Source organism: Sphaerodactylus townsendi, linkage group LG12, assembly GCF_021028975.2.
Source record: "Sphaerodactylus townsendi isolate TG3544 linkage group LG12, MPM_Stown_v2.3, whole genome shotgun sequence".
Lineage (NCBI taxonomy): Eukaryota > Metazoa > Chordata > Lepidosauria > Squamata > Sphaerodactylidae > Sphaerodactylus > Sphaerodactylus townsendi.
Window position 1 is genome coordinate 34,213,758 of NC_059436.1, and position 124,935 is coordinate 34,338,692.

General features: G+C 45.8%; 6 protein-coding genes across 9 annotated transcripts; 2 read left to right on the forward strand and 4 right to left on the reverse strand.

The window, feature by feature from the left end:
- Positions 1–1,746: 1,746 nt before the first annotated feature.
- LOC125441414 (dual specificity testis-specific protein kinase 2-like) lies at positions 1,747–26,580 on the reverse strand. 2 transcript variants are annotated; one of them, XM_048511947.1, is made up of 9 exons: positions 26,468–26,580; positions 19,329–19,528; positions 11,823–11,944; positions 10,534–10,582; positions 9,526–9,675; positions 8,356–8,529; positions 5,601–5,684; positions 5,238–5,324; positions 1,747–3,616 (listed from the first exon to the last, which is right to left on the reverse strand). In XM_048511947.1, exons 2-9 carry the CDS (start codon positions 19,512–19,514, stop codon positions 3,515–3,517), a joined length of 954 nt encoding a protein of 317 aa, XP_048367904.1. In that variant the 5' UTR covers positions 19,515–19,528; positions 26,468–26,580; the 3' UTR covers positions 1,747–3,514. The 2 variants fall into 2 exon arrangements, with proteins under 2 accessions (XP_048367904.1, XP_048367903.1); XM_048511946.1 differs by lacking the exon at positions 26,468–26,580 and adding an exon at positions 26,320–26,401.
- Positions 26,581–31,977: 5,397 nt separating this feature from the next.
- DPP7 (dipeptidyl peptidase 7) lies at positions 31,978–50,986 on the forward strand. The gene is made up of 13 exons (XM_048512852.1): positions 31,978–32,114; positions 33,683–33,796; positions 34,488–34,627; positions 34,893–35,056; positions 35,367–35,502; positions 36,996–37,077; positions 39,065–39,231; positions 40,664–40,724; positions 47,711–47,829; positions 48,367–48,523; positions 49,913–49,977; positions 50,085–50,155; positions 50,708–50,986. The coding sequence occupies exons 1-13, from the start codon at positions 32,054–32,056 to the stop codon at positions 50,811–50,813; spliced, it is 1,443 nt and encodes a 480-aa protein (XP_048368809.1). The 5' UTR covers positions 31,978–32,053; the 3' UTR covers positions 50,814–50,986.
- LOC125441875 (kelch-like protein 13) lies at positions 40,245–46,807 on the reverse strand. The gene is made up of 4 exons (XM_048512849.1): positions 45,575–46,807; positions 42,923–43,175; positions 41,995–42,155; positions 40,245–41,264 (listed from the first exon to the last, which is right to left on the reverse strand). The coding sequence occupies exons 1-4, from the start codon at positions 46,643–46,645 to the stop codon at positions 40,890–40,892; spliced, it is 1,860 nt and encodes a 619-aa protein (XP_048368806.1). The 5' UTR covers positions 46,646–46,807; the 3' UTR covers positions 40,245–40,889.
- Positions 50,987–51,495: 509 nt separating the features above from the next.
- Positions 51,496–74,844, reverse strand: MAN1B1 (mannosidase alpha class 1B member 1). The gene is made up of 13 exons (XM_048512848.1): positions 74,605–74,844; positions 72,461–72,569; positions 70,849–70,985; positions 68,329–68,489; positions 67,629–67,738; positions 66,175–66,360; positions 63,051–63,199; positions 60,154–60,342; positions 59,470–59,660; positions 58,663–58,783; positions 57,529–57,726; positions 56,635–56,766; positions 51,496–56,034 (listed from the first exon to the last, which is right to left on the reverse strand). The coding sequence occupies exons 1-13, from the start codon at positions 74,752–74,754 to the stop codon at positions 55,828–55,830; spliced, it is 2,040 nt and encodes a 679-aa protein (XP_048368805.1). The 5' UTR covers positions 74,755–74,844; the 3' UTR covers positions 51,496–55,827.
- A 1,711-nt stretch (positions 74,845–76,555) lies between these two features.
- On the reverse strand, positions 76,556–88,306 carry UAP1L1 (UDP-N-acetylglucosamine pyrophosphorylase 1 like 1). Of its 2 annotated transcripts, none has more exons than XM_048512850.1 (9): positions 87,674–88,306; positions 86,401–86,605; positions 84,562–84,737; positions 84,207–84,379; positions 82,558–82,751; positions 80,736–80,876; positions 79,387–79,572; positions 78,943–79,009; positions 76,556–78,631 (listed from the first exon to the last, which is right to left on the reverse strand). In XM_048512850.1, exons 1-9 carry the CDS (start codon positions 87,969–87,971, stop codon positions 78,542–78,544), a joined length of 1,530 nt encoding a protein of 509 aa, XP_048368807.1. In that variant the 5' UTR covers positions 87,972–88,306; the 3' UTR covers positions 76,556–78,541. The 2 variants fall into 2 exon arrangements, with proteins under 2 accessions (XP_048368807.1, XP_048368808.1); XM_048512851.1 differs by lacking the exon at positions 87,674–88,306 and adding an exon at positions 87,404–87,658.
- Positions 88,307–92,615: 4,309 nt separating this feature from the next.
- On the forward strand, positions 92,616–103,284 carry SAPCD2 (suppressor APC domain containing 2). 2 transcript variants are annotated; one of them, XM_048512853.1, is made up of 6 exons: positions 92,616–93,190; positions 94,176–94,330; positions 98,528–98,674; positions 99,418–99,519; positions 99,910–100,032; positions 100,176–103,284. In XM_048512853.1, the coding sequence occupies exons 1-6, from the start codon at positions 92,728–92,730 to the stop codon at positions 100,302–100,304; spliced, it is 1,119 nt and encodes a 372-aa protein (XP_048368810.1). In that variant the 5' UTR covers positions 92,616–92,727; the 3' UTR covers positions 100,305–103,284. The 2 variants fall into 2 exon arrangements, with proteins under 2 accessions (XP_048368810.1, XP_048368811.1); XM_048512854.1 differs by having other exon boundaries at positions 92,617–93,190; positions 94,200–94,330.
- Positions 103,285–124,935: the final 21,651 nt, after the last annotated feature.

The following is a 124,935-nucleotide window of genomic DNA, read 5'->3' on the forward strand; positions in this document are numbered from 1 at the left end:
AAAAGGGAAGGATAATCCTCTAATCCTTGATTTGTGACAGAAAACAGGCTAGCAAATCATGGATTAGAAAACTCTGAGAATGCTCAGAAACCCTGCTGGTCTGGGCATTATATTGTATGTGTGGAGGAGGGGGTTTGGGGGGAATGTTGGTTCAGTTTTTCTGTCAGGACCTAGTCTCTTAGGCCTCAAAGACAACTAAGTGTGCACCATACCCATGCCAAAGAGGAATTTGTTGAAAGGCAGTCCATGTTGCAAAGGAGGCCCTCCTTGCAGGTGCTTTGGAACTGCAGCCAGCCAACAAGCATGGAACACTAGTAAGGCGCCATAAGGTCTTTACCCAGGAGGGCACAGCCCTTCCGCCTCAGGGCTGATACAGCAAAGAAGGGGAACCAGTTCTGTGTGTAACTGGCAAGACACTTCCCTCACCTTCTTCCATTTCACAATGAGACATGCATATGTGCAAACAGGTGCACTCTTCTCAAAAGAGCTGTAGTAGACTTCCACAATAACGTCAGTATTAAAACACTTTGCTTCTGCTTTCTTTCCATAGAGAAGATTAAATTACTGCCAACCCTTTATTGCTTCGACTCCAGAAAAGGAAAGACTGTTCTGTATTCCTTTGCAGTGAGTACGGGGGACACACCCTTTAGCAGAATGCTGCTTCCAATTTCAGAACTTCCTGGCTAGAACAGGTCCACAAAAAGATCCCAACAGCATTCAAGCAGATGCCTTTGGAAACCCACAAGTCCAGCATGGCTCTGTCTACAGCAGTGGTTCTTCCTAATGCCACAACCCTTTAATACAGTTCAACATGTTGTGGTGACCCCCAACCCTAAAATTTATCCATTTTGCAGATGGAGAACACTGATGCAGAGTCTTAGGCGACCCCTGTGAAAGGGTTGTTTGACCCCCCAGGTTGAGAACCACTGGTCTACAGCATCCAGAATTCAGTCTCTGAACCTGGATGTTCCACTCCATTATCAATGCAAAGAGCCATGTCTAGACCCATCCTCCGGGAATCTGTCCAAACATCTTCAAATGAAGTCAAACTACCAGCCTTCACCAGTTACCTGTGTGACACAAGCAAGCCATTTTTGTCTGGGCAGAAGCGGGAATTGTATGTAACTCCAAATGATCCCCGGGGCCCGGCGTCCAAAAGGAAAATCAGCACTGGAGCTTCCAATAGGAATTTAACATAAGACTACTTCCAGTCATGCTGCAGACCACAGTTGTTCTAGCAATGAACACATCTACAGCAAAACAATCTAGTTGGATGTGTTCTCAATATTCCAGCTCTTACAAACACTCTTTTTTAAGGGCTGTATGGCCGTGTTCTAGCAGCATTCTCTCCTGACGTTTCGCCTGCATCTGTGGCTGGCACCTTCAGAGGATCCTCTGAAGATGAAAGGTGAAACATCAGGAGATAATGCTGCTAGAACACGGCCATTCAGCCCGGAAACCACACAGCACCCCTGTGATTCCGGCCGTGAAAGCCTTCGACAATACACTCTTTTTTAACATTCTGGGATGGGTTGGTGGTGGTGGTTGTTTTTTGGCAGACAGGGCTAACTGCACACAATTGTAAGAAATAACCTCCTTTGCCCAAATCCACAGTGGCTTCCAATTCTGTTTTGCTTTTCTGGCTCATAACTTTTCAAAGGTTCCCCTCCCTTTCTACTGTAAGGAATGCTCCATGCTCAGAAAAAAAGAAAAGAAAAGAGTCCATTGCTGTATAAAGGCATCAAGGAAAAGTTAACCAACCATTTATTGATTTATACAAGGGAAGACCTGAGCAGGTTAAAGTCTTTTGGGGGAGTAAGGGTGGAAACTACTGCAGGTCATAGCTGTCGCTGCAAGCAGGGGTGCAGCTGTGCAGACAGATCTTAAAAGATAATGGAAATCCACAGTCGCACAAACACACACCCTGCTGAAATCTTGACCCTCCCCCACCTTTATTGAAACCTTTAGCGTGTTAAGTTGGAAAAGGAAATGCCTGAGGCCCAAAGTGATGTTCTTAGGGAAATGCAACTTGAACTCTTATTCTCTTCCAAGACCAATTTTGACATTTACATGAACTTCAGCAGCTGTCTAGAGTAGAGAGGTATCTGTGTGGGGAGGCAAGGAGGGGTTTAGCACTAATAGCTACAGCAGGGGACAAGAGAGATCTTCCCTACGTCAGGATCCCCAATCTTCTCGAGACTGGATCTTTTGGGAATGTTGAGGTGGGGAACAAGGGCCGCCACAATACGATTGGCAGAGAGAACACTGCGAAAGAGCTGTCATGAGGCATTGCAGTCAGTCACCCAGTTTAGGCATGACTCTATGATGGAGGCTGCTATTTCTGAACGGGAGCTCTCTGCAGTCACAAGGCGATGCCTCCCAGGTTTTCTTGAAGCACCTCCTGCTCTAATGAAGTGGAGGAAAACCAGAATGGGCTCTTTGCACTGGGGATGTAATGTTGTATGCAAGGAGTAAATAGGTGCCAGCAAACCCACTGGCAGGTGTCACGAAGCCCAGGACTGCTATGATGAGCATTACTGCCCTACACAGTTTCTTTTAACAAAGAAAAGGGAGTGAAGGAAGAGAAGGATGGCCATTCAGATGCTGGGGATGGCTTATGGAACAATTACACTCATAAGGGATGAATGGCTGCCTACAAAAACAAAAACAACATGCTTTTCCTCTGGTAACATCTTGTATTACTATGATGCATCTTTCCTGATCCTACCAAAGAGGGAACTGTGAGGTGGAATAAGCTGCAGCCTGGTGGTATTATGTCACGTGTTTCCTATTCACAGGAGGAAGAAGAGACACAGAGCTGCTCCTTTTGGTGATGGTCACTAATCTCTCATAAAGTTTAGATTCAGCCATAGAAGAGCCACAGCAACAAAGAGGAATTGCGTAGGATTTGGGTGGTTAAGCACAGTCCTTTGGTCCCAAGGCTTAGGTATAAACACAGAAATTGGCCCACTAGGTAATGTTGCAGTCACCAGTTGAAAGCATCTCAGAATCCCCTAAGCAGGGTATAAAGATGACATTTCCCTCCTGCTGTTTGTCATCAGCATGTGGTATTCAGAGACATATTCCTCTGAATATAGAGGCTATCATCCAATGACACAGCTCTCCTCTTCCATGGACTGACTTACACATTTCTAAAAGGCAGCTGTTCCCCACTATGGTATGGACTGTCAACTGTTAATTAAACATTGGGTGAAGAAATGGTTATTCGGGATTCACTTCCCCTCTTCTTGTGGCATACGTTGCAATCTGGCCTTGATCTGTGGGGGAACCAAGACTGGATGACCTTTGGACATCTAAAACATATCACAATGGGGAAGGGGGGCCCAGCGGAGGGCTGCAGATGCTTCCTCCTCTGCTGCAGGTCTGCCTGAGCAGGGCATCAGGGCAAGGCACCCTTTAAATATTTTGTCCTGGGGATATTCCCCCTCATCACACCCCCTTGTTTTTTCTCAGATTTACATATAATTTACAGTCTGAGTTCCTTGAAGAAGCTTCACCCTGGGGACTGATGGTCTGTCACAGATTCCAGCCTCTCTGCGGCATCTTCTAGTTCTTCCAGGAGCTCAGCGAACGATGGCCGCTTCAGCGCTTCCAGCTGATGGAAGTTGGAGGGAAAAGAAAGAAAGCTGTAAACAGATGCTCCATTTAGGAGATTCATGTATAAAAGAGGGAATACGTCTCAGCAGGAAAACATCTGCTTGGCATAAGGAAGGTCCCAGGTTCAGTCCCCAAAGTCTTCATTTGAATGGATTGGGTAGTAAATGATGTAAAAGACTTCGTTTTTGAGACCCTGGAGAACTGCGGCCAGCCTGAGCGGGTAATAGTAACCCAGAGAGACCAGCTTGGTTTTTCTGCAGTTTTCTGTGTAGAGGGGAAGTCTTCTGCTGTGAAGCGTCCCCAACTGCACCAATCCACCATTTTGCCTATGCCAGGGGTCTGCAACCTGTGGCTCTCCAGATGTTCATGGACTACAATTCCCATCAGCCCCTGTCAGCATGGCCAATTGGCAAGGGCTGATGGGATTTGTAGTCCATGATGTTCATGATCTGGAGAGTCGCAGGTTGCAGACCCCTGGCCTACGCAATACTTCCTTTTCATTTATGTACAACCTCCCTCTGGGAAGGTTACCTGTTTTTGGGATGGCGGCTTGGGTCTATCAAGAATGCAATAGACCATGTCAATTTCACAGGTCTATGGTTCCACCAACAGACCCACAGCACAAACACTTTAAAAAAAGCCCAGCCCTTTCAATCCTGTCGTATGGATGGGGAAAGGCAGAAAGGAGCAGGAAAACCCAAAGGAGGCATAATGCACGCTCATTCCCTTTGCCTTCCCCGTGAAGGGGAGGAAAAGTTGCATTTTGCCCACTTTCGGAAACCATAGAGCTTCTCTAATCTGAGAGCGCAGTGACTTCCAAAGAGACTAAAATGAGTGCATAACTGAAGATCCACCCCAAAGGGAATGTGTGCTCAATGCGAGGCAGGCAACAAGTGCATAAAAGATCAAGGAAAACCTGGGTGGTGCACAAAAGCATCATGGTGCTATGAGCCCATGGGAAGAAAACTCACTTCCCAAAAGCATCCTAGCTGAGCCAAATGACATGTGCATTAAGTGGGCCATTCTCCCATCTCCCCCTAATTCCTCACTGGCCCCCATCTTATCAGTCTATTTAAGTAAAGCAAGCAGAGCAGAGCTCTCAACTCCTACCAGACATTTCCATAATCCATGACTGAAAAAAGATGGCAAAAGACTAGGGGGTGAGAGGACCCAAGACAAACTCTTACAATACTAAAACCAGGGGGCGTACATTGGAAATGCTGGGGGGAAGAATTAGGACTAATAAAAGGAAACATTTCTTCACACAACGTGTGATTGGTATTTGTAATATGCTGCCACAGGAGATGATGGCCACTAACCTGGATAGCTTTTAAAGGGGCTTGGACAGATTTATGGAGGAGAAGTCGATCTATGGCTACCAATCTTGATCCTCCTTGATCTGAGATTGCAAATGCCTTAGCAGACCAGGTGCTCAGGAGCAGCAGCAGCAGCAGGCCATTGCTTTCACATCCTGCATGTGAGTTCCCAAAGGCATCTGGTGGGCCACTGAGAATAGCAGAGTGCTGGACTAGATGGACTCTGGTCTGATCCAGCAGGCTCTTTCTTATGTTCTTAAACAACCACCCCACCCCATCCTTTTTAAAAGAAACATGTCTTACTCTACAACAGCTGGCAGCCAAATCCAAAACTTGTTTGGGGCATCCACTAATCATTTCCTGGAAGGCGGCTACATCTAAGCCATAATCCTGGTGGGAAACAATAATGAAAAAGGAGTCAGAAATATCCCTCCCATTTTAAGGGCATGTTTTAATGGATTGCCCTCCAGTGCTCTGAGCCCCAGTTCTTCTAATGCTACCTTCCCTACATAATCTGAACCCCACTTGCTTGTAAGAACTCTACACATGCCTGTTCTGCACAGCACCTGATACCCCACTGGTGCTGAAAATAACGTAGTATATTAGCCATAGCACTGGTGGCTGCACATCTCTCTCTTGCTGGCTGGAATGGTGTGTTATAATGACCTGAGTCCGAGGCAGCACCTCTGGATCTGCAGGAATCCTGCCCAGTATCTCACACAGGACGATACCAAAGGAAAAGACGTCCACCTGTTGGAAAAAGTAAAAGTTAGCTAGTGCGAGATAACAGAAGGTGAGGCAGGCCTTGGAGCCTAGGAGCAGCAGTGGCATAGTGGTTAAGAGAAGGTGAATTCTAATCTGGAGGAACTGAGTTTGATTCCCCACTCTGCTGCTTGAGCTGTGGAGGCTTATCTGGGGAATTCAGATTAGCCTGTGCACTCCCACACACCCCAGCTAGGTGATCTTGGGCTAGTCACAGTTTTTCAGAGCTCTCTCAGCCCCACCCATCTCACAGGGTGTTTGTTGTGAGCAGGGAAGGGAAAGGAGATTGTAAGCCCCTTTGAGTCTCCTACAGGACAGAAAAGGTGGGGTATAAATCCAAACTCTTCTTCTAAACAAAGAGTCATAGGAGGGGAAATCCATCCCTTCAGGTAGACATGCAAGCAGCAAAGACAAAAGGACCAGCAACCAGGAAGCCTGTAACTCTACACCCCTTGCCTCTACTGTTGTTTTTTAATGCCTGCACCTGCTGGCTGGTGAAAGAATCAAAACTGGGTGGAGGAATATACAGAGTCCTGGTTGAAAACTAAGCCAAGAGTTTGGGTGCTGTATGGTTTCCGGGCTGTATGGACGTGTTCTAGCAGCATTCTCTCCTGACGTTTCGCCTGCATCTGTGGCTGGCATCTTCAGAGGATCTGATGTTGGGAAAGCAAGTGGAGTATATATACCTGTTGGAGTGTCCAGGGTGGGTGAATACTCCAACAGGTATATATACTTCACTTGCTTTCCCAATGTCAGATCCTCTGAAGATGCCAGCCACAGATGAAGGCGAAACGTAAGGAGAGAATGCTGCTAGAACACGGCCATACAGCCCGGAAACCACACAGCACCCAAGTGATTCCGGCCGTGAAAGCCTTCGACAATACATTAAGCCAAGAGTGTTTTCCACATGGGAATAGGCATGCATAGATTCCCTGTTGCTGCTGAATCAGCCAACACAGTGCAATGACAATGGGTCTCCAAATGTGGCCGGTTCCACACAGCTGCCCAGCCCTGGTGCCATAGAAGCAGCTTTCTTCCCCCTTCATCACCAGGGCTTTCTCAGAGCTTTCTTTCTTCCATCAGCAAATGAAAACTGTTATACGGTTACAGTTTTCTACCAATCTGCGTGTCAGGTTCTCTGAATTCCCAGCTTTCAGATTTTGAAAAAGCAAGCTTCTAGGCCCTTTTGTTGCAGAGAAATGCCTTCTTGACTTATATGTCTGCAGTAGTATAAAAATGAAAGCTAGCAATTCAGAGAATGTCGCTAGAAAGTTATAATGAAATTCAACTGCCAATTAAAAAAGAGACAAAACAAAAGCTCAGTGGTGGGGGTGGAAAGGGAGGGTAGGGAAAATGGTTTGACATCTGGCAGGACTGGGAAAATCTGGGCTTCGTTGTGATGTTTGTAAAAACTTGGCGGTAAAGCAGGTTTCAGAAAGCGGGGGGGAGTAGGGGAAACCCAGGAGGCGCATGCATGCACCACAATGCAGTGTGAACACAGAAAATCACGGCTTCACAATACCATCAAATGCAGGCTGGTAGCCTGTGTAGAAACGGTCCTTGCCTTTGACAGTCAATGACGGGTCAGGGTAACCTAGACCCTAATCAGATTACAAATCAGAACGTGTAATTTGGCCACTCCTAGTAAGACAACCACAGCAGCTGTGTGGGAAATGAAGGGAAGACACAGCAAGCAAGATGACTGTGTGTGCTTAGCTCTTTCCCCAGGTATGGTTGCCAACTGTGGCTTGGGAAATTCCTGGGGATTTGGGGGTGATGCCTGGGAAGGGTAGAGTTTGAAGAGATTAAAGAGTTCAGGGGAAATGAAATTCCACAGAGTCTGTGCTCCAACGCTGTCGTTTCCTGCAGGGGAATTGATCTGGAGACAGGGAGAAATTGGGGGCACGGGGACAAGCTTGCTAACTTTGCATCAATGAATATCACTTCTGATGCAAAACTGGAAGCAATTATATTGGGGTGTCACTACAAGATTCACCAAAAATGCTACGGTTAAACCATAGTTTGGGGTGAATCCTACAGCATTGCCTTGGTATAACAACATTACTTCTGGTTTTGTGCTAGAAGCAATATTGCACACTTACATGACGGTGAGAAGCCAATTAGATATTTCTCCTCTGTCAGCATGTGAAACAACAGTGGGGAATGGTAGAAATCCTATTTCCCACCCATTGAGTCTCCCCTACAAATCTGTTCCTTCCCTCGGGCCATTTTCTCTTTACAGAAGAGACCTCAAAAGGTTCCAAAACCACAAAAACAGAAAAAAAACCCTAAGGGGGAGGAATTAAGTAATCTTTCCCAACAGTGACTCAGATAAGTGAGTCAAACTATAGCATTGCCAAGAAATGCCAAATGGAAAAAAAGATTATATACTTGATTTGGTTACTTTAAAAACAGCACAGCCATATTGAAGTCAATATGCTGGAGGCCAGGGTATCAATTTCATCCATCAATTGAGAAAAACAAGGCGGTCACTCAACCAAATAATGTTTGGATCGTTTCCCTACCCATCTTTAAACTCATCAACTTCAGTAAATTACAACTGATTCATCAAATTACACATTTAAACCCCCCTGCACGTTCCAAACTTCATCCAGTGTCATTTTGAGATTATGAGTGAAGTGAGAGAGAGAGATTGTACCTTTCTGTCATAAGGCTCCCCACGCAACATCTCGGGGGCCATCCAGAAAGCTGAACCCACAAGAGAAAGCTTCCTCTCAGGACCCTTTGCAGAAAACTCCACCACTTCTTTAGCTAGGCCAAAATCCGCCACCAAGGCCTCCCGCCCCCGCTGGGTCACCCGAATGAGGCAGTTCTGAAATGAAATGTAAATAGATTTCACTGTGTTGGGGGGGATGGGGGTATCTTTATCCATCCTCCTCAGGGCTTTTTTATAAGACGATTTTAGAGGAATTAACATTGAACATAAATTACAGTGACAGGTAAACATAAAAAGAAAGAAATCCCAGCTGCAAGATCCAGACAGGACAGAGGGGTACCTAGTTGCCTCCTGCCCTCCCACTGCTGGACATGGTGATCGACAGTAGCTCTCCTAGGTGCCAAGATCTAAACTGGGCAACAGCTGCATCAGAGCTTACTCTGTTAACAGTTGCATCCCACCATGTTTTACGCCAAAAACAGAGAACCAAGATGGAGGATATAGTTACGTCAAGGGCCTCTTCTAGGGCCTTCTCGCATACCCATTGCCACCACTCACCCCACCCCGAGATCCTTTCAAACAAGCTAAAAACTCTTCTCAGTGGTGGTATATCTCCTGGGGTACCATTTGAGTTCATTTACCACTTCACCAAACCTTTGACCTAAGAGCAAACTCCGTGTTTTTGCCTTGTTTCTCTAGCCCTCTAAGAGCAAGCAGGCACAGATCCTTGCTGCTGCCTTGCAAAGCCAAGTGACCAATCAGGTAAGCAGCAGATTCGAGACATCCCAAGAGGCATGAGAAATGCAGAGGCCAAAATCCCATTAGTGTTAATGGCATTATCGAGCTTCCGACTCTCCCGTAAGTGACTTGGATACGGTTCAGTTATTTAGCTTGCAGATCCTGTCTGGAAAAACCACAAACCAGTACCTCTCTGCTAATTTTGAATACCTGGATGGGATGTCATCCTTGTGAGTCAGTTTCCTAAGAACATTAAGAAAACACCAGGACCCACCCAACCCCAGCATTTTGTCTCAAGCAGAGGCCAAGCCAGATGCCACCCGGTAGTCTCAAAGCAGGGCTCCTTGTCTCCAGCATCTAGTACTCAGAGGTATCCTGCCTCAGTACAAGGAAGCTACACTTAGCTTAGCTTACCTTAGAGTTGAGGTCTCTATGGTATATGTTTTTGGAGTGTAAGTAAACCATCCCTCGAGTGATATCTGAAGCCAAGTCCACCTTTTCTTTCCAGCTTAGAGAGACATCCTTGCAAGCCAAAAGTTCTTCCAGGACTCCTCCATTCACATACTGTGCACAGAGAAGGAAAGAAGGTCCTTACTGCCAATCCGTAAGACGTGGGGAAGGGAAGGGGCTTCTTGGACTATCTGGCATCAACAGCAGAGACCAAGGGCTGACTAAAGGCCTAGTTCTCACAAATAACCACTGCAGACAGCAAGATGAGAACCTTTATGACTGACTGATCTCTGATCCTTCCCCACCCCCCACCCCAATCTCTCTGCAAAAGGAGAAGCAGCATATCAGGAGAAGAGTTCTAGCTCAGACTTCTCTCCCAAATAATAGCTTTTTACATCTGGGACTGCATTCCAACACATAACCACCACACCCCTCCAAATGAAGTCTGGAGCAGTATGATCCAGATGAGGGTTGCCAACTCCACCTTTGGAAATTCTCGGAGATCTGGGAGAAGTGCCTGCAGGGATATGATGTCACAGGTGGATTCCGCATGGGCCAAAAACAGCGGTGTGAAAACGGTGTGAAAACAGTGTAAACCCCTTTACACCGTTCTAAACCCTTTCACACTGTTTTCACACCGCTGTTTTTGGCCCATGCGGAATCCACCATAGAGTCAGCCCTCTGAATCTGCCAGATGTAGTTCCACTAGTACTCTAGATCTCAAGGGGAGGTTGGTCACCCTGTGTCTAGACTACAGCTACCTACTCATCTTCTCCCCTCCTCTGAAAGCCAAGACAACCATTCAACATTAATGGAAATCCTAGGATTTATCAGGCATAAATCCTTCAACTGATGCTTACTGATATCCATCCGGGAGTCAGGGGAGGAGGGCAGGGAAGAATATTTATATCCTTATGCGTACATTATAAGTTTTTACCACTCTGAAGAGCAACTGTGAAAGTAAGTCCTTACCTCCAGAATTGGGTACAACTTATCATCCTTCACACAGATGCCAAGATACCTGAGAGAGAGAGAGAGAGAGAGAGAGAGAGAGAGAGAGAGAGAGAGAGAGAGAGAGAGAGAGAGAGAGAGAGAGAGAGAGAGAGAGAAACGAACAATTCAAGGATGCTCTCTGCAGCCCAGTGTTAGCACAAGGCTCAAAAACCAAATTAAGATGACCCACCCACCCTCCCTCACCATCTCCAGCCCCAGGACGACTTGTTCTTGGCATATCCCATTATGTTCTCTTTAAACTGGGAACAAAGATGCTTGTGCTTCTACAAATGCTGGCAGCATGGCTAGAGTGGCAAAGAAGGTGGTAGGGGCAGAGAGAGAGAGAAGAAACTGGGCCAGCTTTATCATTTAGCAGGAAGAGTCAACAGCAGATTTTAGTGTACTGTTGCGAGGGGCGTTATCAATTATTTAGTTCATTATTATTTCTACCTTAAGCATCAATAATTGGTAAGTTGCTTTCTGCTATAGGTCCAACGACAGTGAAAAGAATCTGTTTGCAAGTGCTGGTGAATAAGCAGCCATGCATCTACTGAGACTATTTAAACATAGGAAACAAAAGAAAAATGGATAGGGGGGAGGAAGAAAAAAAATGGCCAGGGGAAGAAGACACTAAGGTTTGTTTAATGAGGAGCCCAGAGGAAGGACCATCAATGGTACAAGACACAGGGAGCTAGATTCAGTATCACCTGTTCAAAAGTCAGGTGGTACAGATCTAAATTAAAAAATTTCAGCCTCTATTAATTTATTCAATACGTTTGCATCCTTTACTTGTTCTAGAGTGCTCAGGGTGGTGTACGTTAGGGTGCTGTGGGTTTTCCGGGCTGTATGACTGTGTTCCAGTAGCATTTTCTCCTGACATTTCACTTGCATCTGTGGCTGGCATCTTCAGAGGATCCTCTGAGGATTCCAGCCACAGATGCAGGCAAAACGTCAGGAGAAAATGCTATTAGAACACGGCCATACAGCCCGGAAAACCCACAGCACCCTAGTGATCCTGGCCATGAAAGCCTTCGACAATACATTGAACATCTCCACAGTGGTGTACATTGTTCTCCCCTTTTCCATTTTATCCTCATCCTGTGACTAAAGGAATGCTGAGATTATGGATAGCCCAAGTTTATGCAACATGTTTGACAGCAGAGTGGGAATTTCATCCTGGGTCTCCAACCATTACATCATACTAGGCACTCGGCAATGAGCTGAGCTTTGGGCTGCTCTTCCGGGTCATCTCCCACCTGAGGACTCACCTCACAATGTTAGGATGGGAGAGCTTCTGCAGCAAGCTGATCTCACGCACAATCACCTCCTGGTCCACATCATTTTTGTAGATCTTTACCACCATTGCTTTGCCGCCAGCACTCTGGGTGACCTGTGCACCATAAGACAATGGCATGAGCACAGGTGACTACTCAGTCTCACCAGGTTAAAGACAAACTGGAACAATTAAAAACTGTCTCCACATTTACATTTGTTCTGCAAGGCATATAAACTGTCACTCACAGGTTACCTCTGGTGAGAAACCGGAGCTTTTGGGTAACAAGGCCAGAGACATGGTTGTAAAAATTGAGCCTTCACAAATTATATGCAACTGGTATGCTTAAAGTAGTCTGGCATGTTTGTGAGGCCACTGTTCTGATGGAAGAGGAACTCTGTGAACCGTATTGGACAGCATGCTAGGTGTGTCAGAAAAAGTCATTTCCCTTCTGACAGATGCATCATGCTTTGAGAGAAGCACCAAGCATCAGGGAGAGACTTGACAGGATACACCCCACTCACCACCTCTGTCAGCCAACACGGCTGGCAGGAAGACCTGGGATCACAGACTGGGCAGCTGCTTCAGTGAGTAGAAGATCTGCCTTCAAGGAACAACAACCAAGCACTACCAGGCTCTATTTTCGGGGTACCACATTTCTAGGGATGAACAGACAGAAGGATGATGGCAAAGGAGAGGCATAAAAGATACCATCCCTTTTGGGTATCTCCTGGGACTGAAGTGGGGGCACTCTTCTGTTCTCTGTTTGCATACGGTTGAAGAGGAGATCAGAAGATCAGAACCAGTGAGAACCACTGTTCACTGTACAACACTGGAGCTCAATATATATTAGAGGGAGAAGGATCTCCAACCCCAACAACATCAGTCAAAGGACACAGTCTCCTTGATATTTCATTTTCAGCCTAGCAGTTCTACTTGACTGGTACAACTTGGGTTCTCCTCCTGACGTTACCATCTAAGCTATCGGGAAGAACAGAGACCAATTGTTTAAAGTTTCTGTAGCTGCCGTCGCTGCCTCCCACACCAAAGATGTTTGCCTGAAATGATAAAAACAGTTTAAACAACGCAAGGGCCGCCCTAACAATGGAACTCCATCTCATAGCTTTGCAAGATACACCAATAGTCCTAAAGCATGTGCAAAAGGGGAAAAAAGCAAAATGAGACTAGTGACACATCAATGCAAATCAAGATTAGAATTGCATTTTCTCTGTACTTGGGAGAAAGGGGATGCACAAAAGTTTGGATCGTAGAAAATTCAACCAGCAGCAATGGAGGTAAGACACTAACAAAACAGTGTCCACTCCAGAAAGACACTGACATTAACAGCCCAATTCAGATGGGGGGGAGGCTGAATGCTCACAGGGTGTGGTGGAGGGCTGTGCCGACGTGTTTGCCCCTCTGTCGGTGCAAGGGGCACCCTTGCTGGTGGAGGGGGAAGAGGTGCCAGTGGCCAGCCGCCCCTCAGCTCAGTGGCAGCAAAACCTGGAAGTCTAGGACACCCTGGGGAAATGCTGGCATCCACACAAATGCCAGTGTGAGCACGGGAGGGGGGGGACCAGCGTGTTCCTGGGATGGAGCCAACACTAGTCAACTTCCACTCGTGTTCCAGTCTGAGAACACCAGCCACCAGCCCCTCAGACTTAGCTATTGGTGCCAATGGGGCAATCTGGGCAGTGGGAGGGATTTTGAGTTTCCCTCCCTTGTGAACTGCCCGAAGTCCCTTTGGAAGTAGCTGCAGTGCAGCCTTCACTGCATTGCCTGCAGCCGCTGCAGTGCTCCCCTGCCCTGAAGTGGTTTGCATTGTAAGTCTGATTGAATTATCAATGCCCACCCCTGCCTGCATATAAAAAGGCATTCGAATATGCAAACAAGTATTGCCCAGAAGTCAAAAACTTTTTTTAACTGGAAAAGTTAATTATTTCCTATAATAGAATCAGTGTAGTATTGTGGTTAGAGTGTTGGAGGAACCCTAAATGGCTCTACCATAGCCATTGAGTAAAGTAAAGTTTCCTCTTCAGTCGTGTTCGACTCTGGGGTACCACTGCGATCAGTGATTTTATAGGCAAGCCTCTTTGTGGGGTAGTTTGCCATTGCTTTCCCTGGCTATTCTTTACCTCCTAGCTATAAGCTAAGTACTCATTTACCAACCAAGAAATGGATGGATGGCTGAATTGACCATGAGCCAGAAGGGGGCTCGAGATCCTGTGTGAGTATCAGTGCAAGCACTTAACCACTAAGCCACACGGCGTACAGGTACCTTGAGCTAGAGGTGGGATCCAACCAGTTCTAGAGAAGTGGTTACTAATTTTTTCTGAGTGCCGAGAAGGGGTTACTAAAGCAACTTCCCTGCCCAATAGGGACTGGAGGTGCGTGTGTGCGGCAGCGCCACTTTTTGAATCCCACCACCACCAGAAACTGTTATTAAAATTTTTGGATCCCACCACTGCCTTGCGCCAATCAGTCTCCTTCTTACTTCACAGGATTGTTAAGAATGGAGAGGAGAGTGCTGCCTTTTGTTCCTTGGAGAAAGGGTGAGAGAACTCAAACTATTGGCATCCTACAAACTTTAACTAGGGTCTAGTCTAGGCATAAGAACTGATAAAAATTATGAGTAAATTTCAGATGGGGGGGGGGTTAATCCAGAAATTTTCAGTAAAGCTGAATAAAGCCAATACCCAGCTATTATTGGAAATTTTCAGCTAGCTGCCACACACACACACACACACACACACACACACAGTGTCTATAGCAGCTCCAGCAAGAATTCATAGCCACCATGTGGGAGAACTTGCCATCAACAGGCAGTGGAAGTTGCAACTGGGTTGTATTCTGCTTTGCTGGGAAACGCTGTGCCACCCGGCACAGGCTCCTCATGAAAGACCCTAGTAAAAACCTGCCAGCAGCCCACAGTCACACCATGAGCGCACGCCGTGGGTGTCAGGCAAAGAGCAACACAACAAGGGCATGGCCTCTCACACAGGCCCTGCTGTGCAAGCCATTTTTGAATAATCTTTTATGGGTGAATTTCTCCATACTAAATATATACCTGGTGCAGGAACTTCTCTACTGTACAGTTGGTTCTGGTTCCTACGAATGCAGTAGTTGGATTTCTGGGATTAGATTTGTAGATTCTGCCCAACTAGCATTCTTTTTTGTTGTTTTCTGGTGGAAATCTAGTTTGTTTTTATTTACTTATAGTTGACCTCATTGAATAACAGTTTAAATTCTATACTGATTTTGTAATTTTTGGTAGGATATATACCACTGGCTTGGAAGTATTATTTTTACCGCCTATTTTTGCTTGTTCCTGGACACTTGTGGATTCAGAATGCTTAGTGGGATTTGGGGGGCCCATTGGTGGATTCCTCAATCAACTTACTGAGCACTGGAATAAGAGCTTTCGGTGGGCCATCAATCAAATTCTACCACAATGCCTTCTGTGCTCATGGCTTTCTGTTGATCCTTGGTGAAGACAGACTTGGGCCTGGGAAGCTCTGGGTTTGACTCCTACCCCTGCCACAGCCCTACTGTGCAGTCTTGGCCAAGATATTCTCGGTGTCTCTTACTCACATATACACACACAGGCACTCAGTATATCTTCTCTCCCATCAACCGATATAGCAGCTACAGTGATGAGAGAACTCAGCAACCTGCTCAGCCACAAAGCTCTCCAAAACCTGGGAGGGTGACCGGCCCAGCTACCTTGAAGGACTGTTGCAAAGGAGATAGAAACTGCTCACATCAGCAGAATAAGAAGAGTTTGGATGTATACCCTGCTTTTCTCTTCTGTAAGGAGAATTAGGGAAGAACTATGACTAGCCCCAGGTCACCCAGCAGGAAAGCAGGAGTGGGGAAACAACTCTGGGTCACCAGATAAAGAGTCCACCATCCATGTGAAAGAATGGGGGATCAAACTCTGTTCCCCAGGTTAGAGTCCACTGCTCTCAACCACTGCACCAGGCTGGCCTTCAAAAGTGTAAGAAATAAAATATTGAAGACTGCTTGTTCTAACCTAATAGAGAAGAGTGGCATTTGCTTTTCCTGTGCTAGCTCAGAGAAGAGGCGCCGTTGCCGAAATGTTAGTTACATGTTATGTTTGAAGGGCTTCTAGTTGATTAGTCATCCGCTTCTCAATTGAGTAATAGTGCTATTTAGCAGCACTCCTATATCAGATCCTGACCTTCATCTCTTCCTCATCGTTCTTGCGTACATCACCCTGTCTACCGCCCCCGTTCCCCTCTTCCAAGCAAGATCAATTGTTGTAGCACAGCTGCTCAGGCACCATAAAACACCCATTTATGCCACTTCTACTGGATGCAAATTTGCAAAGCAACCTTTCCAATTAGCCGCGCAGGATGGATTGCCAGGGACCGGGTTCTGGCAAGAGATTGTGGGCTGTTTCCAACAAAGCAGATTTGGCTCAGGATGACAGCGCTGTTTTCCAGCGCTATTCATCGACAGTGTTCAGTCCTTAAAATATACCCTGTGAGGCTTTGCCATCCTTTCTCACAGTGGCCATTTTCTACCTGGGCCTAGTGGAATATCAAGCCTCACAAGCTAGGAATGACCAAGAATGTAATCAGTCCACTATTGTGGATCAGTAATCTAAGTTAGTGATATAAAAGGTTAACTAGGGTGTTGTGGGTTTTCCAGGTTGTACGGTCGTGCTCCAGTAGCATTTTCTCCTGGCGTTTCGCCTGCATCTGTGGAGATGCAGACGCAGGCAAAACGCCAGGAGAAAATCCTACTGGAACACGACCATACAACCTGGAAGACCCACAACACCTTCGTGATTCCAGCCATGAAAGCCTTCCACAATACATAAAAGGTCAATGTTTTATTATTCCTGCTGTTTTGGTAAAAGATCCAGAGCAGAGGAAGCGATGGTGGTAAAAACAACCACCACCTCTGAGCTGTTAGGGAAACGGCTGTTTGCAGTACATTCTCCAGACTTCTCAAAAGAGGCCCTTCTCCTTGCTGGCGATGCTCCAACAAACTAATCAGAGGTATTCTGGCAGCATTATTCACAGACTCCACTGGCTATTTGTTGACACATATTAAAATGTGTTCATGTTGGCTATTCAAAACAACAGATAGCTCAGAGATCACCTGATACACCCGTTGGACCATTCAGAGTTTTGTTGAAAGCCCTGGGCCCTCCAGCTCCCAGAGGAGAAGCGGATGGCTGAATGGAACACAGACCTCCACACGGTGGCATCCTAGCGGAGACTCTCTTTCCTGATTAACGTGCCCGATGCCAATGTAATTAATGTTGCAACTCTAAGGCCCCCTCCGCACATGCAGAATAATGCACTTTCAATCCACTTTCACAACTGTTTGCAAGTGGATTTTGCTATTCTGCGCAGTTGCAAAGTGCATTGAAAGTGGATTGAAAGTGCATTATTCCACATGTATGGAAGGGGCCTAATTTGACTTTCCTTCTGAGAAGGCATCCGGGTCCTACTTGTTTGCCTTCTAGCAAGGTCTGGTTGCTCCTGGTTGGCAACAAGCTGCTAGACTCCTATGGGCCTTTAGTGTAATCCAGAAGGGCTCTTTTTAAGGAGGGACTCCACAGTTGATACCAGCAGACTTTGAAATGTCAGCCAAGATGTTGGTTCCCTTTAAACAACAAAGTTTTATCATCTTACGGCACAACAGCTTTGGACACACACAGATCAGCACGGAGTACAAGGAAGAAAACCTGGCAGAAGGGCTCAGAGCACTGGACCCGAGCTTCTGCAGCGTCAAAACTTCAGGCAAGATTTCAGACTGCGATTTGGCCTGGCTTTCAGATTGCCTTGCAAGCTCTTTTTGAACAAGGAAAAAAAAACGCATGCAGAGCACTTTGAGGGAAGAGTTGCTGCTACAGCAAAAAAAAACACAAACCCCTCTCCAAGGCTTGTTGGCAAGCCAGAAACAGCAGGGGCGACGGCAGCGAAAGGGCGAGTGCCAGCCCCAGGAGCGTCAGAGACAGCACATCATGAGAATGCTAAGGAATGGTCACGCTCAATTCCCTTTGCAAAATGCCAAACTTCCAGCGAAGAGGGAGAACCAACCAGGAGCAACCCAGTACTAAGAAGTCAGTCTGGGGGAGGAAGACAGGACATCTTCCAGAGAGGAAAGCTTCCCGGTTGCCAGCTTTGAGGGGGCAGCTTCACTCCAAAAATGTGACAAGCCACTGCTAACTCTCTTGGCAGGTTTTATTTACCAGATAAAAAGTTCATAAGGTGGCTTACGTCACTGGAAACAGCATGGAACCATTTGAACAGGAATAAAAGAGGGCTGCCACAAAAGAAGATCGACAGCACAGAAGTCACAAAACAAACAATCATAGAAAAACAGAAGCAACACAAATGATAAAACTGGGGGAGGGGGGGATAAAAAGCAGAGTGGAACATTTAAAAATCAATACCAGGAGCAGAAGCAAGCCGAAAAACAAACAGGATAGATAACTTACACAGGCAACAGCAGTAGATAAAAACATAGGAAAGAAAAGCATTTTCCCCCAGCACTGAAAAATCAACTTGGCTTTGGGCCAACAGCTTCAGGCAGGGAGTTCCACAGTCTAGATGACACAACAGAGAAGGTTTGACAGGCAGCCGCCTACCTGGCCTAAAACAGCTCTTCCAAAGAAAACTGGAATGTTCGTTTTGGAATAGCTGCTTATTTTAGGCAACCTTTGACTAACAGACACTATGCATGGGTGCTGTGTGGTTTCCGGGCTGTATGGCCGTGTTCTAGCAGCATTCTCTCCTGACGTTTCACCTGCATCTGTGGCTGGCATCTTCAGAGGATCCTCTGAAGATGCCAGCCACAGATGCAGGCGAAACGTCCGGAGAGAATGCTGCTAGAACACGACCATACAGCCCGGAAACCACACAGCACCCAAGTGATTCTGGCCGTGAAAGCCTTCGACAATATATTAGACACTATGCAGCTTCATCCTACAGCCAGATAACATGGCCACAGTCTGGGTTACCAAATTTCCCTACCTGACAACCTCCCAGTGGGGCTTGGAAAGTTCTGAACTAAAACATCATTCCTCTCCTTTCCAATCTATGCTGAATGAAGACTCATCACTATGGCTGGAGAGCACACTGTGGCATTGACGGGCGTGTGCCTACACTGCAGGCTGAAACCAGCTGCTGAACTGTCAAGTTGGCTCCCAGTTTAGAAACTCGGGGAAATGTAGAGCTATACGGGGTGAAGGATCCCCAGTAATGAACAGCCAATGTCACAAAACACAGCTCCTAAAGCCCTGGAGGAAAGTGGTAGCTGCTCACTAAGTTAAAATGTGTAGTTTATGTGTTCCAGGCAAGATGTTATCCCCACCTCCTGGCTTGTGATGTTACGATATCACTGACCACCTGAAAGAACAGAAGGGGTTGCTAGAAAAGGGCACTCACCACCCTGAAATTCATCCTGGCAAATTGCAGGAAATGATTTTTTTATAACTGCAGATTGCTTTCAATCACCATACCTTGTACACCTTGGAAAAAAAGCCACTGCCTATCAATTCGACATCAAAGTTTTCCCAGAATTCCAGCTTTCTGACAGCAGTGCGCAGCCTTTGCCAGCGGTCATCTTGGCAGTAAGCGTCGGGAGTCTCCCCACAGCATGGCGGGAGACTGGACAGCTCTGGGGAGGCCAGTCCCATCTCAGACATTGTAGAGATGGGCACTGTGGAGACAGAAAAGAGAAACTGGGTTTTAGCACCATCTGCTGAGAGAAAGGTCCTGTGAGACAGAATACTGTGGATCCCCCCTTTACAGGTGGAGAACCAAGAGACACCTCCTTTCCCCAAGGCCAAACATTACACTTGCAGCAGAGGCAGCGGGACGTAAACCCAAGGCCCATTTGAGCCATCAGAGCCTTTCACGTTCAGGGAGCCCTTTCCATTCTTTCTCAGGCATGGACTGACCCTCTGCACGTCTGCTGTGCACAGCTGCAAGGCATTCTGGGGCACCTGTGGGGTTTGTTTTCAGTTTCCCACAGGGCGCTCTACATTAAAATAGTCAACTCTCCCTCTGGAATGTATGATGTTGGCTTACACCATAGGTCCACCTACTCCAATCATCTACTTGGACTGGCACCATCTCTAACTAGGTAGGCAGAGGAAGGTCTTTCCTGGTGCCTGCTGGCTGAGGTCCTTAATCACAGATGGCAGGGACCAAGCCTGGGATATCCTTTATGCAAAGCAAGTACTCCACTGCTCAGCCACAGTTCCTGCACATCTGGTTGTCCACTGAAAAGGAAGACCAGTCTTGGTAGACACATTAATCTTCAGGGAACTCAGCTTCTGCCGCTACAAATTTTCTCATTTAGGAGCCCCTCAGAAGCGTCTGAGGAACCCCAAGGGATCCTGGGAAGGTTTGGAACACACTGATTCACAGCACATCATCTCTTGGTGCTCTCTGTTCCATGGAGAACATACAAGTTCTCAAGTTCACGGCCTTTCCCACATCTGGTCTCCTGCTTGCCTGATGCAATCCCTCAATGGGCCTTTTGTATATTGGAGAATTCCTCCCCACCCCACCCCCTACCCCACACCAGAGACAACCCATTAAGATCAACACAAGGCACGTAGGAACGAGTCTTTCTAAGAAGTAAGGCTCTTTGTGCTCTGCTAAACACTGACACCCAGGCTGGGGCGGAAAAGTGGGGAAACCACTTCTCAAAAAGGGCAAGCTTTATTTCAGGTCCCTGGGAGGAAAATCTACTAGCTGGCTTCCCTTTCTGAAACATTTACTGCCCATAAAATAGTCTTTGTATGTCAACCCTAAAAAGGTTGGGCGGGGGGCGGGGGGGCTCCACAGTCTCCCAGGCCATACAGTTTTACAGAGCAAGAATTTACTACCTCATCCAGAGGGCCAAAGAGAAGAAAGGGGGGGGGGGATCCTGATAGTGGGCCAAACACCAATGGTGTTAAGAAAAGCCATCAGCTTATTTTCAGTCTCACAGTTAGTATCTGGATTGCTGTTTTTTTTCAAGACACAAAAGTTTACTGCTGCAGCGGAACCAGACAGCTTGTGTGCCTTCTGCCACTCTCCCCAGTGTGGTGTAGTGGTTAAGAGCAGGTGCACTCTAATCTGGAGAATCGGGTTTGATTCCCCGCTCAGCCACTTGAGCTGTGGAAGCTTATCTGGGGAACTAGATTAGCTTGTGCACTCCAACACACGCCAGTTGGGTGACCTTGGGCTAGCCACAGTTCTTTGGAGCTCTCTCAGCCCCACCCACCTCACATAGGGTGTTTGTTGTGGGTGGGGAGAAAGGAAATGAGATTGTAAGCCCCTTTGAGTCTCCTGACAGGAGAAAAAGGGGAATATAAATCCAACTCTTCTTCCTCCTTCCTCTTCATCTTGTTCTTCCTCCTCCTGACATCAGGATGTGATTCACTAGGGAGTCTGTATGGGGCAGTAGGTAGAGGTGCCAGATGAGAGCTGAAGATATTTGGGCCAGCCATGAAGCCCACTTGGTACCCTTAGGCCAGACACTATCTTCCAGCCAAGCTTATAAGGTAAAGTGTGCAAGTGAGTTGCACCCAACTCATGGAGACCCCATGAAGTTCCACCCCACAGGGTTTTCAAAGCAAAAGATGAGCAGAGGTAGTTAGCCATTGCCTTCTTCTGCAGAGCAGCCTCAGTTTTGCTTGGTGGTCTCCCATATCTTAACCTGATCAGCTTCTGTGGCAAGAACAAGCTAGTTTGGGTTATTAGGGCTGCTATAGCCTAGCTTGTGGGGCAAGACAAAATGGAGGCAAGGGAAAATAGCTGCACTTGCTTGGGTACCTTGGGAGAACGGTGAGATTTTAAAAAAATATGAAATAGTTTATTTTTAAAATGTGTTTCCACATTCTCAACCCTTCCAAGTTCACAAGGCAGTTCAAGGCCACAGAAAAGAGAAAAAGAGAGACTAAGAAAAATCTAAATCAAAAAACCAAAATCACAAAACCACAAAAGAAGAAGAAGAAGAAGAAGAAGAAGAAGAAGAAGAAGAAGAAGAAGAAGAAGAAGAAGAAGAAGAAGAAGAAGAAGAAGAAGAAGAAGAAGAAGAAGAAGAAGAAGAAGAAGAAGAAAGAAGAAGAAGAAGAAGAATTTGGATTTATATCCCCCCCTTTCTCTTCCACATTCTCAACCCTTCCAAGTTCACAAGGCAGTTCAAGGACACAAAAAAGAGAAAAAGAGAGACTAAGAAAAATCTAAATAAAAAACCACAATCACAAAACCACAAAAGAAGAAGAAGAAGAAAGAAGAAAGAAGAAAGAAGAAGAAAGAAGAAGAAAGAAGAAGAAGAAGAAGAAGAAGAAGAAGAAGAAGAAGAAGAAGAAGAAGAAGAAGAAGAAGAAGAAGAAGAAGAAGAAGAAGAAGAAGAAGAAGAAGAAGAATTTGGATTTATATCCCCCCCTTTCTTTTCTGCAGGAGACTCAAAGGGGCTTACAATCTCCTTGCCCTCCCCCCCTCACAACAAACACCCTGAATACACAACAAAAACCTGACTACAAAGGCGCATTTCTAACTGGTGCCCAAAACTAGTCAGGGAAGGCACCAGGTGAACCTCTCTGGAGATTTGTTTCCCTACTCCGATGCATAAAGACTACTGGGTGACCTTGAGCTAGCTAGTCACAGTTCTCTCAGTACTCTCTCAGCCCCACCTAACTCCCAAAGTGTTTGTGGTGGGGAGAGGAAGGGAAAGGAGTTTGTAAGCCCCTTTGAGTCTCCTTACAGGAGAGAAAGCAGGGTATAAATCCAAACTCTTCTTCTTCCCCTGGGGAGTTCCAGGCATCAGGCTTCTCCGAAGAAGGGCCTCTCGTTTGCGGGAAAAGAAGAGGCCGCTTGGCAGGAACGAGCCTGATGGCACAGCACCCAGCACCTTGAGAATGTTCTGAAAGTCAAGCTCATCCTGGAACAATGGGTTAGGATACTGTAAGAAATGTAGGAAAGTTATGCGAGGAGTCAACGCTCAAAACAAGTAGATTATCTGCAAAAGTGAGAAGAGGGCCAAACAAGACTTCTATCGGCCAAAGGGTGAGGCCTCAGCACCTGCTCAGAGGTTTTTCTTTGCTCCTCACATTGACTGCCTACAATCACAGGTGTCAAACTCGTGGCCCTCCAGATGTTATGGACTACAGTTCCCATCATCCCCTGCCAGCATGATCCTGGCAGGGAATGATGGAAATTGTAGTCTATAACATCTGGAGGGCTGCGAGTTTGACACTTATGCATGATAACTCATGGTACACACTGCTGCAAGATGGGGTGGCAGGCACTAGCTTCAGTTGGCCTTAAAGAGGGATTAGACAAATTCAGGGGGGAATGTGGCAGATCAGCCTCAGGGGCAACGAAACTCTCAATGCCACTTGGTAGGGGGACAATAGCAGTGGAGGGCTGATACCTTCCTGTCTTGCTTGGAAGCCTCCCATAGATATAAGAGATGGCTACGGTGGGGAAAGGATGCTGATCTATACGGACACTTGAGATGATCTATCAGAGTAATTCTTTTGCTCTTAAAATAAGCCTGCACATACAAATTTGTTCAATTAGTGAAGTTTACGGAATTTAGGTTGCCTGGACGCAACATCTGCACAAGTATTTCCCCGCCTTTCTCCCCGACTGCGGATCACATCCAAGAGGAAAGGGTCATGCCTAGGACACTGGAGAGCTCGAGGGAGGGAGGGAGGCGCCCTGAAAAACATCCACAGCAGCAGTTCCTCGCCAGTTTTCATGAGCACAGAGCTGGCAGGCTGAAATGTGAGCCCACATCACTTTGCAAAGCAGCTGACTGGAGATTCCTTACACTCCAGTCTCCCTCCACCCACTTCCCATAAGAAAGTGAATAGGATTACCTAGGGGTGGGGTGGAGAGAGAAGAAAAAACAAAACAAGGACAACTGTTTCCACTGTCTTTTTGGAAATGTAAAACTGTAGTTAGTTGCTAGGAAACTGGCCACATTCATGCTGGGGCTGCCTGCTACTCTGGAATCATAAACAAGAAAAGGATGCTCCAAGGCCACCTAGTCCAGTCTGGAATGTGAGGTGAGGCTACCAAGACGCAGTCACCTGACACAATCCAGATACCAGAACACGTATAGCAAAGGTATTCCAAAACAAGAAAGTAGTTCCAGTACACAGGGAAGAAGAGAAAAACAGCGTCCAGAGGTGCCATCAAAACCTGGCTTATTTTAGGGTTTTTTTAAAAAAGTTTACCCAACGTACTTGAAGCTTGCAGTGGTTTTTCACAGGTATTTTCAGCTCCTTTTATAAAAGGAAGGATTCTTCCCTTTCCTTGCAGCAGAACCCAACTGAAGAAACAGAACCTGCCCAATAAACATAACCCAACAGAAGAAAGCGGAGGCCTGCCCCTCATGGAAGGGAGAAAGGAACAGTGAACAACCGCATCAAAAAGATGCCTGCAGAGCTGGTATCTGGCTACAGCTGACTCACAGGAGTGAGCTGAGTCACATGTCTTGAGGGAAGGTGGAACATACGCACAGGCACATGAACATACATGGAGCTAAAGCTGGGTTCTGGGCAGTCACACCAGGCAAAAACCTCTTATTATAGCATCCCTGCATACTAAAACAGGTTCTGCTAGCTAGCCTGATCAGGTCAGGCTTTGGACTACATGCCAATCAGATAGGCTGACAGTGCATACCTGCTGCTTAGGTCTCTGAGACTTGGCCCTCCATTCCTGTCGGCTCATGCTCCATCCATAGACTTAGGGGGTTAACATTTCAAACCTCAACTGTAAATGCAAACAAATCCCACCTACCTCCTGGAAAATGTGCTGGACAGACATACACCCCAACCTCCTGTCTCTGCACCTGAATAACACCAATTGAGCTCCCCTTTGCTCCCTGCATCTGAGCTCAACACACCCCTGGCAGAGACCAACATGGTGCAACGAGCATAAAAAGATGGAATCTTGCACCAGCCTGACAGCTTCCCTGCCAAACCCAGGCCTCACCCCTGCGATCCTTGCCAAAAGTTAATCTAGGTCAGGATATTTTTAGCATTTGCACCCAAAAATGTAGACTAGTAGCAAAAACCACTAAGGCTTTGGGGTGGGGGTGGGGATGATCGACAGCAGAACTGCAGAGCAAACAAGGCTAACAATGCCTTCGCCAGGACCAATTGTGGTCCCAAATGTTGGATGCAGGCTTTCCAGCCATTCCAACACAACGCTTCTTTGAGACAGATGCTCAGATGGGGAAAACAACAGATGTTGTGGTCTTTACCCAGCAATATCTGCCTATGTGAGCAGACTTCCTTCAGCACAGTTCCAGAAGTTCTATCTCCTGGGAACATCACCACCACTCCCTAGGCTCTGGGCTGAAAGAGCACGGCAGGGTCCGTGACCTTGCAACGTTGCATTTAGGGCAATCTGCCCAACTCTGCCAGGCCCCTGATTAAGACAGTTCTTTTCCAGTGGGCAATCAGTACAAGTCTATCAATCCATCTTCCTCCAAGGAGCTCATGGTGGGGTAGGTGGTTCCCCTCATTTTTCTCCTCACACCAACTCGGTCAAGTAGGTTAGGCTAATGGCTCAAAGATCACTTCAGTTTTAGATGTCTTATTTTATCTATGAAGTCTTCAGCTCTAGCCAGACTTGCAACTCACTGCTGGAGCACCTGCTGCTTCGCATACAACGGCCCCCCGATTTTGAGACTATGGGGAGGTGTAGACAAAAACACCAACCTGTTGACACAACCAAGACAAGATTCCCTCAGTCACCATGAATGGCAGCTCTTAATTTCTAAAGTGAGAGGTGCACATTCCACCTTTTTTGGAAATCACAGCTCCTCAATGCAGGACCTGCACAAATGGAGTCAAGGTGAATACCACTCCACAGATTTCCAGAGGTGTTTTACTATGATGTTTCACAGCTGAGTCTTAGGGTGATGAAAACAGATCAGAGGCTAAGTCCAAGTTTCATTTCTACCAGTTGTTTGTGTGGGTGTATGTGGGAGTATGTGAGGGGTGAGGAAAGAGTCCTAAAAAAAGGTCTAGTTCTAAAAAAAGAAGAACACTATGAACACCCCCTGCCAGAAATTGTGTTACAAAGCTGGGGCATTAGCTACTAGCACCTAGCATCTTGTATTGGGGGATGGATACAGAGAAGGCTGATTGTTTGCCTTAGTTTGGGAGAAAGCTAGGACTTTTTCCTGCTCAAAACATCCCCAGGAGAAGCCTCTGGACAAATAATGAAAAGACACAGCCAGTCACTGGGAGGGCGGCCAGGGAAGGATAACAGAAAACCTATAAATGCGTCAGGAGAGGCAATATTTGCACCTGCTAGTTGTCACTGGAGCACCACCTGCACTTAAAGGCTTAGGAGCCCCTCCCCCTTTTGCACCTGGCCACCTTGCTTGTCGCCCGTAGCGCTCCAGGTCCAAGCCACAACCTCTGTCTCACATTGGGGAGGAGCAAAGGCACTCTAGACATGCTCTGAGGTAATTAGCTCGGGTTACTTCACCTGTTGCAGCAGGCCGGAGGCGCGGCGCGGCAAACGGGTGCGGGACTTGGCGCTGCCGTAGATTACACCCGTCCCTCCCTCTTCTCCCAAGCCGGCGTGCCTCTCCGGTCCCCCTCGGAAAACCCGGTGCCCGGGGGCCTGCTCTTACCTGCGGGGGTCCCAAAGGATGGAGCGATGCTGGCCCGCCGTCGCCGAGTTCTTTCGGGCTCCGACCAGCCGTGCGTAAAGGCGCAGGAGGAGCAGCTGCCGGCGCTGGAGGGGTTCTGCGGGAGCGCCGCGCTCTGCGATCCGGCCGGCTGCCTGCAGCCACCGAGTTGCCTTTGGGCATGCGAGGGAGGGCTGGCTGGAGGACTATAGTGCCGGCGGAACAGGCGAGGAAGCTTGCCCAGCCGACGCTCAGCGCCGCCCTGCGGGGAGACGAGGCTGTGGTGCCAGCTGGCGCCTCCTCAGGGCTGGGAAAGCCTGAGCCGGTTCGGGGACGCTTCCCGGTAGATTTCGTCAGCTGCTCTCTCGCCCATCGGAGCTCCACAGAGCCTCCATGCTTAGGAGCAGCATACAGTTATTACTGGCTTTACTTTAAAATGTGTACACCCTTCTCCGTCGGTGCATCCCTGGCTCACAACCACCATTTCAAAGTCACGACAGAAACAACAGTGCCCGGCGGGGGTGGGGAGCCGGTTCTGAAAGCCGTGCTAACAAAGCCTGTAAGCAGCATAAAAGACAAGAAGATAAATCAACGTTCTCCAAGCAAGGCACTCAAAACTCAGAATCATCAGCAAATGTCATAAAAATCAAGAAGCCGGGACTGAGCATCTGTTTAAAACCCTCATGATTTAAAAATATCTGTACCCAAGTAAGATTCACCAAATCCTGAAGAGACTAACCAGAGTGTATCTTCGCCCTGCACCTCAAAACAAGCAAATCCCGCTCCAGGTGAAACTTTCTGAGGAGGAAATTCCAAAACTTTGCAACCACAGCAACCAAGAAGGCCTGCTTCCAGTGATCCAATTTCCTGTTTTCCCACACCCTGCTTTCTTTCCATATTCCTATCCCTGGCAAATCACTGTCTCGGTTGTTGCTTTGGGGCAGCAGGAAGTTTTGTTCATCATCATCTTACTCTCTAGGAGCTCTAGAAATTGTCTCAAAGTAGGGAGTAGATACATTGGCACTGCCACTGGTATCATAAATACTAAGGCAGCAGCAATGTGCCCTCTGACTTTTTTATAGTTGTCCATTCTGAACGCCTGATAACTTTCACAAGATAATTCTATTTGACGTGGGCACCTGTAATCCAACTCATAAACTCCCTGCTTGCTTTTACATTGGGGGAAGGACGGTACACCATGGCAGTGTAAATAACTGCATGTGCTGAAGGTGGCGTAGTCAAACATTCAGAAGTGGGGTGGTGGGATGATCCTTGGTATGAGAAATGGAGCAGCTCCTTTTAGAACTGAGCCTGTGAAATTTTGGAACATGTCAGCATATCAACATAAACAGAGGGCTGCAATCGTGTACCGCTTGGAGGGATCCTAGAAACTGACCACAAAAAGGAATAGAAAATTGCAGTAAGGTCCAGTCCAGCAGAGTTTTTCCTGTGTTCTGATTAATTTCCTTGTTTGTCTTTTTAAACGATTGATGTCATCATTTCAGCTCCCATATTTACACATTCTAAGCCCACGTGAAAAAATACCTTTTTAGAGACTGTTAATATACAAATATTATTTTTCACTGTTAAAAGGGCCTTTTCGTGTTTTATTCCACATTGCAGTATCATACCAGACCCAGAACAGCATTAAGAAATGAAAACATATACCGGTATTTCTCTATTGATTAAAATAAATTTTTACTGATTAAAATAGACTCCACCAAATAAACAAATGATTGAAGATTGTAGGGCTAACAATTAGCATATCATATAAAATGCAATTTGAATGCAACTTTATTTTCACTTCACGCTGAGTGCATATTGTTGGCTGCTTCTGCTAATTATTTGCCCAACCAAAAACATCAGCAGCTTTCCTTGGCATGCAGATACGACACAAAATTATTCACTGTCTAAATTTGGGGAGTGGGCAACGATGTAAATTTGGGGAGTGGGCAACGATGTAGTAAATGAGGCTCAATATAGGTAAGGGTAAGGGGATGTGCGCTGGAACAAAAAAATCCCAATTTTAAGTATATGCTGATGGAGTCTGAAACTGTGAAGGAAAGAGACATATAGTGTACAGTTCAGTGGAAATGTTGATTTAATATAGAGCCTAGGCAGTGGTGGGATCCAAAAATTTTAATAACAGGTTCCAATGGTGATGTGATTCAAACAGTGGCGCCACCGCACACACGCACCTCCAGTCCCTATTGGGCAGGGAAGTTGTTTTAGTCACCCCTTCTTGGCACTCAGAAAAAAATTAGTAACCTAGAGAAATGGTGAGAACTGGTTGGATCCCACCTCTGAGCCTAGGTTAAAAAAAGTAAACTCCATGCTAGTAATTGTTACGAAGGGAATTGAAAATAAACTGCCAAATATTATATGTCCCTGGTTACATCTATTGTGTTCATTTGAAATAATGTGGGCAGTGTTGGTTACCTTATCTCAAAAAGGATATTGCAGAGCTGGTAAAAGCACAAAATAGAACAACCAAAAGTGATTAGAGAATTGGAGCACCTTTCCTTTGAGGAAAGGCTGAAGAGATCAGGACTTTTCAGTTTAGATGACTGAGGGGGCAAATAAAATTTTTAAATATAATCACGCATGGGACAGAATAGTGGATAGAAAGAACCTTTTCTCTACCAAAATACTAGAACATGGTACCACCCGCTGAAGCTGATGGACTGTACTTTCAGGACTATAGATTCAGGAAGGACTTTTTTTACTCATTGAATGATTAAATTGTGAAATTCACTTCCAGATGATGTTGTGATGGCTACAGGAATAGATTACTTTTCTGTTAGAAAAGTGTTTTTCCCCTATTTGACAACACAGAAAAGAAAAAGAAAAATCACAAAAAGTACATTTACCATAAGGACTTCCATTTTCGTCTGCACTGTATTAACACAAAAAGATAGGGAACAGGTGGCATTTAAAGGGGATTAGACAAATTCATGGAGGTCTATCAGCGGCTACAAGTTTTGGCTCTCCAGAATAGCTGGTTTGCCATTGTGCCATTGTATGAGATAGGATGCTGGACTAGATGGAAGTTATTGTACTTTGGTCACATTAGGAAAAGACAAGACTTACTGGAAAAGACAACAATCCAAGAAGTTGGAGGCAGCAGGAAAAGAGGATTTTAGAGATGGATTCCATAAAGGAAGCCCTGGCCCTCAGTTTGTAAGATGTGAGCAAGGCTGTAAATGATAGAACATTCCAGAGGACAATTCATAATGTCACCATGAGTTGGAAGTGACATGATGCCACTTAACATACACACATCATGTTAAAGACACAGAAACTTTGCTGTTGGCAGTCCTATTGCCTCTGGAAAACCCTGCCTCTGGAATATGGATGATTGGATAATAAGGTGTTTAATTTCCAAATGGAGATGCAAAGACTCATGATGCCTAAAAGTCACAGTCTTATTTTGTTCTGAAACCCTTCTAACCTAAAGCAGAATGACACCAGGAGCAACTACGCACAGAGCTTATGCCGAGGAACACACTCCAACATGGCAGCTGGGTTGCCGTTGCTTCCTTATGAAGGACTGCACAGCAGTGTCCGTGTCTCCAGACAAAAGCAGATTTTAAATGCTGGTAACTGTGAGGTGGATTGCAAGTTGTTCCATATTGCTGGTGATCATTTCTCCTAATGTTATCCGTTAATGGAGGAGTTTGTGAGCACTGAATATTACCCACCTTGAAGTATTAACTTCTATTACCCTGAAACTGGCCCTTTACTGTTTGCACAAGAATGTGATTCTCAGAGAGAACTTACCCCTGAATGGAATAAAGAGATATTTAGACCTCTAAGTGGAGACACAGCTCTGTTGATGGAACAGCCCCTGGCTATCCCTGCCTTCAAGAGCACATATGAAAAATTATTGACTTTACAGTGCATTACTGAAATCTCCTTAAAATATTTACTGGAGGGTTCTTAGGTAGACATTAACCACTCACCTCATGGTACATTGATATTTATTTAGTAAGTGACTCACTTGAGATTTTATTTATTTATTTTTAATTGAATCTCTTATACTGCCCACCCCCGAAGGGGTCTGGGTGGTGTACAGCATATACAAATTCAATAATATAAATCCAATTACAAACATAAAACCAGTTAAAATTAATACATACAATATAAAAATACAGTGTAAATATAAATAGATGGCAAGATGATAATCCAGATGGCAATTTGAGGGGTACATCCTGTAATCAGAAAATGCTGTGCACAATTATTAAATCATAAATCATTAAAATTACTGGCATACAAACTATCTTGGGCAGAACTCTAGAAGGGATGCAGAAAGACCATTTAGGATGTAGTTCTAAGAACACTTTCCTGGAAGTAAGCTCCTACTGAACAAAGTGGGACTTACTTCCAAGAAGGCCTGCTTAGTATTGCTTCCTTAGAGAGCGATCTTAAGCAGGATTATTCAGAATCCTACTCAGGTGTACTAGTTCATTGTCGAACAAGGGACTGGGAGATCCAGGTTTGAATCCTCACTCTGCCATGAGTTGACTGGGTGACCTTTAGCTTGTCACACACTTTCAGCCTGACCTACCTCACAGGAGGGTTATGAGGATAAAATGCTCAAAGGGAGGAATTTTTGAACCACTTTGGGTCCTCACTGAGAAGAATAGCATACAAATACATAACTCTAATGTACCAAACATCTATTCCCTTCCTTTTAGTTGTCTTTCCTCTACACTGAAAATCCCCCACATTGCCAAGCCTTTCTTCATACTGAAGATGCTCCAACCCTGGCCCTAATGGGTTCAAGTTTTCCAGCTCTATCGCTCTCTGTTAAGCACTGCCAAGTTGCTGCAGATTTATGGCAATCATACGACCTCCAAAACGTCCTATTGCCTTGCTTAGGTCTTGCACACTAGGGGTCATGACTTCCTTTATTGCCTCAGTCCATCTCATGATAGGTCGCCTGCTGCTCTCTTCAGCCTTCCCTAGCAATGGCCTTGGGACTTTCCCAAGGCCTTTCATAGTTCTTAACAGCACAACAGACAACGAAAGGAGGGCAGGGAAGAGGTGGCGGGATAAATAGGACAAATCCGTGTTTATTGCCATTCCAGGCGTTTAGGCTTCATTGCAGGAGGGAAGAGGATTAAGAGGGTATCACATATTTCATTCTTTTTCCATTTGAGCTGGAGCGTGTGGTGAAGTGTTACAATCCTTTGGATCAGCTGAGAAATCTGCGACTGATCATAAAGAGCCACCTCTGTGCAATGACCGCTCTCGACCACGGAACTACACATCTAGAAAAGGAACAGATTTGCGAATGGCAAAACGGACGGTCGCTTCCTAGCACAAGCGCGGTGCTTCTGGTCCGGGGACACAAGGTGCGCTTTGAAAGCAGCCACAAAGGCTGAGAACGACCACTTTTTGCTTCGTTATTCAAGATGGCAGCGCCTCGGTAACCATGGCGACCGCATTAGGTTCCCCCCTCCCCGCAGGAAGTACGTGAGGCTTCTCGGTCAGCTGCCTTTCATGTGACTTTTCCTCGGCAGCCGCTGCAGCGCACATGACAGGTCCCCCCAGAAAGGAGCCTCTCGGGCTCAGCCGGCGGTTGTTATGGAGACGCGGCTGGCAGCCTTTGCTCTGCTGCTGAGCGTGGTCGGGGAGGCGCCAACAGGTGAGAGTAGGAATGATAACTCTGCACATGCTCTGGAGTACCCTTGTAACTGCCTTGGTGGTGGCGGTTGGTTTGCATCACAGACAGAAGGGTGCTCTTTGTCGGGAAGTTGCTAACGGGAGAGCCGGAATGATAACTCTGCACATGCTCTGGTGTACCCTTGTGCTGCCTTGGTGGTGGCGATTGGTTTGCATCACGGACAGAAGGGCACGCTGCACGGGTTTAACGGGTGTGTTACGTGGGCCAAGGCTCAGACCTGGCGCTGGAAGCTTAAAGGCCAGTATGGGGCAGTGGTTAACATGCCAGACTAGAACCGTAGAGACCCAGAAGCAGAAACTTCATTCATGAATTTTTCTGTCCGGCCTTGGGCCTGTCAGTCTTTCTCAGTGTAGCCAAAGGGAGCTGTTGTTAAGAGTAAAATTGGGAAGAGAAATTATGTATGCTGCTGCCTACCTTGAGAAGCCCTGGATTAAAATGAATGGATTATTTCGGAAATCTAGCCTTGATGCATACAGTACAATTTACATTTTTTTTGGCTAGTTCTAATTTGACCTCCTTACTGTAGACTAGATGAATAAAATAATATTTGCCATAGTAGTTGTTCTTTGATGTTTGTACTGTTTAATCAATTAAAAAAGTGAATTGCAAGCTGTGTACATAATATGGCTCCCTTATATGTAATTAATGGAACAGTGTGTGTGAAAGCACACAAATGCAAATTCAGGCAGTTATTACATTTGTTGAACCCAACAAATGACTGGATGTTTAGCCCTTCTTATTCCTGCATGCCTACCCTTTTCCCCAATTTCTAGTGCACGGCCCTGGTCATGAACCCCAATGCAATATGATAAAATCATTACAATAGCATCAGTGAAAAATAAACAATATATCCAGTCCAAAATACCTTTACATTTTCTTCCTGCATCGTTTTTCCCCAGTTTCTTCACTAATTGACTTTTTTTCATTTGTTTCCATCCCCATCTACCTCCATGCCTCTCTGTAGCTCTCTCGCGTTACGTTTAAAGTGTCCATTTCCCTTTACAATTTTAGCAATTTTCCTTCTATTTTCTTCCTTCTCCCTTATTACTAGTTTCCTCATTTACCCATTGATTTGTGACAAATTCTCCGGGAAATTGTGATGTGACTGAACACTGTGTGCTCACCTTGCAAATCCATGTACTGGCATCTTCCGAGTCACGGGCTCTCAGAGTTCTCTTCCAGCTTGCCAGACAAACACAAAAACAGGCACATACAGTTTCCCCTTATCCAGGAAGGTTGCAGAACCCCTCAACAGGTCCCTCTGGTGCCATGAGGTTTTGTTAGGAGATTGAAATGACCGTGGGTGATCCCAAGTGCTAACTTGTGGGTGTTGCTTGGCGTGCTTCACAACCGGAAGTCGCATCTCTTCCATGAACCCCACTGACTTCCACCCTCCAGTAGCCCTCTTTTCTGATCACTGCCCCTGATAACTCATTGGGAAGATTTGGAATTATGCTTACTGTCTTCATGAACAGGTTAACTGTTTGGCTTTTGAAGTCAAACTCTTTAACAGCAGTGTTTCTTTGTAGTTTACGGAATTGCCCAGCCTGATTTTGAAGAGAAATATTTCGAGCAGTGGCTGGATCACTTCAATTTTGAAACTTATGGCAACAGAACCTTTGCACAGAGATACCTCATCACAGGTGTGCTCCATGGCGGTTGGAGGGAGGGGTGGTGGATATATTTCATTACACACACACTACTTGGGAATGGCTCCTGAAAAGAGCTGTGTAAGAAAAGATTTGTAATTTGTCAAAGAAGCCATTCATCAAGAGCTTTCCTTCCCACCTTACTGGACACTTGTATCAAAGTAAATTGTTCCAGAGACTCCATTAAAAGTTAGCGATTGTCTATGAGATGTTAGATAGAGTGTCTGCTTTGAATGCAGATGGTCCCCAAATCAGTTTCCTTTTAAAGAAACTCATAGCAGGTTCTGTGAAAGACTTTTCCCGTCCCAAAGTCATAGAGAACCGAAGTAAACAATCCAGAGCTAGAGGGGTAGATGGTCTGATGGTATAAAGCAGCTTTATACATTCATGCATGCTGGCCTTCAGACCTTAAACACATGGAGGTTCCTTATCCTTCTACCTGTTACTGTGTGGGATTGCAGTTAGGTTCCTGAACAATTTTTCCTGACACATTATCACGACAAACAGGTATTCAAGTAGTGAAAGCTTTTCCCACTGCATGCTCGTAAAACCTTCCCCAACTGAATTTCTGCTTGCAAGGCAGCTGTTTCAGCACAGAAGCTCTGCCAGCAGAAAAGTTGGATTGTGAGTCTTGAGAAGTCTTACCATTTCCTCTGTTGTATTTTCTGTTGATGGTCTCGCATAGCTAAATTCTGGAAAAGGGGAGTGGGCCCCATCTTTTTCTACACGGGCAATGAAGGAGACGTCTGGGACTTTGCCCAGAATAGCGGCTTCATCCTGGAGCTGGCTGAGCAGCAGAATGCCTTGGTGATCTTTGCAGAGCATGTGAGTGTCTTGCCAACATTTTGCAGGTAGGAGCAGAAAAATGTGGCCAAGTGACTGCTGTGCCGTTGTCTGAGCCACAGGCTGCTGTTGTGTGTTTAATTTGGAATGAAGTCAACAACTGCCTAATTGAGGGAGAAACTGTGGCATCAGACAAGGGTTGTTAGTGTTAGAAATATCTCAGAGGGGGAGCCACTTCCTATTGTGGCACTCTGAAGGCCAACACATTTATTGCCAGTATTCATTAGCCTCTGCAACTGTCTTTCAGAGATATTATGGGAAGTCACTTCCATTTGGGACAGCATCTCTACAACAGGAACATATCGGTCTGTTGAGCATAGAGCAAGCCCTTGCCGACTATGCAGTGCTCATTGTGGCATTGAAGAAGCAGTGTGGCGCAAAGGACTCCCCAGTCATTGCTTTTGGAGGCAGGTGAGTGCTCTTCCGTTCTCTTCTCTGCTGTTGCTAGATGCCTGTTTGTCTGGGGAATATCTTCCTCAGGTCTGACAACCTGTAGCATAATGATATTTCAGAAAGGACTGAACCAGGAAATGCCATTTACATCAAACTAGCCCCCACTGAGACTACCTCTGCATTGTCCACCTATTCTAATATTTTTATCTGCAATAATATTTTGCCCTCCCTTGGGAATTGTTTGGTTCAGGTTCGTACCATCAGTGAGAAAGCTGTCCTGCTGTAATCTTGCTTTTCTAGCTTGTTTCTCTCTCTTTCAATTTTGCAGCTATGGAGGGATGCTCAGTGCATACATGAGAATGAAATATCCTCACATCGTGGTCGGGGCACTTGCTGCCAGTGCCCCTGTGCTGTCTGTGGCTGGACTTGGAAACTCTAACCAATTCTTCAAGGATGTCACAGCCGTAAGTTGCCGGACCTTAGGGAGCTTCATCCTGCCTAAACAGTACCTGCTATTGTCGAATGCTTTCACAGCTGGTCTCAACTGTTTGCTGTGGGCTTTCCGGGCTGTGTGGCCATTGTCTGGTAGATCTTGTTCCTAACATTACTATGTCAGACTACATATTGAAATCCACAAACATCAAGACAACTTCAACAAGAAGGAAGAGTATCTGAGAATTAACGAAACTTGGCTACCAGTACTTAAAAATACCGGAATCAAAGGCCAAGGGCATGCTAGGTTCATGGACAATGAACTCCACCCAGACACAGGATTTGCATTCACTAATATTGTTGCTACTGCAGGGAATGCAAATGCGAATACAAATGTAAATGGACTGAAAACCCCACCGCAATACAATGTAGTCAACCACACCTTTGCATAGTAAGTTCCACCCAAAACACTTACTGATTGGTTTCCCGCCCTGGGACATGGACAATATACACCCAACTAAACATTCCCTTCTCACTGGACACAGTGTGTAGCATACTTCTCTCTGTGATACACCTCTGAAGATGCCAGCCACAGATGCAGGTGAAACATTAGGAACAAGATCTACCAGACCACGGCCACACAGCCCAGAAAGTCCACAAGAACCGTACCTGCTACCTTTATCTCCGTTATAAGTTGCTTTGTGTGAATGTACAAGGAGAATTGAAAAATGTCCACTGTTTTGACACACCTGCTTTGTGTCACTCTTGTGAGTCAGAAATGCAGGGACTATGTAGACGAGAGCTGTGGTCTGCCAAAAGCAACAGTCAAACTTTAGTACAGCACTTAATATAGCACTATATTCTCCAAAAAAATGTCCTTACTGGGAAGTCCTATTCAGCAAAAGTTCCACCTGTCACTCCTTTCCCTCCCACCACTTTTCCTTTTGTCCATCCATTTTCAGCCTACTAAATTGCTTCTAGTTCTCTTGCAGCACTCATGAATTAATTAATAATTACTAGCTTCTGTTCTCTTGGGGAAGTCAGAAGTACTTCCTTTCTTTCTGTGGTCAACAGAAGTCACTGCTTGTACTCATAAAATATGATTAGAATAACACGATTACAGAATAATATTCACAAATGAAAAAGTAGCTAATTTTGTCAAGTACAAATTGAAAAACAGTACTAAAGCCCCTCACCCCACCCTTTTGGACCTGATAATTTACAGTCGACTTAATTGCCAGGGAGAGACACAGCTGGATGTAGAATAAAATTTAAGGGGACAGTAACCTTGAGAAACTTACTATAGAGCTTTGACAAACAGAATAACCTAAAACTTAAAATTTCATTTTAAGTTGTAAATAAAATTACATCAGATCTTACAAAACTGAAAAAAATGGAAATCAAGGGAAACTGACGTTACTAATGATGCCATTAGTTTTTCTATAAGAAGAAATGGAATAAATGATATCAATGTTAAACTAAAGTACTAATATGGAACTATCCATTGTCTCTTTCATGCTTACAGGATTTTCAGAACTACAGTCCAGATTGTGTCAAGGCTGTGCAAGAAGCATTCTGGCAAATCAAAGACTCTTATCTAGCTGGAGGTAAAATAAGCTCACCTGTGAGCAGGGAACAGTCTCTTGAGAATTTTTCAATACTGTAAACTGGAGCATGCAGACAAAGTGCAGTCTTTAGAGATTTAGAAGAGCCATTTTCCTGAGTGTATGTGGATATCCTCTTAAGGAAGCCCTACCACATCATATTGCCTTTCAAAGAATGAGGAAAGACATTTTTGTAAGGTGCGGTCCAGCTCCTTCCCAGACTGATGAAGCTATTTCCTCAACTGCAGCTGAAAGGCGTGAACGCTTCCTCAAATTTGCTTTCTTCTTAAACAAGAGTTGCTCAGCTGGTTTGCATGTTTTATTCTTGCAAAAATGTCTTGTTTCATTTGCCAGGGAATGGTTTGGTTACAGAAGGGGGTATGGAATAGGAATATAGCTGAAATTCAGAGACAGTGGACATTCTTCCATTGAAGAGAAAGTCACGGGCTTTGTCTGCAGCATCACAAAGTATCACAAAGCAGAGAATCTTAACTAGCAGTTGCTGGGAATTACCCTTCTCTATCCAAGATCATGAGGAACCACTGCCTTTTATGGCAGATATTATGAGTGCATAGAAATTAGTTATGGAGGAGAAGTCGATCTCTGGCTACCAATCTTGATCCTCCTTGATCTGAGATTGCAAATGCCTTAGCAGACCAGGTGCTCGGGAGCGGGAGCAGCAGAAGGCCCTTGCTTTCACATCCTGCATGAGATCTCCCAAAGGCATCTGGTGGGCCACTGCAAGTAGCAGAGTGCTGGACTAGATGGACTCTGGTCTGATCCAGCAGGCTCTTTCTTATGTTCTTAACCGTGCTAGGAAACATGAACTCAAGCTGAATTCCCTAGGCCTTCGAGGTCACAGAACTGTGGTGCCATCCAGCCACAGTCCAATTAACTAAGCTGATGAAATTATTGCTCTTTCATTGTGAGTTAAGGGAAGGGTTTGTGACTGAAGATAAATCCTACCTTGCTTTCTCACCCTGCTGCACATTCACCTGGTCTGCCACTTGAATTGTGTGATTGTCTTACATCACCAGGCATGGATTTGATTGTTCAGTGGGCCTTGGCTGTCTTAGATCTTCTGCCCATAAAGTTTAGGATTTTCATCCTGAAAAGGTTACCTTGACTATGGTTCCTTGATCTACCATTTTGGACCGCGAGAAATGTACTCTTGGTCCTTTCCTACGGTACCTGGTCCCTTGACACTTTGAGACTTTGCTCTGATAGAGTGGCATTTTGAAGCTGAAGGATTACAGCTAGAATGGTAACCTCTTGCTTCTTGTATTTTGAGACTTGGCTTTTGAACCAGTGCTATTTTACTGGATAGATTGTCCTTTCTAGTTTAGCTTTTATTGTATTAATTCTCACTGATTTTTGTTCTCTTGATTACATTTTTGCATAATTTTAATAAATTCCTTTAATTATGTTTCGTGGCATTCTGTCTTCGAGTGGCTTCAATCTAATTCCAGTCCTAGAGCCTTGTGATTTTGCCTACCAGGTTAATTTGTTTTGTGAAACTTGCTCTGCAAGTGGTTTCCTTTGCAGGAGTGACTTTCTTAACTGTAATCCCAGGAGGGTTGGAAGTTTACCCCGTAGCTTCTGGCAGTTTGGGTGGACAACGAATCTGGTGGCAGCTACCAAGGCTGGGGTTTTTATCATGGGTTTTTATTTTGTTCTGTCCCCCTCCCCCATAAATAAGATGCCCTTGTTTTAGGCTACTGTTACAGTGAGCTAGATGGACCAGTGACCTGGCTTAGTATAAGCAAGCCTGTAAACTTCAAATATTAATGCGAGGGAGGGCAAGGTAGCTGTCTTACAAATGCTGAATATTTCCTTTAATCAGGTTAAAGATCTCTCTACAGTGGGGAAGCAAGAAACTTCATTTTGCTGTTAAATGAAAGCAGAAGTCTTAGCCATGCAAAGGATAGATCAGTTTTCTGCAATCACTATATTGCATAACACAAATAACCCTTTTCCCTTCTGTCTGCAGCATATGATTCAATCAGCAGTAAGATGTCCATCTGTGAGAAGCTTTCTTCAAAGGAAGACATCTACCAGCTGTTTGAATTTGCTCGGAATGCCTTCACCATGATGGCTATGATGGACTACCCTTACAAGACTGACTTCATGGGTCATTTTCCAGCAAATCCAGTCAAGGTGAGCACTTTTAGGATGTATGGCTCAGGCATATTTGCTTACTCCAGAAAGCCACTGTGCCAGCATTAGTGTGGTTTCATCTCTACCACCAAATCTCCACTGGGCTGCACTAAAACCTTTGCTTCTTAGGGAGTAGCAACAGTCTTGTAAGTTCACAAAGTAAGTAGACTACAAAATATGTATGATATCTAACATCTACGTTAGTAATTTTTACATTTTACATGCCCAAAAAAATCGTATACTATCTAAAGCCGTCACTGCTGAACCAAATGCAAATCGCATGCCCCACAGTTGAGCAAACCCAGGCTCAACAATGGGTCCATTTTCCCAGGAACCTTCGGAATGATAGAGTGCATTTTCAACTACACTTCCAAACAGAACTTGTGCCTCATACCAGCAGGGAAGTACTATGTTTATGAACCTGATAATATATAAATAAAGGGGTGGAGTTAGAAGGGAAATACTTTTCCATAGATAATATGAGAATTGGCCTTTCCTCCCTTTTAGCTTTAAAAAGGGCTTGGACAGATTTATGGAGGAGAAGTCAATCTATGGCTACCAATCTTGATCCTCCTTGATCTCAGATTGCAAATGCCTTAGCAGACCAGGTGCTCAGGAGCAGCAGCAGCAGAAGGCCGTTGCTTTCACATTCTGCATGTGAGCTCCCAAAGGCACCTGGTGGGCCACTGCGAGTAGCAGAGTGCTGGACTAGATGGACTCTGGTCTGATCCAGCAGGCTAGTTCTTATGTTCTTATGGTGTACAGTATAGAGAATGACAAGATCACTTGGAACTTCCTGCTGGACTGAAACCCTAAAATGTTGGCTTCAAGTATAATTATTTTGTTTGGCAAAAAGTTACCTTTCCACCTTCTTGACCCTGCACTGCAGCCTCTCCTGGCCTCAGTTTTCCTTCTGTTTTTTAGAAATGCTTTGTTTCTTGAAATGTCACACTAGAACTGTGGCAAGCAACTCAGATTCATATCCCAACTTGGGCATACATTTCACTGGATGGTTTTCGTTATCTTTTTTTATTACACTGTTATCCAATATGTGGCCCACAAGCCAAGGTACCCTGCCTGAGATTTTTAGTAAGAAATGTTTTGAACAGTTCATGTTCAACTCTTCTAAATTACATTATGAACCTGGGCCTCATGAAGAATAAAGCCTTGAATGCACTTAACTCACATTGAATACCTGTATGTCAAGAATAGGTCCTCTTCACTTTGACATTCAGTCACAATGACGCCATATCAGTTATTGAGTGTCTGAGATTGGGGTTGGGGATATGACCCAGCCACATAGATCAGGTGTCCTACTGCTGGAAAAGCTTGGACATTCTGCTGCGGATAATGAGTGTGTAGGGACTGTCCTCAACTCCTTAGAGGTACAGCAAGATAAAACCTAACGTGGGTTCTGTATATGTTAAACCAGGTTGGTTGTGATCTGCTTCTGGAAAATCAGGACTGGATCAGAGGCTTGGCAGCTCTTACTGGTGAGTTTCAGTCAAATATCCTTTCCAAATTCTGAATTTTCACCAGGTCGTATAAGATCTAGAAAAAGAGAGGAAGTGGTACCTATTGGAACTATATATTGCTCATATCCTGCTCATTTTAGCAGGAGAAATTCCTGCTGGATTGTTCCTAAAATGTCTTCTTCTCTAAGAAACACATTTGTTGGCGATGAAAAGGCTGAGGGTGGATTTCTTCTTGCTGGTTGCTGCCGGCTCTGCTGCCTTCTGCTGCTGTTTGTCCTCAGGCTGATGAGCCAACCGAACAAAGCAGCAGGCATGATCCACCAGCGCCTGGGGCAAGGAACCAGCTTTCTCCCATGCTTTTCTGCTGGGGTTGCAGACAAAGACACCATCATCTTTATTCCTGTGCCGCAGAGACCCACCGCCTGTGATGTAGAGTTGAGACTGGTGTGCGGCCAGGCCAAACTGGCAGCGATCGAAGGGGGAGAGATTGAGTAGAGTCCACTGATTGGATACCGGGCAGTAAGACTCTGTCTCGTTGACAGGAATCCAGTCCTCCTCCTGTAAAGGACCAAAGGGACATTCAGTTTCAGAGTGTGTCAGGTTCTGCAGAGCAGAAAGAGTGCAAGGAAGAGGCACAGGCTATCTCTAGTCTGCAAAGGGTAATTTTGTAGTCCCTCTGAATGGTGAGGCAGCTTGACCCAGATGCCATTTAGGGTCCACAGTGTATTTCTCCCCTCTGGGCATACTGCCTGAACCTTGGCATAGCTTTGTTGCAGAGAGCTTGTACAGAAGAGCGCTCCTCTTTCCTAATTGGCCCATGCTAACCAGGGAATGGTGGTGAGCCATTTAGATTTTCTTTTATCTCAAGCACCAAAATATCCTAAGCTTGAGTTGGCTTGGTGGCATGGTTTCTAGAGATCTTATGAGATCTGCGTGGCCGTCAAGATTTTAAGGTCTGGAACCCTTCTGTGCTAATTGGCATAAGGAGGTTGGCGGCTGGTTTGAGAATGATGAGGTTTGGCTCATTTGCAACCTACAGACAACCCATATTCTCCATTCTGACTAAGTGGAGGTTGGTTCTTTAATATTAAGTGCTGGCCAAGTGTTGGATTTGGAGGCAATTCTTTCTTCTTCCTCTGGAGTTAAAATAAATAAATGAAACTACATCGAAAATAAGTCCCCCACCCTTACAAAAAAAGGATTGTGACAATGAGCCAGCAAGCTTTGAAAGCAGAGCATGGCTGGTATCAAGTTTTGGCCCTTCGCACTGATAGAAGAGCCAACCTACATTGTTTAGCGTCCTTCCACCAATGCAAAAAATTCTGTTGTCAACTGTTGCCATTCCATGATCACAGCGGGCGAAGGTCATAGGCCGGTTCCGAATCCAGCGACGCAGCCTGGAAAGGTAGCTGTATGTGTCCCGGGAGGTTTTGCCAGTGGAGAAGCCACCTAATGGAAAAGGGTGAAAAGGATTTCTTTTCCAAAGCTGCTTTTGTGGGACGGATGTGGATTCACCTTACATTCCTTTGAATCTTTTTGTGCCCTGCTCCTCAAGATCATTGGGACTGAAGCATTCATTCAAAACATGTGCTCCGCAGTTAGGCTAAGGTCTGTTAAGGAAGAGTATTAACCTAGAACGGAGGGGAGGATACTTCCTGACACTAAGAAGAAGAGTTTGGATTTCCAGCTCACCTTTCGCTCCTGTAAGGAGACTCAAGGTGGCTTACAAGCTCCTTTCCCTTCCTCTCCCCACAACAGACACCTTGTGAGGTAGATGAGGCTGAAAGAGTTCCGAAAAACTGTGACTAGCTCAAGGTCACCAGCAGGAAAGTAGGAGTGCAGAAACATCTGGTTCACCAGATAAGCCTCTGCCACTCAGGTGGAGGAATGAAACCTGGTTCTCCAGATTAGACTCCACCTGCTCTTAACCACTTCACCACGCTGGCTGTGAGGGAATGAGAGGGGTGAAAGGAAAGGCAATGGACTACCCAAGGTCACCCAGCAGGAATGTAGGAGTGTGGAAACACATCTGGTTCACCAGATAAGCCTCTGCCACTCAGGTGTAGGGAATCAAACCTGGTTCTCCAGATTAGAATCCACCTGCTCTTAACCACTTCATCATGTTGGCTCTTCCCACTGTGGAATTGTCTTTTCATGAGGCGTGACTGCTGATGACAGTCACACAATCTCTTGTCAAAACAACTGCTGCTTCTCACCTGAAATATAGAGGATCCCCTTGTGAGTTGCTCCTGCATGGTCAGCCACAGGCATTGGGAAGGGTGTGATGGGCCGCCACTCATTCTCAGCGGGCCAGTACTCTTCTGCCGCATTGATGAGCGTGCCCAGCAGAGCTCCTCCCCCAACAGCCACAAGACGATCATTCAGCACATCTGCATGGAAGCGAGTTCGTCGATCCAACATGCTTGCCACTTGGAGCCACGAACTATGACGGGGGTCAAACCTGAACACCTGGAACCAGGAGAGGGGTGCTTTCGTAGAATTACATCACATACAGCACCCCACAAACAACTGCTGAACATTAGCTGGGTTGGAAGCAGAGGAGTCTCCTCAAAGGAACTCGACATTACGAAATCAGTCTGCAACTGTTCATACTGAGATCATCCCAATCTGTGCTACAAACTAGCATTTTGGGGAACAGCACCAAGAGAGTTGAAACTTCTTACTCTAGTAATTGCAGGATGGTACGTTCCATTTCTGACGGGCTTGGTGAAACCCCAAAGCCTTGTTTGCAGACAGTTCCATTACTCTATATGGGAGTCTGAAATACCTGCCTTGCGTTAAACTATATACCCAGTCTGTTCCTTCTTCTAGTTATTATGCCTTCAGCCCCTGACTCCTTAAATTAGGAAACGAAGACTACTGCAGTCATCAGCAGCAAGTTTTTTAGGCAGCAGCAGCACCAGAACTGAACAAAATATTCTTATGTACAACCATAGACTTGAGGTCCCTGAGCATTATTGACATAAGGATAATGGCAGAAGGAAGGACTGCAGTGTTTGAACACTTGCAAGTGTATCCAAGACAGCATGACTCAGTAAGGGTGATTAATTACAGTACGTATGTGAAGCAGAGACAAAGGTACTTTCAACATTTGTTATCTCACCAGGTTCAGTGCCATTGGGAAGTGTTATTTTCTGGCTTCCCCACAGCATTGTGGGGCATTTGTACACCTGTCAGGATTTCCCCAGTTTGTCTTCAGTCTTTCTCAACCTCACTTGGCTATTAAGTTTTTGGAAACTTTACAATAAAACCTGGCTGTTGTGTATTAGGGGAAAATTGAGTTTTCCCATCACACAGCAAACATTTTCTCTGTCCCCAGGGTGGCCGTTTCTTCCCTGGGTTACTGAGAAGACTTTTTTTTAAAAAAGGCAGCTGTAGAATATTATAGCTTTATGACAATGTGCGTGACAGGTTTTTGTATTCCCAGGTTTCATTTTTTCTTTCAAAAAGGCAAGTCTAGCATATCTCAACAATGGGAGGAGCGAGAGATGTTTTTTTTTTAATTAATGCTGGGAAATTTGAGAACCTGTTAACTCCTACCAGGGCTGGAGTGAGGGGGAATTACACCAGGGGCACACGTGCGCCCTGTCATGCCCACGCACTGGCATGCGCCCGGTAAATCACACACGCATCCCCTTAGTGCTACGCCACTGACTCCTAATAGTATAATGCTGTATCCCTATAATAATGTTCTATTATTTTACTAGCAGTTGTATCAGCAATGGAAAAATGCCACACAAGCTCTTCCCCATGTGGAAAGCACACAAGAGGGATCTTTAGGCAGATAAAAGAAATATTGAGATTGGGGGACAACTGTGAGCAGTTGTGAACACATCAGCACTAGTGTAGATCATGTAGTTTGCTTGTATGATGGATGGAAGGATGAAGCAGCACTAGATTTCTTGATCCAAGCAGCACCCAGGAGCTGCTTGTCCCTTAATATCACCCATTGGGGAGGGTCCTCTTTGCAGAGTTAGAGTCACAGCCTTAGGCCCCTTCTGCACATGCAGAATAGTGCACTTTCAATCTACTTTCACAATTGTTTGCAAGTGGATTTTGCTATTCCACATAGAATCCTACATTGGAAGTGGATTGAAAGTGCATTATTCTATGTGTGCAGAAGGGGCCTTTGAAACTCAGAATTAAAAATTGGACGATGGGGCTCATTGACATGGTTGGCCTCCATTTTCTCTGTTGTCTGTGCCTCTTGGGGTCTGCCCTGGTTCCCCCACCGTCTTAGGATGAATCATCCTGCCTCTGTGTCTTAATACACGAGGACTGCTGCTTTGGACCTATCCCAGACTCATACACACTCGCTTTCCGTTTGTGTGGGTTCATTCTGTCCCTTACTGTTGCTGCTTGCTTGAGCAAACACTTGTGCAGTCCTGCAGGCATCAGTAGCTTTTTGGAAGAGGAGAGTGAGATGACTGTTTAGCTTGTCAGATCGCAAAGCAGCTGGAGAATACAAAAGATCCCGAACAAGTATAAAATTAGAAGAGTGGGGGTGTTAAGTGGAACGGGATTGGGGAGTGGGTGGCAGCGACTAGATAGTTTTCTTAAGTATTTTCTTTTAAAAGTGTGGAGAATGAAAGAAAAGATGTGGGACAGTGACTGAAGGATCTTTATGCACCACACACACCCATACAAAGATAGGGGACCCAGTGTTTTGGAGGATCTAACTATCACTAAGTAACCCCTTATTATGCCAATAAAGGTTATGAAATGAAACGAAACTAAGTAATCCAGAAGCATGAATTCTGAGACCGGTCATGGGATGAAGCTGCAACTTGCGTGCTTTCAGGTCTAAGCCGGACAGAAATTCCTTTCCCATAAAGTTCTGCACTTACCTCATTTGATGGATGTTGTCCTGCAGAGTCAAACCTGCTCTGTCCCCCCATCACAAAGAGGAAGTTTTGGATCACCGCAACACAGTGGTTGTAGACAGGATGACAGAGGTCCCCTATTTTTTTCCACAAGTGGCAACTTTGATCGGCAGCCCACACTTCTCCACAAACTGCATTGTCTGCTGTCCTGCCTCCAAGGACGAGCAGCGTATCTGTACCAGCACGGATCTTTGTGCGCTCTGTCTGGAGGGTTGGTTGAGCGTACAGCCGGGAGTGGTAATCCAGGGCCTCCTGGAGGTACCGGTGGCATGAAGGTTCAGTCTTCACGATGGGGGTTTCTGAGATGACTTTCTGCAGATCACGCAGAGGGATAAGGGGAAACCGTATGCGCTTTAATATGTCGGCTGCATCTCTTGGGTGCGTACTGTTATGGCGTATCCAGCACATAGCTGCATGGAACAGTTCCAGTTCACTGAGGGCCTCAGTATTTGCTCCCTCCAAGATCTCCCGTAGAGTATCCCCGTCGAGCTTCTTCAGTTGCTGTGGATCTGTCAGGATCTGGCAGCAGTGCTGGCCCACACAGCTTCTGGCTTTCTGCTTTAATCCTTCCGGGCCAAGCCTTTTTGCAATGTTAAGGATCTCCAGGCAGGTGTGTTGATTCAAACCTTCCTCTAAAAACCGAAAGCATAGCAGGATCACCTCCCGGACCAGCAGAGCCTCTGCCGCCTTGAAGGTTTCCTCGACGTTCTGAAGGGTCAGCTCCAGCTTGTTGGAGTAAATGAAGTCCAAAATGTTACGGAGTCCTCGTGCAGTGACTGATGCCAGTTTGATGTTGGCGTCTTGGTGGCTGGCATCCCCGAGGAAGTGCATTTTGCAATAGCTGCTGACAGAAGCCAGGACAACTCTGTGAACAGGAAAAGAGGCTCCCTCCGCCTCCAACGTGACATCACACAGGACGTTCTGTGAGCGCAGGCTCCCCATTCCTTCTAGCAGCTTAGCCAGGTAGGTGTCTGAATAAAGACACTGGCCTTCAGCCCAGACTTGATTGCTGCAAGGCATTGTTTCAGAAGTCATGATGTGTAAGGAGCAGCCTTATCCCAAAGGCCTTGGACAATCCTCTTACACAGGGTCTCTCTCTCTCTCTCTGTACAATTTTAGAGGGACATCTCTAAGACCCCTGGAAGTTCACTGTGAAGGCTTCTCTAAATGCAGGTGGTGAGACCATCAGTTAGCTGTCCTATGGCTGGGCTTGTGTTTTGCCCGCAATGTTTTCTTCCTGGGCTACTATGAGAGCAGGTCAGCTGATGTGTCATTTTCAAAGGAACACTATCCACTGCCTCCTTCCGCTCAGGTCTGTTCATGAACACAAAAGGTGCCCTGTCTGTTCTGCTTTGGCAGTCACGCCTGAAGTGCCCAGGCACAAGCCCAGGCCTGCCTGCTGCTTTTCAAATTACCAAAGATCGCTGAAGGTGAAGGAGGTGACTTGGGTTGTAATGCTGGGTACCAAGGAACAGGGAAGGCAATGGGAAGTCTAGTCACTATTGCTTCTCTAGCATCTATGTCAAGGAAAATTCTGTTAAGGTGTAAACTGTGCAAGGTCTATCCTGAAATCTGCTCCTGCCCAGTTGCGCTGGATGTGATTTCAAGTTCTAGCATTAGGAGACGTGGAGAAAACCACTCTTACCAGTCCTCATGCTGCTCAAAGTTTTCTAAGCCCTTGCACTGTATCCCATCTCTCCCTTAGTCGTCGTTGGTCCAAACTGAAAAGCCCCAAATATTGCAGACTTTTTTTTGCCGGGAAGGTGTTTCAGACCCTCAATCTTTTTGTTTGTACTTTTCTGTATCTTTTTTAGTTGTTATTGCCAGTCTTCAAATCCGGGGGTGGTGGTGGTGGTGTCTGCTCTAAAGTACACATAGGCACAGCTTTTTAAAATCATGGTACATTCCCCTTCTTTCCCACAGGATAGTCAGAGAGCTGTTCACTAGATTGTACAAGTGATCTTGACAGAGTTCAAACCCGCTCGGGTTGAAGAGCTAACCCCCACCCAATCCTATTTTTGTGTTTGGCATGTGTAATGTTCATGTTGCCTTTTGTTTAGCACCAACCCCTCAACCTGACCGCTGTCCTTTATTCTGCAGGAATATTCTACAACTCATCCGGTCAGGTGCCATGCTTTGACATTTATAAGCAGTACCAGAAATGTGCAGATCCAACTGGCTGCGGCACCGGCTCAGATGCCAACGCGTGGGACTATCAGGTGCATTTGGGGGAATTAGTGAAAGTTCTTTCGGGGAGCCCCCCCCCCTTTGATTATGTAAAAGCTACTGTGTTTTAAATGATGTTAATGTTCATATGTTTATATTTTATCACTGTATATTGTGTTTGCCTCTTTGGGCCTTATTGTTCACTGCTCAGAGCCCTTCGGGGGTTGGGCGGTGTAGGAAAAATTAATAAATAATAATAAAAACATAAAGCGATTGTGATCTTATATTGTTATCTGGCACCACCGCTGCCAAAAATGCTGGCTTGTGAATCAAGCTGAGTCGAACTCTGGCACCTGAATAATGGAAGTGTAGACAGTTGCATTTAATTGGCTTATCTTGAAGGCTTCTGGAGGGATGCAGAAGCTGTGCCGGACAATAAACCGTAACTGCATTTTGCTCTTTCTCCCAAACAAATGCGTTGACACTCACACTTGCACAATCTTGCCAAACATTGTTGTCTTCATGCAATTTTTACAATCGCAGGATGAAAAACTTGCTCTCTCCCCCCTCCCCGGTTGGTTGTTTCCTAGGCCTGCACAGAGATCAACTTGGCATTTGACAGCAACAACGTGACTGACATGTTCCCGGAGATTCCCTTCACTGATGCTGCCAGAGAACAGTACTGCTTCAGCAAGTGGGGTGTGCACCCCCGACCATTGTGGCTACAGACCCAGTTTGGGGGCGGTGGTGAGTAGCAGCAGGTCTTTCTTTGGATGGAGGATAGGTATGTTGAAATGTGGATCAGAGACTGCTAGCCTCTGGGACAAACCTCAGAGGCAAAGAGAAGCAGTGGCCACGGGAGTTGTAAACAGTCCCCTTAGCAGAGCAGAGGCACTCTGGCCTGCAATTCTCCAGTCTCTTTTCAGAATGGGTGCTGACAAATCTCTAGGTGCACACAATTTACAAGCCAGTTTTTATTATTTTTAACAACTTTGGTCCAATCATGTAATGCATTTTGCAGCCTTTTCCCCTCACAGTGTGTCATCATAATCTTTGTGTCATCATCAATAAACTTGCAAGAAGTTTTGTTGGTTTTACTGCTGGGATATTCACTGACTTTCCCATTTGCTGTGAGAACAAATCCCCTGTGAATGGTGAGGGTCTACTGTGTCCCCAGTATCTAGGAAATGCCTCTTCTTTTTGCTCTTGATGATGCGCATTTGCCAACATTCTTAGAAACCTGCAGCCACAGGGACCGTCAGGGAGGTTTGTAGCTAAAATGGCACCTTGGCTCAACCTGGGCACTGTGCCCCCACCCTGTGACACAAAGTCTCTGTGATGCAGAGCCCAGCAGGTGAGTTGTGGGGAAGAGCTGCCCTCCGCAGGGGGCTGGAACAGAGCATCGGTGACCTTGAGGGCAGAGGAAAGCAGGCTGAAAAGCAGCAGGAGCAGATGAAGGCTCTTCCCAATTGCCTACCATGTACCTCCCCCACTGGTGCGAGCGCCTCTGAACCCGCTCCTCCCTCTGAGCTTCTGATATGGGGTGCATAGGCAAGGGCGGGACGCAGGAGGGAGCTGGGCTGCTGCCGCAAACCTTAGCAGCCAAGCAGGGCGCCTCTCAGCTCAGGGTCAGCGGTTGGCCAGCAGCAGCAGAGGCCCTGTCTCCAGCTGTCTTCCTAGCCTGTGGGGGGGAGGGAGGAGGCAGGTGACCAAAATGTGCCCCCTACATGACCCAGGTGAATGGCATCTAAGGAGAATGCCCCCTCCCGCCCCTGGGGACCATGAACCTTTAGCCCAGACTTCTGTTTCCCAGCAAAATCCTCATTGCACTAAGTCACAGCTATACTGCACTCTTACCAAAGCATAGTTGCATAACAGTCCCTTCACAAAAGGATGATTTGCTCTCAGGCTCACCAAATGCTGGTAATGGTTGGGGGTGGGGGGAAGAGGGAGAGAGAGGAGAGAGGGAGTCCCTTCTTTGGAACCGGATTGCTGAAGGCCTTTCAGTAAAGCAGCGGGTAGAAACTCAAAGAGAAAGTCAGAATTCCAGCTTCTAAAAGTACCTTTCGTGCAACGAAATGGATCTTGTCCGACTTGCGCAGCCATTTTCTCTAATGTCCTTTCTGATTTTCCTAGATCTGACTGCTGCAAGCAATATTATCTTTTCCAATGGAGATCTGGATCCCTGGGCAGGTGGTGGGGTAAGTATGTCAAGAGAACACATTCCTCTTTCCATTGCCTGTGAACCAAATACTGTTTGCTGAAGCTTTCTTTCATGACAGGCTCTGAGTTCTGGGTATCATTTCAGATTAGAAAGAACCTGAGTGCCTCACTGATCGCCATAACCGTCAAGGGAGGGGCTCATCATCTGGACCTTCGGTAGGTGTTGAATAAATAAGCAACTGAACGGTAGGGTTGGGGGTGTGTGTTATTTTGCATTACTGCCATTGAACGGATGCAAATGTGTGAAAGAACTGAGGTATACAGCAAGAAGGAAATCATCTCAAATCCACATTTCAGTATATGCGCTTGCATGTTGAATCCTTTATTTCATACCACTAGACAAAATTTGGATTTATTTTTTTTAATGCAGGGATTCTAGACCCCATTTCCCTTACTCTCCTCCTCCAGAGACAAGATTATTAGCACTGTTCATCCCAGTGCTGGCCCTCAGAATTGCATTTTTTTTAAATAATCCACAGCCAGAGCAGGTCCTTTTGCAGTTGGCATGGTTTAGCCTAGCAATTTTAAGCCCTTCCAACATTTTAAAATGTAAACCCTTTGACATTCTGAAATGTTGCATTTTCAGTCTTAGTTCTTCCAGACCAAACGTTCCAGACTAGTAGGATTTAAGTCCTGATCTCTGTGGTTCCCTGGATATGACCATTTTCTGACCTGAAAGCGTGAACATGGTTTTTGGTGTTCCCTTAGGGCATCCAATGCAGCTGACCCACCATCTGTCCTGGAGGCCCGCAGTCAGGAAGCAAGCATCATCCACGACTGGGTGAGACTGGCAAAAGAAGGCCCCGAGTCTTGAGTGAACTAGTCTCGCACTGCTCTTTATTTGGAGTAATCAATGTTCTGGGACTGAAGCCAGTGAAAAAGTCCTTTGCTAAGGAAATAATCGTCCATGATGTGTCCTTTTGAGGCAGTGATGCTTCCGTGGTTTAAGCCTGTGTCAGCAAGAATAAAACTGGCCAAATTCCTCAAGCAATGAGTTTTGCTTTGCATGCATTTCCTGGACATTGGAGAAGATAACACGAGCTCTGCTGACAGCATCTGGTATTGGATCTTTAGCTTCTCAGGTATTGGCTTGCTTGTAGCCGGTTAGTCTTTGGTGGGGGAGGAGAAGAACCAGGCACTGCTGCAATTGCTTGCTTTCAATTAACAGTGGAGGGATTCAGGCTCTCTTGTCAGTACTTTGAAACCGCTTAATATGCTGCGCTGAGACTAGTTAACTAGTTGGGCACACACTTTGTTGAAATTAATTATGATTAAACTGATCTTGTAGAGAAGCTCAGGGAGGGAAATAAGTATGCTAATTCTTTGACCTTATCCTGGGATTTCCAAAAGCTTGCTGGAATAAGACCATCTGCTCCCAGGCTGTTTAGCTTTGACAAGCCTGTGGAAAAAACAGTTCCAAAGTTGAGAGACAGCCCCTGATGCACCCCTCTTGTGCACAACCTACTACACATAGTAAATCACACCACAAACACACCTTTTCAAAATAAATTACGAGTTTATTAAAGTGAAATAGAATTCTGTGGTTTACCTTTGGACTAACACAAGTGGGAATTTATTTTAAAAGATAGCTTCCCTGCCTCCTTAAAAGGCAAAGTACACTTAAGTCTCCTGCACATTTACAAAGGGATGGACTTGTCTACTTAAATATGATGCACCAGGTAACACACCACCAAGGCTTCAGCAATATGCCTCTTTTGCATAAGGACAAAGGGACAAGATGGTCTCAGGACAGGCATACGGCTCCTTTCACTACACGGGAGCAAGGACGCAATGCGTAGCGTCTACACCTGAGGTTGGGTGGTAGTAAATTCTGGTCTTCGTTTCCTGTCATCTACAGCAAGTTGTCAAACTATTCCTGGATGCTATTTCACATAGTTCTCTAAACAGAGGAGAAGTGTGGGAAAGGCTCCTGTTTCCCCACTAAGACACATGAGGAAGAATCAGCAATGTTTATGAACAGTGTGACAATAATATATTTTCTGTCTTAATTACATATACTCACACACATATAGCCCAGAGCAGACAATATGCAGCCACAGAAGACCTGAGGACCCACTAAGGAACGGCTGTAGATTTGGTGATGCAAAGTGAGACAGTGACAATACAAAAACCAATAAAGACTTGGTTTTCCTGAAAGGGGAGCTCACAGACAAGCCAGGTGGCAACGGGACAGCACATCAAAGCCGGTCTGCACTTTGAGTGGGTAGAAGAATCTGGGTTCTGGACCGGAGACACATTCTGCCATTTGCACAAATTATGCAAGCTTGGGTTATTCTGCTTTTAGCCACCGGTAGAGCCCAAGAAACTGGGATATTGTTCCAAAAGTGGAAGGTACCCTCCCTCAAAGACATGCTGTTTTCACATTAGCGAGGTTCTTGTCAGCAGTAATTTTTTTCTAGCTTCTTCCTATCTGGAAGTCGGGTGAGCCCTCACATAGCTCTGTTCCCTACCTGTCCTTCACTCCCCTCATATACTAAAGGCACCGGTGCAAAGTTACGTGTCTGCCTCCAAACACAGCAACTGCTCACCTTTAGAATATGGCTTTAAATTCCAGGGTGCACTTACGTGAGGGGGCAGGGAGTGGGTACACAGCTGGGCACCAAACCAGAAACTATTTAGTTGGTGCTTTATGGTTCAACTAGCAGTAAAGCCCACAGTATGAACAAACACAATAGGCTCTAGAAAACTATTGGTGGTTTGACAGTGCCCACCGAGGAAGCCGACCCCTCCTGCCTATCCTCTTTGTTTGGCCCAGTGATTTACCACAGATAATGAAAACCTAGCCTAATTATTCATGGGGAAAAAAAGGTTACTTATAGATCGATTCCCCCCGGCTCCCCTAACTTTACAAACCAGCTCTTCTGGATCGGCTGCAGCTTGATAGAGTTAGTCCGGTGTTCCCAGGCAGGAAATTCTTCAAAGTTCACCACAGGGACCTAGCCCTGGTAGGGAGAAGTACACCATGATGGGGAGGAGGAGGGGAGTATGGCTTCCTACAGCAAGGGCAGCTAGGCAGTGTACTCCTTGTCCCTCCAGGAGGAACTGGAATCTGGGCCCTCCTAGATGGCCAAGGACTACACTTCCCAGCAGCCCTCGCCCTTTCTGGTTCATCATTAGGAACATACTGCTCAGTTATATAGTAAGATTAGATTAGATTAATTTTTAAAGTATATATTGCCTTGCTATGAAGCTGCCTTATACTCAGTCAGTCTAGCCCAGTACCGCCTTGTCTTGACTGGCAACAGCACTCCTAAGCCTCAGCCAGAGAAAGGCCTTTCCCAAATCTGTTATCTGAAAGCCTCTCTGGAGCCTGAACCTCAGACCCAAGCGCAAAGCGGCTACTCTACACAACTGAGCCCCAGCCTCCCAATTTAATCTAGGATTAGTCTGTGTAGTTCACATTGTCTCCCCTGACTTTGCAGTACTCCATCAGGGTCAGAGACAAAATGTGTTTTCCCCACTATCTGGAAAAACCAGAGATCTCAGGAACTGGACTTGGGACCTTACTGCTTACAAAGCACATACTCTACCACTGAAAATCTACCACTGGGCATTTGGAATGCTCAAAGAATCTGCAATACTATATGTCAGTCATCCTTTGAACAGACCTGCAAGGTAGATCGGTATGATTATGACAACACTGTGTGGTGGGGAAGAGCAAAGGTGGAGAGAACATCAACCACCCAAATGGTTTCATGGCAAAAAAATCTGAACTGCTCTCCTGCAACCCCTCTTCTGTTATGTACATATGGAACTTCAAAGTCCCTCTTGCTTTTTGTATTGCACTCTTAAGGCTACCGTTTTATTTTGCACACCTTATATGGAAAAGAACAGGTCTTTTGCCAATATGTGCACCATCTTCAACATGACTTGCAGGACAATTGCTATAAGCTGTCATCACAGTTCAAGAAACAAGGCTCTACCAGGGACACAATTCAGTGGGATGCTCTCTCATACTAGATGCAGCCACTCTCTTGCACAGCTCTTGTTCCTCTGTGGGACAGGAGGACACCTTTCTACTGGTAATTCAATAAAATGTGCCAGGTCAACACTGAAAAAAGCAAAGCGGGCACAACAAAATCTCTACTGACAGCAAACCTTTGCAAAATGTACAAGGAATGACGATCCTACCGAGGCATGACTAGTCAGCTCCTGAGCTAGAAAGGATTGTCCTGCACATGCCACGCTTTCCCAAAATCTGACTCCTCCTTTGGTGCTGTGGGAGTGGCAAACTGGAAGCAAGGCTAAAACAGAAATCCACGAAAGGGGGCTGGCAAACAGTAACAAAACGTGCAAGTTGTGCATTCTGAAATCGACACATGACGTTATGTGATATGGACCCAAAGCCAAAGAGTATCCTCAGGGAAAATAATTTAATTATCTACAATCAAACTCTTGCATGGAATTCCTTCCCGTTCTGAATTACCCTTTGAGGTAGGTGGTGAGATTACACTGTGAATTTCAGGCAAGAACTTCAGGTTATTAAACCAAAAAATGTATTAAGCATATTGTACTAAGTTTTCTCCTTAAGAGCTGAGAGTGCAAAACCCACTTGTCACTAATACAAATGTCTTGACGTTTTCAGTAGATTTCTTCCTTCTTTCACTAAAAAGGCCGCTCTTTCTGACACAACTTGGAAGGCTACCAAGCATGCACAGAAGACACAATTCCCTACCTGTTGCTATCCACCTCTAGAGCTATAGCTGCCATCCAGTCCTATCTAGCAAAAACGTCTCTTCAGACTTAACTGCCCACCAAGAGAATAAGATGATCAACAATCTCTTCCTCCAAGCTCTCTAGTGATAACTCCCAATTATAGCAAAGCATCAGCCGAGCCCACACAATACAAAGGAATGTCCAGCAATCCCACTGGGGTTAGCTGTAGGTTCCAGCCTTGGGGGGGAAAAGGAAATTATTAGGGTTTCTAGTAGGTAAGCCTCAGGAAGCAGCTTTCAGTCCAAATACCTGAGCCAAAAACATTATAGATATAAACTTCAGAGTAGATAACCTTTTAAGAACATAAATTCTCTGTTCACATTGTCTCCTGCATTTCTGCAGATTAAGTTTTAAAAAATCCTGTCACAACATACCTACCAACCTGTACATGAGATTCCACCCAAACCAGCAACTGCTGCACTTAAAACGTCTCCACAATTCACAACAGGTACAAGTGCCACATGATTATTATTCAAAGTGCTCCATAAAAAAATTTAAGGATGCTGCCACTGGCAGCGCAAAAGAGAAGCTTTTCGTTTTGCCGGTGTTACCGTGGCATAACTCCTCGGCTTGGAATGAGACTGGAGAATCAGCAATCGCACTGACAACCTGCATTTTTCAAATCTGGTACAAAGGACCCATCTTTCTCGTTTATTGCCTCTGCCTTGCAGACAAGGTAATAAGTTGATTCAGTGGAATGATGCTGTAAGCTGGGGTACTTCCCGGCGTACCTCGATGAGCCTCCTTTTGTCAAGATGATAATTCTGATACCAACACAGTTTATACAGCTTGGATCTCAGTCAGCACCAGTCCAAACTCTCCTGTCGCGTCTTGTGTACCAAGCAGAACTTAATGCTGCAATAAAACTGCTCACCCTCTCTGGCTTGCATGTCCAAGTGCCAAGCGACAAAGGTGAGATAACACGAGAGGGTGTGGATTCCACGCCAAAACCTTCCCTTCTGCAATCCGAGCTTTCTTTCCGATGTGCTGTCCAACAAAGATATATGAACCCACAATATTCTGTACACCTCCCTTCAGGCCCCAATACGCTGGGATATGATCAAGACTGGGAATGGCAGACGGCCCACATTTCATTTATGTTGGTGCCAGATAGGAAGGGGGTGAGCCTCTGTATTGAAGACGTATTTGTCGAGATTTATCAAGTCAACGTCATCCGAAAAGAGCAGGAAAAGGTACTTGAGTGTTTCACCAAGGAAAAAGCTCTCCATCTTATCTCTTGGCTCTGGATTGCTAGGGTTCTGGACGTTGTTTATGGAAGCGTAGCCACCTGTAGAAACCTGGATGAAAGAATAGCAAGAGAACAGATGGGTATAAAGCATGGGCATAAAGATACAACTTATCTAGACCCATCAGGTGCAGTTGGGGGGGGGGGGGCTCCTTGCCACTTCCTGACCTAGCCACATTATCCCTAACTGCATTTCCAATTTTTTTCCCCATGTCTAGAGGAAGGCTGGACGGGGCTACAAAGGACAGCAGAGCACAGGTTTCAGCACTCTTCATACTGCGCTGAAAATAATTATTCCAGTGGTGACCACAGTTCTCTGTATTTGTTGTTGCCAGTGCATTCTCCCACCTATCTGTTCAAGTTACCAAAGAATGACCGTAAAGCAGCTGGTTGGGTCTCAGTTGATATATATATATTAACACTCAAGTCCCAACAGGCAGGCAGTAGGGTTGCGATGGTGAGTTTAACAAGTTGGACTTCCATTATGGGTGCTTCCAGATCCTGTACCTTGTGTGGAATAAGTTCCAAGTCTATCCCCCATCTCCACTGTCTATCATTTCAGCCAGATTGAGAACAAGGAGTCCCCCCCCCCCCATCCCTCCCAAGTGCCTTAAAGCTTCCCATGTCAGCTGTCATGATTCATTGGTTTTACCCGTGTGTATTTATTGAAGCTCTGGAGGATCTCCCAGCCCCAGTCCTGATACTTCTTGTCACCCGTGAATCTATACAGGTAGAAAAAACTCTCCACAGCTTCAGGGCGTAGAAGATTATGTCTGTCTGCAGCCTAGAAAAGGGAAAAAAAATTAAGTATCCTCGAACTCTGCCACACTTCCCAATACAGACAGGCCAATGGAACAAGGAGATTTTGTAACAGGAGGGGGAATCTGAGGCTACTAAGGTCCCCTCCAGCCACCATTCTTTGATAATTTCCACTCCAAAAGATTAGAAAACCTGGCTCTGAGAAGTGCTTCATTTGTTTCAGTTTCAGTGTTTTCCTGCTTTAAAGGACTGTTTTAAAGGCACACACCTGCATACACACACACACACAAAAGAGAGAATGCTAATACAGCATAATAGATCGCAGACTGAGATGTGACCATTGGTGACAATCTCACCTCTGTACCCAACCAACCAAGTGACCTTGGGCAAGCTATGTTATCAGTTTCGGCTGCCCCACTGTACATATGTAAAGGTGAAATGAATTACTGCAACATCTAACCCTATTATGTCTGCCAGCAAAAGACTTGCTGGCAGCAGCACTTCAAGGCTGCAAGTGGAGATCTCACTGCCCCCAGCTACCAGGGATCCCTGTAAAGGAGATGCTGGAGTCTGAAGTTCAGACTCCCAACATGCTGTCACTCAGCAGTGGAACTTTCCACTGCAGTTTGATTTTTCAAAACAACCAAAGGGATGGGGGAGGCAGTTTGTTGAAATAGCGCTTGCAGTGGGTGTGATGTTGTGTTCCTAAAAAGAGTGGCATCCAATGGAGAATTGGCCCAAAAGATTCACACAATATCTCCACCACGGATAACATCCAGCAGCTCACCTTGATCTCGACATCTTTTCGGTCTTTCTGGGCATGCATGTTGAAGTGGACAATCTCTGGGCTCAGGCCAGTCTCCACTTGGGCATACATCTGATGGCAGGTCTCCGCAAGCTCTATGGCCAGGTCCAGATGATCCGTGGGAAGCCCGTTGTGAGCTCCAAGAGCGAGGGCTCCAGGCAAGAAGCAAACTAGGTGGTCCTGGCCGAGACACACAAAGGGAGAAGATCCAACCTTGCTCACACAGGGCTTTCCATTTTTCCTCTTGGAGACTCTTTCAGCACAAGCTCCCACACGTTGCAGTGGTTTCTACAGCAAAATCTCCATCATTGTGATGACCTAACCAGCTAACTAAGGCTCATTGCATAAACTGAGAGTGAGCTCTGAGACTGGAACATCTCAACACTCCCAAGAGCAGGACGAATGGGCAAACGATCCTGACTGAGATCATCAATTTTCTCATCAATGAACCCATAATAAACTGCCAAGGAATCTGAAAACTGCTGCTTTACAACAATAACAAAGGATGTTCCAAGCATGCTGAATTTAGCTAAAATCTACACAATTCATACTTTGTTGGGGGGAAGGCAGGCCACTTCTGAAATTCCTTCTCCCAAATTTGGACACTTAAGGGTATGCATTTTGGTTGCTCAGTTGTAAGTACATGCTCAGAAATACCACCTCGTCCTTCAAGCTAACACATGCTGTAAACGGCAGCATTGTTTTCATCTGCAGTGTGATGCAACCTGCATTTGTTCTGGGATGCTGGATCTTCCAGTCCATCTCAAGGGACCACAAAGTTCTCTTTGTTTTTTGATGTGTCAAACTGTGCACAGTGCACCTTACATCAGACCAAGTAGCCTCTGGCTCACAAAAGCTTCCACCATAATTAATTGTTAGCCTTTAAAGTGCCCTGAGACTCTGGGTGGGTCCCACAATCCATTTTCCTAGCAGCAGCTACTTCTTCTGGTGCAAGAAAATTCTGCCGGAGGAAAGCACTTCTGTTAGGGAACACAGTCGCAGAATCCGACCTTTTGTTGTTTCGGCTGCTGTGACTAATTCAGCACACTTGCCCCTCCCCCACACTGCACAGAATTGGGAACACAGGTTTAGCATCCTCCTCCCCCAGCAGCTTACCATTTTAGCACTGAAACGGCCATGAGCGAGTTCACCTACGAAAGTCAGTCTTTTGGGCTGGGACTTCCGAAGGAGATGCATCTTCACCCCTTCTATGCCCTTCACGTAATCTTCCAAAAGCCTGCCGGTTAAACATACTAATTATGGGAGGAGCTTTTACTGTTCTGAATGATGTCAGCTAGGCAAGACTCAACTAAAAAATAATAACAAAAGAGCCAAGCTTCCTGTTTCAAATCCAGCCTTCTCACTCAATGGCCTCAGGCAAGTCCAATGGCCTCACCCCTACCCAGCAACCTCAGGAGCATATCACTGGCTGACTTTACAGGATTGAAAAAAATATTTATGGCATTTCCTTACTGCTACTCTGTTCCAAGTACAAAATAATCATCATCATCATCATCATCATCATCATCATCATCATCATCATCAACAACAACCACCATCATCTGGTGGTATGGATCATTAGTTAAACCTTAACCCATAGGTGTCAAACTCACGGTCCTCCAGATGTTATGGACTACAGTTCTCATCATCCCCTGCCAGCATCATAGTCTATAACATCTGGAGGGCCATGAGTTTGACACTAACCCATCGTATGTGGAAGCAGATGACTTTTCAAGCATAAAATACATGGCTTGGGGAGTGTTCTTATAAAAGGATGTGGCTGCATTCCCACCTTGCTCCAGGTTATCCAAAAGCCCACTTCCACACAAAAACACAAACCCCTGGTTGCAAACGCCTGGGAGTTATCCATTTAAAGCAGAACCCATCCTGGAGATGACCAGGGAGGGGGACTGACAGACTTACTCATTTTCCTTCTTCCCACCCTGGATCCACTGCTTCAGAAGGTACTCATAGTAGCTGTCTGCTCGGGCTCCGAGGGTGTAGACCCCCAGGTGGGTAAACTGTCCACTGTTGGTGTTGATGAACATGGGCACCAGACCGTCGTTCTTTCCAGGGAGGGTGTGAATGTGTTGCATCACCCCATCAACAGCACTCTATCGAAACGAAACCCAAGAAATCTCTCAAGCTCAACACAGAAACAGGCTGTATTTTAAAATTAAATTCTGAAGAGTTCAACAAATGGCGAATTTCAAGAATGCAAGAAGAGCCCTGCTGGATCAGACCAGAGTCCCAGCCCGTCCAGCCCTCTCTCCCTCCCTCCCACCCTCACACCTCACTTTGATAAAGCCCCTAAACCGAACCACATCAGTAACTAAAAATATTAAACAAAAACTAGTTGGGGGAGAATAAGAGAAATTTCTCCCCAAGTGAAAATTTATTCCAGTTTTAAGGGCACATCTCAACCCCCAAGTCAGCTCAACTATTGGCTCTGGAAGTTCCTCGTCTCCAGGATGACATGCATGAAAATCTAGACAACTGATGGAGGGAAGATCCCACATTTCAAGTTGGGGCCTGGATTAGATGAACTCCAGTTCCCTCCTGTGCATTGTCAGAAAAGGAAGGAGAAAAGGGAGGCTTTAGCAGTACCTGGAACTTCTCTTCCCCAGTAAGCCGTGAGAGCTCCCTGAACTCCAGCTGGATGCTGGTCACTTCAGCCACTGTGCTATCAGATGTCCAGCGCGGCGGGTGGGCTGTGCCCCGGCCAATGTTTACATCCGAAAATGGAATCTTGGAAGGGGTGTTGAAGGCTGGCATGAGTCTGCTGCCAATATCTTTCTGAATAGCGAGAACACGGAAAGTCGAGGGGGAGAGGAGGAAACACGATTACGGTTGTCTTGTTTAGACACTGTACAAGAAGGAAAGATTAAGCAAACAGACTGCATCAGAAAGACCCTGTTAATGGGCTTGCAATGTCTATCTGGCTGTCACTGCCCCATCCATGTTATGTTCCCCTTGTAAATTTGGACACTCCAGACTGAGAGTTTTCAACCCATTCTATATGAACTTGTTTGCTGCAGGTTCAGGGGCTGAGGTTTCTGTGTGGTGAGGACCAATCTCCAACAAAAGGAATTTCAGGCAGCAGGGAATGAGAAAGACTGTCCCTGCCCGAGTCCCTGGAAAGCCGCTGGCAGTCACAGCAAACTGTACTGAGCTACACTCTGTCTCACAAAAAGGTTTAACTGTGGTTGGTAGCTGTTAGGTGGAAGTAGCGTGCTTCCGCAGTACAAAATATTCCCTATTTAGACCCCGCCCCAAAGACCAAGTCAGGCCCCGTGCCAAATTTCCCAAACCCCCTCCAGCCCTCCCCCACTCCAAAGACCAAGTTGTAAGAGGATGAAATACAACAGGTGAAGATCTCCTAACTGGAAAGCTTTACCTAGTGAACTTAGGTTTCACAATTATTTTGAAGGTAAGCTGAAGAGGGGGACCATTCTTGAGGGAAAGTCCTGCCCCATGATGAACCAAGGAGGGGAGAGACAATGGATGAAACGTGCTGAGAAAGAAGCCTCACTGGTGATGCAGCACAGACAAAGAATGGTGGCAGTTGGCCGACCCTTCCCCCACCATCCCAAGTTATTCCATTTTGTCATTTCACTCCATGCTCCTGCACATACGCCTCAGCCTCCTCTCTTCCAACCAATGCTAGCCAGGCAGCTAAGAGACACAGAGGAACACCCCTCAGCTGCACTCATCTCCCAAGTACATAAGTTCAGCCACACCTCTGCTTGCTTGGACACCGTTTGGGGTTGGAAGGTACCTCTGCCCCTTCTTCAGAAATACCTAATCAGAAGGATGGAGGGCACTAGGACCCAAGCAGAGCAAGAAAGAAGATTCAGGGAGTGGCAGTGGATGACTTCAAAAGATCTCCTGAGATCTTTGGTGAGTCAGAATAGAGGCAGACCATCAGTCTGCAGGAACAAGGAGCTGCATAGAAGCAGCTTCTGACAAGCCAAAGCTCAGTGGTAGAGGGCATGATATGTACCCCTGGTTCAATCTCTGGCAACACCAGTTAAAATCTCCAATATCTGGGATAAAATAGAGCTTTGGTCAAGATCCTGGACTGCTACTGCCAGTCAGGAGAGATGATACTGACCAAGAAGGCCCAAACATCTGATTTGGGGTATGGGAGCGTCTTGTTTTTACATGTGCTGATGAAGCCCATCCCCAAAGGATCTGGGTACAGCTCCAGGTCATATGCCCAGCTGATTGGTGGAAGTCACCGATGCTCTAAACGAGTGAACCCATGCACCCTACCTATCACAGAAGAATGCTGATCATGGTTGGAGCAGGCTCTCTTTCAGGGAAATTTGTCCAGTGTGACTGATCTTTATGTTATTTTATTTCTTAAAATACTTATATCCACTTTCATCTGAGCTGGCGGCAGTTTAGAGATATTGAAAAACATCACAATTTAGAATCAACAAAATATAGTTCTTGCCCCCAGATGTCTGCTGTTTATACTCCTTTAAAAGCCTCAGAAAAAATCAGATTGTCTTGCAGCAACTCCTGAACATTTCCGACGTCGGCACCCCTTCACCTCCTTCTGATCCACAAAGTGGGAGCTACATTAGGAAAAGCACAGCCTCTGTTGATGTTAGGTGGGCTAGTTTTGGTGGGAAACAGTCTAAGGATTATAGTTGGCGCACTGGGACCTATGGAAGGAGGCAGTCCTTTATATGAATGGATCCCAGGCCACAAAGGGTTCGAGGAACCCCTGAGTAGCTTGCAAAATACCCCGGCGATACAGTCTGAAAGCCACTCTCTGCTGCCCAGTACTGAAGATGGGGTTTGCTGTTATTAGGCCAGCGACAAGCGACACCTCAGGGGATCAAAAGAGCTGCTTGGGCAGGATTGTGTGTGCCAGCGAGGTCTTTTGCCATTTTGTCTGCATGCCTTGTAACAGTGGATGGCATGTAGGAGGAGGAAGGGATTGCCATTCAAGAAACACAAGTCCTCAGTATTCAAAGGCATTACTTAAACCCCTACATAATGCTTAAGTGTTGCCTTGCTATTAAAAAAAAAAAAAACACTTCTAAAGCGACTAAGATCAGCCACTAGTAAAATGACCACCATTCAAAATCTCAGAGGGGCAACGAAAAGAACAGTACAACACTTTCGTAAACTAGACTAGTGTTCATTACCCACCTAGCAGTTAAAACAGACATTAGTGAGCTAGTTAGAGATGGAACATCCCTTGCAAATGTCCTCCTTGCCACTCATCTCAAAAGCATAACTTGTTATTCAAATCTGCAGAACTACTTCTAAGGGGAAGAAGGTGTATTTACACGGCAAACTTACACTGCAGGCTTGAAGCAAGTTTGCTTCTTGCGTCCCCCAATTTTACACACACAGGGACACGCACCGTAGGGACTGAAACTCTGAGAGTGTCGAGAGCCTTTCAGATCATTCCAGAGATATGGGAAGCGAACACATAGACCAGGGAGCAAGGTTCACTTTGTACGGCAAGATAAAAAGTTGCTTACGGCCTTTTCTAGAAAGAGGGTGTCCCCCGACAGGTGGTAGGTGCTGAGCAGACCTCCCAGGATCCGGATGGCGCTCTCAAATAGGTTGACATCCACGTTCTTGTCGAAGTTTAACTCTGTTGCAACCCACTTCCTTGCTTCTGCGAATTCTGTAACAGGGAGGAACCCAAAGTTGGTCATCAGAAACATCCAAAGGCTTTCTGAGATGGGTGTCGTGTGGTTTCCGGACTGCATGGCTGTGTTCTAGTAGAATTCTCTCCTGACGTTTCGCCTGCAACTGTGGCTGGCATCTTCAGAGGATCTGATATGCTTTCTGATATGCTCTGGGAGAACAGAAACCTCACAGAGGCGGAATAGAAGAAGAGTTGGATTTATATTCCCCCTTTCTCTCCTATAGGAGACTCGAAGGGGCTTACAAACTCCTTTCCCTTCCCCCCTCACAACAAACACCTTGTGAGGTAGGTGGGGCTAAAAGAGCTCAGAAGAACTGTGACTAGCCCAAGGTCACCCAGGTGGGGTGAACAGGCTAATCTGAATTCCCCAGATAAACCTCCACAGCTCAAGTGGCAGAGCTGGGAATCAAACCCGGTTCCTCCAGATGAGAGTACACATGCTCTTAACCACTACGCCACTGCTGTACAGCAGGAATAGTGTCAGAACTCACAAAAATGTCTGCCACCAAGGAAACAGCTGCTCGTCTCTGAGAATGAGCATTCCCCTCCCCCTACCGAGTAAAAGAAAGGGGTACAATTACCAGAGATGAGCCCACAATGGTTGCTTCTTCCCTGCTCATATTTAGATGCACACCCAAAGCAGTCTTTGGACAACAGCGATCTCTCATATACAAACTGATCAGGATCATTTGGTGGGGAGTGGGCTGATCCAAATACAAATACAAAACCTTTAATGGCATATAAAGAGTGGTAAAATACAGATTATGTTAAAACCAATTGACTAAAATTTACACAAAGGTTTCACTCTTGATCCAAGTGCCTTTGTTAAAAACCTGGCAACTGATTCAGTAGTGTGGGGATGATGGTCACTAAGCAGGTGTGAAACTATTTCCTTGTCTGATCTCACTGAAAATTTCTTCAAGATGGCCTCGAGAAAAAGCAACCGATAAACTGCCAAATCTTTGCAATGAAGGAGCACGTGTTCAGTTGTTTCGGGTAGGCCCGCTGCACAGGAACAAGTCCTGTTCTCCTGTGGGATGCCATGATATCTGCCTCTTGTTTGAGTCGGTAACACATTTAGCCGAGCAAGCATAAAATATCTGCGGAGATGTGGATTGATTAAATTACTCATATATTTAGCCATAAAGCCCAGCAATGGTGGTGAAATGCCATAAAATGTGGGAGAACAAGTTCTGCAGGCTCCAGCTGTGAAGCTGCCCTTCAATGTCAAGAGTGCACGTTGTTTCAAAACTCAAAGCCTGTCTTTCGATCCATCAGTAGGAGTTGGTCAAAAGATACACCTATGTTGTTTATTTGCTTGATAATTTGGTGTGCCAGGTGCAGTGGAAGTGGTCGCAACTTAAGAAAATTTGTGAGACTGCCCGGGAGGGCTCTATAATGAAGGCGAAGCCAGTATTTAAACAAAGAGAGCCAAACCCGGGAAAAAATTGTCTTGGCTCCGGTTTCTAAACAAAGAACTTGATACGTGACTGAGTTTGGAAGACCCAATAAACGACGAAGAAACAAAGATTGGACACTCTCTAATTTCTCAGCGGTTTTTGCTCCCCGATTGGAGTCTGGTGAAAGTAATTGTGGCAGTAGTTTTAACTGAAAAACTTCCATTGCGGCAGGAAAAAATTGACCGCCTCTGGTGTGAAAAAATCTGGATATTGCCAACACTTTGATTTTACTTGTATTGAGAGTCTGGTGGATATGAGAGGTCCAGGTTAAGGAATGATGGAAGGTGATTCCTAAATATCTGTATGAATGGACCTGTTCAATCAATGTACCGTTTATTTTCCACGTGCTGAGTTTTTTTGAATTCGAAAAGATCAGCACTTTGGATTTGTTATAATTAATCGACAGGGCACTGTTTGTGCAGTACGTCGAGTGGGCTGATCCGTGACCACCATCTTTTCAAATGTGGCAGGCAGGCATAAGAGAAGGAGCCTTTTCAGGGAAAGGAGAGAAGGACTTCTTCCACAGACCCTCCCTCTCTGCTTCAATGCCTCACTGCGGCACTCCTCTAAGTTTCAGACATGAGCTGAAGATATTTGTTCTCTCAGATATTTGGGGAAAAGCAAGATCAGTCAACTGACGTTTTCAGTTGGCGTTACAATCTCTTAAGATACAAAAAAGTGGCAGTTAACCTGTTTATTGCTGCTGATTTGAGTTTCGTCTGTCCTGTTACACATCTGCATTACTTACATGTTTGTCAACTACGGATAGACCCTTATCTAAGAGATGTTCTGGAAGCAGTCACTAAATCCAAGGCTCATGGCTAGGGGTTGTGATAAAAGTGCAAAGAGTCTCTCTCAAGTTGCCAAGCACAGCTCAGCCCTGGGCCATTTGGTGAGAAAGCAAGCTTGATTTCTGCTGCTCCAGAGGCTGGGACCAGGAGTAGTGGGTTCAAGGTGAAGGAAAAGAGATGCCACATAAACAGCAGGAAAAACTTCTTGACAGTAAGGGCTGTTTGACAGTGGAATGCACTACCAAGGAGTGTGGAGGAGTCTCCTTCTTTGGAGGTTTTTAAACAGAGGCTGGATGGCCATCTGTCAGGAGTGCTTTGATTGTGTGTTCCTGCATTGCAGGGGGTTGGACTTGGTGACCCTTGGGGTCTCCTCCAACTCTATGATTCTATGGTTTGACTTTTAGGAAATAAGCTATCCATGGTCACATGTCTTTCATGCATACGAAGGGCTAAAGGGGCAGCTTGTGGCTAGTTGAAGGAGGCACACATTCTGACTGAACTGTGACTATCCTACATACGCATATGTATTTGGCTATGTTTCGAAAAAACCACAAAAAGCACAATAATGTTCAGGACACTGCCCCATATCTGGTAGAAAGATGTCCTCTGCACCCACAGGAATTGCTGGCAAAGTAATAAAGATTATAAGAATCAGGCAGAGCAAAAAGTCAGAACAAAACAAAACAAAAAAAGAACTGACCTTCCTTTAGACCCAAAATCCACATGGTGTCCAGTGCATCGATGAGAGTCAGGCCAAGGCCGAACCATTCGCTGAATAACTTGGAGATGGGCTTAAGCTCGTCATGGCCCCAGGCAAATTCCTTGTAGCCTTTCCAGGCATGGTGGAAGGCCTCTATCACAGCCATCTGGCGCTCATTCAAAGGCACTAAAAGCAGAAAACAGTCATAAGAACATAACAACTAGCCTGCTGGATCAGACCAGAGTCCATCTAGTCCAGCATTCTGCTACTCGCAGTGGCCCACCAGATGCCTTTGGGAGCTTACATGCAGGATGTGAAAGCAATGGCCTTCTGCTGCTGCTGCTCCTGATCACCTGGTCTGCTAAGGCATTTGCAATCTCAGATCAAGGAGGATCAAGATTGGTAGCCATAGGATCGACTTCTCTCTCCATAAATCTGTCCAAGCCCTTTTTAAAGCTAATATCCAGGTTAGTGGTTGCATCACCACCTCCTGTGGCCAGAATATTATTCCAAACACCAATCACACGCTATGCGTGAAGAAGTGTTTCCTTTTATTGAAGAATCCTAATGAATTCTTCCCCCCCCAGCATTTTCAATGAATGCCTCCTGGTTCTACTAGTATTGTGAGAAAGAGAGAAAAATTTCTCTCTGTCAACATTTTCTACCCCATGCATAATTTTATAGACTTCAATCATATCCCCCCTCAGACGTCTCCTCTCCAAACTAAAGAGTCCCAAACCCTGCAGCCTCTCATCATAAGGAAGGTGCTCCAGTCCCTCAATCATCCTCCCTCGTTGCCCTTCTCTGCACTTTTTCTATCTCTTCGATATCCTTTTTGAGATGTGGCGACCAGAACTGAACACAGTACTCCAAGTGTGGTCGCACCACTGCTTTATATAAGGGCAATGACAATCCTTGCAGTTTTATTATCAACTCCTTTCCTAATTATCCCCAGCATAGAGTTTGCCTTTTTCACAGCTGCCATGCATTGAGTTGACATTCCCATGGAACTATCAACTAAGACGCCCAAATCCCTTTCCTGGTCTGTGACTGATAGCACTGACCCCAGTCACCCTAGGATGCACTACATCAGCTGGACCCTGCTTAATCTAGGGTTGCAATCTATTATTTGTGAGTTGTAATGAGGCATGTAAGCCTTGAGCCACAAGGAAAGGCAGGAAGTAAATATTTAAATAAATAATTAAATCAATCGAGGGTCGCTCCTGATTTCACCTCCCCCTGAATTTAGGGAGAACAGCCACAGCACACTTTTGTATGAGAAAATGCAGTCAGAAGAAGGTACAAATTGTATACCTGACCGTCTCTGGATTAAACACATTTCAGACACGCATCCAGGGAAAGAGGCAGCAACTGGCTAGCAGGAAAGAACCGGATCCAACCCCACCAGAGCTGGTGGGACAGGGGCCAGTGAGGTTCTGTCTTGACCCTATTACCTGGCTCTTTTTGGTCTTCAGACTCCCCAGGCAAGGGTTTGTCCAATTCCTTTATTTTGTTGGAAGGAGACTCTGTGATCTGGTCAGGTTCAATCACAACTCCTCGCCAGCTGCAAAGGAGAACGATGCCAGGAATACTGATCACAGCGGTTTGCTACAACGCATGGTAAATCCTGATGCCACGGCAATGTCGCAAAGATGGATGGCTAACAATTAAAATTAGAATCACGTGCCAAGAGCATTCTCTTGCTTCAAATGCTGCTTACTAGGGGATTGTTCCTCCAGCCTCCTTTTCCTCCACCTGCTCCTGGGCCACAGAGTTGCCCGCAGGCCACCTGGTCTTCTTTGCTGCCCCTCACACTTGTAGCTCCCAGAATTCCAATGTGGTACCACCTCTCAGCTTTCGTTTAAACCTCAGAATTTCCCACAAAGCCTTTGGCTTAACCCCCAATGGAAACAAAGCCCAGGTGTTCTTAATTCTGTGGAGGAATTAATCCCTTATTCATTTCCTCTCCATTCCTTCTTCCACCTCTGCCATCTCTCCCCATCCCCAACTTAGATTATATGTAAAGCTGCACAGATGCCGTGTATACTGGCAGTAGCAATAAAGAGCTTCCTAGAGCAGTTCTTCCAGCGAAAAGGTGAGGAAACCCCACCCCCCCCTTGTTCTTTGGTATCTGCAACACTTCATCCCACCTACCTAATAACAGACTTTTCAGTTTTGTGTTCTTGAACAGCCTGGTGAGGCTCTTCCCCTGCCTTGGTCACACTCCCTTGCAGCTTCACCTTCGTATTTCTTGGAGGTGGTCTGAGTTGCGGGTTAGGAGCACGTCGTCGGACTGGGGGTTCCTTTGGGGGCTTCTGGAGAATGGATGCAAAGGAAAATTATGATTACTCCCCCACACATGTCAAAATAAACCAGGCTTGCAAACAGACACTTATTTGGTTGCATGAAGTTGGCTTCTTTTCTCTTGAGCTGTTACAGCTGCCACACACATCTGGTGTGTGCATGGCCATGAAGCCTAGTGAGCCTTGTGCATTCACCAGGAAGGCTGGGTTAAGCTGATACTTGGTATGTAACAGTTGAATAGCTTATTGTTGCCACATAAGACTCAACCAGAGCTGCTTGTTACTAGCTCCCAATTACATCTCTTAGAGGAGACTAAGGATGCAGAAGAACATGCAGATCTGTTAGTCTAACTCAGGGGTCTGCAACCTGCGGCTCTCCAGATGTTCATGGACTACAATTCCCATTAGTCATGTAGTCATGGACTACAATTCCCAATTGGCCATGGTGGCAGGGGCTGATGGGAATTGTAGTCCATGAATATCTGGAGAGCCGCAGGTTGCAGACCCATGGTCTAACTCATGGGATAACATTGGTAGTTTCCACAGCAACTGTGAATCTCAGAGAGTAATAAATGAACATAGCTCTTTAAATAATAATAATAATAATAATAATAATAATAATAATAATAATAATAATAATAATTATTATTATTATTATTATTATTAATTTGAATTAATATACCGCCCTCCCCTGAAGGGCTCAGGGCGGTGTCCAACATCATTCATAACATTAAAATCAATTAAGACAATTACTACCCATAATTAAAAGAACCATATATAATGACAGACGGCTTCAAACTCCCACCCCTCCCCCTTTCTTGTGCCCACGGGAGACCAGATGTTTACTATATAGCGCGATATCGATGTTACCCTGGCTGGCCAAATGCCGGAAGCAATAGGGTCCCCACTCCAAGGAATATACAATTCAGTTTGACCTCAGGGGCGATAAAGACTCAGGTCTTCAGCCACTTCAAGCCAACTTTGCAGCAACATACTCTGCCGGCATTGAGCAATGCATAAGGGCAGGGCACTTGAAGGACAGGCTCACCATCCACAGAGCCTGTAATGGAAAACGCCCACACAGACATGAAAATAGGGCCCAGTTTTTTTCTAAACCTGCAGATGCTGGTATGGAGTTGCAGGCTAATCTCCCAATAACAGAATAACAGAAGATAAAGCATCTGCTGCAGTTCCCAGCATCTTTCTTAAGACAGAGGTTCTCTCTTGGTACGGTTGTGGACAAACTGCCCTGATCACAGGTCTGCCATTACTCCATCGTAACAATTGCTCAAGCTGTTTTCCAGGCAACCCACAGGTCCACAGGAGTTAATTGTGGGTTTCTTCAGAACTAAAACCTTGCTCAGTCAGGTCTAGAGTTCCATCTCATCCAGCTGCTACATGCTTCTCAGAAGGCTGCGAGCAGAAGAATGCCACAGCCTTCCTGCTGCTGCCTCCCAGTTACTAGTATACAGAGGTACAATGCCTCTGAATATGAAGGTTCTATTTAACTATACAGGCCTTTCATTCATAAAACCTGTTGAACCTCCTTTAAAATCGTCTAACTCAATAGCCATTGCCATACCCTGGGATAGTGAGTTCCAAGAATTAACTATGCTTTGTGTGAATGAGTACTTCCACTAATACATTCCAACTCTACTACCCATCAATTCTGCCAGGTGACCTCAGGTTCTAGTATTCTGGGAGGGAGGTTAAAAATAACATCTATCCATCTTCTAAGGTGAAAATCCCCCAACTCCATAGCATTCTCTTGTATGGAAGGTGCTTCAGCCCCTTGGGTATCTGGGTTCTCCTTTTCTGCACTTTCCCCACAGCTTATGATCCTCAATGACCAGATAGATAATGCTGGATGTTCTTACCTGAAAGACCGTCAGCTCACTACTACCAAAGTTACCCTTGCAACGTGCAGGTGTAGGAGAAAACTGCAAGGGCAGATTGCATTCTCCATTCACATAGCAGGGGTCTTCAAACTATGGCCCTCCAGAGGTTCATTGACTACAGTTCCCATGAGCCTCTGCCAGCATGGCCAAGTGGCAGGAATGATGGGAACTGTAGTCCATGAACATCTGGAGGGCCATAGTTTGAAGATCCCTGACATAAAGCAACAGTAAAGCCAGAAGGCCTGGACAGTGCACATGGCAAACTGAGAATGCACCTGGTAATTTGCCCCCAGATCTTCTACAATAGGCAAAGGTTCTTGGGCAGTCTAGTCTATGTGGGAAAAGTTCCCTGTAACTGAAAAGTTTAAAAACCACACATTTAGCACTAACAAGGTTACAGTAACGAAGTACGCCCTGTATGAGACTGATATCCCCAGTCATGGACACATAAGGAAAAAGTGTTTAAAAATTACTTGAAGTGAAATATCTGGGTAATCCCTGAGATCAGGATCAGCTTGCTTGGGGATTGGAAGAACTGCCTGATTTGCTGGGTTCAAACCTGGGATCTCCAAATCCATCTTCTGCTCTCCCGGGGAACTGCTGGTCAGACCTGTGTGGAGGAATTAACTGCTGTGAACGCCACCAACACAACATCACAAAACCAGCAGTTAAGACTCTGGAGCCCCCAAAGGCTTCCAGAAAAGCAAACATTAAAAGCCCACAGGAAATCAAACTGGTGTGTGCTGCCAAGCCGAACATATTTATTTATTTATTATTGGTTTTATATACCGCCTCTCCCCTGGAGGGCTCTGGCCGGTGCACAACATAGAATACAAGAACAAAACAGATGGAGCACATAAACAAAATACAAAATATAAATAAATAATATAGGCTCCATTAATCATAAAACACAAAGACCCATGAAAATACAGCGTTCAATACAAAATTATTGGTGTCCGACATTAAAATCCTCATTAAAAACCCTCCCAAGGGGGGGACGGGGACGGGGACGGTGGGTTCCATTGATGTTAAAGGGACCCAAGATGTAAGTGAGAGCAAAAGGACCAGAAATATGCATCACTCTCACAGCAAACAATGCAAAGCAAGAAAAGTCAACATTCATCATTCCCAAGGAGCTTCGGACTGAGTCTAATACCATCTAAATTCCCTGTCACATCAGTACCAAAATAATCAGCCTGCTAGGCTTTGTGCTGGCCCAGGAAACTCTGATCAGGGGCAGTCAAGCATTTGGTATGCAGGTCCCCCTGCGTGCTGGTCAGTCCCATTCCTCAGCGCCTGGTAAGGAACTGGCAGTGCACACACCCTCAGCCTCCCCCTGTCTCTGCTGCACTGCCAGAAGCCATGGGGCATGTTGGTGGGAGGAACAAAAGGACCCTGCCAGGGTGCCCCCCCCCAACCTCAGAGTGGGGAGTCTCTTGAAAACTGTGTACCCACAAAAAGACCCCTTTGGCTGTGGGTCCAGTCACCTGCATAAAGCTCCACATCCTAACACACCCTTGACAGATACTTCAAGGGTATTCATTTGTGATGTTCTTAGATACAAGCATGGCTATAAACCAGAACCTGCTGGGATATGCAGCACTGTAGGACAGGAAATAGGAAGCAGAAATATGTAGCCTGGGCTTAAGCTGCCTTACTGAATAATACAGCGATTGTTGTGCTTGTTTAAGATTTACAATAGACTGTTTGGAATCTGGATTGTACTCAATTGCTTGACAAACAGCATTCCAGAGGAGTGTCCTCTATGTAATGGGCTTCCTGCATGCAAAGCACATACCCTCTCACAAAACTACAGCTTTTTTTCAAATGCTAAATCTATGCCATGTGACAGCATCAGGTCACCTTGCTCAGTAATGTTTACTGCAACCAGCATAAGCTCCCCAGAACCTTGGGCGGACAATTACTCCTTTGCTGTAGCTGTTACCAAAGATGTTGGGGACTGAAAATAAAACATGTGCTTGACCCCTAGGTCACAGCCCCCATCCCTGGATTATTCACAGCCCTATTTAGCATAGTCTTATTTGGCACTTGGATGTGTTGGCACGCCCAAGGCAGAATACTTACTTTTCCAGGGCTCAGCCATGTTTGCATAAGTGATGACTCCACAGACAACTAAGAAAGCAAATATGAAGAGGATCACGTTCCGTTGGAGACGGGACAGCTGCTTCCATTTCTGAGAGTGAAACAATGCTATAGATTAGATGAGGTTTGCAGCCCATGATATGGAGTAGAATCAACATAGCCGGCCTCCAAGCCTCTCTGCAAGTTTCTTCAAATAGCATTCATTGCGGCCCTGTTTCAACTCCTTCTTTTCCTCTCTCTGAGAGGCAGTAGAGAGAAAGCACCTCCTGAGTTATTATTCATGCCATGCCATTAATGGACCTGGCACTTTACAGAATCCAAAGCAGGAGAGCTGCACCAACAGAGGAGAAATTGAAAAGAGCTACGGAAAAGTGATTTTAATTAACCCAGGTCTCTTTGTCAAAGGTATTCTTCTACCCTGTTCCCAAGATACAGATCCCTTTCTGCAGCAAAGGGAACATAGCTGTGGTTCCAAATAGACTGAGTAGACGGCAAAAAGTAACATTCATTTCCCACAAGACCCCATAAGCAAATAAATAAAAATCCCTGCCCAAGCAGCTTACAGCTGGAAGTCTGGTAGCAGTGAAGAATTGCTAGGCAACATTAAAGGGGAATAAGCATAAGCAACTACAGATAGGGAACAATGAATGGGAATTGAGGAGAGTAACATAATTCTCTCCACAAGCCTTTGATCCCATCCTGATTTTATCACATTTCCACTCTTGCCTCTGTCTCCCACAGCTCAACTTCTCTATAAAAACATCACCTTTTTCTTCTACATGGCCTGACACACTATATCAGTAGCAACACTGGATCTTACTGGATGCTGAAGTGTTTTCCAGGCGGTGTGGCCATAGTCTAGTAGCCTAACATTTTGCCCAAATCTATGACTAGCAACTTTAGAGGCATGTCACAGGAAGATGTGTTTCTCTCTATGGCACATAGCCTTCGACAATACACTGCTGTTTTACTTCACCACGCTCCCATTTTGAGTGGGGCTTGGTGACAGCTGTCAAAAGGGAAAAAAAAAACCCTGCCAATTCTTTACTCCACAGACCTTTCTCAAAGGGTGACAGCATGGATAGGAGCCACGGGGGTTTCAACCCAGATGTCGGCCTTGTTTTTGTTCTGATGTTCCTCCATGTTCAAGAATGCCACATTGCTGGATTGGGGGTTGTGGGGAAAGCAACAAAGGAAGGCTGTTTGCGTTCTGGTTGGCCACTATGGAAACAGGACACTAAAGGGCTCCAGAAATTCTGCAACAATTGGCTTTCAGTTACCAGCTCTGTTATTATCACGTAAGAGTAAAAACAGATTCTAGGGCTCTAACATAGGGCCACCGGTGGTATTACTGGTTCTCCCATTTGCTCTGCCCAGCAACACTATCCTGGGAAAGTTTACATGCATGCATTTAACAGTAGCATGACAGGACAAAAATCCAACAAATGCAGCTTTTCCAGCAACCAGCATCCTGTCCTTGAGTTTCCAGCCTTGCAGCTTTAAAATACATAGGAAGTCTTGCCGGCAATTTTTAGTAGAGGAGGAGGAATGTGAAGTCCAGAGCAATTCGGTTTTACTGGTTCTTCTGCTTCCTACATTCCTAATGGTTCCAAGTATGGTTTGCAAGTATGGTATGTCCACCACCCCATCATACAACCACCATAAAAAAATTAAACCACCTGAAAAGGCTGACAGATGTTGCTTTTCCTATAACCAGGGGTAGGAGAAGAGAAGCAGCTGCACTTGGGGTTCTTGCCATGTCTCCAACAGTTAAAGAGTTAGGCTGAGCTCCAGAACAACTCGAGCATACGAAGAAATCAAACAGGTGGAGCTTTTGCTGCAATGGGAGTAAAGGACTGTACCTGGTGGATTCCTACCCTGCAGCTGTTAAAAGCTCAGACTCTCCTGCTGTAAAAAGCAATAAGTAGAACGACCACTGTAAAACCTTTCCCCAACAACCTGCCCAGCACGCTCACGGGCTAGCCCCAAAAAGACAGTCATGAACTTCCCACCCCCGCCTACAAAAGACGCAGTGGAGGGGTCTACCCATGTGCCGCCTTGCCCCTGCCGCAAGGGGCGCTGCTGAGCTGCTCCACCACCCGCGACTCTATGGCTCCCCTCCTCACCCGTAAACAAGACCGTCTCCGCCAGGCCTTGCTGTTGTTGTAGCCGCCGCCTCCTCCCGCCGCCGCCTGAAGCCCTCCACCGCCAGGGCTGAGCGTTACCGAGATGAAGTCCCGCCTGGGCGGCGGCGGCGGCAACGAAGCCGAGTACATGGTGGCCAGCGACGGTCCTTCAAACGCTGACGGTTCTTTCGGCGGTCGCCATTACTCCTCCAGCTGTTGTCAAGGCTATAGAGATGTTGGGAGAGAGCGGCTTTTCCAGTGTGTCTCCCTTCTCCCACAAACGAAGCTCTATGGTGTCGCTCATAGCAACATCCCCCAGTAGGCCTCGCTTGGTAACACCTCGCTTCACACTCGTCTTCCGTGCAAAATAGCAGATGCTAATCTACAGATGGTGCCTGGAGATCTCCTGGGAAATACAGCTGATCTCCACACTACAGAAAGTAGGAGAAAATGGCAGCTTTGGAGGGTGGGCTGCATAGCATGATACCCACTTAAGGCCCTTCTTGCAAACTCCACTCCCAAATCTCCAGGATGTTCCCAACCCAGAGTTGGCAACTCTAGCAAGTTGGTGTAAAATAGGTAAAACAGACGTTCCTAATTGTAATTTCTCACCTTTTTTCCTTGAAGTACTTTTCGCAGGAAAATTTCTGCTGCCAGTTATACTCTTTTCCACTAAAAGATGATAGTAGAATTATATATTAAAACACCATTTCCTGGACCTTCTTGGTTCCAGAATGCTCCACTTGGTTCCTACTGCCTTGCAGAACTAGGTATGCATTAGGACCCAAGCAAAGCATTCTAGAACCAAAAAGGTCCAGGAGATGGGAGATTAATGAACCATCCTACTGTCATTTTTTGGTGGAAAAGTGTATAGACGCTGAGAAGAGACCCAAGAGGATATTCACATGGACTATAAAAGCCACTGGTAGTATAACCCTAAACAGTTACATCCTTCTAATTCCATTGACTTGAAAGGATCTAAAAGATTGCACTGTGAATGATTTTTGGCCCTCATTCTTAACCTATGTCCAGGGTGTTTTGCTGTGATGATGAAATGAATGTTAGAGAAAAGGTAGGCCGAAATGTAACAAATAGCCTGCCTCTCAGTATATTGCAATTTACAAAATAAACCAAATATGCCATCTAAAGTGCTCTTAACTAGCAGTGACATATGGTTTTCCGGCAAGGGTTATATTCTGTGCTGGGATTTGTGGGCTTCATTTGTGCTCAGTGCTGCTGTGACAAAGGAAATGCAGGTTAGAAATCTGGCAGATAAAAATTTATGGCAACAGTGGTGTCCCAAAAGATTGTCAGCAGGTCTGTTGGTCCAATGGAAAAATCCCTCAGCAGCATTTGACAAGGGATAAGTCAAAAACTGGATGTATCAAAAAAGCTGATGGGTGGATGTAAAAGCAAAACAATGTTTTGTGATATGACCCCCCCCCCCTGCAGTTTGTGGTAGTTTTAAAATAGAGAACCACAGGCCTTACTATTTCTGAACTAGGCGGTGCTACGCACATGAAACACTTTAAGGGCTGCCATGATAGAGAAGTTAGCTAAAATTGTGAAATTCTCATACTTCAGCCCCTACATAAAGCTACCCATTAGCTTCTATTGCATACCAAGCTTTGTTAGCATGACTATAATGTTTATTGTTTGCTCTGGACCTTTCCCAATTAGTTAGTACCAGTATTTTCCACTATTTTCAAAAGCCATTTGTAGCCACTTCTTGCCTCTGCTGCCACTTGAAACGTATGCTTCCACCACACAGTATAAACTCATTAAGCCTGGAACATTTCTTGTGTTCCCTTTTAAAACTGCTGCAGACTTTGACGTTTTCCTGTCAAGTACTAGATCATTATAACCAACAAACAGTCTGGCAAAATGGGTGGGGGGGTGTTTGAAAGCTCATATCTGTGAAAAAATTTGGCTGGTTCCAATAAAAATCATATTGCTTTTTTAAAATTTTATTTCCACAAAGAATGTATTATGACATTTATGCTGTCATCTTTTGTATAGTTACAGTCACCGTACTTCCACATGCATACACGCATACACACTCACCCAGGAAAAAGGTTAATTGAATCCAGTGGGCCTGATTTCCTGCATAAGAACACACAAAGGATGAGACTCCAGGTATGAAATATCCAGAACCAAAAGACAGCCCAACAACTCAGCTGTCTCCATAATCCCAATAATCCCCATAATCCAAGATGTAGTTGTTGGGCATGTGAATTTAAACCCCCTGAACTGTTTCGTCATTCTTGCCAGATGACTATACAAGATGATGGCAATACAAGATGTACTGGGTTTAGGAAAACAGGATAGCTGGGTTTCCCAAAGCTTTACATGCTTGCGTTCCCTCATCATCCATCACTTGTTTTATAAAGTTTAAGAAAATAAACAAGCTGAAACTACTTCAAGTATTCATCACACTCCTTCCTCTCCAGGTACAAGAAAACATGGTTGCATCTCCGTTGATGGTCTTGTGCCATACAACTGGTAAAGCCCAGATTGCATATCTGAAGCATCATGTGGCCCAAGTACAGGGTTAAGAGGATGGCTGTTTCAACATGAATGTCTCCTACAGCATCTTATTCTTCATGAAAAGGTAAGGGCAGGAACCTTTTGCATTCTTGTTTCACCCTTGTGGACAGCAAGTGCCTTTATTCATTCACAATAATCAAAGATATGCCAATACTGAAGTAACATCCATGTAATCTCTAATCACTGCAATTTAATACAGCAGAAAATCCAGAACAGCCTCCTTTTTATCCTCGCTCTAAATAATAATATCCCTCCTGAAAAACCCAGGTGTACCCATTTTCAAAATTAAAATACCATTCAGGCCATGGGAAATCTCCCATCACTCATACAAAATTTAGTTTCTACACTATATAAGAAATTAAAAATGTATATAAACAAGTTTTTGATATTTCAAAAAATGTGAAGGACCTGAAAATGTATTACAAATAAATCTTCATGTATCGACTCTCTTCCAAGAATCAAAGCACACATATCTGTGTCAGCACAGGGGAAACATATATTGCTATTGCTTTTCACGTGCAGAAGACAGTACTCTGAAAATAACAGAGGATGCAGAATTTGTTTAGCCGTTTTTATGTCTCACCTTTCATTTTTTGTTCATGTTAAAAAAGTATAGCTAGGAAAATACAGTTAAAATGTGGCAGCTGTGCCTACTGAAATCTCAGAAGCTGGAAAAGAGACAGATTCATATTTTAAACAGCTGGGATGGTTTCAGGCTGTTTACAGAAACAAAAACATACTTACACAAAAAAGTATAGAATAAATTAAGCTACATGCAACCATGCAAATATGCCCAGACTGTTAAAAGTATACAAATTAGACCAACATGGAGATGAACTGGATAAAGATTTGGAAAAGGCACCAAATCCTCTGTACCCATATGGTTGCAACAGTCCGCAGAGAAGAAAAGCCCTATAATGAACTGTCAGGTCTTTAATCCCCATCACTGCATTTTTTAATTTTACCACTGCTGACATCAAGCTGCTGTTTTTGATGTGTGTTTTTTAAAAGGCTCAAGTGTCAGCCCTACTTTGAAAAATCTTTAAGAAATAGTAGGCACAAGTATTTCTCCCCCTGCCCCACCCCCTTCCTCCCTCTCTAGCACATGTAGCATCTTCAGGACAAAAGTCACGTTTCAAAAGACCCAGAAAGAATATGGCATGCTACTACCTAGCTTCAAGGTTTAAGGAAAGAAAAAATTCTGTTCAGGCAGAGCAGCAGTAAAATGCTTGCTCAGTGATTGTGTGGTGGCAGGATGAATGCCAGTCATGTTGGACCATCAAATCACTTGCTTCCATAAGACAAAAAAAGTATATGAAAGAAACTCAAAAATAAAGAATTTCCCAGAAAAGGCTAGTTGCCAGAGTTTATCTCCTGAGAGAGGTCTCCTTCATTCATGCTGTGCTATGAATTTCTCTACATCTTCATCCAGAAGAAAAGGTGACTGAAGAATTTTTGCTTTCAAGTATGCATCTAGACCCTTAAAAAAAGGGAAGAGGAATAATGTAAATATTTCAAATAATTATTTTGTTGATCTCTCAAGTTTTTAATGTTTCTAATAATGCTCTAACATCTCAGGAATTCTGCAGAGAATGTAACTCAAATTTTATAAAGAATATACACCAAAATGAACATATTTTGTACTCTGCCCTATTGAGTAGGAGCAGAATGAATTCTTCAGGAAATTTCAGGGATCCACTTCAATTGTACCTTTATTTCTAAGCCAGCGCAAAGGTATATTGTTACTTTCTTTTACAAGATAACCATGGTCTACACAAAATCTATGCTCACCTCCCCAAAGTAAGAGACTAGAGGTGAAATTTCACACACAACAGGTGACTCTTCATCTTCTGATAAACTGAAAAAGAAAGCAGACATGAGTGCAATAAAGAGAAGCACTAAGGCATGCACAGAGTGCCTTCCTCACACCACTGGAGTAACCACAGGAAGCCCTTTCATATCTGGGATCAGGAGAGATTCTATGTCAGAAAGGGAAATATTTCAGCAAGCTTCAAGGCTCAGCCCCTCTAGCTTTAAAAGTCAGCAGCTGAATTCGTACCTGTGACACTTCTTTTGCCTCCCCCATTGTAAAAGACCATGTCTCAGAAACTACAAATCATGCTGCAAACATTTTGCACTGGAGACACCAGATTTCCAGTTCTGCTCCAAAACTGCTAATCTGAACTACAATTTCCAGAATTCCACTGAAAGAACAAGAGAACAAGCCACACTTACCTGTATTTCTCAGGTATTCTTTGACCATTGGCTTCAACAAATGTTGCTCCAGCCTTCACAGCCCAGCGGTAGTGTTGGAACAGGAGTGCCTGCCGTGTCGTGGTGGGCGTATCTTTGTTGGCAGTGTCTGCATTTTTCAGTGGAGAGAATTCATCTTCTCTTGGAACTTCAAAGGCCACAAAATTTCTATCAACAAAGGAGAACTTAGAGGCTTAGAACTAGCTGCCAAGAGCCAACAACATGCTTCAGAAGAGGAAGAAAATGTTAACATAGGATATAACAGAAACCGAAGTTGGGAAATTAGGAAGGAAGGCTGCCGATCTTGGGTTTTCCCCACCCCACTCCTTGCTGGCAACTGGTTTGGGCTTTAACTAGAAGAGAAGAATAATAGTTTGAATTTATATCTCACTTTTCTCCTCCCCTTCTTCTCCCCACAACAGACACCTTGTGAGGTAGGTGGGGCTGAGAGAGTTTGCAGAGAACTGTGACTAGCTCAAGGTCACCCTCAGGCTTCATGTATAGGAGCGGAGAAACAAATCCAGTTCACCAGATAAGAGTCTGCTGCTCATGTGGAGGAGTAGGGAATCAAACCCAGTTCTCCAGGTTCGAGTCCACTGCTCTTAACCATTACACCATGCTAACTCAACTCAACGAGGTCTGCATTTGAGAAGGCTTTGAGTTCTAACAGGATGTAAACAATTAAAAATGCCATTGTAAGAAAACAGAATGGGGAAAAACAGAAATAAGCTTAAAATCATTTTAAATGTTCCATTGGGGAAAACTGAAGCTGAAATATTGAACTAAATGATTGCATTGCCTCAATGTACTCCGGTCACTTCCAAGCCATGTGCCATGATGTACTGATAAATAGTTCCTCTGTAAGCCCAAACACTAGTCTATAGAAGAGGCTGCCCCTCCAAGGTAATTTGACCATTGCATCAAGTACAACCAGTGCTCTGAATGGCTCCCCCTAGAGCCACACAGCAAATTTTGTACCCTCTGAAGAGGATGCCAATCCCTTTGTGAGTTGCAGCTCTGAACAGGCTTTCTTTCCACCAGAAGACACCTCCAGATCCATGATTCACAAACAAAAAGAGCAAGTGGGGGATAATCTCTTAGTTTACACAAAGCAAATCTCTGAGGATGGGCACTAATTTTTAATTCAGAGTAATAAGTTACCTAAGGCACTGATTATCTAAGGCACTATACAATAAGTTATCTAAGGATCCACTCTTTCCAGCTACCACTTCTGTCTCAAAGGATACCAGCTAATGCAGTCTTCCCCATCAAAGAGTACAGGATAGAAAAAATGAAAGAGAAAGAGTGGAGAAGAGAGATCTGCCACTAACTTAGAAAACTGGAACACATCAAACACAAACTTCTCCAGCTTTATCCCGTTGGGTTTTAGAGGCTTTACCAGATTGCCCTTCTCATCCACAAACGGCACCTTCTTGATAGCCACATGATGCTTCAGCTGGGGTTCGAATTTCCTAGTGGGGCGGAAGAATACAACCATGAGCAAATGAGTCCCCTCTTCCCCCAGACAATGTTCTGAGGTTTCTGCAGTACTAGCAGTGCCAGGCAAGTATCCTCAACAAAGCTACAGTTCTTGGTGTTATCCATCTTCCAGTGTATAGGGATGAGGCAGCAGCATTCTTGGACAGGTTGAAGCCCCTCTGGACTTCAGAATACACCTTAGAACCGTGGTGGCGAACCTTTGGCACTCCAGACGTTATGGACTACAATTCCCATCAGCCCCTGCCAGCATGGTCAATTGACCATGCTGGCAGGGGCTGATGGGAATTGTAGTCCATAACATCTGGAGTGCCAAAGGTTCGCCACCACTGCCTTAGAATGTATCTTGTTTGTTAACTTCTGCAACCTGACTGTCAGTCCTTGACTGGCCCCCTCTGCTCCCAGCAGGCAACAGGGCAATCTTCCATTTCCTGATGTAGGACTGCAAGAAAAGGCCACTTTTCTATGTCCTGCTGGTATCTTGCAGGGCTGTCACTGCACAAGGGAGCCTCGTGCCACTGCCTCACCATGTGAATCTCTCACCAGCTGCAGACAGCTGAGTGTGACTCATCTGCTCTCCTGTAAGCCCTGTCATTGCTGGCAAGAATGGAAAGAGCCACCATCCTCCCGTTGGAGGGGAAAGAGTATACGTGCGTGGAGGGGGTGGGCGGGCATGGAGTATACTGGAAGGCATTTTGCACCTTAAAAAACCTGCAGCCAGTACTGAATAGTATGAAGGGGGCATTGTGAGTGGCTATGTAGGGGTTCCTAGGTAAATTTACCAGCATGAGAAGGGTGCCCAGAGACAGAGCATTCAACCCCACTGGCATAGAGAGGCATGCAGAAGGAAGCCATGCTCCATTCCAGACTACATGCAAAGCAACTGACTGATCTGGGCTGTCAGCTTGGCTGCTTGGAATATGCAGAACAGTTTCCATTGACTAAGCATGATGTTTTCACAAGTTGCCAAAGAGTTTTGGGAGGGATTTTTTGCGGGGGGGGGGGGGGGGTATACTTTCAGCAGAGCCTGAAACTTGGCTTTTAGATAGAAAATTAAGCCCTTTTGGAACCTCCCCTTCTGCACAAATATAGATCTGTCCTGCAATCTATCTAAAGGTGCTGGACAGGTCAAATCTCTGCTTTTTAAACATCTGACCAACAGTCACAGAAAAAGGCCTGCAAATTATACACACAGAAACTTTTTTTTATTTTTATTAGAATCATATGCCACCCTCTGACAGGCTCAGGGTGATTTCCAACAGATTCTAATATATACATAAAGCCACAAATACTTTTCTGCATCTAAATTTAGCTCCTAGACCTTCCTTTTTATCATAGGGCTTTGGAATGAGTGCGGTTTGTTTTCTTCATATAATGTGTCGCAAGTTGTTTAAATTGCCAGCTTCTGACCCACACTGCCCTCCCTCCCTGTTACAACAGAAAACTTCCAATCAAGTGACTGAAATATCAAATATAATGCCACACAATTTGCAGAACCTGACCTGAGATGTCAAGCTCTTTTTGGATCTCACCTTCTGTAACACTACAGTTCTTGAAAGTTTTGTGTCCCTTTCAAATCTCTATTCACTTCCAAAACTCTGAAATTATCTATCAGGAGCACCACCCTCCAGGCCGGGTGGGCACTATAGAACTTACTCTGCTATCTCCTGGAGGAAGCCAAGGGTGAAGAAGTGATTGCAGATATTACCGGAGCTGTATGTCAACCGACCATCTGGGTTCCGCATCTGTGCAGTTTCCAAGGTGATCTCACTGTATTCCACTACCTGGCATATTCCATCCACACGACACACTACCCCAACAGGCTCTGTGGGGTATGCTTTCTCCACTACCTGCAAATACAGGATTAACACCTGATCAGGAACTTAGGGAAGAAGGGATAGCCCAAGAAACAGGACGCTACTGGTCAAAGTAAACTCTGTGCCAAACCAAATGAAACTTGCCAACTTCAAGTGTTCATATATCTGCTTACTGTGTATAAAATTCTTTACTTTGTGCAAACCACAGAAAAGGGCAAGGGGTTTTGCAAGGTATCAAAAATATACCCACCTCCTTCGCATTTATTCATTCATTTCTATAAAGTCTAGAAATTCACTTTTCATTTTTTTAAATGGGAGGGAAAGTATAAGATGTTGTCTTAGGTGCCAAAGTTATAGACTTCTGAAGCACACAGAACTCCATATGTGTGAACAAAACCAAGACAACTATTTTGAATCCCCAAGAAAAGCACCCTCCTCTGCTGCCACTTTGCAGCAAATACATGAATTCATGTCTTTGGTAGCCTCTGGTAATCCTTCCCACATAAAATAAATATAGAAGCAGACTTTTAAATTACTCATAGATCTCTTGCAGATGTTTAGAACAAATAAAATCACACACACCAGCTATTATCTCTACTATATTTAGTAGTAATGAATCATGCCAGTCAGAACAGCTAGAGAAACAGACCTCCCACAGACAAGGTATAAGTTCCACAAGAATCCAACACGCCCCCCCCCCCCCAATCACTATAAATTATCCAAGGACCCCTCACATGGCCTGATGAGCAGGGACCACAGAATGTTGATTTTCAAATCCCCCTACCAGCAATTATCTGTGGGTGTCCAGCATGTCCCTTATAATAGCAAAGTTGATAGGCAAGGGCCTGTTCTCAGCCTACTGCCCAGATTTGCAGGGAAGAAAAATAGTTGTTCAATAAACTATACGCACCCACACCGAAATGCTGTCTCATACGAATAGAGCAAGTTCCTGCCCTTGAGGCCACATAAATGTTAAGGATGCCTGAATCCTCATGTACGAGAAAAGAAAGACAGAGAAGGGGGGGGGGATTGGCCTACTCAAAGGAACAGTATCAGGAGGGTTTCCCTCTTCACAGGTCCCTGGTGCAAACATCTCACATTGGCAACGGCCAGTCAAAAGACAAGGCATTTTTCTCTTTAGAGTGAAAAGCAGCGAGGGGTCACAGATTTTTGTAAGCTGCTTTGAAGGAGGAAGAGAGGGAATATTAAATAAACAAATAAAACATCCCATTAATGGCTTAGTAGAGACAACAGAGTGAAAAAATGTTTGCAAAGAACCTCCAAAAAGACATCATAGAAGGAACTAACTAAAACACAGCTTTTTTAACACCACAAATTCTGGGCTATCAAGCAGAGTCACAGCCAACAGATTGGGGAAACCACTTCCACCAAACCCTACAGCTATTCCAGTCCCACACGCTACTAATCAGTAAGCAGCAGGGATCACAACACATATAACCACCCCCAAGACATTTCGGCCCCCTTCACCTTAGCACCACAATCGGCCCCTTTAGACACACAGAAGCCAATGAAGACTGGATCTGCCATTTTGACAAGGATGTTGTCCACACAATAAACATGGATGTACCGAATGCCACGCCGATCCATATCCTCCAGGATCTTGTTGTCCACCAGAGCACGGTACAAACCACCATTGCCATCTGTAAGATGCAAGGAACATAGAACCATTGTCACTTTTATCTATCCACATTGGATTAAGACAAATATCACATTTCCAGGACTAGTTCAGAAGTGGCCTTGCCTCATTTAGCACCAACTTCTTTATCCTTCTCCAGAACTGAAGGCTACTTGTGAAGAGTAGCAGCTGACTAGTACAGCATACCTGGAGCCATGGCAAGTTTGCCCTTCTCTTCCAGGATGGCCTTCCCATCAAACGTGACAGCAGGAAGCATCCTCTGCTCAAACATGACGACGTTTGACTTCTTCAAGTTAAAATAATTATGCTCCTGGAAGAACTTCTCAGTTGGCCCCAGTGTGAACTCGCTTGTCATAATATACCTTCAGAGAAGGAAAGAAAAAAACCTCCATACGAAAATGCAACACAATTACCACCTTGCAGGAAGATGTAGTCAACTCAAACAAGCACAATTCCGGCTCAGCTCCCCCCCCCCCTTTTTTTTCCTTCTTCTGGTAACTGGGCATGCCTAACACATGAAACTGAGGCACTTTTAAAAACTCAGATAAAATACATGAATTCTTCATGAAACTGCATTATACCAAGTCAGACCAGTGGTCTGTCTAGCCCAGTGCTGTAGACTGTGAATGTCTGTGGGTGTTTAGGGTCTTGGGCACAGATAAACCTTTCCCATCAATTACTGCCTGAGAGGTGCCAGGGACCTTCTGCATGAAAAGGAAGTAAGCACAGAGCTACAGCCCTACTAGTATGAAGCTGTCTTACAGTAAATGTGCCATCACAATATGGGGATTAGTGCACCATTAGGCAATGTCAAGCCCCGGATCTGTAGCCAACACCAGACTCAAGTGATTTCAATCAAAAGCCTATTGACAGACGACAGCATGGCCTTAGAAGAAGCCAGTTCTAAAGACTGACTTCTCAAGCCCCTTTTATGCCCACCAAGGTCCCCCCCTTCCCTTCATCCCCCAGAAATATCAAAGCAAGGCATTCTAGAACAGGAATGTGAAAGTTGTCAGTTCTCACGATCATAGGAGGGCTATCAGCCCAACTGGCGCTTGGGCACAATCTACATTACTACCGGTTACAATGTACAAAGACAGCCAGAAACCAAGAGTAGAGAAAACCCAAAATTTCTTCTTCCTTTCAAAGGAATATGGAGCACTGATAAGAGAAACCAGTTTGAGTGTAGTGAATTACACCCCAGGAAAAGAACAAGTTTGATAAAGTCTGGGTGAAATAACAACTAATCCGGAAGTGTTATTGCCTACTGTGCATTTTCTTTGTAAAGGCAGTTGGCCTAGTACACTTTTTTTGGAAAATATTTAATTATCGTGAAGGTATCTGTGTATGCCTGAGTGGGATATGGGAATGATATAATTATGTCACCTGTATATTTTATACTGTATACCAGTGAGTAAAAGGAAGAAGAAGTTTGGACAGTTATTCTTGGAATCTGTAAGGTGTTTTCATCCTTTAGATTCCAGGTGCACAGTGGTGTGACTATTATTATAGTGAATATGACCATTGATCCATCAAGCTCTGGACTGACAAACTGGCAGTGGCTCTCTGGGGTCCCAGGCAGAGAAAGTTCTTTCCTATCCCCTGCTAACAGTGTTCTTTTAATTGGAGGTGCCCGAGACTGAACCACGGACCTTCTGCATGCACAGCAGATGTTCTAACACTAAACCTTGGTCCTTAGCCCATGAAAATACCTTTTATGCCCAAAGCAGACCCACCCACATCCTCTCTTTCCCTGATCCCTCCTTTCATCCGTTGCTCACTATGTGTAAGTTGTTCAAGACAGAGACCTGTTTATTGCAATATTTGGTATAGTTTGTTATATATTTCAGCCTCTAGGGAAAGCATCATAGTAATAGCTTCTTGTGTATTCCATGATGTTAGATGTCTTTAGATATTTCCACTGGCCTGGCAGCAAAGCAGAACTCTGGAGCATCACCCCGTAACTTCAGAGTAGTTGCCAACTGTGGAGTTACACTTATCAGACCCACAATGCCAGCCACTCACCATGGGATGGCGCACTGCGTGCCAAAACGTCTGCCAGCCAGCTGCTCCACTTTGCGGATCCTCTCCGCCTGGATCTGATAAAGAGTCTTGTGGCTGGGCAGCCCCACATCATACATGCCCTTGGGATAAGGCACCCCCAGGCGTGTTCCTTGTCCCCCAGCCAGAAGGAGCATGGCCACCTTGTCCTGAGAGATCTGACGGAGCCCTGGAGATGAGCAGAGAAAGACCAGCTCAGGACTGGAAGAAACCCTGAGCAGCTTCAGGAAAAGAAGCAGAAACCAAGAGCTGAAGGATAGACACTGTTCCTCTACACCACAAGGTAGTAGAATCTTGCTGGGTCACCTTGGGCCAATCACACACTCAGTCTCCACCCTGGCAAGTATTTGGATAGGAGGCCTCCAAGGCATACCAAGGTTACTATGTAGCTAAGGGTGGCCCTAAATCAGCTGTGATTGGACAGCAAAACAAAAAGGAACACCCAAAAGCAGTCATAGTCCCCCTCTATAAATACCAGCAAAATTCCTTTTGAAGAAGTTTGGATTTATACCCCAGCTTGAGGAGACTCAAGGTGGCTTACAAGTTCCTTTCCCTTCCTCTCCCCCCAACAGACACCTTGTGAGGTAGGTGGGGCTGAGAGAGTTCTGAGAGAACTGTGACTAGCCCAAGGTCACCCAGCTGGAATGTAGGTGTGTGGAAATACATCTGGCTCACCAGGTAAGCCTCTGCCACTCAGGTGGAGGAGTGGGGAATCAAACCCAGTTCTCCAGATTAGAATCCACCCACTCTTAACTACTACACCACACAGATGTGGCATCAAAAACAAAACAAGGTTTTGGGTAAGCCTCAGGAGCAGGTCCAGTATGATACCATGAAAGGGCATAAAGTTAATCAGGATTTTAATTTTGTTTGCTATTATTGAAACTCCTTGCTGTTTTAAATGATTGCTTGGCTGATTTACTTATCTGTTATCGTTTTATAAGTTTATTTTTCAAAAAACGTATACCTCTGATAGCTGCCTTGAAGGCTCTTCCGTGGAGATTTGGGAGAGACGTTTGTAAAGAAACACACCTCACGTCCAAGATCAAACCGCTCTGCCCTGTCATTTATGCCCGGAATCTGGCATTGAAGATAGACTGCCTCTGCCCACGGAAGCCCCATTCCGTACTCCCGACTCCCATGTGACAAGTATCAAGATCTTCCAGCTCCTTGCGAGCACCCAGCCCTGTAGTGCCAAGTTTCCGGAGGGCGCCAAGCCAAACCGGGCGCCGCCTACCTTCCTCCTCCCACCTCTCCAGCGTCGCCGCGTCGCTCCTGCTGACGCCGCCCAAGAACTGGGCAGGGATGGGCTCCAAATTGCCGTCCAGCCTTCCCTGGCCAGACCCGCCTTGCTCCCGCGCGCAGGCCTCCGCCGCCAGCTTGCAATGCTCGCCCAACTCTCGGGCGTCCAGCTGCACCAGCGTCTGCCGGAGAGAGTCCCGCTGGGCCGGTTCCAGCTCGGCCCAAAAGCGCAGCAGGTGAGCCTGGCCGACGCGCTCCAGGCGCGCCCGGAGCTCCTCTTCCGAGGGCCCCATGGCCTTTCCCCGCGCTGGCTGGCTGCTGCTTTTGGAGTTCCTGTTCCCCCAGCAATGACGGGTCGATGCAAACGTGCAAAGTCGCCTTTTCCTGGACACCTCCAGCCAATGCTCCGGAGCGCGCGGGCCGCGGGCTTTTCCTCCTGGCCGCTGGCGAGCCCGGGAGCTGTCCTTCCTCCTCCTGAACCTTGTCCTCCAGCCCTCCTCGGCTGCCGAAGGGCCTCCGTCCAATCAGATAGCCGGGCCACTGAAGAAAGGGGTTGGGATGCCACTGATCGGCAGGAAAAGCGGCGCGTGGAGGGCGGAGAAAAGTGCGGGGCAGCTGCGGGCGGCACAGCTCGCCTCCGACGACCGGCGAAACGCCCCTTTCCAGCATCCTGTTTTCAGGCAGGACTCAAAGTCGACTCAAAGTCAGCTCTGATCGACAGATCCCACTCAGCGAGTTCAAGCCCCGAATTCGCCTCGAACCTATAATAAAATAGACCACCGTGGATTTCAGACTGTGCCACGGTGGCACGGGCCCTTTGAAACTGGCCTCTGGAACAGGTGGAGCTCTGGTAGGTTTCAAGTAGACAAGTAGGTTTCATCCCCATGGGCACAGGACCCGCACTCACCAACCCTAAATTTTTTGGGGGGGGGGGGGCGGCATCCTCACTGCCCCTTCTCCTTTTAATGCAATTGGGGAATAAGTTGATTGAGAAAGAGGGGCTGCTTTGTTTTTGTGATGATTCGCTGTGCAGGCTGTGTGTGTGTGTGTGTGTGTGTGTGTTCCATTAAAATTAAAATTCCATTAAAAGCAGTGTGTGTGTGTATAAAAGAATAAAAGGAAATGCAGCCTTGAACCTGTAATGCAGCCTGGAACTTGTTTTGCAAGACTTTACAATACTTTCCAGGCTCTGTTCCAAGATAGTTGCAAACTGTAGACTTGGGACTGCTCCATCATACCTAGGAACATTCCCTCCCCCTTTATGTACTAAACCTCCAGCCCGAAGAAGAGCTTTTCTGGGCACTTCACAAGCTCATCATTTTGTGGTTTCAGGTTGCTCTAATAAAAAGGTATTATGGTGCTGTTGTTTTTGGATTAAAGGACAGTTCTCTGATAAGGAAGGTTGCTGGGAAGGAGGGCACAGAAGGCCCCTCTTCTGACCAGGCATCAGAGAGATCCCTGTTTAACCTCTATAATGAACAAGCTCCCCTTCCCTTCAGAAGTTGAGCCCTGCAGGGATGGCCAAGACCAATCTGCGTGGCCTGCTCCACATCCACCATCCATGCAGTCCCTCGCTCTTTCCCTTGCAGCTGGTGGATCATCTGGGGGCCATTCAGTGATGCAGCTGCAACTTCTGCCTGCTAAATGTTCAAGACTGGCATTTTAATCAGTGAGGGTATCAGCTGGGTGGATATGCTGCTCTCCAGTCCTCAGCAGTTCAAGGGGCATCTGGTCATGGGCAGCCAGGAGTCTGGCGTCTCAAGGCTATGCTATGGGTACCCCAAAACCAATCTGGGAGCCAGAAGCCCCCGACCCACTCAGGGATGCTCAAGTGTGGAACCAAGCCAGTATCCTCCAGCAATTTGACTTCAATGTACAAAGCACACGAAGGGCAGGAGGAAGCTACTGAGTGACTAACATGCTTCAGAATATAGTTACATCCCTGCTGGATAAGACCCAGTTCAGCATCCTGTTTCACAGAGTGAATGTCCCCCTGGAAGGGCTACAAGCAGAGGCAGTCTGAACACAGTTTACATCACAGCTACATTTTCTACTGGATGTCTGTGCTGCTTTTATTTTTATTTATTTTTTATTTTTTATTTAGATTTCTATACCACCCTATCCCCAAGAGGCTCTGTGTGGTGTACAACATAAAATCAATACAATATTAAATAAGGGAGCAAACCATACAAATCCACCACAACAAAATACATAGGCTCCATCCATTTAAATAATCATTAAGACTTACTAAAGTTCCATTAAAAACAGCGATTAATACAAGAAAAGGCATCCAATAAACCCATTTTTCAAACCCTCCCCCCCCAAAGGGGGAATGGCTAGACCCCTCCATAGGGGGGTTGCCCAGATGTAAAGGGCAGAAGAGTGGAAAGCGGGCACCACACTCAGCGGCTGGTCACTCCAAAGGCCCGGTGGAACAACTCAGTCTTGCAGGCCCTGCGGAATTCGCCAAGATCCCACAGAGCCTGGACAGCTGGAGGAAGAGTGTTCCACCAGGCTGGGGCCAGGGCCGTAAAGTCCCTGGCCTGCGTGGAGGCCAGCCGCATCATTGAGGGGCCGGGAACCACCAGCAAATTGAGCGCAGAGGCCGAGTAGGGACATATGGGATAATGCGGTCCTGAAGGTACAAGGGTCCCAGGCTGCATAAGGCCTTAAAGGTCAAAACCCACACCTTGAAGATGATTTGGAATTCAACCGGGAGCCAATGCAGCTGGCGCAACACAGGCTGAATGTGATCTCGAAAGGTGCCCTCATGAGCAGACGTGCTGCTGCATGTTGGACCAGTTTCAGTTTCCGAATCAACCGCAAGGGAAGGCCCGCGTAGAGCGAGCTACAATAGTCTAACCTGGAGGTGACCATTGCATGAATCACAGTGGCTAGGTCTGCCTGGAAGAGGAAGGGAACCAACCGCCGGGCCTGACGAAGATGGAAAAATGCAGGGTTGTAAGGGCCACCTGGGTCTCCATTGAAAGAGATGAATCCAGGTGGACCCCCAGACTGCGGACGGAGGAGGTCAGCGTCAAAGTGACCCCCTCCCACACCGGCAGCTGGAAATCCCCAACCTCCCCCCCGTGGCCAAGCCAGAGGATCTCTGTCTTCGATGGATTCAGTTTTAACCGGCTCTGCTGCAACCAACCAGCGACCGCCTCCAGACAATGCTGTAGAGCTGCAGGGGCGGCGACCACTCCCCCCTCCATCAACAGAATGAGCTGAGTGTCATCAGCGTACTGATGACAGATCAGCCCAAAGCTCCGTACCAGCTGAGCAAGTGGTCGCATATAGATGTTAAATAACTGCAAGGATAATAACGCCCCCTGGGGTACACCGCAATGAAGTGGGCACTTCCGGGAGGCTTGATCCCCGCACCACACTTGCTGACTCTGGTCCCGGAGGAACGAAACAATCCACTGAAGGACAGTGCCCCGCACCCCGGAAGCAGCCAGGCGGTGGGCCAAAAGGTCGTGGTCGACCACATCAAACGCTGTGGTAAGATCTCACAAAATCAGCAATGCCGATCCACCTCGGTCAAGCTGCATATGGAGCGAATCTGTGACAGCGACGAGAACAGTCTCCGTCCCATGCCCAGCACGGAAACCGGACTGGAAGGGATCGAAGGCCGATGTGTCATCCAGGAAGCCCTGAAGCTGCTCCAACACCACTCTCTCAATTACCTTCCCCAGAAACGAAAGATTCGAGACGGGGCGGTAATTGGCCAGATCCCCCGGATCTAATGATGGTCTTTTCAAGAGTGGGCGGACCACTGCCTCCTTCAACCCATCCGGAAAGACTCCTTGCTCAAGGGAGCCATTGATGATATTCAACAGATGGGGTCGTAGCTTTCTAACCTCCACTCCCTCAAGCAACTCACAGCATTTGGGAAATTAAAGAAGTTTCATTTCTTAAAATTACATTTCACATTAAAATCACAAAAAAATGGATTAAGAAAAGATGAAACCAGAGAGAGAATTTCATTTTAAAATGTTGATTTTGAAGCAAATCGAAAGCAACCTTTCAGAAACCAACAGCCCTCCCAAGATGTGTATATTTAGTTCCTCTGAATATGTGGGAGGTACAAGTGGAGACTTAGAGGTTGGCCAGGGGTTTGATTCCCTTGTACTCCTGAGCAGGGCTGTCTTAACTGCCTTATAGGCCCGCAGGCAAAGCAGTACACTGGGGCCCCTAACCACACAACTACTCACAGGAATAAAAATGTAGTGTGTGCAATATGTACACATACACGCACGTGTGGTTGCAGAGGTGACCATGATACTAAATCAGAGGTAAATGCCAATATCCACTTGTTATAAAAAATTAACATCGTTCCTTATCTTTAGCAAAACACAAACTAAATATGCATTTTCCAATAACAAATATTTATAGTTCTGTTTGGTATTTATTGACAGCAAGTCATGACATACATAGATTGGCAGGGGCCCCTAATGTATGGGCCCAGCGTCCTCATGGATTAAGACTGCCTGCTCCTGGATCCTGTGTGGGGCAGTTGGTCTTCCCAAACGGTCACAAAGGATTCTATGAATCTGCCAATTTTCCATCTGAAGTGAAATCTGGGTAAGCTGAAGGCCATCCTTACAGCTTCTGACTGTGAGTTCTCTAAGGTAATTCATGTGAAAAACAAAAAGGTATTGAATCTGTCAGTTCCGAATGGATTCTCCTTTGCCTTGGCAGTGAAGTGGAGGGAAGGATCAAGCAGGCTCAGCCGGGTTTGGGGGAGTTCAGCCGTTTAAGCCCCCCTCACTTTCTTTGCCCGAAGCTTGAGGCGAACAAAAAACGCTATGCGCACGGTATGGCAACTACCATCCCGGGAAAAATCAAACGGGCTCGCTGGTTCCTCAGCCAATCCGTTCAGAGGGCTCTTTCCGCGCTAGCCAATGAGGCAGAAGAGGATGCAAATGAATCTGACGTCACAAAGGGAGGTCCCATTCATTCCCTTAGAACGTTCGGAAAACTTTTGGAGTCGGAATTTAGCGTAACAATTTTCGGGACTTTTCCCGGGAGGGGAAGGAGGCTTCCATGGCGCCGGAGCGCGGCAGTGACGGGCGCCCGCAGCTCCCAGAGGATTCGCCTTGCAGCACCGAGGGACTGCCGAAGGCTTTCTTGCAAAGCCTGCGGACCCTCTTCGACATCCTAGACGATCGCCGGAGGGGCTACGTGCACCTGCGGGAGATCGAGTCCCGCTGGCTGCAGCAAGGCCCTGAGGCCAGAGAGTTACCCCGGGGTGTTTTAGAAGGGCTACGGCGAGCCGCCCCGGCCAGCGGCTACCTCACCTTCGAGAGGTTCGTACTGGGATTGCGAGCGTCTCTGCTCAGTTCGGACAAAAGGAGCAGTCCAGCGATCGTCGCCAACGGCAAAGTCCCGGGGCTCAGAGAGGAAGGCAAAGTTGCGGAGAAGGGGCTGGAAAGAGGGGGAAGCGCTTCTCGGAGCCTGGAAAAGATCCCCAACTCTCGGGTGGAACCGATTCAATGCAAGAGAGAGGGTGAGTGTAAGAGAGAGAGGAGGCGATGCTAAACGGGAACCTCGGTGTTCCCGGGGAATAAAACACCTAAAGCCTGCTAAGGGCATAGGTATTCCTAACTATCGATGAGAGTATCTTCGAGCGAGCGCAGAGTGCGTTTGAGTCTATCCTTGGGCCAATGGATCTCTTTCAGCCTGTTCTACTTCACTTAATTTGGGGGGGGGGAGAGAAATATGGGGTGAAAATGAATTCCCCAACATTCAGGATTAAACACATCAGACCCTCTCTTTTTGTAGGTGTTCATCACCACATGGGGAGACCGGAGGAGGGTTTCAAGGATGCCCCTGTTCTGAGAATATTGAATTGTCAAATGCTTTCATGGCCGCAATCACAAGGGTGCCAGCCACAGATGCAGGCGAAACGTCAGGAGAAAATGCTACTGGAACACGGCCATACAACCCAGAAAACCCACAACACCCTTCTGAGAATATTGCTGACATGACAGCAACCAGGATCAGCATGTGAAGACTCTTTATGTATATTCCAGCTGTTGTGGGTTTTCCGGGCAATGTGGCCGTGGTCTGGTAGTTTTTGCTTCTAACATTTTGCCTGCATCAATGGCTGGCACTTTCAGAGGCATATCATGTCACAGGAAACACATCTCACCATGACATGCCTCTAAAGATGCCAGCCATAGATGTGGGTGAACAGTCAAGAGTAAAAACTACTGGACCCCAGCCATACAGTCTGGAAAACCCACAACAACCGTTTGATTCCAGCCATGAAAGCCTTTAACAGTACATTTTGTACATTCCCTTTGGTGTAATGTAGGGATCAAATTAAGTTGCTCATTCTAGAATGAATCTGAGAAGCAGACTGAAGGGTGGGGTGGGGGGAGAGGACCATGCGGAAACAGCCAATTCCCCATAGATTCTTTCTCACTGCATTCATAGTTCATTCCCAAGATCTCATTAACTAGATTTCAACTCTTTATTGCTTTTAACAGCTCTGGCTTGCTGTCCCTCCACAGGAGGAGATGCTGGCTGGCAGCTGCCACAAAAGGAGAACGCCTCTAAAGGTCTGGGGGAAGCCCGAAGGCAACAGAGAGGCCGCTGTGGACACAGGAGACACACCCTCACCAACGGTGTGGACTACGGCATGGTAGGGAGGCAGTTCTGGCCCCACACCTGGGATGGAAAATCTACTTTCACTTCCTGTTTCATGGTATAAATGACAGCCGGGATCTGGAGACCGTATCAAGTCCGCACAAGCATTTGGACCACAACTGATGCATTCCTAATCCCCCCCCCCCCCCCGCCACCGCCCCTTTTAAACCTCAGCTCAGATTGGATAAAAAATGCATTTGAAAATCCCCTCTGCTGCAGAAGCAGCTTGGCAGGGGCCGTGAGAGTCTGCTGCTCTTGGGGAAACATAAGCTCAAAGTCCCCTTTTTGTTGCGCGTTGTCTAATCCGGGTTTAATCGGGATTGTGGGTGTCTTTTAAAGTGCAGGTGAATTCAGACTAGCACAGCATGACTAGAAAGACAGAACTGGCACTGAGCTTCTGCTGCAGGTATCCATAGTGCTGATATGACTTCATCTTCATCAAGCAGGCTTGCTCGCTTCATCTTCATCACCAATTATATATTTATTCATATACAAGTCTAGGGTCACAAAAATTTATAATTCCTACATTCAGTTGCAGAGCGATGACATTGGGTGATGGGCTAGCACAGAGATGTCCACCTCTGGCGCTTCAGGTGTTCATGGACTACAATTCCCATGCCAGCAGGGGCTGATGGGAATTGTAGTCCATGAACACCTGAAGCACCAGAGGTGGACACCCCTGGGCTAGCATGTGCAAATCCACCCTGACTGAAGGATGCCTTCTTGCCTTCTTTGTGGACTCCAAATACCCTTTTTTATGGATGCATTCCTAGCTGTCTCCTTTTTCTGCTGAACGGATCCATCCCTGTGCTCAGTGCATTATTGGCAAAGGTACACCAAGTGGCTACCCCCAGAATTATGGAACTCCCTTCCGTCTGACACTTGCCCAAGTCCAGGACTGGTCGTTTTCCCAGTTGCACTTTGAGGTCTCTGTTGGGATTGACTCTTTAGCTGGCCCGGATTAAACTGGAAAGGGATACACTTAATTAGATTAATTTTGTCAGTTCAACATCAGTGTGTTTTAAGAAGAATATCCGACCTCTGAATAGAAGAAACCCTGGCCTCTCTTTACCCCAGAATGCGAGTCTTTTGCTTCTCTCCCCCTTCCCGATGTGGAATGTATTTCTCACTCCATTAGTGCGTTTCTGTGTGTTTGCTTTGGGCTAACAGCAGGCTTGCTCGCTCATCCTTCACTGATCCGGATTGATCGGCCTAGTGGGATCCCTTGTGGCTCACTGCAGCTGGAATGAGGCTTTTTGCTACTCAGGTGGCCTGTTTCCCCTCATCCTCCCTCCCTCTGTGGTGGGTACAAGCTGCTCTCCACTGTCTGTTTCCCCTGATCCTCCCACACCCCTGGATCTTTGATCAGTTGCGGACAGGATGCCCTCTGCCTGCTCCCTGAGCAGGGAAACCTCTGGAGGGATGCTGGCTTTTTCTCCTGTCACCATGGTAACTGGCCAGCCCTGGCCGAGAGGAACCCGGGGAGGTCATTCAGCTGCGGATGGCCAAGGCAGCTGGATGGGGATCTTTGCGACCTACAGCACCCTCTTTGTCCCTCTGACCAACAGCCTGTGCAGCCGCAAAGCACTCAAGTTTTTCCTCTGGGTATGTCCTTCAATGGGTCGGGCATGCAAGGGTGGCGTTGTGGTAATTGTACACTTTAATTCTAGGCTTAGGCGTTCTGTGGGGGGGTTGTGTATATTTTGGGGCAGAATAGTGGAGAACAGAAAGGCATTATGGGCTGACAGCTGGTGGTTGGAGTTTCAGACTGGAATTGGGGAGATCTGGATTCTTCAAACTGCACACTGAGTCATTGATGTTGGGCACATTGTACTGGCAGTTATATTGCATGGTTGTTGTGATGATGAAACAGAGGAAAAGAGAACTGGTTGTCGCTCTGAGCTCCTTGGAGGAAGGGAGGAAGAAAAAGGGGATAGGTGTGTTGCTGTGGCTCACTTTTAAAAAGAGAGAACACAGGATTGAATCGGGTCTGCTTGTATGTCATGGTTCTATGGAATGCAGTAGAAGATGGTGATGGCCACAAAAAACTCTCAGCTTCACAAGACATTCTGCTTTGGGGTTACTTGAGTTTGTTTCGCCCCAGGCCTCTAACCCTCATGGTTGCCAGGAGATGATTTAAAGTGTTTCGGCAGTGATATTTCAAAACTTCATTGCTGAAATATGATTTGCAGTAATCAGAGGGTGGTGCTCCAGACATTGTTTGTACAATCATCTCAGGCTAGTCTACTAGTTTTAAGTAACAAATCTGAATTTGTGTATAAATCATACATTTTCCCCCCGGGATCTTGCCTCCTCCTCAGCAGAAAGGACACTCTCCTATGCCGCTGTTCCTATGGCCAGGTGGCCAAAAGTCATGGCACTGTTCACTAAATTTGATTAATTTGAGGATGCTATAAAAACATAGTACAAATCTATGGTTAGCAAATCAGCTACAAACAGTTGTTTGAAACCCAACTAACTTAAAATCTCAATTTGTTGGACTTTCTGCAATCAGAAGTCACAACTCACCAGATTCAATCCAATCAAGATCTTCTTTCCTTGTAGACCTTTGAAGGAAATGTAAGGTTGGTTGGGCTTCTTTCTTTTTGACTGATTCTTCCTCTTCCTGAATTCTTGTTCCTGTTGTGTTATTTTACTATATGCGTGTGCACATATGAATTTTGTGTGTCTTGCCCTGTGAACTTGCTTGTGCATTTTGATCTTCTTTGGTGCCCTATCTGTATAAGAGTTTTTTGGTGGTGGCACTCTGTATCTCTGGGACATTCTTTCCTGGGACATACACCTGGAGCCCTGCTGCTGGAATTCACATGCCAGGCAAAGGGTCTCTGTGTGTTTCATTCTGTTTTGGACCACATTCTGTTTTGGACTTTTTGTTTTCTGTACAGGAAATCTCAGTCCTCTTCATTTTATGATGATTTTCATTTTGTTTTGGCATGCTGGTGATGATTTCCTGAAGATTTTCATTTTGTTTTGGCATACTGATGATGATTTCCTGCTGAGATGTTTTGACTGTAATATTTGTTTGCTGCTGTTCTTTTTTTTTGATGGTAGCTATTTTGGGGTGTATATTTTAATGATGAATTCCTTTGGATACATTTAATTGGAAACTGCATATGTTCATTTAATGAATGAAAAATTGCAGGCTGCCCTGACGAGCTTTATAAGCAAAATGTTTGAGGGCTAAAAAAACCACTCCTTGCTATGAAGCCTGTCTTGTGTCAGATTGAGTTTCTCTCATCCTGGGGCAAACTGTGCTTGCTTTAACTTCTGAGTGATTAATAAAGGTACAGGAGCCCCATCATCTTCCAAGAGGGCGGTGAAGCTCTTGCCCACTTGAGAACCAAGTTCAGACTTTAAGAGGTTTGCCCTACATGTGGAGGGAGGCTGCATGAAGGAGAAAGCACTATGAACATGCTCAGAGGTACTTGTTCCCCATAACACTCCATTTGTCATCTGCCTGGCTGAGATTATCCAACCATGAAGAGCAGTGCCCCCCCGCCCACACACACACTTTTCTCCCCTGTAAGGAGACTCTATGGCTTGCAAACTCCTTTCCCTTCCTCTCCCCGCAACAGACACCTTGTGAGGCAGGTGGGACTGAGAGAGTGCAGAGAGAAATGTGACTCGCTCAAGGTCACCCAGCAGGAATGTAGGAGTAGGGAAATAAATCCGGTTCTCCAGATAAGATTCTGCCACTCATGTGAAGGAGCAGGGAATCAAACCCAATTCTCCAAATTAGAGTCCACTTGCTCTTATTCACTATGCCAAAATGGAAGATATATAAAGCCCAGAGGGCTCCCCAGTCCTTAAATCCTTATGGAAAGAGATGAGTTGCAGGCTAGGGGGGATAGGCTGTTCTTACATTGTAGCCCTTTTTTCCCCATTAGAGCAATATGGACAAGAATTTCGATCTTTCAAAAAGGTAAAGAAAGTGATAGGAACAATGTTGGGCCTCTGGCCCCCAAATCCCCAAGAGTTCAAAGAGAAAAGTTGTCCTAGCCCTGAAAGAATGGCATCTCCTGGGAGCTCCTTTGAAATAATAATGGGATTGAGAAAGCTCCCAAAAGTAGAAGGCAAATTGTCTCCTTGGACATGTAAATGTACACAGTGTTGCTTCTATGACATGATTGTGGGAGGGGCATGGAACATCTTTGGCTTTGTGTCTCGGCAGCTGCAACAAATGAAGGAGTTAGAAAAAGAGAAGGATTTTCTGCTGCAAGGGCTGGAGATGGTAGAGCAGGCCCAAGAGTGGTACCACCAGGAGATCCGCATCCTGCAAGAACGCCAGAAGCAACTGGGCAAAAGCAAAGTTCACAGTGTGAGTAAAGGAACGGCTCCCTTGGGGTGTTTCCTGCAAGCAGGAGCAGCTTGCAAGGAACCGGTTGCCCTTGGACCTCCCTCCTTATGGGAAGGAGGTCCCCGCAGCATGACTTCATCCAGTTATATAGCACGGGCAGGGTTTCAAAGTCCATTTGGGTGTGGTGTGCTGTTATGATCTGCCCATTTCTGAGAGTTAGCTGCAGAAAGGGATCGGGGTTACAGTGCTGGCTTGTTTGGTAATTTGGTGTAGCCACTGCAGATTCACAGGTGGGCTCCCAATTCAGTACTTACAAGAGGACTAATGTGGCTTCTCCCCAGTTCCCTCCTTTTGAAAAAGAAGGTGAGGAACTATAGGAGTGGGAGCAGAGCTTGGAAGTTATGCTCAGGTATAGTCAACCCTGCATATTCAGCTGCAGGATGTTGAAAGAACCCCTGAGAAGGGCCAAGGGAAGCAAGCTGGAAGGCTTGGGCAGGAATGGTGCAGGCACACGTCCACGTTCACAAGCAACCAGCAGGGCCGCATGGCTCGTACCCTGAAGCTTTTCCTGCCCTGGATTCTGTGACCCATATACATTATGTAAATTGAGCAAATGTGCATGATTTGTATTTCATTCTTGGATCTGCTTTTGCTGGTAACGAGAAAAGGAGCAAAGAGATTTGCAACAGTCCAGTGGTGGGGGGTGTTGTTTACTCCATAAATAATATTGTTCTCCTCCCCCCCACCCATGTCTTCTCACCCAGGGCTTGCTTGCTGCAGGCAGTCAGAGCCAGCTGAGCCATCTCCTGCCCAAGCTGCAAGAACTCAACCGCTGTCTCTGTGAGCTGTTGTCTCTCTCAGCCAAGGTGAGGGCTTCAAATGCAGGGTAGAAATGGGGGGGGGGGGAGGAACTGTGGTGTTTAGACCATTCCTTCTTCCAGCGCCAGGTGTTTTCTCTCTGCTTCCTCTTTGACTTCTGTAATTTCAATGGACTGAGCTAGTCACAGACCTTCGGAACTCTGTCAACCCCACCTACCTCACAAGGTGTCTGTTGTGGGGAGAGGAAGGGAAAGGAGCTTGTCAGCCACCTTGAGTCTCCTTACAGGAGAGAAAGGTGGGATATAACTCTTCTTCTAGAAACCAAGTTTTTCAAAAGCTGGGATTGCCAGGATGCTGTGGGAAATGCCAGTTTCTGTGAGTATCTGAAAGAAATATGACTCGCAAAGTTACCTTCCTTTCTTCCCTCCCTTTTCCAGCCTCTAAACTCCTGTTCTGCAGCCACAAACATCCCGGAATGCGTGGCTGTGTCTTCGCCTCCACTGGCTGGGCCCCAGCAGACTATCAATATGTTGAAAGAACAGAACCGGCTTCTTACCAAGGTGAGTGAGCAGCAAAGACCGGTTCATGCCAGTTTCCTTGTGCTCTTTGCTCTCCAGCAAGCCCAGCTTCTTCCAAGGACAGCTCCTCTCTGCCATCCTGGACCAGCTGCATGTCAGTAACAGGTCCCCTGTTTGCTCCGCAGGAGGTGACGGATAAGAGTAAGCGGATCACCCAGCTGGAGCAGGAGAAGTCGGCCCTCATCAAGCAGCTGTTTGAAGCTCGGGCCCAGAACAACCATGAGACCAACCAGTTGGATTCCACCTTCATCTAGTCTGGGCCTTTGGCTCTTCTCTTGTGGGAGGGGAGGCTTTCCAGTGGCTGACCTCAGTCATGGTCATAAGCTGCTCACAAGGTCTGAGGTTGTATTACGTTAGTTCTGTTTGGTTGACACAGCTGGACCTCTTAACCAGGCCTGCCGACTGCTTCTCTGGTCCTTCAGACAGGAGTGTGGGGTGGCATTTCTCCATACAGCTGAGCCCCTGGAACCACATTTTGTTTACTTCTCAAGAAAACATGGGGTTCACTTTTGTTCGTTCTTTGACATTGTTCCACTGTGTGTGTTCACACAGCAGATCCTTTGCCCCAGTTCTGACACTCTGATTTCATTTCTCAGTGCTGAAGTCCTCTCCTTCACCCTTCCAGCAGCATAGCCTCTTATTTGAGGTGAGAAAAGAGCTTGTAAGATTTCAAGACCGTCACTCAAAAGCTCCTAATCCGATTGCAAGAACCACACTCCAAATGGAACTCCAGAATGTATTTCAGAAGCGATCACCGATCCCAGAAATGGTCTCTTTTGCTAACATGTTGGGATAGGCCTTTTCTCTGTTCAAGACAAGAACGCTCCTGAGTCTATGCATTTTTAGACAGACATGATTGTTTGGAAGGAGGTTTCAAATAAACAGTTGCGTTTCAGATTGTTCCTCCAAATCTTCAGCATCTAAGTGCAATCCCCATCCCCTGAGAGCATCACCCTACAACTTGACTGGATCTACCTGTAGCCTGGTGCCTTGACAGACATGGAATGCAGAGAAGGGTGAGGTGAGGCCAGAAGTAACTCATTGTTTACCTCTGAACTCTACAGCCAGGGACAAGAGTCTCAGATCTGGGGGGGACGCTGAACAGAGAAGTGCTTCCACCCTTATTACTGAAGCAGGGCAGAAGAAGGCACCGAGCACCATCATCTGGATCTCTTGCTCCTCACACTCCAAGCTTGGCAATGCTGTCTTGGCCCAGGATCATCAGCTTGGTTGGGGACACTCTGTCACCTTACACTCCCCCAGCTGAAAATGCTGGCTCTTGATAGCCTAAATCTTTTGCGTAGCTGAAAAACAACTCCATAGTTAATCCCCCCCCCTAATTCTTTCAATTAAATAAGTCTTGCAAACTCCATAGTGGGAAAGGTGGGGTTCAAAGGACCACCCTGAGAAGGGGGTGGGAGTGATGGGTTAAGACATAACCCAGCCCCTTCCCCAGCTCTGGCAATTCCTGGCATCGCAGCTGTAGTTTCCTTTCTTTCCTTCTCTTTTCTGCTTCTGAGTCTGGGAAAAGGGAGGCCAGAACTGGCCAGGAAGGCCGTGTGGTTGGCTCCCTCGACTAGTTCCCATGGGGAGGGTTTGGGTATACTTAAGATGTCTAAATGTGAACAGCTGAGAATGAAGGATGAGTCGGTCTGTTTACTCCCTTCCCTCATCTGTTATCCAAAGAAGCTGTGACTTCTCACAGTTGGAAGACAGGATACTGGGTATGACCTATTTTTCTGAGTCAGGCTGATGGTACTTAAGGTCAGGTGTACTGGTACTGTGCTTTTTGCATCAACATTGTAGGTCTAAACAGGCCCAAGAAAAGCCCGGTACAGAATGGCCCAAGAGTGTCCTTTTGTTAAAATGGCACATTGGCTCAGGTAACTGTTCTCTCTTTGTGTGTATGGTAGCATATCTTTGCTGCAAATGAACTAACTGCTCATTGGACACGACAGATAACCCAAGCTGCATCTTCCTCTTGGTTCCTGGTACCAGCAGGGGGTGTCGTGAAACCATATTAAAATTCAAAGTTGTGTTCTAAATTATAGAGTGGTTTTTAAGGTACAGATAGAGAAAGGTTCTTTTGTTCGGGGAGGCGAAGAGAACATCTGCTTCCCCACTTCAACCTTGGATTCAGTGACGGCTACTTCTGTCCTGATGACCATATGGTTTTAGAAATTTAGGCACAGTTGAAACAGCAGAAGTTGCTTGGAAGTATGAGACATGAGGGCAGGCACAGGGAGTCAGTAGTTTCTGGGGCTGGAAGATTTTACAGATCTTGCTCGTGCCTAGCAGGCAGAACTCTCACTGCTCAGTATGCAAACATCAGAGCTTCTTCTGCCTCCCCTTTGCATACAAAAATGTTGCTCTCTTCTTGACCCCTTAGCCCCCAATTGTACAGCTTCCAAATGCCCAAGGGCCCTTTTTAAGCAATTTTCTCACAAAGACAAGTATGTTTGTTTGTTTAAATTTCCAAATGTTTCTCCTTAACTTGAAGCTTCAGGAAGCTTCGCTGAGGAATGTTTTGTCTGCTTTCCAGCTGTGACGTTGTACATTTTGTAGTATCTTCTGGAGCAATCACAAATCTTTCCTTTACCAGTAACCATCTCCCCCCTCCCCCCGCCTACCTGCTTTTCCTCCCACGCATCCTCCTATGGATGATTCATGTCTCCAGGATAACTCGGTGGACTCCATTTCATTATGCTTACAAATAGTGTTTACCTGATGTTGTTATTGTCCACATTGCTTGAATCATCCCTGTGATCTTGTCTTGTTCTACCTCGCCTAAACCTAAATTCACTCCTGAGGCCAGTGGTGCTTCCATCCTTTTCAGCATTTAAGAAACCCAACTGATCAGTAGTACCAAAATTGTTGCTGTAATTACCTTAATGAATGCCAGCAGTTCAAGCTCATTTGTGTACATTCTGATGCAGGAAGGTGATTTTACACCTTCCCGGGTTATGATGTCATCCTTTATCCTAAATAGCCAAACCCTCTAGTCATCATGCAATAGATAGTTTGGTCTGAGCTCTAACTATTATCTGTTCCTTCCCATCACTGGTACAATCTTGCCTCCTGGCTCTTGCACATAGTTGCTCCTATTCCTCAACTTAAGAAGAAGAAGAAGAAGAAGAGTTTGGATTTATATCCCCCCTTTCTCTCCTGTAGGAGACTCAAAGGGGCTTACAATCTCCTTGCCCTTCCCCCCTCACAACAAACACCCTATGAGGTGGGTGGGGCTGAGAGAGCTCTGAAAAGCTGTGACTAGCCCAAGGTCACCCAGCTGGCGTGTGTGGAAGTGTACAGGCTAATCTGAATTCCCCAGATAAGCCTCCACAACTCAAGTGGCAGAGCTGGGAATCAAACCCAGTTCCTCCAGATCAGAGTGCACCTGCTCTTAGCCACTGTTCTTAGCCACTACGCCACTGCTGCTCCCAATTTCTTGCTTTTACTGTCCCTCTTCTGCAACATCCTGTCTTTTCTATTCTCATCCTCTTTAGTTGTTGTTCTTTCAGTCTCCTTGTGTGTCTCCTGTTGATCTTTTGCCCATGCCAAACTGACCTCTATCACCTACTCTTCATCACTGACACTTTAACTCTGAACAGCTTGAATGTTTATGAACATTCTGTGGCACCTCCATGATGCACTAAGGTCAGGAATGAGAGAACTGAGAACCGCTGCCAGTTTGTAGTTGTAATTGTACAGGTATGTATGTGTACATATGTGTGTATGTAACATTTTAACCTGGTTGTATTTTATATACTTTTGTTTGTTTTTACAGTTTTCAGACATAGGACTGAGAATTTTTTCCGAAGGAAGGGCATCTGCTGCCTTTATATGTTTGGTTCTGGTGCTCTCCTTGTTGTGTAAAGAATACCTTGAATTGCTTCACTGCAGGATTCCTCTGCACACACCTATTTTGTACCCTAGCACTGTGCTGTACACATATTTTCCCTTCTTCCAGGAGCTGTGATCCTTGGTACACCCTGTCTAATATGTTTACAATCTGAACTCCTGTATGTAGCTGTGATCTTATATGTAGTGTTTGTAATTGTTGTCTTCGGGTTTTTTTAAAAAAATATTTTTGCATAAATGTGATGGGGGGGGGGGTTATAAGTCCCTACCTCACTTCAATAAAAGCAGAAGATAATCCCTATATATTTTTCTGGGTAAGTAGAGACTGAGGCTGAATTTGAGCACCCTGGGAGATAGCCAGAGCCAAACGGGTTGATTCTGGACAAACCTGATCCCCAGGACACAGTTTGTTCTTGTAGTCTTTTTGTGTATGTAATTTGTGTTTTTGTTGTATTTTTACATGTTACAAATCACTTGGGGGGGGTGGTGGTGGCCAATAAATATACAAGTGAAGTAAATATACTATCAATCGTAGCGTTTTGTCCTTACAGTAAGGCATTTGAGGTTGCCAAAAAAAATCTTGTTTCTGGACAGCAGAAGGAGCTGTTGTTACGATGAGAAGAAATGGCAGTTTGAGGAAGAAATTGTGTGAAGGTGACTGGCACAAGTCTCTAGCCACGTCCACTTACAGTTTTAAAGAGGACTTGTATCAAATTTTGCAAACTTGTTTGTTCAGTTCACAGATCCCTGTATTAATCTGTCTTCTTTGTGTGAATCAAACCCAGGAGGTTTTATTTTCACTGTTTTTTCTTCACCCTGAATCTATTGAGCAAGATGTATGCCTTTCCCAGTGTTATTTGTGTGTTAGTAAATGAGCACTGGAAATATATGATGCATATAAATGGTATAAATTATGATACACACACTTGTTCAAAAACACCACTATGAAAACGGGTGGATTGAAACCTTTCAAAATAACATCTGAAAGATGTTTATTCCTTCTCGATTTACAAAAAGAAATCCCAGGTGATTATTACAGGCCAGGGAGTTTTACAGACTTAGGGTGAAAACCAAAAAGGCCTGTCCCATGAATTTACTCACAAACTTTTCCAGGTAGGGGAATGTGAACCAGAGCCTCTCTAGTAATTGGGCATACTTTTTGTTAAAAAGACACTGTTAGCATCTACCCTTCTGAATCAGAGTAGATTGGCTTCACTTCCATTTCCCTGCAACTTCCTGACTTGATAGTAAACATAACCCAATGTGTTTTCATAGCCTAATTCATGAATGATCTTTTCTCTTTTCTACAAAGGGAAATGATTATATACAGGTTGCAACCATACCTGTTTCAGAAACCATTGCAAACCAGGTTTTTGCAAAGGAAATAAGACCTTTTTAAGTAGAATTGATTAAACTTTCTGTCCATTTGTGTCTTCCCGTTTCCTGTGTTTGGCTCCTGGCTTTGTCAGGAGAAAGGCAGGTTTGTAAATATTTTAAAGTACCAAGGATGACTGAATATTCTTAGCATCTCTCTGTTGAACTCAGGATGGTAGTGATCCACCCATTCTTTCCAAGAATGCTCTTGCTATTCTTTCTATAAATGCACTTGTGCGAATACTCGCATATATTTCCACAGTCTCAAGTAAATCTTTTCCACATTACTTATATGATTCTTTTAGGTGAAGATGTTGGAATTGAACCTGGGATCATCTGCCCCTGAGCCACAACCTCGTCCAATTACCTTACTTACCTGAGCACCTTTGTCTGGTCTGTCTTCCTCCTGAATTTATTTTTTTTAAAAGCAAGTTCATAAATCACTTGTGCTGTAAGGTTTGAATATGGAATTCTTCAGATTGCTGGCTCACCTTCCTCAAAATGTTATTGAGAGGTGGAAATTGCAGCTGTATCAAGTGGAGACTAGTACAGCAGACCCGAATGCTCCTGGCCCAGGATATCGGGTAACAGCAGATGGCTGATCCCTTGGCCCTGCTAGATTTAAATCTTGTGGACCCAAATACTTTTTGCAGTGCTACTGAGGGAGGCTACTGGGTCTTTGCTATGATAGGTTACTGTCAGCTCACCACTTGGATGTCTATTTGCTTGTCTGTCTACCCTTTCCCCTTGAGACTAAACTCCTGGTCTCTTAGGCTACCTTGCGAGTGGGGGTGTCCAGTTTTCTATCTGCTGTGGAAGCATTTGGTAATTATTTTGATGGAGAAGGAGCTGTGTTCAAACAAACATGAAGATGGAGAACGTCCAAGTCCCAATTTAACTGTAGCAGAAGCATTCATGGACGATAGTCCACTTTAGCATATGTGAGATTAATATTTTGGGTGTCTCTGTGAATGAGACTCCAGAATCACCATATACACATGAAGCCCTGCTCTGGGTTCCCCTGTCTTTTGAAGCAAGGTGAATATCCACAAGACAATGGGGGCTTCTGTGCTGTAGCACCACGGTTCTGGAACTCTCCACAACCACCCCGCACAAGATGAAGACCTTTAACTCCCACCTTTTGTTGTTGATTTGTGTACTTTGTTTTGTCATTCATAATTTAAGCATATTTTCTCACCACTGTGACTTGTTCAAACAATCTTATTTATACAGAACTGGGCAGAAAATGATTTTCATTAATGGGGCTTTGTAAATGGCCACCTATTGGTTTAAAGGTTGGACTATAAGTGTTTGCAACAGATAGATAACTGAAATGAACTGAATGTCTGCTTCTACACTGCTCCCTGTAAGGACTGGAGCTAAAGTGGTATAAAAACCTGTTTGCCACTTAAGAACATAAGAAAGAGCCTGCTGGATCAGACCAGAGTCCATCTAGTCCAGCACTCCGCTACTTGCAGTGGCCCACCAGATGCCTTTGGGAGCTCACTTTCTTTCCAAAGTCCTCTGAACTTTTGATCTATTTGCAGAGTTGGGAAATCTTGTTACCAAACTTTCATTCCCTTTGTGAAACCACTTTCTTCGAAAACAATTGAGGAACTTCCAACAGATGCAAGAATGCACATCCTCCCCGCCCATTCAAATCCTCTCCTTTAGGGTGAACTTGGAGACCTCAGTGGATTCATTTTATTTGTCTCGCTCCTTCTCGAGCCACTTGAGGAAAGGGGTGGTTCTCCTATTTAACTAACAAGCCTGAGCTCTCCAAGCCTTGTCTGTGGGTGACCCTACTTGCCCTACTGATAGATATTGGATCACCAAGCTTGCTGTTTGTGGGAGCAATAGGAGCATTGTGGGGAAAGGGGGGGGGCATAAGGAACACTCATGTGACTTCAGTGGACTCTGCTTAGGAGTCCATGGTCAGTGAGCTCACAGCAAAGGCAAGATCCGAACCCAGCCCTTCCTGGTTTGCAGCTGCCCTGAGGGTAATCCCGAGGAGCAGTAGTTTGCAAGGTCAGAGTCCTGACTCTTTTTTTCTAAATGCCTTTATCTCCTGAGGCGAATTCAATGCCATTCTACAAAAGATATGAAGATGCCCAGGTGATCCAGCTGATAGGGAACATCATCCGGGTGGGCTGTTTCCAAAGCATTCTGCATGAATTTCAGTCCAATCCCTTTCCCTCCCACACCCTCTTGAGATCCATATCAGGACCAATGGTGTTTCATTTGAATTTGTTCTGAAATTATCTTGAACTGGGGGTGAGCGGTGCAAAGGCCAAGTTGGTGCCTGGCCCCCCCTTGCTCTGGATCGTGCAAACCAAAGCTAATTGTGGAAAGCCGGGTGAGTGGGCAGCAACACAGCAAACGAGGTTTAGGTGCAGTCAGTGTAACATGTTGCACATTGAGGCAAAGAAATCCAAACGGCTCTATAGTGGAGGCAGCTATTCAAGGAAAATGATCTTGGCCTTGGTTAAAACCTCAGCTCATTGGACAACATTGGTGAAAAAGGATGCTCAAGGAAAAAGCACGGGGAACGACACTCATCCCTGATTTTGCCAGTTCAGAAGGGGGGGGGGGCGCATCTGAGAAGTATGTGGCTGGTCAACACTGCTAAAAAAGAATGCTGGACTAGATGATTCTTACCCAGCAGGCTTCTTACAGTTGTAATCCATATTCTCTGCCTTGCCGTTGAGAAAACTCAGCAATGAAGGAATAAGAGGGGAAGTCCTCCTATGGATTCAAAACTGGTTGAGAAACAGGAAGCAAAGAGTGGGTGTAAATGGGAAGTTCTCACAATGGAGAGATGTCGGGAGTGGTGTCCCCCAAGGATCCGTTTTGGGACCAGTGCTCTTTAACCTATTCATAAATGACCTGGAAGTAGGGGTGGGTAGCGTGGTGGCCAAGTTTGCAGATGATACCAAATTATGTAGGGTGGTGAGAACCACAAAGAGTTGTGAAGAATCCATGGACCTTGATAAATTAGGTAGGTGGGCTCCAGAAATGGCAAATGCAGTTCAATGTAGCAAAATGTAAAGTGATGCACATAGGGCAGAATCCAAAACTTCACACATACAGCTGCAGGGATCAGTGCTTCGAGTCACAAACCAGGAAAGGGATTTAGGTGTCTTGGTTGCTAGTTCCATGGGAATGTCAACTCAATGCATACAGCAGCTGTAAAAAAAGGCAAACTCTATGCTGAATAGTGGAAAGGAGTTGATAATAAAACTGCAAGGATTGTCATGCCCTCTATATAAAGCAGTGGTCGCGATTCGCTACTTGGAGTACTGTGTCCAGTTCTGGTCGCATCTCAAAAGGATAAGCATGAGGAGATAGAAAAAAGTGCAGAGAAAGGAGGCAACAAAAAAGGATGATTGTGAGGACTGGAGCACCTTCCTATGAGGAGAGGCTGCAGCGTTTGGAACTCTTTTAGTTTGGAGAGGAGGTATTGAGGGGGATATGGATTGAAGTCTACAAAATTATGCATGGGGTAGAAAATGTTGACAGAAAGTACCTCTCTTTCTCCTGTCACAATAATAGAACCAGGGGCATACATTGAAAATGCTGGGGGGAAGAATTAGAACTAATGAAAGCGAAACACTTCTTCCTTAGCGTGTGATTGAGGGTGTTTGGAATATGCTGCCACAGGAGGTGGTGATGGCCACTAACCTGGATAGCTTTAAAAGGGGCTTGGACAGATTTATGGAGGAGAAGTGCGGTTTATGGCTACCAGTCTTGGATCCTCATTGATCTACCAAGGGTGCAAAGCGCCTTAACAGACCAGGTGATCGGGAGCAACACCGCATGAAGCTGCCATTGCGTTCACATCCCACCATGGCAGGCTCCCCAAGGCACCTGGTGGGCCACTGCGAGTAGCAGAGAGCTGGACTAGATGGACTCTGGTCTGATCCAGCTGGCTTGTTCTTATGTTCTTAAAGTCCAGAACTCTGCTGGCATCTGTCCACATCTCCCTCTGGGGATTTTTATGCCGCATTGAAAAGGCAGCTTGCTGGAATTGAAAAAGAACAGAGACACTCTCAGCTTTAGCTCAGGACCTGGAACAAGAACTCCACAATTGTTCTTCCCGATGCTTGTCCAATCTTCTTAGTTACAAAGTTCCTCAGGGAAGATTTCATAACCTTCCCTTGGCTGAGAGGCAGTTGGTGTTTGGAAACAGAGACACTGACACCAACTTACTCCTGGCACTTTGAAAACCACAGCTTTCCTCGACGGAGTGGTGGAGCAATTGTAACCCTCCCTTCTTCTGACAGCCTTACCACTGGAAGCTTGTCTACCGACCCCTCAATTTCCCCCCCCCTGAACTGAATGTACCTGGCCTCTGCAGCTTGTCATCATAGGATGAAGGTCCCATGAATGTGGGAATGGGCTGTGCTGTGGCCTGGTGGAGAAGCACCTGCATTTTGCAGTCCCTGGCAACTCTGCTTAGATGGTTTCAGCCAACAGCTGCTGCTGCAGAAGGACTTTGCAGTTGTGATAAACGAGAAATGTGTTTTCTACTAGAAATGAGGAGATGAGTCAGATTTGTGGCAGGACAAGATAAGACCGCTAGATGACTAGGCTGAAGAGCAAGGCTTGTGTCAGATTGTACGTATTGAGCATGCTTAAAAGGCTAATGCATATTAACTTCTCCTCTTGCTCTGATGACCAACTGTATTATAATGAACATACAGGAAGAATATGGGAGGGGCCACATATCAAAGAGGAGCATGTAATAGGCGGACCAGAAAGCTGTGACTCTTAAGTACCCTTACTCAATGGGGGAACAGAGGGTATGGCAAATTCAGGAGAAGGGGATAAATGTGCTAAAGATACACTGTTTTGGCAGAGTCTGCCCATGTAGAGACGGCTCCCCTTTCTTTGCAAATAAAGCTACTTAAAACTCTCTTCTGTTGGCTTGATATTTGGTAAAGAAATATTGGGCACCACACGGTGAGGGAAGACAATTTAGATCTTTGATATGGCATCATGGTTAGAATATCAGAGAAGGGCCTCTTCTGCACATGCAGAATAATGCACTTTCAATCCGCTTTCACAATTGTTTGCAAGTGGATTTTGCTATTCCACACAGTAAAATCCAGCTGCAAAGTGCATTGAAAGTAGAACCATTACACTACGTAATGAAAAGAATCTAGGATTGAGAGAGAATTATGAGAAAAAAAAGAAAATGTCTTTTAGAAATGGAAGTCAGTTTGGCTGATGAGAAGAATATGAGAGGGAACTACAAATGGTGGCAGAAGAGGAAGCAAGTTGAAAGCTGTAAGGGGAGGCAAAAGGATTATGAGGAACGCATGGCTGCGAACATCAAGACCAGCAACAAACTGTTCTTCAAGTACATCAAAAGCAGGAAGCCAGCAAAGGGGAAGCGGTGGGCCCGTTGGTGACAAAGGAACAAGGTGTGTGTGCTAAAGATGGCAGAGGAGATTGCAGAAGCTGAATGAATTCTTTGCATCTGTCTTCACCCAAGAGGAGGTGAGGAACATTCCTGCACCTGAACCTTAAAGGCCCGAATCCGAGGAACTAAGCGAAGATAGTGTGGTAGACAAGGGAAAGGGTTACTGGCAGCCATTGTTGATAAACTAGAATATTTACCAAATCCCTGGCCCAGATTGCATTCACCCAAAAGGTTCTTAAAGAGCTGAAGCATGTGAGTGCTGATCTTCTCACTTTAATATGCAACTTATCCCTGAAATCCAGGCTCCATCCTAAGAAGACTGGAAGATGGCCAATGTCACGCAATCTTTAGAGAAAGGATCTAGGGGACCCGAGAGTACAGGCCAGTCAGTTTGACATATTTCCTGAGAGTAGAATTAGTAGAATCTATCATTAAAATGCATTGTAAAAACATGTAGAAAGAAAGCAAGACCTGAGAAAAGAGTCATGGCTGCAGAAACATAAATCATCTTACAAACTTGCTAGAGAGTTCTTTGAGGGTGTAAGCAGGCATGTGGACAGGGTGAACGATTGGACATTGTCTGCTTGGATTTCAAAAGGCTTTTGGACAAGTTCCTCACCAGGAACTGTTGAAAACTCAGCAATGAAGGAATAGGAGGAAGTCCTCTATGGATTAAAAACTGGTTGAGAAAACAGGAAACAAAAGAGTGGGTGTAAATGGGAAGTTCTCACAATGGAGATGTGGGAGTGGTGTCCCCAAGGAAGGATCGTTTTGGGACCAGGGGTGTATATTTTAACCTATTCATAAATGACTGGAAGTAGGGGTGGGTAGCGTGGTGGCCAAGTTTGCAGATGATACCAAATTATGTAGGGTGGTGAGAACACAGGATTCTTGAAGAGCTCCCAGGGACCTTGATAAAATTAAGGGTGGGTAGACAAAATGGCAATACAGGTTCCAGAAATGTGGCAAAATGTAAAGTGATGCATGGGAGACTAAAAAATCCCAAACTTCACACTTTGCGCTATAGAAGGGTCAAAGTGCTATCCAAGTCACAGACCAGGGAAGGGTTTAGAATGGTTTGAGTAGTTCAGGGAATGTCAGCTCAATGGCAGCTGTAAAAAAAGGCAAACATGCTAGGGGATAATTAGGAAGGAGTTGATAATACTGCAAAGTTTGTCATGCCACTGCTCTCAAGCAGTGGTCATGCACTTGGAGTACTGTGTCAGTTCTGGTCATGCATCTCAAAAAAGGATATTGAGGAGATAGAAAAAGTGCAGAGAGAAGGGCAACAAGATGAATTGAGGGGACTGGAGCACCTTTTCCTATAAGGAGGCTGCGGGTGGGACTCTTTAGTTTGGAGAGGAGAGGCTGAGGGGGATATGATTGAAGTCTACAAAATTATCATAGGAGGTGAAAATGTTGACAGAAATTTTCTCTCTTTCTCCAGAAATACCAGAACGAGGGGGCATACATTGAAAATCCTGGGCGGTAAGAATTAGGACTAATAAAAGGAAACACTTGCCTATTTCATAGCGTGTGATTGGTGTTTAAGAATAATATGCCACAGGGAGGTGAGTGACCACCTGGATAGCAACAGCTTTAAGAAAGAAGGGGGCTTGGACAGATTTTATGGAGAGGTGAATTTATGGCTGCAATCAGTCCTCCCAACAGATGCTGAGATTGCAAATGCCTTAACAGACCAGGTGGGAGCTACAGCCTTGAAGGCCATTAAGGTTCGCATCCTACATGTGAGCTCCCAAAGGCACCTGGTGGATACACTGCACAAGTAGCAGAGAGCTGGACTAGATGGACTTTGGTCTGATCCAGCTGGCTTGTTCTTATGTTCTTATGTTCTTATGATTCAAGAGACCTGGCTTTAAATCCAAATTCAGCCATGGAGTTTGCTGGATTATCTCAGTCCACTCTTTTTCTCTCAGCCTAGTGTTGCTGTAAAGATAAAACAGAGCTTGTGCAAACCATGTTTGCCACCATGAGATCCAGGTCAATTAAAGGTGAGGTAATTTCTTTAAAAGCAGTGGAAGAAGGAGAAAAGAAGATGAAAATGCAGCTAATGTTCTGTCATTTTTCCTTTCCTCGTTTCTCTCGGTTAGAAAAAGTTAATTCTGGCTCATTCATACATACTGCAGGAATAATGCACTTTCATTTAAGCTAAGCAAATTATGTTTGAAGCTATGCTTGAGTCATAAAATCTTGCAAACAGTTGTGAAAGTGGTTTTGGCTTACATTATTTTTCGCGTGTGCGGGAAAGGAGACCTCCTGATAATAAGAATAAAGATCTGCTTTTCCCACCAAAAGGTCATTCAGATCCCGCTTTCGAGCGGACAACGTCTCAGCGAATACCTCAGCCTCTTGTTTTGTCATGCGTAATACTGGTACTCAAAGGTGGAGCTACCTCAAATGACTGTGGTTTAACGGCGTGCCTGACAACATTTGTCATAAAATCGCAAATAAAGAAGCCCTGCTTTCGGATCAGGGCCAGGTGAAATCATACAGAGCTGGCTGTACCTAATGAGTCGATGCTGGCTTTTCCAGCTCCCCTCTGACCATTGCACTTAGGTGTCAAACTAGCGGCCCTCAAGAATGTTGTGGACTACAGTTTGGCATCATCCCCTGCCAGCCAGAAGGCTGGTGCGGAATGATGGGAACTATAATCCTGCTATCCTGAAGAAACTCTTACCGAGACTGACACCTGCCCTGTCCACCCTCAAAGTGTCGGGTTCTTTGGAGTTCTGCGCCTTCTGGGCTTTTGGGTGGCAGGCTATGTAGGGACTCCTAAGGAGGAAGTGATGGAAATTAGCTCCAGCTCTTTAATATGTCTGCATGTCTAGGAATACATCTGGTTTAAAGATGCAGGAGCTGATCCTGAAGGAAGACTATCAAACTTCGAATGGTTTGCAGCTTTTTTTATCGCATGCGTTCAAGATACATCTTTTGCTCCTCGCCATAACTGACAAATGGCCCGCACTGCTGTTCACTAAAATGCTCCAAATCCCGTTTTACTCCAAGATGACCTTTGCCTTTTCCCAGTGGTGGGATTCAGCAGGTTTGCACCACTTCAGCAAAACCGGTTGTTAAAATGGTGCTTGTAAACAACCGGTTGTTAAATTATTTGAATCCCATCACTGCCTTTTCCTGTTGTAGTTCTGTCCTTAAAAGTACAGGCACTTCATGGGCAAAGACCCAGTTAATTAACAAACATTGCTTTGGGCATAAGAGATCAGTGAGGCATATTTTCCATGGCTCTGTTCTTCTGTTTCTTTATTCACAACTTTCTTGAGAAAATCAACCTTTACAAGGAATGGAGCCGGGGAGGAACCTTAACAACCATAATGGGGAAACCCAAGATGTTGTTTTGCAAAAATTTTCCAAAATCTGTATTCTTCACAGAGTGTCCCAATTAAACATAACAGTTTAGCCTTTCTTGACTTTCTTAGAAAGAATAGAGTTTACCAAATATAGATGTGTGGCACAAAGGGGCTTCACAGGGAGAGTTGTTTGTGTTCGAGCTCTTGTCATCACATGCGTGCAAAAAAAACAAGGATGTAAAGGGCAAACAAATTTTGCAAAACAATTACCTGTCGCAATGATACCAGATTGCTGCTTGACACTGAGATGAATCTATCAAAACGTTCAGTGATTACTTTGTTAGGTCAAATGTTAATGAGTGAATGCCAGTTGAAATTCCATTGGTAAGTGCTGTTTGTTTCTTGGAGTTTGGTATCCCTTGGGGGGGTGTCAAAACTTCAGTTGCTGGAGCAGCCGTTTGGGATTTGGATTTCCTGGCCTCACAACTGCCCTTGCGTCATTGCAATTCAATCCCAGTTGCTGCAGGAGCTAGCATCTGCTTGTTGCATTTTAATCCCACCCTTCCTCTGCAAAGCTCAGAGCAACATAGGTCTTATTCCTTCTCTCTCTTAAGAGGTCAGCCTGGTTACCTTTATGACCTTTGCAGGGATTTTGGCTCATTCAAAGCCCATAGAGACCAAAAGTCTGTCTAATGTGGTGTAGTGGTTTGGGTTTGGGGCTAGGATCAGGGGGAACTGGGTTTGAATCTCCCACTTACGCCACTGGCTGCGCTTTCGGTGACCTTGAGGCCGGAAGTGTACTCTCTTTCACCCCTAATTTATCTCCTGATGTCACTGTGAGGGATATAGGAGATAACAGTGTCAGCCACTGGAGAGAAAGAAATACATGAAGTAAACAAACCCTGCTTCCCACCACGGCCAAGCAAAATATGGCACACTACTTGGCACCCTCAGCAACTGATAGTCAAAGGTATAAGAACATAAGAAGAGCCCTGCTGGATCGGAGGCACTTAAAAAAGGTTGCGAAGGTGAAGGAGCTGGAGCACAAAACCTCAAGTGGTAGTGGGAGAAGGAATGGAAGGTTACCACCAGCCAGCGCTTCTCAGCAGTTGAGACCAGCTTACGTTTAGGAGAGAAATCCTCCTCTTAACGCTAAACACACTCCAAGATGACACTTTTCGCTTTCCTTGCTCCTTAGCGCGTCTACTGTGGCACAGTGCAGGAATGCCGCAAAGCCAGAAGGCTGGTCTCTTTTGCTTTGCCTAAAAAAATCCAACCCCACTCCCTATTTGTGTTTCTTTTCCCCTCCCGTTCTGCCCCACAGTGGGTAGAAAGTGTATGTGTGTTAAGTGCTGCCAGATCACAACTGATGTTTGGCAACCCCAGCAAGGGGCCTTCAAGGCAAGTGGTTTGCTCTTTCATGTTTTGATGAGTCTTCCTTGATGCTCTCCCTTCCAAGTACTGACCCAGCAATCTTCCGAGATCTGAGGAGATAGGGCCGTACCATGACATCTTCCCTCCTCAAAAGGTGCCTGATGGAGAAACTGGATGGAAATATTTCTTCTTCAAATAGTAGAATGTAGAGGCACCCATCAAAGCTGATGGGCAGAAGTTATGACAGGCAGAAGGAAGTACATTCAATAATCATTAATTAACCTCTGGAAATTACTGCCATACGTTTTAGGTGTATCGGCCATTATCTAAACCAAACAAGACACCCGGAGGAATTCCATGCATGAAGTTCCCTGTGCTTGCTTACTTTTAAATATCAGATATATTTTACCCTGATTTGGATCAAGAACATATTGTGTGTATAGGAAGGATTCTCTTTATGCCATTTGCCCAACATTAAATGACCCCATGAGGTTATTTGCCCCTTTGGGTCAGCAAACATACAAGTCCAATATCCCAGAACCTCTCAAAAGAGGGGCATCACAGAAATCTTTTGAATTGACAAACAGTTTAATAAGCAAACACTGCTATTTGTTGTTGTTTTGATATTTTCACTGTAACTTTGGACAGCCCGAACCATCTCAACAAAAGAAGTTTGTGTCCCTTCACCTCTCTGATAGGACAGATAAAATCTGCCCTGCCAGATGTCTCAAATGGGGTGGGTCTCTCTTGCTTTATATTACAAAAGCACCAACTGCTGGCACTGCAGACCAACTGGGAAGAAGGAGAAGAAGAGGAGGAGGAGTTTGGATTTATACCCCACCTTTCTCTCCTGTAAGGAGACTCAAAGTGACTTACAAGCTCCTTTCCCTTCCTCTCCCCACAACAGACACCTTATGAGATTAGGTGCTTGGGCTGAGAGAAGGTTCTCCAGAGAAGAGCTGTGGTGTAGCCAAAGGTCACCCCAGCAGCAGCAATGTAGGAGTGCAGAAACACACCTCTGGTTCTGGCTAAGTCTCTGCCACTCCAGGTCAGGAGGTGGAGAATCAAACCGGTTCTGCCAGATTAAAAATCCACCTGCTCTTAATCCCGCCCGACCTGCGCTTTGGCTCTCAAAGGAACAAGTGGAACAAGAGCTCCAGAGACCAGAAGAAGAGACAGGCGACAGAGGCCCGAACTGACCTCAGCTGCTGATCAGGGGCTGAGGGGTTGGAGGGTTGCTGGTAAGAAAACAAGTTACACAAAAAAATGTCCGTGTGGGAGGATGAAGGGGTTAACACTTAGAGCGAGGTGTTGGAAAGCACAGTAGCACAAACAGCGGCCAGCAAAACATTCCTCTTGCTTGTTCATATAGTTCTGGCTGAACTTTTGCGACCTGCTCACTCATCACCTCCCATTCAGATCTCCTGGTGCATCCTGCTGTTTGGGAGAGGGACAGGAAGGCCCTAGAATGGGTCGTTAGGAGGTAAGAGGCAGGTTTGGAAGAAAAAAAGCAAAAAATGGAATAGAGAGCACTTGGCATTAAAGATCCTGGGTTCTTGAGCTTGCCGTTTCCCCCCAAGTTAAAAACTGGAATTCCAGCCATGCGCTCAGGTGTCAACCATTGCGTCAATGTTTGCAGAAGCACACATGTTGCTTAGGCCATTTTCCTAAGCAAGCTCAGAAGCTTTCTGTGGCTTCCTCTGTGCCCATGGAAGACACCAGCGGCTACCGCTGGGCTTCCCTGAGGTCTGACTGCTCACCAGACTGCTGGCCTAAATACACCATTGGTCTGATTTGGCAGGACTTTTTTTTTGGCAATCTGGAGTTAGAAGAGAGGGTTGGGTGCATTCTAGCAACCAAATTAGATTTCTCTGGGGAGGATGCACCTTGCATAAATACAGAATGAATTCTGAGATACTCTTGGAATTCGCTGCCATGATGGGTGGCAGCCTGTCTTTTGTTTGGGGACAGGGGCTGGGACTTTACAAGCACCCCGTCTCAAAGAGTCAACCATCTGCAATGTGACATAAGTGAGATAGCGAAGAAAGGACAGGTATGCAGAGAGAAACAGGAAGAATCTGCACTCATTCTAATTGTGCACAGCAAGCTCAGAAAAGTAATCCTAAGCAGGTTGACTCAGAAGTAAACCCCATTTTATTTAAGAGGACTTACTTCCAGGGAAGTGTTCTTAGGATTGCAGCTTTAGCTTCAATATTGAGCTGGTGTGGTGTAGTGGTTACAGTGTTGGACTAAACGCCAGGAGATCTGAATTCAAATTGAAACTAGATGACCTTAAGGCAGTCACTCTCGAGCTGTATATTTGATCAATGCTGTAAGCCAACTTGAGCTCTGTGAGGAAGAATGGCAGCTAATAAATGCTTTAAACCAGCGTTTCCCAAATGGCAGGTCATGACCCAGCACCGGGTCACAAAAGCAAAATGCTTTCCCAAAAAGTTTGGGAAACGCTGCTCTAAACCAAGGGTGTGCAACTCTGATCCTCCAGGTGTTCATGGACTACAATTCCCATCAGCCCCTGCCAACATATACCAATCGGAGCCCTTTGGCTAATAAAACAATAATAATTTGGATCTGAAAAGTATAGGCCAAATCTGCAAGGGGATTGGAACTCTGAACCTGCGGGGAAGCACATTAACTAAGGTGGAGAGTGAGTTTATAAATAATATACAATCCATACAAATTCCCTGCGTAGGAGGGAGTGTCAGCTGCCCTGATTTTAGTGACTGATTCTGTACTTGGCCATGCCCTGCTACTTACTTGCACCCAAGACTCTGCTTAGTCCTTTGCTTCGGACCTAATCCCTGTTCGGTTACACACCACATCCTGATCCTATATTTTGGCTGCTATAATTCCATACTGTATGGAGGTGGCTGCTTCTATCTATCACATTTTAATCTCACGTCCCAACAAAGCATGTATTGTTCTTCCTTCTATTTCATACAACCCTGAGAGATAAGCTAGTTGGAGAAAGAGTGTGTGTGCCTGGCCCAAAGGCACTTAGCTTCATAACTGAGAGGGGGGGGGGGTCGAATCTGTGTCTCCCCAGTCCTAGTCTTACATGCTAATACTACTCAACCCCATAGTAGGGTTTGAGAGACGAGATCTTTTGGATCCTATCCGGATTGAGGTCCCGTGATGCAAGAATGTGCACACTAGTTGACTCTGGGAATGGCCCTTCCTATTTTCCTTCCATCTGTTCCTTCTCCTCCTACAGCTTGAACCAACAGAGGGCCCGCTGAGAATTCAACATCTCTTATATAAGTAAACCCTTCTTCCTCTGACAACTGACCTTGCATTTAGGGAAGGAGCAGAACAATGTGTTTTGAGACTGTAAAAGAAAACTCTGTTGCTGCGATGGTGGGAGCAAAGCCAGGAAAAGAGGGAAATGGACAGTTGAGGTTATGCATGAAAACTTTCACTCGCACACATCCGCCTTTGCAGTGGACATCGTACAAGCACAATCATTTCATAGTAGAGAACAGATACGTGCACGAAGCCCCACCAGGTCTCATATGGGGGATAATTGTGCCCCAGAGCCCCACAACTGCAAACCAGCAGGGTTGTGCTCCGTTCATTGCCCCTGTATCCCCTGACTTGACTTTTGTCCGTCCTGAGGGGCAGTGTCATTAATTCTGGGGCCCTGGCCAAAAAGTCCAGAATGGGCCCCCAGAATCATTGCCCCTTGGCCCCCGAAAACGGTTGGTACAGCCCCTTGGCATATAGATGTGACTTGGATTATGGTAGGAATGTGGGAGTGTATGATGTGGAGTGATTCAAACCTTAGTAGAGAAGAAGAAGAAGAAGAAGAAGAAGAAGAAGAAGAAGAAGAAGAAGAAGAAGAAGAAGAAGAAGAAGAAGAAGAAGAAGAAGAAGAGTTTAGATTTATATCCCCCCTTTCTCTCCTGCAGGAGACTCAAAGGGGCTTACAATCTCCTTGCCCTTCCCCCCTCACAACAAACACCCTGTGAGGTAGGTGGGGCTGAGAGAGCTCCGAGAAGCTGTGACTAGCCCAAGGCCACCCAGCTGGCATGTGTGGGAGTGTACAGGCTAATCTGAATTCCCCAGATAAGCCTCCACAGCTCAGGCAGCAGAACTGGGAATCAAACCCGGTTCTTCCAGATTAGATACACGAACTCTTAACCTCCTACACCACGGCTGCTCATAGAGGATGTGCAAGAGCTGCATGGTGTAGTGGTTAAGTGCTTGCACTGCCACTCACACGGTCAGGAGTTTGAGTCCCTGTGGGTCAGCTATCCTGGCAGCTGGCTCATGGTCAACTCAGCCATCCATTCATTCCTTCGTCGGTAAATGAGACCTAGCTCATAGCTAGGGGGGGTAAAGAATAGCCGGGCAAACTACCCAACAAAAGCAATGGCAAACTACCCCACAAAAGAGGATTGCTTGTAAAATCACTGCTCGCAGTGGTACCCCAGGGTCGGACACGACTGAAGGGGAAACATTACCTTTTTATGAATGTGGCAGTGTATGATGTGGAGTGATTCAAACCTTAGTAGAGGGTGTGCAACTTTTCCAGTCCCTTATTCACAAGTTCGCTGCAGTAAAATTTCTGGATGGCAACCCAATAGATGCTTGTGGTGCTAGAACCAGATTTTTGGACCAGGCACCACTAGATGTCATCTTACAAGGGACAGTCTCCAGAGCGTGAGAATGTGAGAATCGGGGTGATTTTTTTTCTGGGTGCAGCTGGGCCCCAATCTCTGCATATGCATTTGTCCTGGGGGCACCCCTCTTTGGAGAAGCTGGTACAAGAACTGGACTTTGGACCAGGAAACAACACACATCCCCTTGGAAGGCAGAGCCCCTGAATGTAGAGGCGGAGGTGTTTGATTTGTGTTATTTGTGGGTTCAGAGCTTTTAAATTGTTCTCAGTATTTGTCAGATTCACAAATAAGGAACTAGGAAATGTGAATAAGGAACTGGGAACTGGGAGCCCACTAACTTCAGCCTCATAGAGTAGGGTGGTAAGTAGCTGAGACTCCCAACAGAGTCCTGCTGTGGCTCTTGACAAATGTTTATGCATTTGTATTTTCTTTTTAAAAATCTGGAATTTGCAAGCAGGCAATTCTCCCCTTCTAGGCACAACTTTGCCACCTTTTGTTATAAAGGTATCTGTAAAATAAGTGTGCACTCAATGCATCTGATGAAGTGAAATCTGACTCACGGAAGCTTATGCTGGGATACGTTTTGCTAATCATTAATGTTCTGCTGGATTTTGGATTAATTTTGAAGAGACTAAGGAACACCCCCCCCCCCCGCCGAAATTATTATAAATTCACCCATAGTAGCGTCTGGGGTCGAGGCTGTCTCCGATCACCCAGCAGTCTTCCCCAGCCCCCTCCCTTGCTGGGACAGCTGTCCAGGGACCACAGGATGTCCCGCAATTGGCAAACCTGCCCCTGGACTTACCAGCAAACACAGAAATTTACCTGAAGCCAGAAGAAGCTGCAGGGAACTGGCTGGATTACCTGGGCAGTAGGTGAGGCTGGCACAGCCCCAACCCAGCAGCAATCCACAAGCCTCACTATTTCCACAGAACAAGGCAGGGCCAGCGCAGCCTAAGCCAGGCTGCAATCAGGGAGGAGGGCCCAGAACCCTGAGAGGCCAATCCTGAGCCAGCAGGACTTGACAGACAGTCTGCTGATCACTAATACTCTGGAATAGGGAGCCCAAAGGTGAGAGGAACCTTTTTGGGAGGGATAAAAGGGACACAGGGGAGGTGGCTGGGGATGAGGATAAAAAGGCAAAAGATGAGAAGTGTGTGAATGAGTGCTGTGAACTGTTTCCTGTTAAAGTCTGCCTGCTGGAAATTGTTAATCTCCGTGTACTTCTTTGCTCTGAGAGCAGTTCACTAGGGTGCTGGCCTGCCTTGCAAGGATGGTGGGGAGGAAAGATGCCCACTGTAGCCATATGAATCCTCCATGAATACAGCCAGTATCAGCAAGAGGACAAACTGCTCCTTCCAGGCCTGTCTGTCGGGGGCATCTGGCTAGCTTTTTGTCTTGATCCTGGCAGGGCGATTCTGATGGGAAAAAGCTCCAGACAAAGCCTTCCCAGGCTCTGCCTTCTTCGCTGCAGGCGCAATTTGTCAAATGCCTCTCCTGTTGTCTGAGTGGTCAATACATTGAGACCCATTGTCTTCCTGTCCTGACAGTCATGCCCCTTTGGACCTTTGTCCAGGGCTAGAAGCCAACTGAGGGACAGACTGCACAAGACAGGGACGTTTTAGTCAGCGACAAATTCCTTCCACAAAAGCCAAATCCAGTGAATTGGGGATATGTGGTTGGCAAGCTAATTATGGAAGATCAAGCAACAAACCAAGATATTATGGAGAAAAGGCTATAATTAGTCATTTCCTTATCCATCAGCTGTGGATGGGAGGGAATATTTAATTTGCACAAAGGCAATTTTGTTCTCCTTTCCTATTGGGCAGAATCGGGCTCTTTGATACTGTTTAGATGTGCATCTTGTGTTCCAGTGTGAAATGATGCAGAAAGTTTTTTGGCTTGGAGGTTGAATGAGTTCTTAAAATAGGTCCTTAACTGGTCAGCTGAACTGTATGAGTTTCACCCTCTGCTCAGGTTTTCATGGGAGGTTTTGCTCCTCATTTTCCACTGAAGTGTGACAACTTGCTGTGACAAGCAGGGCCTTCTCAGTTGTAGCACCCCACTGGAGAATTCTCTACCCAAGAGGCCCAGAAAGAAATTGGAATTGATTCTCCTGTTCTATTCTTTTCAGTATCCCTGTAGGTGCTTTAGGGAACCGGTACAGCATGATGGCTGAAAAATGCGGTTGTGATCTGGGAGGCTTCCATTTCGAAAGCTGTTTCTGCCACCAACCTATGAGGTAATTCCCAGTAAGCCCACTGACCTATGAGGTAATTCTCTGAGCCTCACATATTGGCAATAAAGGTAAAGGTAGTCTCCTGTACAAGCACTGGGCCATTGCTGGCACATGGGGTGGCAAGACATCCTAACATTTACCAGGTACACTGTTTAGAGTGTTGTTTGCCATTGCTTTTCCCAGTTGTCTGCACTTCACCCCAGCAAGGTGATTACTCAAAAGCCAAATTACTCATTTTAATGACCTCAGAAGGATGGAAGGTTGTGTCATTCTTGAGTTGGCTACCTGAAACTGTCTTTCATCAGGACTGATCCCAGATCTTGAACAGAGCTTTGACTGCAGCTCATCAGCCTGCACCAGTGGGCTCCTATGTTTGCAATACAGAGTTACTAATATTTTACGAAGTTGTTGTGGGAAAACAAGATGAATCCAGATAGGGCAGACCCAGTTCTGGCTGACCGGCTGGCGTGTGTGTGTATGTGTATGCTATCAAGTCACAGCTGAGACATGGCAACCTGCAGGATTTTCAAGGCAAGAGATGTTTGGAGGTGGTTTGCCATTGCTTTCCTCCATGTGGGCTGAGAGAGAACTGTGACTGGCCCAAGGTCACCCAGCAGGCTTCATGTGGAGGAGCGGGGAATCAAACTCGTTTCTCCAGATTAGAGTCTACTGCTCTTAACCACTATACCACGCTCGCTCCTGGCTGGAGGGTGCACTGCTTTAAAGGGGCTTGTCTTTCCTATTGTGGTGCACAGATTTCACTGAAAGGCTAAGCGCTTGAAGTTCTTGCTGGATCCTCGTTTCCTGTTGAAGAGAAAAAGTGTCCATGACAGAAAAAATTGTCCCCTCCCAGCCTCGCCCACAGCTATGGGGACCTTTTTTGCAGATGTCTGATCTGGCTACACCGGTCCATACTTCAGTAATATTTAGGCTACATTACTGCAATGCACTCTGCACTGGACTGTCCTTAAAAGATGATCTGGAAGCTGCAGCTGACATTTTCCTGTTTGCTTTGTTAAATAGTTTTGTATTGTTTTTTACATTGTTATTATCCACCTTTGTCCTGGGCTACCTGGAAGAAAGGCAGGTACACAAATAATTTTAAATAAATAAATGCGTGCCAAACTCTTTTGAGCCCTGAAACTACTTTCCAAATGTTAAGTGCTATGAACTTTTCCTCTCTGACGTCAGTCTCTTCAGCTGTTCTATTACATCAAGGGGGGAAATGGGTTTTCAAGACAGCTTCAAACATTCTAATCCGAAAAAGAATGTCTCAATGTGATACCTCTTGTGGAAGGAATAGGAAACCAGCTGTGCTGTAGCCTGCCAGGGGAGTGACCGAAGGCTGACAGTGTGATTTCTCCAGAGATGCTGTGCTCATCCGGGGATAATTGGATATCTGAAAACCCTCTGTTTGTATATAATTATTGCCCTGGTTCATTTCCCCTCCCCGGGCTCTTCTTCCAAGGAGCTGATTGCAGCCAGTGTGGAGTTAGAAGGTCATACTGATGAGAGACCCAGGTTCAAATCCCCACCTCGGGCCTATCATCCTCTCAGCTCTCTAACCCAACTCAGAGTTGCTGGGAAGGTAAAATGGAGGGCAACAGAACCATGTACCCCATCTTGAGTGTCTTGAGAGGAAAGAGGATAAAAATGCTAACTGTACAAGGAACTTAGTCTGAGCCAAGCTTACTGGCTGAGGCCACTTAGTGATCTTTAAGGATGAGTAGCGATCTGAACACAGGTCTTTAAGTGGTTGTGGTGGTTTTTCCGAGCTGTGTGGCCGTGGTCTGGTAGATCTTGTTCTTAACGTTTCGCCTGCATCTGTGGCTGGCATCTTCAGAGGTATATCACAGAGAGAAGTGGGTTACACACTGTGTCCAGTGAAAGCCTTCAACAATACACAGGTCTTTAAATCTAGAACACCCTGTCTTGTTTATATTTCCCCTGGTTCTCCCTCCAGGAAGTTGACATAGCATACATGTTTGGTTGCCAGTCTCCAGGTGGTAGCTGGACTTATCCTGCTGTTACCACTGATCTCCAGACGATAGAGATCAATCCACCTGGAGAAAGTGGCCGCTTTGGAAGATGGACTCTATGGCATTATACCCCATGGAAATCCCTCCCCTTCCCAAACCCCGCCCCCTCAGGCTCCACCCCCAAAATCTCCAACTATTTCCCAACCCTTAGCTGGCAACCCTGCGTACGTGGTAGTTTAGGCTGAGAGAGGGAGGAAAAGTAGCTAGTCCAGGGTCACTCGTGTTCAGAATTTTAACCCAACTTTTCCTGATCTGTCCCACTTTCTATCTCTAGGGGCAGCCAGGGAAATTAAAATGGCCCAGAAGCAAGCCAAGCTAAGCAGCCCCTGCCGTGCTGCAAGCCACTCAGCTCAGACCCAGCCCTGAAAACTCACATCCTCCTCCTGCACCCCCCCTCCCAATTAGAAGCGGTCGCTGGTGAGGTGACATCCATCACTGCCGCTGCAGGAGGGTCTGAGCCAAGCTGCCCCTGCAGGGCTTATTTCTGCTCACTTCTGGCCACTGGTAGCCCTTCAGAACAGTGACCTACCAGGACGTTTCTGGGTACCGTATATACTCGTGTATAAGTCGACCCGCATAGAAGTCGAGGCACCTAATTTTACCACAAAAA

Bases quoted from the DNA above. Each gene is read 5' to 3' on its own strand.
- LOC125441875 (XM_048512849.1), bottom strand. From the start codon at position 46,645: ATGACTTCTGAAACAATGCCTTGCAGCAATCAAGTCTGGGCTGAAGGC. The intron at 42,156-42,922 runs GTGAGAAGCAGC...CTTTTCCATTAG, and splicing joins GGGGATCCTCTATATTTCAG to GTGGCTTCTCCACTGGCAAA. The intron at 41,265-41,994 runs GTAGGTTGGCTC...GGTCCTTTACAG, and splicing joins GTGGAAGGACGCTAAACAAT to GAGGAGGACTGGATTCCTGT.
- DPP7 (XM_048512852.1), top strand. From the start codon at position 32,054: ATGGAGACGCGGCTGGCAGCCTTTGCTCTGCTGCTGAGCGTGGTCGGG. The intron at 39,232-40,663 runs GTGAGCACTTTT...ATGTTAAACCAG, and splicing joins TTCCAGCAAATCCAGTCAAG to GTTGGTTGTGATCTGCTTCT. The intron at 50,156-50,707 runs GTAGGTGTTGAA...GTGTTCCCTTAG, and splicing joins GCTCATCATCTGGACCTTCG to GGCATCCAATGCAGCTGACC.
- MAN1B1 (XM_048512848.1), bottom strand. From the start codon at position 74,754: ATGTACTCGGCTTCGTTGCCGCCGCCGCCGCCCAGGCGGGACTTCATC. The intron at 70,986-72,460 runs GTAAGTATTCTG...TCCTCCACACAG, and splicing joins CATGGCTGAGCCCTGGAAAA to GTCTGACCAGCAGTTCCCCG. The intron at 56,035-56,634 runs GTAAAACCAATG...TCTTTCATCCAG, and splicing joins GCTTCAATAAATACACACGG to GTTTCTACAGGTGGCTACGC.
- LOC125441414 (XM_048511947.1), bottom strand. From the start codon at position 19,514: ATGTCTGAGATGGGACTGGCCTCCCCAGAGCTGTCCAGTCTCCCGCCA. The intron at 11,945-19,328 runs GTATGGTGATTG...TATGGTGCACAG, and splicing joins TTTTTTCCAAGGTGTACAAG to GTCACCCAGAGTGCTGGCGG. The intron at 3,617-5,237 runs GTAAGACATGTT...AACTTCCATCAG, and splicing joins TGGCTGCCAGCTGTTGTAGA to CTGGAAGCGCTGAAGCGGCC.
- SAPCD2 (XM_048512853.1), top strand. From the start codon at position 92,728: ATGGCGCCGGAGCGCGGCAGTGACGGGCGCCCGCAGCTCCCAGAGGAT. The intron at 94,331-98,527 runs GTAGGGAGGCAG...GTGTCTCGGCAG, and splicing joins ACGGTGTGGACTACGGCATG to CTGCAACAAATGAAGGAGTT. The intron at 98,675-99,417 runs GTGAGTAAAGGA...CTTCTCACCCAG, and splicing joins GCAAAAGCAAAGTTCACAGT to GGCTTGCTTGCTGCAGGCAG.
- UAP1L1 (XM_048512850.1), bottom strand. From the start codon at position 87,971: ATGGGGCCCTCGGAAGAGGAGCTCCGGGCGCGCCTGGAGCGCGTCGGC. The intron at 84,738-86,400 runs GTGAGTGGCTGG...CCTTCTCTGAAG, and splicing joins ACGCAGTGCGCCATCCCATG to GTATATTATGACAAGCGAGT. The intron at 80,877-82,557 runs GTAAGTTCTATA...CCGCCCCACTAG, and splicing joins TTCCTCCAGGAGATAGCAGA to GAAATTCGAACCCCAGCTGA.